This window comes from Punica granatum, chromosome 1 (genome assembly GCF_007655135.1).
Source record: "Punica granatum isolate Tunisia-2019 chromosome 1, ASM765513v2, whole genome shotgun sequence".
NCBI classification, from domain to species: Eukaryota; Viridiplantae; Streptophyta; class Magnoliopsida; order Myrtales; family Lythraceae; genus Punica; species Punica granatum.
Genome location: NC_045127.1, coordinates 11,117,630 through 11,235,430, shown reverse-complemented (window position 1 = coordinate 11,235,430; position 117,801 = coordinate 11,117,630). Strand labels below are relative to the sequence as shown.

Below are 117,801 nucleotides of genomic sequence, written 5' to 3'. Positions count from 1 at the left end.
ATTCTAGAATTGCTTAAGTATTATAACTTAAACGTTATACCTGGGGCTCTGACCGACGAGGATTTGGATAATAATCCAACAATAGCTTGAGTATTAGAATTCAATGGAGTTACATATTACGAGATTTCTTGGAAACTAAAACGAGAGCAGTAGGTGCTGAAAAATTTTCATCGTGCCTAGAAAGAACAAGTCAAATGTAGTGAAGCGGTCGATGAGGAAAGAACATTGTCACAAAGAGAACAGCCCAAAGGAGACTATTAGGTTACCGGCCTTCGAAAAGGGACAGTAAGCACATCAGCTCATACATTCTTTAACGTCGTCTGTTCAGGATCTAACACTGTCATCACAAAAAATAAGGGGAAACGGACGAGGAAAGAGCTGCTACTCTAACACGAAGAAACCACAGAGCACACAGAGAACCTATGTGAACGTGTGCCGATGGACCGCACAAATAGTCACATAGATTGAGAAGCTCAGAAATTGCAATCAGCTACAACTAGACAATTCTCAATGATGCGGAAAACGATTACTAATTCCTTCTGTTCTGTTACTTTAATGGTGCAACATACTATTTACACCAATCATTTATCAAAAAATACTATTTACACCAACTGCAGCGACATCATCATCCTCATAGCAAGTCAGGAGATATCATATGAGGGAGTCTCCCAATTTGCTCTATGCAACAATTCCTTTGGAGCAACCAACTCCTCTCACAAAATTGAAGAAGCTGCTCAACTATTTTTATCATGCAGTTATACATACCCTTCTCGTCTCGGTTTGTTCATTTCCTCTTTATAAATCACCACGATACGAGGAGCTGCCTCTGAGTAACTGACAACCCTTTTCATGAAGGCTTGCTCAGACATCGTTAAAAGGTAGGCCAAGCTAAGAAGTTTCTTGAACAAACCTTTGGATGGAAGGAACTGAAGAACCGAAGCCCCAGGGATGGTTTTCTTCTCCAAGCTCTGCGACAAAAAGGACGGGACGCTCAGCAGCCAGAGAAGGCTTCCATCCCATCCTGTCCATGAAGGAGCCCATAGCTCGATTGATTTTATCCTTGGACAAGCCTATACAGAGCGGGTATTTCCGAAAAGCAGAAAGAAACTCTTCTTCGCTCCAACCCCAATTCCAATAAAGTCTCGAGTTACTTTCCCAGCTGGATTTAGACATCCCGAGCACCACCAGTAAAGCTTGTTGAAAAGTAGACTTTTTGGGATCGAGCCCCATTATTTTTCCATGGAAACGCGCATCACCTCCCTCAACCTAGCACAACTAGAATAGAGCACTCTGGGCAGGTGAGGTAATAGGCCAGCAACATTGGATTCAGACACTCCGTTGCCCAAAAGATCCCTTATATTAGGTGCGATCGTAACGTCATGAGATCCAGCCCAATGGGTGCATCTAATAACTTGCAGGGTCTTCTCGTCGGACTTAAGTATGCTCCTAAAGAAGTTGTAGGTATTATGCTCCTCTTTAAGCTCCTTGACAAGACATGCGGATGTGATGATATGAACTCCGCGAGATCGGGTCCCAGCAACCGAAGGAAGACGACAGGGCATAGTTTACTTAAATTTCACTTAGTTCACTACTCTTTAATTTCCACCATAGTCACTACTTATAAATAAAAAAACATATTAAGTCATTAAAATTTCCTAATTTATATGTTCTCTTGCATTATGAATCTTGATGAGATTTCTCGAAATAGTTTAAAATTAATACAAGCTAGAGATTCTAAATTTACAATACATTGCGTGAATTTGTTAACAATATGGAAAATTCTTCGGATTATCTTTATGTTGGTGTGAGCCAAAAGCTTAATGTGACACCATTTATATTAATAAGTTAATTATGTTTATATTTCATTAACATGTAAGGCAACCAGATACTTGGCATAGAAAGAAGTGAAAAGCACATTGATGGTCCTTTACATTTGGTCGAATATTCAATTTCGTCGTTTTTTTTTTGGTTCAATTTTGTTATTTATTTTTTGGATACATATAGACATCTGATTGCAGTCCAGTTTTGACCCCGCCAAACCGGGGCTACAAAGGGAGCTAGGATGAACAACAGAGTTGTTTAACATTTTTATTCATGGATTTTCTTTCGAAACCTGCATTTATATTTCTATTTGTAAATTCTTTCACAATATTTTTCATTTACTATTTCTTTTGCGGTATGCTTAGTTAAAAAATTTATGAATTGAGTACAGTATATTATTTATTAGAAAATTTTAATTATTTTACTTTTGCAAGTTAGATTTTACATGCAATTTATGACTAGTGAAATATATTTTTATTCACTAAGAATGGATAAAATGTACTTGTAGAATCAAATCCAAAATTAATTAGACTTAACCAAATTGTTACATTTTTTTCAATATGTACCACATGACTAAAAATCTGATAGGCCCAGACTAATCTAGGATCAAACTCACATATTTTTATTTTATTTGTAAAAAAAATTATTTACTTTGTTATGTGATAACTCTTTATATTAGAGTTATTTTCTCCATAAATGAGCAAATATTCATGCTAAGTTTTCGATTGTTGTTAGCGTTCTTGTTAGTTTTTAGGTCAAGTTTAGTGTTGTAGGAAGTGTTTAATCTTTAGCTCGTATTTTGAAGGTTTTGGTTCTTACGCTGATGTGCTTTCGTGTTTGATAGGAGTATCGAAATGATGGATCCCAGCTGCACTTGATGGAGTTGCAACTCAGGACTGGAAAGCATGGGCAGAAGGTTTGGAAGCGCAACTTTCGCGGTCAGCAGTCACGACTCTGATTGATCTGTCACCTTCATTTTAAACCGACCTAACTTTTGGAAGTCAAGAATTGAGGCTATCGTTTTGTTTTCAATTGGCCAACTTGCAAAGTTGATTAGCCCTTCATTAATGAGAGTAAAGACAAGTAAATTGATGGTATGTAGTCTACATAATGAAGTATAAGAGGAATAGAGTGGGAGCTACATATCCTTCTCTCATTTCTCTCTTATTTTTGTGTCCACAAACAAGAAGGAGAGGGAGGGAGCTGCAAAAGCATAGCAAAACAGAGCTGAGCAAAGGAGAAGAAGAAGAAAAAGAAGACCGCAGCTGCACATCAAGCCAAGGAGGAAGAAGACCGGGCAACGAGTCGAGACATCAACTCTTTCGAGTTTCTTCTTTCTTTCCCGCTCTTCTATTCTCTTGTTTAGCACGTTGAACACTATTGCAAGGATGTATTTTATGAGCATGAACTAAGCTCCTCTTCTATGGAATCGGCGGAACTCGATGTTTGTTTAACCTCATGATACTCTCTTGATCATATTATTGAATGAATATATGTACTTATTCCATCCCGTTCTTAATGCTTGCAATTGTTTGGCCATCATTACATTGAAAGAATAATCTTAGCAAAATCGACGGAGGAAGTTGTGGTTTAGATAGGGGATGGAATAGCCTTTGTTCGATCTATGCTAGTTGTTAGTTGGGTTGTTTTGTGGGTATCGATAGATATATACGTGCTTGCCTAAGGTACTCATGGTCGGGATTGGAACTTAATGAGTTTATTGGACTTCAATTCTCATAGACATATAGAGACTTTGTTTTTAAATAGATATATCCCCTAAGCAATTCGAAAGATACCTAGGAGAGAACTTCAAATCTCAGAGTAGTACATCCGGTCATTCAAAAATATGAGAAGGAGAGTGCAAGTGAAGTTAAGACAAAATGGAGAGAAATTGAGACCCTAGGCTTCCTCATCATCAGTTTCCTTTAGTTGAATTAGATGCTATCTTGTTAGTTATTTTGTTGTCTTTAATTTTACATCTCATATAATCGATTGGCTTGACTATTATCGAGGTGTGATAATTTTAGTGATTAGAAAAATTATTAGATCAATTCCCCGTGAGAACGATACTTTACTCGTTATTCTAGTACTTGCACAACCCGTATACTTGCACGAGACAACATTCTGAAATACTTATTTTTAAATTTTTATTGACATTTGTTAGTTTACTCCAAGATTCTAATTAATCCAAAAAATAATGAATCTTATATAGATATTTAAATATACAACTATAAAATTATTTTAAAAATAATTGTTTTTTATTAATCCTCTATCAACCGAAAATTATTTTTAATAACTTCTAAGTTCACTTACTGTTAATATGAAAATTTTTAATTTTCTTAAATTTGCTAAAAAGTTATTAATCTTTAGAGAAAGCAATTCGTTCTAAGACAATTATCTTTAACAACTTACATTTATTACTTCACTCCAAAATAGTTAAATACGATTTGTTTATATATATATATATATTAATTGGTATGACCGTAAAGTATATAAGAAGAAAATTATTTCAAATATCAAGATTCTTTGTTTCAACAGTAGCTTCAGTATTGGAATTAAATGGAGTTACATATCAGGATATTCGTTGGAAACTAAAACGAGAGCAGTAGGTGCTGAAATTTTCATCATGCCTACAAAGAACGAGCGAAATGTAGTCAAGCGGTCGATGAGGAAAGAACAATGTCGCCACGAGAACAGCCCAAAGGGGACTAGTAGGTTACCGGCCTTCGAGAAGGGGATTGTAAGCACATCAGCTCACACATTCATAACGTCATTTGTTCAGGATCTAACACTGTCATCACGAAAGATAAGGGGAAACGAACAAGGAAAGAGCTGCTAGTCTAAAACGAAGAAACCACAGATGACAAAGAGTACCTACGTGAATATGTGACAACGAACCACACGAACAGAAATTCAGAAACTGCAATCAGCTACGACTAGACTGTTCTCAATAATGCATCACCTACCTAGTCAATGCGGAAGAAGATAACTAGTTTCTTCCGTTCAACAACCACGCGTCATTGTCGTCATAGCAAGTCGGGAGATATGAGCGAGGGAGTCCTCCAATTTGTTTCTATGCAACAATTCCTTTGGAGCAACCAACTCCAGTCACAAAATTGAAGAAGCTGGTCTACATACCCTTCTCATCTCGGTTTGTAATTCATTTCCTCTTTATAAATTGCCATGATACGAGGAGCTACCTCTCGGTACCTGGCAATCCTTCTCATGAAGGCCTTGTCAGACATCTTAAAAAAGTTTCCCAAGCTATCATTCTTCTCGAACAAATCTTCAGAGAGCAGGAACCGGAGAACCGAAGCCTTCGGGATGGTTTTCTTCTCCAAGCTTTGCGTCAAAAGGAGGGGATTCTGAGCAATCAATGAAAGTTTCCGTTCCATCCTGTCCACGAAGAAGCTCATTGTCCGGTTGATTTTATCTTCAGATGTTGCCATACAGAGCGCGCCATCTCCGAAAAGCAGAACCAAGCTCTTCCTTACTCCAACCCCAATTGCGATAGTCTCACCTTGCTCTCCCAACTGGACTTAGACGTCCCGAGCACCACCATTAAAGCATGTTGAAAAGTAGACTTTTCGGGATCAATCCCCATTTCCTTGGAAACCCGCATCGCCTCCCTCAACCTAGCGCCGCTAGAATATAGAGCATTGAGCACATAATGTAATAGGGCAGCAACATTCCATCTGGACACTCCGTAATCTAGAAGATTCCTTATGTTAGGAGCGATTGTAGAGTCATGAGGTCCAGCCCTATAGCAGGAGCGTCCAATAGCTTGCAGGGTCTTCTTATCAGACTTAAGAATGCTCCTCAAGAAGTTGAAATTAGCTATTATGCACCTCTCTAAGCTCCTTGATAAGAGATGCGGATGCAAAGGTACAAACTCCGCGAGATTGGGTCCCAGCAAACCTTTCAAGCCAAAGAACTCGAGCTTGCACAGAAGGGTCTTCTCAGGATTCAGCTCTAGTACCCGTGGAATATTTCCTCAGCATGGCGCAGATTTGACCCTTCTTGAATCCGGGTCGTTGAAGAAGCTAATCCCGGGACCAACATTGTTAGAGTCCTTCCTCTGGAGCTTCTGGCAAATTGATAGGGCAGCTTCCGGTGGCAACCCGAGGGAATCCACGAGAAGTGAGAATGCAGCAGGGGAGTCTTCTTCATTTGAGTGGAAAGACAGGAACCTGACGAGGGAAATGGCTCACAGACAATAATGGTGGCTCTACTGAGTCAACCTCGGTGTTCTGTGACGGTTTTTTGTAGTCTGCTAGGGCATACATAACGCCATCTCATGTCGACAGGTGCAATGGTGAGCGACTAAACGTGCCACATAAGCATTTAATGGAGATTTTTTACAGAACTTGGACGGAGATGCTAGAAATGGTATGAAATTCAAACCCGTGTCTGTTCGTGTAATTACCTAAATCACGTGCTAGATGTGGGACATTTGTATAAAGCAGAGAGCAGTGTTGCATTATGCCATAGAGTCTATGGTTTTCAAGTTTAAATTTTTCAAAATTTTAGATTTTTGAGATAGTACAAGCACTCTACCTAATTCAATCCGAAACTAATTTGCAGAATCCAACTTTTGCATTCAGGAAATGTGACTATTATCACCAATATTAAATTCATAGGCAGCATCTGGACCTGACGCGCAAATTGAGATGAAAGCAGAACTTTATGGACCATATCAGCACGGTATGAACTTCAGGGAGGATGGAGATATTTGATTATGCTGAAATCTTCACTTTAGTAATTGATGCAGAAAATTTTTTCGTTCACAATATGCACAGCAAACGACGAGGCAGCAATGGTTAATAAAAATTCAAGATGTCATGAATTTAACACCAGGATCCTTAGTCAATCTGATTTCTCTAGACAAGGGATTCAAGGGCAGAACAGCTTTCCCTCATGACAGTTAACCTCGAGCTTTCTCTCCCAGCTTATTCTGCAGCTCGACCGAGCTATACAAGGCTCTCTGATTGCATCTCCCATTTTCACATATCTCAGTCGGATTATCCAAATGCGTGCCAAGTGCCTGCGGAAAATCTAGCCTTACCACATGAAAGATTACACAAACAGAATACCCTGCAACTGAATAACATGCACAACTAAGTCAATTGTAAACCCAGAATTTGATAATCCATGCCTAAAGATTCACCGGAAACTAAACTGAGAGCAGCACGTCAGTCTATAGGTGCTGACAAATTCATTATGCTAACAAAGAACAAGTCCAATGTCATTGAGCGATCCACATATAGGCAAGAAAGGAAAGCGTCCGGGGGAGAATAGCCCAAAGGGAACCAGTAAGTTACCGCCTTCAAGAAAAAGATACTAAGGACATCACCTCATAGGTTTTCCTAAACGTTGTCTGTTCAATATCTAACACTATCCTCGGCAAAAGATAGGAGAAAATGAACACAGATAGAGCCGCTAATCTAATAGAGAAGGAAGACTAAAAGGGAAAGAGAACCACACAACTGAAAGAGTAACCCGGCAAACCACTGTACAAAAATGAACAAACAAAAGATTGAGAAGCTCAGAAATTGCAATCGACTCCGATGGATGGAGCAACAACTCCTGTCATAAAATTGAACAAGCTTCTCTAATACTATCTTCAGTCGGTCTGTTCATTTGCTCCCTTATAGATCGCCAAGATACGAGGAGCTGCCTCCGGGTACCTAGCAGCGACCCTTTTCATGAAGGCCGTCTCATTCATTGTGAAAAAGCCAGTCAAGCTATAATGTTTCTCAAACAAACCTTCAGATAGCAGGAACTGCAAAACTGAACCCCTTGGGATGGTTTTCTTCTCCAAGCTCTGCGAGAAAAGGATAGGATGCTGAGCAATCAGGGAAGGCTTCCATCCCATCCGGTCCACAAAGAAGCTCATGACCCGATTGATTTTATCCTCAGACACGGCCATACACAGCGGGTATTTCCGAAAAGCAGAAAGTAACTCTTCCTCGCTCCAACCCCAATTCCGATAAACTCTCGCCTTACTCTCCCAACTGGACTTAGACATCCCAAGCACCACCAGTAAAGCATTTTGAAACATCGACTTTCTGGGATCAAGCCCCATTTCCTTCGAGACCTGCATCGCCTCCCTCAACCTAGAATGACTAGAATAGAGCACCGTGGGCACGTAAAGTAATAGGCCAGCAACATTGGATTCGGACACTCCATTATCGAGAAGATACCTTATGTTCGGTGCGACGGTAGATCCAGCCCAAGCGATGCGTCTAACAGCTCGCAAGGTCTTCTCGTTGGACTTAAGTATGCTCCTAAAGAAGTTAAAATGAGGGATTATGAGCCTATCTAAGCTCCTCCACAAGATATATGGACACGAAGATATGAACACCGCGAGATCGGGTCCCAGCAATCCTTTGGAGCCAAAGAACTCGAGCTTGGGCAGAAGGGTCTTCTCAGGATTCAGCCCTAGTGCCTGCGGACATCTATTAACCACTGCGCAGATTTGATCCGCCGAGAAACCGTGGTTCTTTAACATGATAATCACGGGACCCGCATTCTTAGATATCTTGCCCTGGAGCTTGCGGCAAACTGATCGGGCAATTTCCGGCGGAAGCCCGAGGGATTCGACGAGAAGTGAGAATGCAGGGGAGTCTTCATTTGGCTGGACAGACAGGAACCTGAGAAGGGAAATCCGTGGCAGCAATGGCGGAATTGGGAGGGGAGAGTGCTTGAGATTCGTTGTTAATTGAGAGCTCAAGCAAGCTGCTAAGCATTTCCGGACCCGGAGTGAGCTGACGAGCATCGTTCTGTGCTATGACGCGACGCACCGCACCGCGAAACCGCGCGCGAATGAAGAAATTAGGGCCGGCAGTGGCACAGAGCTTCAGCAGAGCAGACGGAGGATGCAAGATGACGTTTGGGAATAGTGGTTTTTTTTTTTTGGGGTGAAAGTTTGGCATAATTTACTTAAATTTCATTTAGGTCACTACTATACTTTAATTTCCACCATGTTAAGTCATTAAAAAATTTCTCTGTATGTAAGGTTTTGATTTCCGTACAATGTAAAATTTTTGAGGGACTTTCGATGGCCTAAAATGAGAACTAGAGGACATCAGTACTCCGTCCCGGAAGGCGTAGACAAAGACAACTAACAATAGCTTTAATACGACTCTAATAAAGCTAGTCGAGTTGCCTGCGCGTCGTGTTGCGCACGGATAGGGTTTTGCATAGACATGATTTTAATAATGCCTTATGGTATGGCGGGAAATGATTATATTATACGATTTGTAAGTTAGTTTCTTGAATTTATTATAATTATTGCTAACTCATCTAAAGGTTAAAACTAAAAGGATACTGAATGAATAACGCTTTAGAATATGGAATTGAATTATAACCGAAAAAACTCCGTTAAAATGTAACATCGAATAAAAAGGAACTTAATCAATACCAGGGTACATGCGAAAAGAAAAGGGAATTGAGTCAAATGTCGAAATTTGATCAAGTGGAGAGAAGAGAGTTCAAACCTGACAATCGAAGTTGAAGAACCGATTCTCAATCGTAGTCGAGCGCTGTAATTTCCGTAGTTTTGAGGGGGAGCGCGCGTAATGCTGCTGTGGCTACATAATCTGCACGACGTAAAGAATACTTAGGACTAGGATATAGCTATGATAGCCCCCGTGAATGAGAACTCCAGCCGCGGAAGATGACTACCTCGCCTTCTTGCGTTTCGAAACTCTTCCACCCATCAAACTATATGGATATACAGTTTTGGGCAGCAGAAGAGATTGTCATGCAGAACCATCCCAAACTTGCGCCTAATCAAACTCTAATTCCATCATTGGCCCGAAATGGGGCCATATCTATCTCATTAATTTTTAATCAACTTGTGTAGTATTGAAGCATTAATATGGTGGCAAGAAATACTGCAATCTAAAGGGAATTTCCCAAGAAAATTTTTCCAGGCAACGTAGGAGAAGATGAAGAGGGAGACACAATTGTGAAAAGAAGTTGGAACGAAGAGGAAGACGAAGACTGATGGGTTGAGTCTTCATTTTAATTGTTTTGGGGTACAACAATTGTTTTAATTGTTTTGAATTTTTTTGAGCACCCAGAATCTATGATTTTTTTTTTGTTTCTTAAATTGTTTTGAGTACCGAAGAATTGATGCATGTGTACGGGAAATACGAAAGGACATTGCATCACGAGATGAGGGGAAAGCCAACGGTAAACTCTCGTCGAACGAACAGAGTAATCTCATTTGCGGGAGTCTACTTTAAATATATATAATAGATTTAACATTTATTTAGGTATTTCACGAATTATTTTTAAAAAGAACAAAATAATTACTCAACCATGTGTACTCATCCAAGAAGAACAATTATTCAATTATGGAAGAGGTAATAAATAATGAATTCTTATAAATTTTCCATAGCTAAGAATCATGAAATAATAAGAAGTAAAAAATAATAATCTATGAAATTGAATAATGGGAGATGCATTCCACATTTGTAAACTGACTTGAAGGAGATGCTTCTCAAATCATAGAATCAAAACATGTTGGACTATGTCTCACTATTTTCACGTTTTGCTGATATTTCGAAATCACTTAGACTCATTAGAACGAGTAAAGATCGAGGAAAAACATGAAGATGTCATTTTTTATGGTTTGGCTACAGAGAAGAAGGGTTCCAACTGTCTGTGCAGAGGGTTGTGGTTGTTGCTGTCTGTTCTGTCCGTACATGTCCGTACAATCAGAGCTTAGACCCATTTTATGAACCAAACTATATTCTTCGGTTTTAGCCACTTTAACCCGACCTAAAACTCGTCTTTTTAACCCTAATTACTCTGTAATCTCATCTAAGACCCATTGGGGAGAGTTTGTGAGATTGAGAGCTCTTGTATTCGAGCTAAGGTTTTGTCTTCTTGTTTCGATTTATCTACCTTTTGTACTTCTTGATCGTTTGCTCATAGTGAAGACCGAGAGGGTTTTACCATGTAATTTTTCTTGTGTTGATCTTCACTTCTCTTCTTTTTTCTCTATTTCGTTGTTCGATCAGGTCGATTTCTCCAACAAATTGGTATCAACGCCATGGCTAGGGTTTCGCGATTGACTCTTTCTGGGATGGCGAAAACGAAATTCGATATCGAGATGTTCAATGGGATCACGAATTTCAGTCTATGGCAGGTTCGGATGATTGCAATCCTGGTTTAGAATGGCTTGAAGAAGGTCGTGACGGTAATAAGCCCGAGAAGATGGAGCAGTCTAAGTGGGATGAGCTTCATGAGAGGGCATTGTCTGCACTTCAATTATGCCTTATGAATAACGCGTTGGAGGAGGTACTCGTGGAGAAAAAGGCGTCAGCTTAGTGGAGGAAACTAGAAGCTCTATACATGACAAAGTCTATGGCTAATCGACTCGTGTTGAAGCAGCGGCAGTACACGTTCCATATGGCCGAAGGTACGTGGATTAGGACTCATATCAGTGAATTTATTACTCTCTTGAATGACCTAAAGAGTGTTGATCAGGCTTTGCTATTATTGTACTTTTTACAGCTTTCATATAAGACTTTCAGGGAGACCCTGATCTATGGTAGAGATAATCTCACGTTTGAAGATGTGAAGGGTAGTCTATTGAGCAAGGATAAACTTGACAATAAATTGGGCTCAAGTAGCAGACCGGATGAGCAAGCCTCGGGTTTGGTTGCTAGAGGAAGGCAACAGTCTACGGGTTTAGGTCAGAACAGGTTGAGATCTAAATTGAGGAATAAGGATAAATTTTGCCGTTATTGCAAGAAGAAGGGTCATTTTGTGGCAGAGTGCTACAAACTGAAGAATAAGTAAGAGGCCAAAGGCGGCGGGAACAAGAAGCAGAAAGTTGATGTAGCCCATGCTAATGTAGCTGAGAACAAGGATGAAGATGTTTCGTTGGTGACTATGACTAAGAAGTATAAGTTTACATCAGAGTGAATTCTAGATTTCGGGTGTTACAAGGACTAGTTCTCCAGTTATAGATCTTTTGAAGGTGGAGTTGTGCTTATGGGAAACAATGCGGCCTGTAAGACAATTGGTATCGGTACGGTTTAGAACAGAATGCACGACGGGGTCATCAAAATTTTATCAGATGTTAGGCATGTGCCTGACCTAAAGAAGAATCTTATCTCCTTGGGCGTTCTAGACTCGAATGGTTGCAAGCTTGTCATCAAGTCCAACGACATGAAAGTATCTCATGGAGCTTTCATGTTGATGAGAGGTCAAAAGACCGGTCGCTTATATGTTCTTCAAGGTTCAACAGTGACTTGAGCAGCGGCGATTTCCTCATCTATTGTAGAGTCAAACTCAACTCGATTGTGGCATATGCATCTTGGTCATATGAGTGAGGCTGGTATTACCGTTTTGAGTAAGAGAGGCCATCTCCTCGATCCAAGAGTCGAGAAGTTAGATTTCTACAAGCAATGTGTTTATGGGAAGCATAAGCGAGTCAGATTTGGTACGACGGTGCATAGAACGAGGGGCACCCTTGACTACATTCATTCTGATTTGTGGGCCCGTCTCAAGTTACCTACAAGGGAGGTCGCAGAAATCTCCTGACTTTTATTGACGACTACTATAGAAAAGTTTGGGTATCCTTTCAAAAGCACAAGGATGAGGTTTTCCAAACCTTTTAAGCAGTAGAAGACCTTACGGGAGAAACAGACAAGGAAGACTGTCAAGAGGTTAAGGATTGATAATGGTCTAGAGTTTAGTGGGGCTAATTTTAATGAATACTGCAAGAAAGAAGGAACTCACCAACACCCTACAGTTGTTGGTACCCCCATAGTAGAACGACGTTGCAAAGAGAATGAACCGAACTCTACTTGGGAGAGTTTAGTGTATGCTTTCCAATGCAGGCTCAGGAAAGGAGTTTGTAGAAGTCGTCAACTCAGCGTGCTATCTGGTGAACCAGTCACTACATTAGTCCTTGGAGCTGAAGACTCAGGAAGAGTTACGGTCAGGTAATCCTCCTAATTACTCTCATCTGAGAGTGTTTGGTTGTCCTGCTTATGCATGTGTTAATGATGGGAAGCTAGAACCTAGGGCTGTTTAATGTATATTTCTTGGTTTTGCATTCAGTGTGAAGGACTATAGATTGTAGTGCCTTGAAACTAAGAAATTTATGTATTTGCAATGCTTCACTCGAGAAAGGAGTTGCATGTTCTTGTTAACACAGGAAAACGGGTGTGTTTCGAGCAAGGTGGAGCTTGAGGGTGGAAGTTCTCCTAAGCAGCAGGAATATCCTAAAAGCGGCAAAAACTCCTCCTCGAGAAACCCTTGCCTTACTCTCCCAACTGGATTTAGACATCCCGAGCACTGCCACTAAAGCATGCATAAAAGTAGATTTTTTGGGATCTACCTCCATATCCTTCAAAACCCACATTGCCTCCGTCAACCTAGCACGACTAGCATAGAGCTTGTCGGGGTCATACAGTGTTATGGAAGCAACATTTGATTCGGACACCCCAATATCTAGAAGATTAGGTACGGCTGTATTCTTATGAGCTCCAGACCAATACAAATGTCTAATAATAACTCGAACTGCCTTCGCATCAGACTTAAGCAGGCTCTTAAAGAATTTAAAATTAGGGATTATGGACCTCTCTAAGCTCCCCGACAGGACATGCGGGCATGAAGATAAGAACTCTGCGAGGTCAGATCCAGATAGCCCTTTGGACTAGTGAGAACTCGAGCTTCGGCAGAAGCTTGCGCTCGGGGTCCAGCCAAAGGAGGGGAGGAGTCTCCAGACCATCTCCAAGATTTGAGCAATGGAGAAATCACGGTTCTTGAAGAAGCTAACTACGGAGTCTGCATTCCTAGGGTTCTCTTTCTGGGGCCTCCCATGAACTGATAGGGCAGTTTCCGGCGAGAGCCCGAGAGATTGGATGAGAAGCAAGACTGTGGGGCAGTCTTCACTTGGGTGGACCAAGTGGAACCTGAGAGGAACTAATGGCAGCAATGGTGGAGCTGGGAGGGGAGAGATGTTGGGGATCGTTGAATTGGAGCTGGAGCTCCGCCAAAAGAAGCCTCTTTCGCAGTGAAGCAACGAACATGGCTCAGTGACATGAAGGAAATCTCTCACAGCGCAGTGACATGAAGGAAATCTCTTTCGTTGGCGCGAGAGACTGGTTCGGTACGGAGCATTACCAAGAGTAGAATTGTAAAGAAATTAGCTTTCAAGAGCGATAAATAAAGATTGTCCATAAAGAACAGCTGGGAATTGCAAGTTCAGATTCGTACACATTCTAGACTAATTACGAACTCAGCTTCGCAATACATAGATGGCTTCGGAAGATGCCAACTCCAACACAAACATGGCAGCCCATCACTTTCAATGAAGCCCCAGCTTGCATCCAAAACAATCTCATTGTTAATCTAATACTTGCAGTCAAAAGAATCTCATAATACTCGCAAACTTTCCTCGAACAACATTCAGCATGCATCCTTGTATAGCAGTTGATAGATGTCTAACCATCAAAGTGCCTCAAGAAGAAAAACACATTATCGGTGTTCATTATGCATCAACCCGCTTAGACAGAGTAGAGTAATGACTTGTTACCGAAGAGAAGATGGAGGGACGAGAGTGTGCCCCTCGATTCTTCACCTCTGGTGGAGCACTGGACATTCAGTAATATCTCCAAAGATTTCTTATTTAGCTTTTCACAATTCAAATTTACGGTGCAACTGCATCATGCCAACCCGAGCACATGGCTCTTATACTCCGGATGGGCCAGCTTGTCTGATCATGAAACAATAACCTGGCCGGTCTGTTAACTGAGCGAACCACAACTAGCAAACGAATCAACCACCGAAACATAATTTTCCTGATAGCAAGTCAGAAGATACACACTGAAATGTTTTGAAATTCTGACTGAGCAAGAACTCCCATAAGATAAATGAACGAGCTGCCGCAATATATTCCCATATTCTGCAGGCAGAGTCCTCTCATTTATCTCAGCCGGTTCAGTTCCTGCTGGTAGAGTGCCAAGATGTGAGGAACTTCCCCTTGGTATCTTAAAATCTTCTTCATGAACTCCTTCTCGGACATCACAATAAACACGGCCAATTTAAGATGCTTCCCAACCAAACCTTTCGAGAGAAGGAAGTCCAACACCGCGGCCCTCGGGATGATTCTCTTCTCTAAGCTATGCGACAGAAGGGCAGGATACTTGGCAATCAGGGAAGGCTTGCATCCCAAACTGTTCACATAGAAGCTCATCGCCCGATTGATTTTATCCTCAGAATTTGCCATACAGAGCGGATATTTTTTGAAGGCGGAGACCAGCTCTTTTTCGCTCCAACCCCAATCCCGGAAAATTGTCGATTTGCTTTCCCAGTTGGATTCCTTCATCGTAAGCATTATTTTCAAAGCGTGGAAGAACACAGTCTTCGTGGGATCGAACCCCATTTCTTCAACAACCTTCACTGCTTTCCTGAACCTAGCAGGACTTGTAAAGAACACGTGAGAATGGTAATGCAATAGGGCAGCAACTTTTGTTCCAGGCAATCCACTTTCTACAAGATACTTCACATTTGGTGCAGCCGTAATCGCGTGAGCTCCGGCCCGACTCGCGCGTAGAATAACTTGCAGAGCCTTCACATCGGAGTTAAGCACGCCCCTAAAGAAGTTAAAATCAGGGATGATGTACTTCTCTAAGCTCCTCCAGAAGATGTACGGATGTAGAGATAAGAACTCCGTCAGTTTGGGCCCCGATAACCCCTTGGACAGGAAGAACTCGAGCTTCGGCAGAAGGATGCGCTCGGGATTCAACCCTAGGATTGAAGGGAATCGCCGGACCATCTCGGAGATTTGAGCAGCCGAGAAATCGCGGCTCTTGAGGAAGCTAATCACGGAGTCTGCATCCCTAGGGTTCTTGTTTGGGAGCTTCGTGTAAACTGACAGGGCGGTTTCTGGCGAGAACCCGAGAGACTTGATGAGGAGCGAGATCGTGGGGGAGTCTTCACTTGGGCGGACCGACAGGAACCGGAGAAGAACTAATGGCGGAATTGGGAGGGGAGAGGGGTTGGGGATCGTTGAATGAGAGCTCAGGCAAAGTAAGCCTCTCCGCAGTGAACGGACGAACATTGCTCTGCTCTGCTTGCGCCACAAATGCAGAAATCATGTAAGTTCACCTGGTGGAATGGAGCAGGCTGAGGAAGAAGACGACCCCGAAGAGTTTACTTGAATCTCACTTAGGTCTCTATACTTATATTTTCTGATTAATTGGTCCCCATACTCCCATTCCTTCTAAATTAAGTCACTAAACTTTCTAAAAGGTTTTGGTTCCCTTTCGATGGAGTTTATTGAGGGCTTTCATTTATTGAATAGTGGGTTAATGACATCCAAAAGTATGAACTTTGTTCGAATTCATAATTCTATTATGACCTTTTGGAAATTGTATAGAAAAATTTGACTTTTTTTAGTTGTTTTTTTTAGCACGACGTCAATGCTTCTGTCTATTTTAACGAAAACGGATGACATGAATTTAACGGGGCACGTGGCATGATCTAATTAAATGGGTGGACTCCACAAGATTTATTTAATAAAAAATAATTAAAAATTTTTTTTAAAAAAAAGAAAATATTCAACTGAATCCAAGGAAAAGGGTGAGGGGCTTGGCGGTTGTGGTCATGTTGGTGGCCACCACAACCTCGATTAGGGGGTGGTGGCCGCCGACGTGGCCACCACTGCCGGCTCCTTCCCCCTTTTCCTCCTATTGAATAATTGCCTTCTTCTCTTTTATTATTTTTTAATTTTAAAGATAATTTTTATTAAATAAAATCCTGTGGAGTCAACTCATCCAATCAAGTAGTGACATGTGGCACCGTTTAGCCCACGTCAACTTTACCATTAAAATAGAAGGAAGAATTGATGTCATGCTAAAAACACAATTAAAACATAAGGTTGTGTTTTTCTATGTAATTTTCAAAATGTCATACTAGAATTAGAAATTTGAGCAAATGTCGTGTGTTTTTATGTCATTAAGAGATCGCCTAATATGAAATACTCAAAATAGCAAAAATGAAAATACTCACAACACCTTCATTGCCTGAATAGTACACTTTTTTTTTTGTTATAGAGGAGGCTCAAAAACCTAATTGCCTAATACGAAAATAATCAAAATAGCAAAAAAGAAAATAGTCTCAACAGGTTCATTGCTAGAAAAGTACATCCTTTTTTTTTGGTTACATGAGAGACTCATTAGTCCAGTATAATAAAATATAGATCTTAATAACTAATAAATTAGCACAAATAATCACATTAAGTATTGATTATGAAATCTCTTGATTATCATATGAGAGCATGCATCACTGCGCAACATTTTTTTTTTTTAATTCAAATCTAAGATATAGTTTATTTTTTTCCTTTTTTCTTTTTCTTTACAAATCTAGCACTTACCACCCCAATCATCAATGTTAAACTAAAAAATAAAACCAAATCCAACGCGACACAATGAATGGCCTACCCACTCTGTTACCGACTCAAAATATCCAACATTGGGGCTCTAGGGTTGGGTGGCATGGCATTGATAGCCCAAAAGATCAGGGTGGCCATCTATAGCTTGGCGCCGCGATATTTGAGCTTGTGGCAATCACAGCACTAGACCTTCGCTTGCCAACTTAGAAGGTCCAGTGCCGCAGCTCTTAAGTTGGGCACCAAAACTCTAGACCTTATGTGGTTCAGCATCGCGTTGCTGAACCTAGAGTTGTAGCGTGGAAGCTTAGAAGGTCCATTGCCACAATTAACGTTACATTACGCAATGTCCACGTCTGCAAGCCATCAATGTGTCACATCGAATTTCTCTATGAAAAAATTAATGTCGATGGACGATTTACTAGATCTAAGAACAAAAACAGTCACATGTTATTATTACATAAAATTATTTACTTTAAGAAATTAGTCAGGAACGTAGTTTTCTTGGCAACTGACACTTATTAATAATCTATAATCTAAAATATTATTCCGAACTTGCAGTATCAATTACAGAATTTGGTTCTCTCTACTCTGCCTCTTTCTACTGCAATCTCGATCTCGATCGCTCTCTGTGAGACGTACACATCATTTAGCTGTGGGAAGCACTGAAAAAATAAATAAAAATGCAGATGATTCTAAACCAATCGAATGTGGTAAAACCATAGAAGGCATGCAATTTCATAGGTCTGAAAACATTTCCAGCAGTGAATAACTCGGTTACAGAAGAGCAATATGCCTTATATGCCCACTCTTTCAATGCCAAAGATATATATAATTAGCTTCAAGCCGGTTGATGCTCCATTTTCTTCAGATCAAACAAGCGCATGATGACTTGAGATTGTCTGCCATACCTTTAGCTGGATTTATAAAACATATTCAGTATCAAATATATGGACGTCCATTGTACATCGCTTCCTACCTATTTCATTTTGTTTCCTTATTATTGTAACGCCACAGATAATTCCACAAGACTGGGACCATATGAACTTTCTAGTGAACTTGGACGAATTTATTAGATGAACTATTACAGAAGGAATTACATCAACAAAACGAACTGCATGAAGGAATTACAAGAAAAACAGTGTATACTTCCTTTTCTACTCAAGACTTCAAAAAGTAAAACGCTCCAGCATGCCCATTGCCCTCGACTACGATTCTCAAGTGCTTGTTCCTGTTTGTGGGAGCTGAATTGCCCACCCGATGACGCTTTGTGCTTGGAGAACTCTCTGTTGAGTAAAGACCCTTGGTCCCGGTGGCGTCTAGCTCAGGGACCTTGTTGACACTCATCGATAGTGACTTGAAGGTTGAGTATAAGGACAGGGACAATCCCTGGAGTGTCAATATCGACCTTTTCTACATCATGCTGTAGATACTACAAGTGTCAATATTCTATCTTCAGATTCGACGTTTTCCTCAGATTGAAGAGAGCAGGCAGAAGTTCAAATATTCTGCATCTGAATCAGACCGGTTTCAGGACAACCTTATACACCCGGAATAGAACCTACCAGCACCATTATAATTTGACTCTATGAGACGCAAATAGTTGTGGCTTTATCAGACATTTCCTAGCATCTCTCTTTTTCTTTGCTCAAATACTGTTTCCGAAATTTCAGTTCGAAATTTTTTGGCTCTAATAGAATTTGCTTCTCTCTGTATCAACGCATGCAGATTGTTTATGTAGAATAATTCGTGCATCGCACGGGATCGAAAACTAGTTTTGATATATAACTCAAACAACAAAAGAATGCATACCATATTATGCACTGGCTCAAAAATATATAAAGGACTCTTTTGCTCTGCTTATCAACAAACAAAGGTAACCATCACGATTTTGCTCGAAGCCCTTGCCCAAACTTTTCTTTCCAATTCTTGTGATAATCAGTTGATCACAGTGGCATCGAGCTGGCTAAATAGATTGCTTTGAAGGCCAAGATAATGGAATCGAAGATTGAGATGATGGACGAGGCAAAAGGTGACCTCTTGTTGAAACTCCTGTCATCCGCCCCAGTGTATACTCAGAAAAAGTCGATACTAACACTTTGGGGGATGGCTCAGTGGTTATACTCAACCTTATGGTCACTGTAGAACCCGAGAAAGCATAGGAAAACAAACCTCATTCAGAAAGAGAATCCACAAGGTCCTAGAGCCAGCACCCCAAGACTGAGGTTCTTTACTTACAAGTACTGCAAGAAACAATTCCCAAAGCACCAAGCATTTGGTGGGCGCCTCAGCTCCCACAAAGGAGAAATTTGTGCATATCCTTTTCCACTCAAGACTTCGAAAGAAAACTACTGATGGCGGTTGTTCCCGTTTGAACAAACTGAGGTGTCCACCCAACAGTTGTGTTGCGTATAGAACTGCTTCTTCTAATAATTGAAAGTAAAGAGCCTCAGTCACAGTGGAGTGTAGCTCTGGGACCTTGTCGATGCTCTCTTTGAACGAGGTTCGATCCTCTGTGCTTTCTTAGATTCTAGTGACTTGAAGGTTGAGTATAACCATGGGGAGATCCCCTGAAGTGTTAATATCGACCCTAGCCACGTATTCGATGGGGTGGTCTGATTGTGTGGACTCCAAGAGTTTCAATAGGAGGTTGCTTTCTACCTATTCCATTATCTCGTCCTTTAGTTTTCCATCATGTCAACTTTGGAACAATGCGTTGAGCCCTACTCAATGAGGTCGCGATAAGCTGATCATAAGATCTATAGAAAAGTTTAGGGAAGGACGTGGAGCAGAATGCTTGATGGTTGATTGTGTCTCTTGAAAGACATTGTGAAAGATCCTTCATATATATTTTTCGGTCGAGTGTATAATGTTACGCCCGAACCCAATCTAATAAAATAGACTGGATCTGATGCATTACCGTACATTCTAATGATCAAGGTGACCAGATATAAATTCACTTGTATAAAATCCTTAATAATCAATATGTCTCTTTAGGAATTAAAAGTCACTCAAATATTCCAATTACGAATTAGTCATCTTATATCGATCGAAGAACAGTTCATTTTACATAGACAAGACACTCATTCAAAAATGGATATATATATATATATATATATATTCTCATTCAGAAATAAATATATAAGTTATATGAAACAACATAGAAACTCCTCTCAGTCGTAAGATCTTCCCATTCTTCTAGGCAAGCCATTTCTAAGCATTTCCCTTAGCTTGGATGCGAGATGGTAACGTTCCCTTGAACTTAAAATAAGTTAGAAAAAAACCATATTCTTATAAGGATCCATACTTAACACCTCGGAGCTAAGCTTCCCGTTAGAAGTTTCTATATGAATTTAGGCCTCTTGCTAAATTAGCCGCTATCCGGTTAACAGAAAATTTGATTTTTTTGTAGATAATGCTATTGACTGGGGATTCTAGGTCTGGAAAGATTTCTCTTCTCTTGAGTTTACTGTGCAACACCATTGAGGAATTGTCCGCAGCCATTGGTCCCCTTCATGTCTCATTATTCATTCAAATGGCCCTCTTTTACTCTCTTTTTTATTGCTTGAAAAAAAAGGAAATTGCATTTGTCTATGTGCCTGATAAATTTGTGCATCTATTGAATTTTCAAACAAGAACTATACTTTTGTGAATGATATTGATGATATAGGCACTATGGAACAACAATTTACAAGGTAACCGCCTATTCAACTGTTGATATTTGTGATCTGATTCGTTGCTGAATTCAAGCATGTGAGAGAGCCGATGACTTCTCTACAGTTTTAATATGCTGACATGAACTCTAAAATTTTCTGTTCATGATCAATGTTAGCTATTCATTGAGCACGTCAAAGTTCGTGACGCCAGTTGAATGAATTTCCACGGCCAATTTCTAATCTCGACATTTATTTGCAGTGCATATGAATCAATGAATGCTTGAGGTGAAGATCATCAGATAGTTATGGTTTCTTATTGTATAAGGGGTCGGTCTTCATCTGCCGGTTGATTCTGGATATTCTACACTAGAGGTCAGGTATAGCTTGTCCTGCATTTGGAATGAAATTCTTAGATAATGTGCAGATTGCTTCGTTTAAATCCTAATCTAACATCAGATTCTAGGGAATTTTGTTTCCGCAGTACAGACTGTGCTGCCGTTTCCATATTGTTATTCTATGACCTTTTACAGAATTAGAAAGATCTGGCTTGATAAAGGCATTCAAGGCTATATTATATATGCTAAACAGGTCCTGACTTGTGTGGAATGGTCAAAGCAAGCAGAGAATACAAGAGCTGGATCTTCAAAACGAGTGCTTTGATCCTCATACTTCAGGGTTGGGCTTGCCTGATAGTAGTGGATGGGTCGTCGTTAATAAGCAGAGGGTCACTATTCTATTGTTTTGGAGCACAGTTAAGCACCGAAGCCACGTCCAAAAGCAAAACTAGAGGGGGCTCCCTTAGGACAATCGTGGGCAAGAAATGCTGACATCCAGACGAAGTGGCACTGGCACCTAAAGGTGGTATTCATTCGGGTGGATTCGTCACGTTTCTAGTGGACTTGCCTGTATCTCAAGAACCATAGTCTCATTTCCCTGACCAACTTGGCTCTGAGAAGTTCCGTGAATTACTGAAAACACTGAAATCTTCAAACGGCATTGAGCATATTTGAAGATTCAGTAGCCCTTGTAGTTTCCTCACTGGGTGCACTCTAATAAAGCAAAGACTCAGAGTGCAAAACCTTGAGAGGAAGCTTGGTACTGCAGGCGGGTTGAGCAACAGATGGTTAGTGTTGCTGGGGCTGGGCCAGTTTGTTCAGATCTTCGAGGGCAGGAGTGTGAACAAGTTTCAGCTCGCATGCCTCGCGATGTATAATCTCAAGGACATGGGGGCAATAGCTGTCGATACTCGGAGGAAACTAATGCATACCATCGACAGTGATGGACGGCCGGAAAATTTGCAAGTTCAGATTGTGCAGAATACAGATACATTCCGGCGCAGTTTCTGAATACATAAGTGGCTACTGAAGGTGCTAACTCGAACATAGAGATGGCAACCGGCTCGCCTCCAAAAGAGTGTCAATGATAATCTAAAACTTGCAAAAAGTTACTAGATGATCCAATGTGCATCCTTATATAGCAATTGATAGACGTCAATCCATCAAAGTGCCTCAAGAAGAAAACAAATCGTGTCCGTGGTGATTTAGACCAAGCACTTGATTTGCATTTGATGGAGTAGAGATACGACTACTTATTAGCAAAGAGTAAACTGAGGGCTGAGACTGTGCCCCTCGACTATCCACCTCCGATGGAGCCACTGTGCATTCAATGATATCATCGAAGATTTTTTATCTTGCTTTCACAATTCAAATTTCACAAAGCAACTGCATCATGTTATCAATTTCAGAGGTGTATCCAGTGATTTAGACCAAGCACCAAGCCGTACACCATCACACCACAATCTTCCTTATATTAAATCGGGGCATACGAAGTAAACCTCCAATTTTCATCATGCAACGACTCCTGTCACAAAACTAAACAAGCTGCTCAGTCATAATGGTCCCTATCATCTCAGTTTTGTTCAGTTCCCTGTTTATAGATTGCCAAGACTCGAGGAGCTACCTCTGGGTACCTAGAAATCCTTTTCATAAAGGCCTTCTCATTCATTGCGAAAAAGCAGACCAAGCTATATCGTTTATCCATCAAACCTTTTAGATAGCAGGAACTGCAAAACCGAAGCCCTCGGGACTATTCGTTTCTCGAAGCTCTTTGTCAGAAGGATAGGATGCTCAGCAATCGGGGAAGGCTTCCATCCCATTCCGTCCACAAAGAACCTCATGGTCCGGTTGATCTTATCCTCGGATGCTGCCATACAGAGCGCGAACTTCCTAAAAGCGGAAAGAAACTCCTCTTCGCTCCAACCCCAGTTCCGATAGACAAACTTTGGCCTTAGTCTCCCAACTGGATTTAGACATCCCGAGAACCGCCGCTAAAGCATGTACGAAAGTAGCTTTTTCCAGGATCGAGCCCCACTTCCTTCAAATCCTGCATTGCCTCCCTCAACTTAGCACGCCTAACATGGAGCTTGGAGGGGTGATGCTGCACCATGGAAGCAGCATTCGATTCGGGCACCCCATTTTCCAGAAGATACTTTAGATTCGGCAAGAGGGCAGTGTTTGGTTTTGGAATTGAATTTTGATTTTAATTAGTTTGTAATGATTGTGTTGTTGAATTATAAGAAAATGTGTGAAAAAGTAATGAATAGTTAGGAAAAAGTAATGATTGGGTTGTTAAATTTTAAAAAAAGTAATTAATAGTTAAGAGAAAGTAATGATTAGTTGAGAGAAAGTAATGATAGTGTTGTTGAATTGAAGATAAGTGGAATAGAGTTAAAATTATAGTTAAAATTTGTTTCACAAACCAAACAAGCCTAAGACGCATTCTCATCGGACATAAGTATGCTCCTGAAGAAGTTAAAATTAGGGATCATGCACCTCTCCAAGCTGCTCGCAGGATATTTGGACGAGAAGACATGAGCTCTGAACTTTTTCAATTAGGTCCATGTACTTTGATTTTCACCAGTTGACGCACTGAACTTCTCGGAGGTAACATTCCTTTTCGGGACCATTGCATGCCAATGCTCGTGCACTCGTCCTAATTGTGAGATAGAGATGAAGCTCAAATTAAGCTCTGAAGCTGACTCAGTCCTCATGAGCTATAACATGGACTCGATGAAGGTTGACCACCGAAAACACCCGGGCAAAGGGCTTCGTCAAGTTGGCTTTAGATATGGAAAATGCAATTTGGAAGTATTTTCATATTTAGACATTCACAGTTTTCGAAAGCGCCATGGCAGCAAAGACATGTAGTATGGACTTCTCACCAACGACCTGATATCTCCCGACAAAAGCTTCAAGAGCTGAACAGCTTCTCTTGTAACGATTCCCATGGAGAACCTCAGCTTCAATTCCACCGAGCTCTACATAGTTTATCGACCAAATCTCACATCTCCGCTTATGCTCCTTCAGTTTCTGATCAATGATGCTTCAAGAAGTGTAAGCTTCAGAGAGACACATCGACCCTGTTCCCATCAAAGGACAGCTAACTATATGCTATCAAAGTGTCGAACTGCTGGAAAGAACAAATTTAGGATCACTTCACAGTGCAGAAAATATAATCGCCTCAAGAATTCCATGTTTCACAGCTATGCAGAAATGCTTCGCTTTAATCAACTATAATGCATTAACGAACTAACCTTGTGACTGAACAAGAAGCAAATTAATGTGCGTTTTATGGAGGGTATGGGTCAGCTTAGTCTCATAAGCTCTTGACACTTGACAGTCCCAGGTTCAATCCCGATTATATCCCTTATCGACCATTCATGAAGGAAAATGTATCCTTTTGCAGCAGAACAGTGAATGCGATGCATTATGTAAAAAGAACTTCATCCAAAAACGTAACTTCACTACCCGACGAGGATTGCTTCTTAGGTTTAACGCACAATTTTCGCACCTACCTATTAGCAGGCACAATGAATGAAGAGATCAGAGCAACATAGCTGTTGACAACAATATTATCCATCAAGAAACTCCGATCAGTAACTTCCTCTCAAGACCTTGGCTTGTTGGATTGGATTACAATATGAAAATATAAATGATAACATGTCTCCTCACAATTTAAAAATCTGATCTGCATTACCTTCTCTTACAGATCATAATGAAACTTTATAGAAGGATCGTAACCGATATGATATCTCTCGGCAAAAAATCAGCTCCCACTCTTGACAGTTAACCCCAAGGAACCTATCTGCAGTGCAGCTCAACCGTGCTATTCAAGGTTCCTCTATAGTTCATACTGCATCATGTAGTCAATGTAAAAAAGAATACGAATTCCTCTGCAACCTCCTTAGTGACATGAGTTTTTTTTTTTCGCCTATGTACTGTTATTCCTCATTGTGCATGAATTGTGGCTAGTTCTTCGACCAATTTCGTGTTTTTGATAGTTTTTATGCCGTGAATGATGTAGTATGGTGTATAAATCTTTTGTTAGTGTTTTTGGTAATTTTAGCTCTCATTTCGTCTCATTTTAGTAGTGGTAGCTGCGGAGAGGAGAAATGGACAGATTGCTCAATGTTGCAGCACCCACTTTCAGAGGTTGCAACGCTAGAGATGAAGAAGAAGTCAGTAGGCTCAATGTCGCAACGCTCATTTCCGGAGTTGCAACACTGGATGTCCGCCCTTTTTGCCCTCAAGAATCGACTTACTTTTTGGGAAGTCTAACAATTGTAAGCCTTTTTGGAGATCAATTGGACAACTTGCACACTTAATAAGCCCTTATTAATGAGGATGAAGACAAGGTGATCAAAGTGTGGTGGCCTATATAAAGAAGGCTTAGAGAAAAGATCAAGGGATATTATCCATCACTCTTATCATTCCACATCTTTCTTTTTTTCTCTTCTTGTTCATGAGAAGCAAAGAAGAGGATGAGGACTGGAAAAACAGAGCTGAACTGGGGAAAAGGGGCAGCAGCGCACCGTGGAGAAGAAAGAGGAATCAAGCAACAAGTCGAGGAATCGATAACAATCGGGGCTCTTTTCTTAACTTCTCTACTTTCTTTGCCTCTTGTTGAACATAATGAATATTTATGAGATGATGTATATTTTGGCTATGAACTAAACTTGTTTCTGAGGTTTTGAGGAACTTAATGTGTAGTTAATCCTGGATACTCTCTTGATCTTTCTGAATCAATGTATTTATTTCATGCTTAATGCTTGTAGTTGCTTGATCACCAACTACATAGATGTTGTAATCTATATACGAACTCGATGGAGTAAGTAGAAATTTGGACAAGGAAAGGAATAGCCTTTGTTCGACCTCGACACTCAAATAAGTCGGGTTGTTTTGTGTGTATAGATAGAAATATACTCGTACGCCTTAGGTACCCTAAGTCGAGATTGTTGCTTAATGACTCTCCATAAATGGCAATATCATGGGGATATAGGAAGTTGGTTTAAGGAGATATCTTGCCTAGGCAAATCTAGTTTAAGGAGATATCTTGCCTAGGCAAATCGAGAGATACTTAGGGAAGAACGTTGAATCTCGGAGTAATATCCTCGACTCGTTTAAAGAAAAGAGAAGGAGAGAGCATAAAAAGTAATTTAACAAACATCAAGGGAATTGAGATCCTAGGACATCTAAACATACATTTTTCACGTAACTCTTTGGTGATGTTGCTAGTTAGTATTACTTTCTTTAGTTACGTCTCTCATTATTACAGACTTGCTCGACTTCTATTGAGCGTATTAATTTTAGTGCTTAACAATAATTTTGGATCAATTCTCCATGGGAACAATACTTTACTGACATCTATAGTGCTTGATACAATCCTTATACTCGCGGGTTTGTGATATCGAGAATTTCCACATCATGTACTGTTAGTTTCAAAGGTGCGACTAAAGACTTATCCCAAGCACCAACACATAGTAGACGCATCAAAATCTTCCTCATAGCAAGTCAGGGTATACGAGGGAATCCTCCAATCTTCTTTGGCAATAACTCTGATCTAAGCATAGCAAAAACCAAGTCCTGTCGCAAAACTGAATAAGCTACTGTAATATCTTCATCAAGCCAGTCATATACCATTCTCATCTCGGTTTGCTTAGTTCCTCTTCGTAGATGGCCAAGATACGAGGAGCTACCTCTGGGAACCTAGCAACCCTCTTCATGAAGCACTTCTCAGTCATTGTGAAAAATTGGACCAAGCTATAACATTTGTCCCCCATCAAACCTTCAGATAGCAGGAATTGCAAAACCGAAGCCCTCGGGACGATCCTCTTCTGAAAGCTACTCGTGAGGAGGACAGGATTCTCAGCAATCAGGGAAGGCTTCCATCCCAACCTGTGGACGTTGGTTGATTTTAACCTCAGATGCCGCCATACAGAGGGGGAATTTCCTGAAAGCGGAAAGAAACTCTTTGTCGCTCCAACCCCACTTCCGATAAACTCTCGCTTTACTCTCCCAACTGGATTTAGACATCCCGAGCACAACCGATAAAGCATGTCCAAAGGTAGCTTTTTCGGGATCGAGCCCCATTTCCTTCAAAACACGCACTGCCTCACTCAACCTAGCACGTTTAGAATAGAGCTTGTCGGTTTGATGCTGTAATATGGAAGCAGCATTCCATTCGGAAACCCCATTATCTAGAAGATGCTTCAGATTAGCAGCCATCATCTCCTGAGCTCCAGACCGATACAAGTGCCTAATAACTAATTGCAGTGCCTTCAAATCGGACTTGAGCCAGCTCCTAAAGAAGTTAAAATTAGGGATTACGGACCTCTCTAAGCTTCTGCACAGGACACGCGGGTGTGATGATAACAACTCCGAGAGTTCGGGCCTCGACAACCCCTTGTACTGGAAGAACTCGAGCTTAGGCAGAAGTGTGCGCTCGGGCTTCAGCCGAAGGAGTCCAGGGTACCTCCGGACCATCTCGGAGATTTGAGCAGCAGAGAAATCGCGGCTCTTGAGGAAGCTAATGACGGAGTCTGCATTCCTAGTGTCCTTGTTCTGGAGCTTCCTGAACACTGATAGGGCGGTTTCCGGCGAGAACCCGAGGGAATCGATGAGGAGCGTGACTGTGGGGGAGTCTCCGGTTGGAGTAACCGACAGGAATCTGAATGGCAGCAATGGCGGAGTTGGGAGGGGAGAGAGGTTGGGGATCGTTGAATTGGACCTCAGACAAAGCAAGCTTCTTCGTCGCAGTGAACCGACGAACATGGCGCGTTTAGGGCAGAGTATCTCTCAGCAGCAGCGAGACGAGACGACACGAGACGAGACAGAGACGAGAGCACAAGCCGAAGAACGAGGAAGGAGGAGGGAGGACGATGACATGACTGCTCAAATATATTGTTTGTCTCACTTAGGTCCCTGTACTTTTATTTTTATCATTTTGCTCACTAAACTTCTCGAAGGTTTACAAGATTGGCAATTCCTCGGTAGGAATATCTGTTGTTGGATGAGGGGACTCCATACTCCAGGTAACATCCTTTTATAGTTGCACAGCCATGGAAATTCAATACCACTTACTCAAGCTCAAAGAAAATTTCCAGTAGAGGAACCACCTCTCCCAGAACCTGACCAACTAACCTATCAGCACGAATCAACGTGGGTCCGTAGTAGTGCCAACCCCAGTGAGCCCTCCAGACACTGCAAATTGAAGTTCATTTTGCTCAGCACATAATGAGACGACCCTTGAATATATGTGTGTACATTTGATATTCCTGTTCTCGTCTTTACAGCTATTCCAGGGCGAGCATCAATCATTTGATTCACCTTCAAAAACACCCTGTACTATATATATCACAAAAAGAGAGCAATGTGGTCAAATGACAGCAAACAGAACAAAACAATAGGCAAACTATGGAAATTAAAATAAAACTTTTCACCAACATACCCTTAGAATACTCCCACCAGCAACACCACCTCTTATCTCATCAACCTAAAATCCTGGCTTGTTCACGTCAAAAGATCGGATCACAATCATATCACAATCATATTTGGTGGTGACACAAAGTTCTGCTCTGGGATAGGAATTAGCCGGAACAAGTCCATCGGAAACATGATTCCACATTATGAATTCAAACTTACTTGTAGCCGGAACAAGTCACTCATCAACAATATGACATCTATATAATACTTCACTATAAGTCAAGATCCACTTCTAGAGTTTCCACACAACTTCCACAAGATCCCATGAGCATGGCAAGAAATGAAGAAAGAGCAACATAGCCTTCGACAGCGACCATTGACCAAAAACAAAGATTACGTAAACACTAGTTATTTGTTATCCCATTGACAAACAACAAATGGGAACATAACTATATCGATTAGATTAGACACACTGGCTGCAGAGGGAATGGAAATCTTCGCCCAGTAACTTCATCACTAACTTTGGTTTGTTGCATTCCAGAACGTTACCGGAGCAATCTGATGAAGAAAAATAGTATCTATGATATGTAAATTAAGTAACGAAATATCTCCTTAAAATTTTAAAAAATTGATCTACATTATCTTCTCTTAAACATCAAAATGAACCTTTACAGAAGGATCGTAATCAACACAATATCCCTCGGTGAAGAAACAGCTTTCATTCTCGACAGTCTACAATTACCCCCAAGTTCACTTCGAGAACATATCTGCAGCTCAACCGTGCTATTCAAGGTTCCTCCATAACGCATCACCAAGTCAATGTTAAAAAGAAAAACGAATTCCTCTGCAACCTCCTTAAATAGAATAAGATTTTTTTCACCTCTATATTGTTAGTTTCAGAGGTGCACCAAGGCATAAACGCATCGGTATCCAACAATCTCTGCAATCCTCTTCGCTCAACGACTCTGATGTAGCATAGCAACAAGTCCTGTAGCAAAACTGAACAAGCTACCGCGGTATTTTATTTATGCAGCCACACCCTTCTCATCTTGGTTTGCTCAGCTCTTCGTTATAGATTGCCAAGATATGCGGGGCAACCTCTGGGTACTTAGCAATCCTCTTCATGAAGAGCTTCTCATTCATCGTCAAAATTTGAACCAAGCTATAACGTCTGTCGATCAGACCTTTAGAGAGCAGGAACTGCAAAACCGCAGCCCTCAGGATGATTCTCTTCTCAAAGCTATACCCCAAAACGGTAGAATGCTCAGCAATCAGGGAAGGCTTCCATCCCAATCTGTCCACAAAGAAGTTCATAACCCGGTTGATCTTATCCTCAGATGCCGTCATACAGTGCGGGCATTTCCTAAAAGCGGAAATAAACTCTTCTTCGCTCCAACCCCAATTCCGGTAAACTCTCAACTTGCTCTCCCAACTGGGTTTAGACAACCCGAGCACCGCTGATAAAGCATGAACAAAAGCGGTTTTTTGGGGATCGAGTCCCATTCCCTTCAAAACCAACATTGCCTCGCTCAACCTAGCGCAACTTGTATAGAGCTTTTGAGGCTGATACCGTAGTATGCAAGCGACATTGGATTCGGACACCCCATTATCTACAAGATACTTCAGATTAGGTAATGCAGTGATCTCATGAGCTCCACCCTGACCCCTATGCCCGCAAATAATAACTTGCAGAGCCTTCACGTCGGACTTAAGCACGCCTCTAAAGAAATTAAAATTAGGATTAGGGTCCTCTCCAAGCTCCTCGACAAGACCAAAGGGTTTTGAGACAACAACTCCGCGAGGTCGGGTCTCGATAGCCCTTTCGACTGAAAGAACTCGAGCTTCGGCAAAAGCGTTCGCTTGGGCTTCAGCCGAAGGAGTCGAGGCCACCTCCGGACCATCCCGGAGATTTGAGCAGCGGAGAAATCGCGGCTCTCGAGGAAGCTAATCACGGAGCCAGCATTCCTGGGGTCCTTGTTCTGGAGCTTCCTGAGAACTGATAGGGCGGTTTCTGGTGGGAACCCGAGAGAATCGACGAGGACCGAGACTGTAGGGGAGTCTTCTTGTTCACTTGCTTGGGCCGACAGGAAACGGAGGGCAATAAATTGCAGCAATGGCGGATTCGGGAAGGGAGAGGGGTTAGGGATCGTCGAATTAGAGCTGCTCAGGCAGAGCAATCCTCTTCGCCGAGAAGCGACGAACATTGGCTCTGTCACACGAAGCACCAGAAGCGAAGTGACAGCAGGAGGGAAACGGAAGGAGGAAGAAGGTGAGCTCTGCATGGCTATAATATATAATTTTTTTTTATTTACTTTATTGTTTGAAATAAGCGTATATTCGATATATAATTCAACTTTGCAAAAAGAAAAAAAAAACACTTTTTATCTCGTACAATATACAGGCTTCAAGACTAGTTTTATATAAATTAGTCTCATAGGCGTTTGTTCTTATCGAATTATTATCAACTTGTTATATATAGTTTTAGCAAGAGTCTATCAATAAACTTCACATTCTACTCAAAGATAAATTGCATTTTTATATTGAAAAAATTATACATTTGGTCGTCTAAATTTGGTTTCCTTTTATGTCTTTAGTCCATTTTCTAATTTGCATGTGGCTTCAAATTAAGGTAAAACCAATTTAGTCATCTGGTGTAATAAAAAGCCCTCAAGGTCTATAATATCTTTTTTTTTCCATAAAATAGTTGCAATTATTGAAACCGTGGAAATAATTTTAATACAATAAAATCATTATTGTATTAAAATCTCTGGCGAAAAAGGAATACAAATCTATAAATACAAACTCTCTTGTTATCTATAAAGGAAACGTGCGTCTGAAGCTTCAAACGACAGTTTTCAAATCCAGGCACATTGCATAAGGGATTGTCCTCCTTTCGACTTCCATAAGCCCAGCAGAACATAGTGGGCATCTTGCAATTATCCGGGACAAGACCATCAGAAGTATGGCTCCACATTATGTATTCAAACTCACTTGTAGCCAGAGGTCACTCGACGACGCAGTACTCGTCGAGATCCGCTTCCACAGTTTCCACACAACTTCCACAACATCCTATTAGCAAGGCAACAAATGAAGAAAGAGAAACATAGCTGTTGACAGCAACCATCGACCAAAAACAAAGATTCTGCAAGCACAAGTTATCCGGTATCCTGTTGACAAACAACAAATGGGAACGTAACCATACCGGTTAAATTAGACACCCAGGTTGCAAAGGGAATGGGACTTGGGTGCAAGTGAAATGAAAATTGAAACTACAAGGGCCATATCACCAACGTGGTATGAACTTCAGGGTACGAAATATCCCAACCATCTTGAAATCTTCACCGAGTATCTTCCAGTATGTTGCCGGAGCAATCTGATGCAGAAAAATAGTCTATACAATATGTAAATTAAATAACGAAATCTCTCCTTAAAATTTAAAAATCCGATCTGCATTATCTTCTCTTAAACTTCAAAATGAACCTTTACAGCAAGATCGTAATCGATCCGATATCTCTCGGTAAGAAATAGCTTTTGCTCTTGACAGTTTACAATTACGATTACCCCGAGTTCTCTTCGAGAACATATGTGCAGCTAAACCGTGCTATTCAAGGTTCCTCCATAGGGCATCACCAAGTCAATGTAAAAAGATAAACGAATTCCTCTGTAACCTCCTTAAATGGCATGAGATTTTCTTCACTTCTATATTGTTAGTTTCAGAGGTGCAGCTGACGACATATACCGAGCACCAAGACATAAATGCATCGGAATCTTCCTCAATGCAAGCCGGAGATATGATGGCATCCTATATTCTTCTTTGCGCAACGACTCCGCTGTAGCATAGCAACAAGTCCCGTCGCAAAACTGAACAAGCTACTATAGTATTTTATTTTATTTTTTATTTATGCAGCCACACCCTTCTCATCTTGGTTTGCTCAGCTCCTCATTATAGATTGCCATGATACGAGGGGCTACCTCTGGGTACTTAGCAATCCTCTTCATGAAGACCTCCTCAGACATCGTTAAAAATGGGACCAAGCTATAACGTTTGCCGATTAGACCTGTAGATAGCAGGAACTGCAAAACCGCAGCCCTCGGGATGATTCTCTTCTCAAAGCTATGTGCCAGAAGGACAGGCCGCTCAGCAATCAGGGAAGGCTTCCATCCCATTCTGTCCACAAAGAAACTCATGACCCAGTTGATTTTATCCTCAGATGCAATCATACACTGCGGGAATTTCCTAAAAGCAGAAAGACACTCCTCCTCGCTCCAACCCCAATTCCGATAAACTCTCACCTTGCTCTCCCAACTGGATTTAGACATCCCGAGCACTGCTGATAAAGCATGTAGAAAAGCAGTTTTTTGTGGATCGACTCCCAGTCCCTTCAAAACCGACATTGCCTCGCTCAACCTAGCAAGACTAGCATAGAGCATGCCGGGGCGATACTGCAATATGAAAGCGACATTGGATTCGGACACGCCATTGTCTAGAAGATACTTCAGATTAGGTACGACAGTAATCTTGTGATCTCCGGGACGGGATGCACGAATAATCGATTGCAGAGCCTTCCTATCAGACTTAAGCAGGTTCCTAAAGAAATTAAAATTAGGAATTATGGACCTCTCTAAGCTCCTACATAAGATATGCGGGTGGGATAAGGACTTCGCAAGGTCGGACTGCGATAAACCTTTGGACTGGAAGAACTCGAGCTTAGGCAGAAGCGTGCGATTCGCATTTAGCCCCAGGATTCCAGGGAATCTCTGCACCATCTCGGAGATTTGACCAGCAGAGAAATCGCGGCTCTTGAGGAACCTAATGACGGAATCTGCGTTCCTAGGGTTCTTGTTCTGGAGCTTCATGAAAACTGATAGGGCGGTTTCCGGCGAGAACCCGAGAGAGTCGACGAGGAGCGAGACCACCGTAGGGGAACCTTCTTCTTCACTGGATCGGGCAGACAGGAACCGGAGGGAAGTTAATGGCAGCAGCAATGGCGGATTGGGGAAGGGAGAGGGGTTAGGAATGGTTGAATTAGAGCTCAGGCAGAGCAAGAAGCCTCTTCGCAGTGAAGCACCAAACATCGCTCTCATCAGTCACATGCGGCACCGGCACCGGCACCGGCAGCGACCTGTGAAAGAAGAGGAGGGAAAACGTTAGAGCTCAAGCATTTTCAGTTTCCATGGTCACTGTACTTTTAATTTACATAGATTGACGAAATTGTCTCCCGCAAAAAATAAAAATAAATAAATAAAAATTGACGACGATAAACTTAATTTACGATTACTATTTTACCCCTTCCACATAAAAATATAGATTCAATAAACTCAAGTAGGAATACGGTTTTATGATCTAAGATCGAGTCCGCTAACACTTCGATCCTCATATTTATAGTCAGGCAACTCGTAGGTCCCCTAAAAGATTTTATCGCCAATTTAGTCTCTGAATTTTCAAAAATTCTAACAAAAATTCCCTTTTATAGGTCTTTTTTTATCATCATTTAGATTCCCGAAATGTCTTTTCTATTATAATTTTTAAAAATTCAAATACTAAATTGGTAGCAAAACTTTTTTGGAGAACTATATATTGGCTCGCTATAAATTTGATAATCCAAGAGTTGAACAATAGATACATGAATCTACCAAATGAGAAATTGAGTTGGTTTATCGCCATTTCATAGTAATAAGCGAATCGTCTGATATGCCTTTTATGTAGTCACGTAGAGCCGTATTTCGAAAAATATTGCGTTTGGTATGGGATGACCTAAATAGATTATCAGTAATGATAGTTTAAATTATCCGTGTTCAAAAGATTATTGTATTTGATTACCCTATATTGCGAACAAAGTGATCGTGCACAATACCCACTTTGATGGGAGAACCTATGTGGATTACCTCCTCGATAGCAAATCTCCATCTTTTTACTAGGTTAACCCTTCCTTCTTCACCACTTCCACCACTGTTCTTTGCATTGTCCCCGAGTTAATTATCAATTTCATCCCTAAGATGGAAGGATTATATTACTTGGGTCCCCAAGACAAAAATGATATCACATTAGTTTCTTGTAACATCGGGTAGATCCATTGTAACATCAATTGAATCTTTTGTAATATCACATGAGTCATATGTCACATCATTTCAGCCCCTCAATTAGATTAACAATCAGTTTAGAAAAAGCTTGTTTGCATCAATTTAGTCCTTTTGGTCTAATTTTAACCTACATTATATTAATTATTATTTTCATTTTTAAAATTAAATCATATAATTTTTTTTTTATTTTCTATCCAATTATATATCTTTCTGTCAGTTTTCTCTCGCTCGTAACTCCCTTTCTCTCCCTTAACTCTCTCCAAACTATCCCGTCAAACTGTTCATCTTCACTACCTGAGGCGGGAAAAGCATATGAGAACGATTGAAGCTTGCTCCGGGATCTCTTCCAGCATCGAACCCCATAGAGGAGCAGAGTCTTTGTGATCATGGCATCGGGTCGCAAAGTGTCCTGCGAGCCGAGGTCTCTCTCTCTCTCTCTCTCTCTCTCTCTCTCTCTCTCTCTCTAACAAGCAAGTGTTTTTACAATTAGAAAGATGAGGTTTCTAGGACAAAATTGACAATGTGCGTTTCCCACATGAACTTTGTATGAGCATCCATCTGTTTTTGTGCTTGGAGATGACTCTGTGACTAGAGTTTATGGTTTTGCTGACATTTAGTTTTGTGTGTTGAATTTGGCAGAATGGATGAGTTTAGGACAGTGGATTTGGTTATCCATCATGGTGGGAGGTTTGTAAGGGACCCTGAGATGAGGTATGAGGGTGGTTTTGTAGATCTGAAAAAGGACATGGACAATGACAAGATCACTGCAGCAGGGATTGAGGAGTTAGCTGGTAAAATATCACAGCACACCTACTGGGGTGTTCTTTAAAAATCCCATTTTTGCTGATTTTGAGGCTGTCCTAGAACCTTATAAAGATGATGACGCAAGAATGTTATTGAATATACTGAGCGGAGTGAATGAGCCTATGAGAGAGGTGCATTTGTACTTTGAATATCTGCAAGTAGATAGGCCGGATGAAGCTAATGCAGAGAAGGTTAGACAACTTATGAGGATGCAAGAGGAAGCAACTCATGAAGAGCATGCTGCTATGGAACAGGAAGAAGCAGTGGGGGTAAATGACAGTAGGAGAAGCACAAGCACTTCAAAGGATGACAGTGCAGAGGACAACACATACAAGTTGGGTCCCGATGCAAGGGCGTGGGATGTAGAGGATGATTATATGGAGTTCTTAGCATCCATTGACCCCGGTCTAGAGCAGTTTGATGATCAAGCTCATGAGGAGTTTCATGAGGGTGAAGGAGGTGAAGAAGGAGAAGGAAATGAAGGAGAACAAGCAGGTGAAGGAGCACAAGCAGCCACACAGACTGGTAAGAAGGGAGTGCAGCTGGTCTTGCCAGAGCTGCTGCTTCTCCTGCTGCAGGAAGTGAAGCAGGACCTTCCACAGATCCTGTTACGGGAAATGCATCCCAAGAAGCCTTTGAAGAGTTTGAAGAGGGCTGTGAAACATAGGAGTTGAAGTCAATCAAAGATGAGGACTCAGATGATGAAGGCATCCACAAAACCACTGTGAATGATTTGCCCGATCTTCCACAGATACGCAGCTGTTGTGACTGTCTTCCACATTGAACCTCCTCTTCAAACGATCTCCCAGAGCATATTGCACCTTCATGCTTGTCGATTACCAAAATAGAAGGAAGAAGGAGGGGATGGAGAGCTTCGATCTTTGATTTGGTACCAGTCAGTGAAGAAGAAGAGCAGAGGAGATGAGAGGGAGTTGGGGGTTGTGATCTTTGGGGTTTAGGGCGGGTAAATGCATTTCAATGCCCAACGGACAAATCTTGGGCTATAAGGACTTCATTGAAGTCAAGAAATAATCTTGACTTTGAGAGACACCGAAAAAGAGACAAAAATTTTAAAAAAAAATTCAGGGACCTTTTTGATATTCAGCTCATCGGGATCCGCAACGGTGTTATGACGATAGGGAGGAATGGACCGAAATGATGTGATAGATGACTCATTTGATATTACAAGGGACCTAATTGATGTTACAAGGGATTAATGTGATGTCATTTTCGTCTGAGGGATCCAAGTGATGTAATTCGTCCATGTCAGGCACAAAATTGATAATTAACTCGCCTCTTCCTTCTTCTCCCACCTCCACCGAGCACTGACCCATCACCGTTATACTATTCTTATTCTCCATGCTTAGTCGAAAAACCCAACCACCACTCTATTTTATTTATTTATCTATCTTTTTGCTAGCTAAGAGAGAGGCTTCAAATCAAAGGGAAGGAGCTCGGATCCAAGCCTCTGCTCTTCATATGGGAGCAGCAAGGGGCTTCAGTCGAAGCTCCCCCGCTTCAATTCGAAGAACAGAGCCTTTTCTAAGCCTCTACTTCAATTCAGAGCACAAGGGGCTTCAAATGAAGCCTAAGCCGAAGGCATTTGGTCTAAATATTGTTAGATTATAGAAAAAAAAAACATTCAAGGAAAAAACTTCACTATATAAGTCAAAATATTTTTGTTGCGTTTGATAAATCAATTGAATTGCTAGAAATATAAATGATAATATAATATCTAATTTATTTTTATAGAGTAAAATATAAATCCCACGACCGTAGCCTAACAATTAGGCTTGTTTCAAGTGCAAAATCTTTACCAACTGCAGTTGTAATATTTTAATTTGAGAAAGTGATTACAATGGTTAGTTTTACATAAACACACCGTTCGTACTTCCCAATGTAAAGTCCTCACTTTAGGACTTTAGATCCGTCAAAACACCCACAATGATGAAGAATTACTGATAATCTAAATGTGAGTAATCTATATCGAAGCAACAGAATATCGGTAATTCAATTCCAGGCAATCCACCAAATGCAACTTCTGATAACAAGTACACATTGACTTCAAATGAAGAATAGCTAGGCAATGAATAACATCTCAATTGGATCGTAATGTTTTATTATGGTCTCATATCCAAAATAGGCCAAACACCAAAAATGACGAAAATTAACCGAAACAAATGTCTTCTTCTCCACCTAACAAAAACTGTTCCCAGCAACTCTCTGCCTTCCCACATTTCCCCAAACTCAATAGGAAAAACTGTTTTAACCCTCCTTTTTTACTTGACTTGTCAATACTTACCACTTACAGATAGATTCACGATCAAAATGGGATCGGTGGAACATCGAGGGTAAGACCTGCCTGGATCTGGCCCCACCCAATAAGCCGCCAGTGCTTCTCAACCCTACGGCTGAGGGCGATCTTCTCCCCCTTGCTGGTGCAGACTGGGGACGTGAGCTGTAACTTAGCCAAATCGTTCCTCACTGCAATTACACGGGCACCAGTGGACATTGACCCTATGTTAAGCATCAGGATCTCTCCCTTGGCCAGCTTCGAGACCTTGCCTTGCCTCTCCGAGCCCTTTGTCCTCACCCCAAGAAGCCGTCGAAGCAGAAAGAAGTTCACCTATTGTAAATCAATACATAAGAGAACAAGGGCAGGTTGGAATCTCTAGAGTGTTACATGGAGACACATCTCAAAAACTATTTCCCATGAGTTGCTTCCAAGACACAGATGATACTTTTCCATTTCAACTAACAGCAAATAAAATTCTGCCATTACAGTCGAATGATTCAAACCGCAAGAACTTCTGATTTTTCCCAATCTTCACAATTGGAAAACTATCTTCGAATAGTGCCCTCCTTAACTGGGTTCTACTTCAGAAACAACATGGAAACAGTTCCTGATACCCATTAAATATTTCAACACTAAAGGCCCTTTAATGTGTTTAATAATATTTTAACAAAAAAGCCCTTTAATGTGCTTTTAAGAAACTCTCCCAAAGTCACCGCAGTTGCAGATCCCAGTAAGCGAACGTATCCGAAGAAACTACCAGGCCATTGCAAAGGCCCAAAAAGCAGATATTGCTAATGATGACAGATTATTAACAAACACATAGAAGTTCAAGAAAAAAATCTCAGCGAACATTTTCAATAATAGAAATTCGGCATCACTTACCTCCAGCTCAATGAAAATCTCAGGTAGAGAACCGACCTCACCCAGAACCTGACCCACTAACCTATCAGCACGAGTCAAGGTGGGGTCCATCGTAGTGCCAACCCCAATGAGACCTCCAGGCACTGCAAATTGAAGTTCATTCTGCTCAGCATACAATGAGACAATCCTTGAATATATGGGTGTACATTTGATATTCCCGCTCTCGTCTTTTACAACTATTCCAGGGCGAACTTCAATCATTTGATTCACCTTCAAAACACCCTGTAATATAATACCACAAAAAGAAAGCAATGCGGTCAATTCACAGCAACAGAAAAATGATAGGCTTACAATGGAAGTTACAATGAGTCTTTTCAACAACATACCCTTAGAATACTCCCACCAGCAACACCACCTCTTATCTCATCAACCTCATATCCGGGCTTGTTCACATCAAAAGATCGGATCACAATCATATTTGGTGGTGACACAAAGTTCCTCTCTGGAATAGGAATCTTCTTCACAATATATTCACATACAACATCTATGTTATATTTAAGCTGTGCAGAAATGGGGACAACAGGTGCAGCATCGGCAACAGTACCCTGGAGGAGGAGGAGATAATTACCAAAAGTGATCCAGAGAGTTGGTCTAAGATTTTCATGCACAGAGACAAAAATCGGATCAATAAAGAACCTGAATAAAGCTTTTAATTGCTTCATGCTGATTGATGGCCACATTTTCCTGAATGAGATCGACTTTATTTTGCAGGATAATGATATGTTGCAGGCGCATAATCTCAACTGCTGCCAAGTGCTCAGAAGTTTGGGGTTGGGGACAACTCTCGTTAGCAGCAATCAGAAGTAATGCTCCGTCCATGATTGCTGCTCCATTAAGCATTGTAGCCATAAGAATATCATGACCCTGCAGAAGAAGGCCAGCAGATTAAAACAAACAAATTGTAGTTTCTAATGAGCAGAGTATGCTTCAAGCAGAAACACCCTTGGCAGATTTTTCAAATAGATCACCCCTCAGTCCTTTCAACTCTCTCACCATTAATCACTATATGAGTTCACAAAAAACCACAACATTCATAAAACTCCAACAAAGTTATTCATCAAAGAAAAATCTACAAGCAATGGGAAAACCCAAAAGACCGATATCTATATGTAGCATGTACTGCAGTTCCAAGAAGCATGCTAACCTAGCTGAAATTATATCTTTTTAACCATAAAAAAGCGAATATTTCCTTCACTCAAAATGACTTCAATCTGGCAACTAGATTACTAATACGCTCTTATAAAATTTCATCATAGATGCTAAAAAACCAGGAAGAAATGTTAGCTATAGCTTATAGAAAGATTACCGGACAATCTACAAAAGAAACATGTCTCAGCAGCTTCATGCGACAGTTTTCAAATCCAGGCACATCACACAAAGGAGTGTCCTCCTTTCCACTTCCATAAGCCCTGCAGAACATAGTGGGCATTGCAATTAGTGGGAACGAGTCTATCAGAAGCATGATTACACATTATTATGTATTCAAACTTACTTGTAGCACATAGGACGTGGGCACCTCTCATCTTCGCACTTATAAATCTTTGCATTTGCATATCCAAGTTTGATCGTAATATTACGCTCGAGCTCATTTTTAAATCGAACAGTCTGTGCAGGAAGAACAGCATGCAAATGAGGATTTTCATAGGCAACAAGGCAAATTGGCAACAGGAAAAGGGAAATTTATGTGCACCAATGTCCTAATGGACGGTACATGAACAGAACAAGAACCCCATTAGAAGCAACAAAATTTCTGAAAGAACAGTGAAATCACAATTCACAAAAGTCCCCAGTATGTATATATATATACATATATATAAGACAAAAGTAATAATCACCTGCACGCCTGATATGGCTTTCACGACCGTTGACTTGCCGTGTGCCACATGACCAATAGTGCCTGACATGTGAGAGCAAACAGATTAACAACTAATCCTGTGAAGCATTCAAAACTCTGCGCACAAATGATAATTCAAGGCAAGAACATACCTATGTTTATGGTGGCTTGGCGTGATATAACTTCAGGAGAAAGTGGATGCAACTTAGTTACATCCAATTTACTCAGGTCCTGCTCCATCAACCCTTTTCTAGACATTTTGAATTGTTCTAAAAGATCCCCTCCTCCACTAAGATGCTGGAAATCAGAATATAACTCTCGCAACGGTTCAGCAACCGCACACTTCAAACTCCGGCCTCTGAGCTACTAAAATCTGCAATAAACGAACTAGATTTAGAAATCAAGCACCCCAACAGTTCTTACTAAAAGTGCATTCTGAGAATCTACAACTTTCTCGAATCTTCTTGAATCGCGGAACTGATGCAGGAATGATATAAACCCCAGCCCAGAAGAACCTCCCATTAACATCAATTACAATGGAATCCTACCAATAGATGCAGGCAAGCATCGGACATCAAATTCATCCGTTCGAGAGTCATAGCGAACGTACTTCAGAAAACCCCAACCTCACCGTCCATTTTCTCATCCATCAAGGTCAAATAAAACCCTACCAAGAGCACTTCCATGAGCAGAATTTCCACCAATCCACTCCCCATATCAGGGCTAGCTAGATTTTTTAGACCAGCCCGAGAGAAAATGCTAAGGTGAATTTTCCATTAAGGGAAAAAAAAAAAAAAGGCAACCGAATCCTCGGAAAACTCTGTAAAACCAAAGAATCGAAAAGGAAATGAACAAGGATGGCAGCTCGGGAGCACTCACCCGAGACTCAAGCTTTGTAGGGTAACGCAGAAGATGAGGGGAGACAGAAAGAGAGAGAGAGAGAGAGAGAGAGAGAGAGAGAGAGATGATGGTTGCGTTAGGGTTCTGGCCGCGTGAAGAAGACGGAGTGCGAGCGGGCAGCCGACAGATTGGATTTGGCGAGTGAGGAAGGAGGTGAGCCGGTGCTTGGGCCTATATTGGGCCAACGCTACTGGGCTTTTACTGGGCCGCAGTCATTGGATCCAGAATGGAAATGGAAACGGAATTTGATCGGAAATGGAAACGGAATGACAAATAATAATCTAATCACTTGGCTGATTGAGCAAAATTCAGTTAGATGATTTATGTAAAATCTCGAGAAATTTATGAAATCATAAGACAGGAAATTGTATTATAAAATTTGATATTCCAATATTATATATTATATATTATTTTTTTAAAAGATATTTTTTAATAAAAAAATCCTGAAAAAATTGAAATATATCGTGATATCACTTCATGGACATCTAAAAATAGTGACGTCCATGGAATCCATCGTCAGGGAAAAAGATATAAAGATTCCCACTGCTCGTATGATTCCCTATAATGGGGTAATCGATTCCCTTCTTTATGGGAACTGGTTTTCGATTCCCCTAACAGATGGAAACAATCGAAATGAAACATTTCAATTTCCATTTCTATTAAGACACCAAAAAGGATTCTAATTTATGCAAGAGGTCAACGATGACAGCACTCAAAATGGTAATCATGTAGTTTGTCGAGTGATTATTTTAATAAGGGATTATTACGCCAGATATCTTATGATATTAAATGTTTCTCAAATCTATCACATAATTTAAAAATTATCTAGAAAGATGTATAGTTTACATCTAATTCCAAATCTATCATGGCGTTCATTTCTCCGTCAACATTTAACGGTGTTGCTGGTATAGAACGTAAATGGGCATATTCTTGCCACTGTGACCCTTTGTCCCGGATAGGTTTGAAAAAAGAAATTAAAACAATGGAATAGATTTGAGAAAAATTAAAATCAAATGATAGGTTTGGAGCTCACTTACGTTTCATCGATGAACAAATTGACGGCATGATAGATTTGGAACAAAATATAAACCATAGGTCTTTTTGAGTAATATTTAAAATATGGAATAGATTTGGAAAAATAGTAAAAGTACGGGATATATGGCGTAAAAATCACTTTAATATCTTATTGACATTTCATTTTATTGTGTACCACGACATATTGAAAAAGGAAAGTAAAGTCATGTCGCATGATATAAGCAACCTATAGGTAGTGTCAATTATGTGAATGCACGTCTTTTGCACTCGATGGATGGCCTTATCGAAAACCAACTTATAAGGCGTTTTTTCTAATTTATCTAATCCACATGTTTCTCAAAAATCAAAAGTTTGCTCAAATATATATATATATATATAAGCTCAGAATTAATCGTTCTTACATCCTGAATTTCAGAGCTTATAATTTCGTAATATAGTTGACTGTCGATCTTAAAAAAAGAAGAAGACAAAATTAGTATTATAAAAAAAAAAGGGAATCTCAAATCAAAGATGAGGAATGCGTATCACTTCATGAAGATGGTAATTGGTAGCAATTAAATTGTTTTTACAATGTACATATCCAAAATGTCACTATACTCTTCCTACTCATTTGGCAGAACAACAGAAACAGGATGCCTGCCAACTTTTATTTCTCTGTGATTCACGTAACGTTGATTAAAAATCTGTAAAACTCAGCTTTCCGATTTGTGCCACCCATTTTTCTCTCCGATAATTAAATATAATCGGTGCGGACGGTGTAGCGGACGGACCTAATCACTGAGAAGTTGCACTGTTGGAGCTGGCATCCTTCTGCTCACCAAAGATCCGCTGCCGGAAATCAGACACCATGAGAGGGAGGCCCTGCCGGAGAGAGATCGTCGGCTCCCACCCGAGAAGCTCCTTAGCCTTCAAGATGTCTGGCTTCCTCTTGTGTGGGTCATCCGCTGTGTTGGGCCTGAACTCTATCTTAGCATTCGGGTCGATCACCTCTTGCACCACCTGCTCCAAATATTCCCTTCCGATCAACTTTTGGCCATATATTCACATTTACAAATTATTTTCAAGGCTACACAATCAAATATTACGCCTCGAGTTCGTACGAGTTAGAAATGGGATAGCATGAAGCAAATCGATGAGAATTTTGAAACTTTGCACCCAATAAAAACTGTCACAAGGAGAACTATTTTTAGCTTTGAAGATCATCGTAGAAATTTATCCTGATAAAATGTTCTGAAAGAATTTCTTTCCCGAAGCTTATGCAGAAACCAGCGGCATGCCGAAACGATGCAGATGTAGGACGGAGAGAATTGATTAGCGTAAAATCTACCTGAGCGAGTTCGAGCATGGTGAATTCGCCAGGGTTCCCGAGATTGAAAGGGCCAACATGTTCTCCCTCCATGAGCCGCATCAGCCCCTCGACCTGGTACATTTCGTGTGCACATGACAACGCAAGCATTTCTTATCAATTTCCAACATTGACAAGTTTGATAATTTATGTACTACATGAGACGTGGGTGGTAATGGAGGACACATATTGAGTATCATATCTGCCTATCAAACCAACAAAACCTATTGCACTTCCGAAACAACTAGTTCTCGTAGAAGAGCACTACATTCGAGTCATTTTCCAAATTTCTTAAGATGCCCGACTAAAATCTTCGCCGTGTAGGTTCCGAGAAATTACTCAAGAATCACAAACATTATTATTGAAAAGTGCGTCGATCCATCTCGATTGATATTCCTATTATGGCTGTCGACTCGTGTCGAATAAGTACTTCTTCACCCCTAATATTTCTAACCTCATATAACAGCCTAAGTATGAAATTTATCTTTGGTCCACACTTGATAATATTATAATCGCACATTGCAAAATAAATTATAACTCAAACATTTTTTAAAAAAAATTAATTAATTGGACATTTGGAGAAAGAAAGAGGGCTTTATACCAAATCAGAAACGTATTGGAAACTCCTCGTTTGCTTTCCGTCCCCGTAGACAGTCAACGGCTCCTTCCTTAAAGCCTACGACAAATATAGATTACGACATAATAATCAGATCAGAAATTCATTAAACATTTTCCACGTAATTGTCCTAATTCTTCTTCTTCGTCTTTTTAAAGGGTTACTGTGGATTTTCACTTTAATTTTTAGATTAACGGAACTTTCGTTGAATTGATTTGGGGGCATGTGTAAATAGAAGTATGGATAAAAGGGAAAGGAGGCGTAACCTGTGCCACAAAATTGCTGACAACACGACCATCGTCGAGGCACATGCGTGGTCCGTAAGTGTTGAAAATTCGGGCAATTCTCACCTAAAAAAATTGAAACCATAAGTATCAGCTTATTTAATAGTAGCTACCATAAGTAAAATGTCATTTTAGTAGAATTTCACAACACTAATGAGGGAAAATAAATAAATCATGGGCGGCAGATAAGATATAAATCTAACCTAAACTACAAATTGTTAAAACAGCAGGGAAAAAAATCTAGCCTAAGCTGCGGAATTTTTTTTTTTTATTCTAGGCATACGCTACTACATTATGCTATCTTTCGATGAAAATAAAGAATTTTTAGAATTTAGAATTATAGACCTCGATGCCAAGTCCACGATGATAGTCCATGGTCAAAGTCTCGGCCGTGCGCTTTCCCTCGTCGTAACAGCTCCTAACGCCTGCCACCCACATATAAACCCGACCCGATATTTAATTTTACCCAATCAAAAATTTTAAATTTTAATTTTTTTTTACCAAAACTCAATCCTTATCTGTGTTAGTCGATAATTATATCAATTTATTGATTGAGCCAGCGGACCCCAAACCTGTTGATCAATTGAACCACAGAGAGATACTCGTGATTTTTGGATATAAATCGTACCGATCGGGTTCACGTTGCCCCAGTAGGTCTCGACCTGAGGGTGCTGAAGGGGGTCGCCGTACACTTCGCTGGTGCTGGTCAGCAGGAACCTCGCCCCTACCCTCTTCGCCAGCCCAAGCATGTTCAGCGTCCCCACCACATTTGTCTTGTAGATCGATCAATTAAGGATCACATGGAAGAAAAACAAGTACACGAAGTAGGAGGTTCGGTTTGCTGATGTAGACTCGTCGAGTTCCTTGTTAGCTCGTAGTGGTCATTAATTGAATTGACTTCCATGTATGCTATCTCTAGCTAGAAAAAGAGGAGAGAATGTACTATTCTATAATAGAACTTCATTATGAGAGTTATATTCTCATTTATTTCGCTTTATTTTTTATCATTATATTTGTACTAGTTCTATGTACTTCCTCGTATAAAAAAAAAAAAAAAGTCTTGATTTATTAGATTTACATACAGAGTGTGGACAGATATACATACCTAACTTATCGTTGATAATTCCCAGTTTAGGTGTTAATATTTCTTCCGAATTAAAACCCCATTTTCCCTACGTTGAAACTAATCATGCCTAAAAAAACTAATAGTCTATAATTTCAATGCAACTCCATTGAAATTTCACGGCTTTTCGTGTCTAGGGTAGGTGGGCATGAATTCGATCTGTTCGGTGTTTTTCGCCAAACCTTGGACTCGGTAGTACAAAATTCAAACTAAACTGAAACTCGAAATAATCGAAATGGAATGAAATCAAAATAACGAGACAATGAAGTGAACCGGCTAAAAGGATATGATGGTCTTGACAGGGTTGAACTTGTAGTGAACCGGGGAGGCAGGGCAGGCGAGGTGGTAGATCTGGTCGACCTCAAGGAGGATGGGCTCAACCACGTCGTGTCGGATTAGCTCAAACCTAGGGTTCCCGAAGTGGTGGACTAGGTTCTCCTTCCGGCCCGTGAAGAAATTGTCCACCACGATCACGCTGTCCCCCCTCGATATCAGACGGTCCACGAGATGGCTCCCGACGAACCCGGCCCCACCTGTGACGACTATCCTCAGTCCCTTCCTCTTGAGCCCCAGAGGTACCTGAAATAATATCAAAGTGGCTTCAGGTGATAAGTAATGTAGTGGACAGTTATAGAGATGCAAAAAGAATACGCGGATCCCATAATTCATCCTATTTTGGGGATTGGGATTGATTTGCTTAGTAATTTCTCGGACTTCTATATGTATGTCATAATACGGCGTATCATGGGATCGTGTTTCGTGATCCCTAGTCTAGTGTATATATGTACAAATAGTGTGATATATATATATATATATATATATATATATATATATCGGACGAGCCAACCATGGCACGTACCTTGCCGCCGAAATTCACACGTTGGTCGGCGCCGAGGATAGCACTCACAGTCCCGGATTCCACCGCCTCGGATGCCACCTCATAGGTGGCCCTCCGGACGGGGCTGGAAAGGTCAGGTTTGGGGGACGAGGCAGGGACGGCATGGAAGAAGAGGGCGGCGATGGCGACCCCGACGAGGAGGAAGAGCGCCCGCTGGAGCAGCATCGAGGCGGCGGGGCCGGAGGTCTTGCTGGGCTGATCAGAGCTGGTGAAGGGGGAGGAGTGAGAAGAGGCTGATGCTGGTGTTTGGGTTATGTGGTGGTTTCTTTGGATCAGCTCAGACGAAGAAGAAGCAGAAGAAGCCATTGATTCTTCTCCTTTTGGGCTTTTGTCTTGTCTCTCTCTGTTCTTTGTCGACCCGATTTGTTCGAGAGATTTGACGGAGGAGAGAGGTTGAGTTTTGAAGTTTGAAGAGTTCTATATGTTCCAATCAACACACGAAAGTGGGCCAAGGGGGAGATGCATGAATTCTCGCAGTGTTACGGGGCATTAGCTCTCGAGGGGCACGTGGAGTGAATGGGAAACAACCGATCCGAACTGCCTCTTATCGCTGACACTCGGTGTGGCTATGGTGTACGAGCAAATGAGAAGTCACGTGAACTTTTGGACAATATGATAAAAAAAAAGTTTATCATTGCACAATATTTTACTTTATCACTCACCAGTCGCGTTAGTTTTCGGGGCACCGTTATTCCATTTTGTCATAAAATATTAATAGTTGGGAAATACATGTGTTGTACGATTACCAAATGAAACTAGGTGTTTACTTTTTAACTCGAGTAATTTACTAAAAAATTCACGTAATTTACGAGATGCGTGGATAAGTCATTTGGTCAAATGTAGGTGATGTACTCAAGACTACTAATTATTAAGATGATTATTCTCAAAGCTTTAGTGTCATTAAGTTATTATATATACCTTTTCTAGTCGTATGTTCGTATACAACGATTATTATTCAAAAAATTAGTTAGTGTATTGTGCTCAAACTTCTAATTCCGGCAACACTTGGACACTTCTTATCATTAATTTGTACACCTTTTTCGATATCATATATATATATATGCACATATAATATCATTTCTAATAAAAATTTTCATTGGATGGTGTTGCTAGTCCTAGAATTACACATATGCCCTCTTTGAAGATCTTCATGCCCCTCAAGGAGTGTCGGCTTAAGTAAGCATAATGAAATCCCTTCTTTCTTTTTTTTCTTACTACAAAAGAGATCAAGATATATTACAAAAAAATATAAATTAAAATTTTAATAAAAGAACACGAGTAATTCTAGAATTAAAACTATATTATCATGTGAGAGCATATTCTACGACACCATACTCGTTTCTTAGCTTAACATAGTTTTTCTCCTAATAATCCGCTCTCATTGGCATTTTATTTTTTCGGTTGTAGTATTTGCTCCATCTCATTGGCATTTTAAGCCAAGGGAAATAGGAATTGGCCACTGGTGTTTGCACTAATTACGGAAATACTACGGAGAACACGTGGAGGGAGCTTACTACGTGTAGTGGGTCCCATAGGCCAATGGCAGGGACTGGGAGAATTTCTTTCTGGACATTCATTGGTCGGACTTGGCTGATGTAGTCACCACTCAATAGTTGACTTGAAAATATTGAATGAGTATTATTTATTTATTGCGTAAGAATTAATCAAAATACTTATAAATAAAAATTTGTGAGTTAATTGTGGGATTAGTTTCTCACTTTTAGGTATTTTTATTGAGTGTTATACATCCAAGTGAATGGGTAATACTTATCCAATATTTACTCATGGATGACAGAACAAATTAAACTCCAACAAGTAATTCAAAAATACGGAAACAAAATAACATTTATTACCCATTGGAAAATGAATAAACTATAGAAGCACGAGATGTGATGTAATTGGAAAATATTAGACAGTAGAAATTCAAAGCTTCATAGTTAGAGCCAATTCGAACATGCATCAGTCTCAGCCAATATGCTAAGGAAAAATACGCAAATGTCATATTATGGATGTTTTGTCTACAATATTTCGGTTTTGCGAACAAAAACCTGTGATAGGACCAATCGAAATTGAAGGGCATGGATGTTTTGTTGAATTAAAACAACAAAACTTGGGCATGACATTGTATTATTGGTCGAAAGTTTTTGTATACGTTAACATGCAGTTTCTTAAATCAACATTCACTGATCTAAAATCCAATTGCAATTACTAACTACACGCGCTATGGTCTTTCTACGACTGCAGAGGGGAGACAAATCTCCGTAACATCAACGGGTTTCATGTGGAGTAGCAAAACAATAGCAAATTCTTTTCTAACATGAAATCATGAATTGCTTGCAAGTAAATGGGGATGTGAATGGACCTTGTCAAAAAATCTGGTAAAACATTCATACTGTCTGGTTCGCCCCCACATGCACCTAACAAGCCCACCAAACTCCCACGTATGAGAAAGTGGGCCCCAATTGGATACTCATGGGCCGCCTTAGACATTTCTACGAAACGACCACGGTCGTGTCACCGTGGAAAAGTCGGCAGTTCGGCACCGTCCTCGTTGCGCAACTGGTACCGGAAACTTAGCAGACACGACTAATTTAATTTGATTTGGGTCGATCTATAAAACCTTTCTAGCGTAAATTTTTTTTCATTCAAAATATTCGAACTCGAAACCGTACTTAATTAAAAGAAATAAACATCAATCCGCTCAAATCAACCCATCTTGATTCGGTCGGGCACCATTTTGAAGTTGGAAGGTTATATTAAGGTCTAGTTTTTGCTTTCTGACAAAGTGCAAACGAAGTTAAAATAGCAATTCCACGTTAATAAACCTCTCAATTTCTCACGGTATGTGTAATTTCGTATCAAGGTAAAAGCAGACAATCAATACCATCGATCGGTTAGGGGTTGTCATGTTGTGATTGAAAGAACATAGAAGGAAAGTAACAATAAAATACGGTCCTATCGTTGTTATTCTTCTTTCGTATTCATCCGTAAGTAAATTATTGAGATATGTTGTTCCACACGAAAAAAATTAAAAAATAAACCACAAGTTTATATGAGACTTGGATCCAGTAACGTATTAGCTTAAATTTTTAAATTACAGATGAGCTCAAGTCCTTGTAGGCCTAAATGAGAATTTTACATGATATCAGAACGGGTTCTGCTTTCACTCGCATGTGTGAGCTCACATCATGCTAAATTCGATTTCAAGGCCAGCCAAGAATACGTCTTATGTTAGTCAGGCTTGAAAGTGGCCCGATCCAATCCCAATGTAACTAAATATGCATCTCTAATTAGACCTGAGTGTGAAGCTCGATGTTAGTTTAGTGTTTGTCTCCCCTTATCCGAGCATAGAAGAAGATGTCCAGCTCGTGATCAGTTGTTGAGGGCAACCGTTGAAGGACACGTGGCACTTGTTGGACCACACATTGTCACGTGCGGACGGATATTGAGATATGTTGTCTCACATAGAAAATTTGAAAAAAAAACCGGATCTAGCAACTTATCAGTTTAAGCTTTTAAATCGCATATGAACATATTCAAGTCCGTGTGGGTCAAGTGGAAATTTTACATAAATGAAGATGATCCCCAAGCATTTCGAGCTGTTTCCAGGGGGATTATTTCGGAATTAACTGAGCCCCCTCAAATTCAATCTGCTGCTGGTTAACTTAAAAACTCAAGATTACAACATAGGCGCATGAGCTGAATGAATATTAATGGATTCTCCAGAAAAGGCCATTCAAAATCGCTGATGCGTGTACCGTGTAGTACACTAATCAGAAAAAGTCAAACCCACTGGATCATTCCAGCTCAATTCAATCTTTGTAGTGCCGATTCTCGTCGATTTCGAGGAACTTTGCAATATGCTCCGCCTTCTTTCCTGTACGGTGATCGTAGTATTCGACCACTGCTGCTCCTGCCAAAGCAGCTAGTGTGAGTGCTTGAGCATGTAACCTGCAGCAAAAACCGAGATATTAAGTGAGAATAGAAGCAATCCGTTATTTACAGCTTTGGTAGTGAATCTTGCATAATGGGAAGCTACAATAACATCAGGTACGTACGAGTATTGCTAGAAAACATATGAAAATTTTGTCTGGAGAAAATTCAAATGCTGTACCCCAATATGAATATGCCATGGAATTTCATGGAAGAGAAAGGAGAGGAAAACAGCGAAACAATCCAGTCAAACAAGCCATCTTTGGTCTGACTAACCGGTTCAGTTTCAAGTCATCGAAATATACTTCAATCAGAAAAGTTCTGGAGCTCTGCTTCTCTTCCATACTTTCTTTAACCACATAAGCGTAAATTGCAAAACGGAAGTTGGAACTCATAGAACTAAGAGAATTTGGAGACTCCAACATAGAAATGACCAGAAAACACATAAAGACTGTCCAAAAAGAAGTGAATTCATTTCTCTCTGTCCAGGTTATGGTACCATCTTGATGTCTCTTAAGTCAGTTTGATTCGAGAAAGAAGAGACAAGGGTTATACTTAGATTAATTGGATATCACAGTTCAAACTGAAATATATATATATATATATATATATATATCAAATTAACCCAAAGAATGTCATTATGCAGCTAACATTTTCCGCCTTTCAAAGATCAGAGATCTTAAACATAAGATCTCAATCCTATATTACAAAAGCAAAGCCACAGCAACTGTTTTCAATACTACAATTCTACTGAAAGAAGGCAAAATCATGCAACCCATCTAACTCGGCTAATTATTTCTTGACCAACCAGAAAATAATGCGAATTCTGATCCTTCTGATCCAAAGCCAGTATCACAGCAGCTATCCAGTATCATAAGAGGCATATTAAATAGGCTGCCATTAGAATCATAATATTCAGAACAATGGCTTCATCAAAACTCGAAAACCTTGAAATTGCAATTAATGCATATCTGAAGAGCTCAGTAGCTCAATTCTAAAACAGGAACTGCCCCAGAAAAAAGACTAACATCGGATCTGACGGAGGACATACGCATAGTCCTTTGACTCATCTAATTCCTCCAATACTTGCAGGAGACACCAAAAATCAACTCCTATTTTATTATCTATAGTTTATATTTTCCATGCTTCCAGAGTGTATTCAATCAAACTGGAAGTCTCAAACCAAGCAGCAAAAAGGGTTCATCCATTTCTCAAACATCATGTTTGACAATGTCCAGGTTTATCAATCATAAACAGGAAATGCATAGAAGGGCATCAGTCATCCTTAGGCCATCAAATCATTAACCTTACCGGCTAATCCGAAGCAGAGGTCAACCAAATGTCATTCATCTGACTGCATTTCCCGAGAGCAGAGGAATTCGGGGGTTACCTCGCATGAATGATCTTAACGCTGGTCTTCATGTTGGGCCGCGACCAGTTGTAGGCGATCGAACCCGCAATCCCGCTCAGCCACAGACAGCCTTGCCCAAAAATTCAAGATTTCCAAAGACAATCAGAGGAACCCCACAACGAAAATCAAGCAAATGGGTCAGAAGTAGAAGAAGAGAAGAATGTGATTACCGACGGTCCGCAGCTTGTGGTCGACGATCCACTCCCTCGCGGAATCAACAGAACTTCTCGCGTCCCCCATTGGCTGCAAACTCTCTTCTTCACGTTTTCTTGTGTGATGCGAAAGAAGACGCAGCAGCCGTTGGTCGGAACTTGGTCGGGGATGGAGTAAAGTGGTGAGCTGTTAAAGGTATTAGCTGAGCTTGCCTTTGCTGCTACCCATACGTGTCCTGGCTTTCGCTAGTTGAGCCACCTTCCTCATGGGCCCATGGCCCGGTGAGCCCGCCCATCTTCAAGGGCAGTCATTCGGCCAACCCATATCAAAGCGATTGTAACGCAACGGCTCACGTTCTCGCCTAATATATACTCATGGTAGAACTACACATTCCCCTTTATTAACTATTAAAATTGTTATTTTTATTATACTATATCTATTGCCGTATCTTGTAATTGAAGAAAAAAAATAAGCATTTGGTGGATTATCGGCAATTAAATTACTAATAATACACATTCCCATCAAGGTGGGAATCCACATTACCCTCCCCGTCAATAGTAATCTACATTACTATATGAGTAGAAAGGTAGATCGTCATGGTCCAATCAAACATAACAATTATGTGGGATCAAACATGGGAATAATATGGGTTTAGAGAATTTAAATTAACTTTCACAGAAATCACACAAATTTCCACATGCCAAACGCCACCAATAGAATCAGAAATGATATTTTTTGGGTCGGATTTGGTTCATTATATTTTTTATGCCCTCATGGATGAAGGATGTTGTCATGTTCGTTTTGAAGTTTAACATGTACAAAGACAGTTTGCCTTATTCCACTTTGATCGTCGTTCCAAAAGACCAACCTCATGAAGTCTTCATACGGTTCTTAGGGATGTCTCGAGAGATCATACAAAGCTGTCTTGCAAATATTTGGCATCTGTAAGACTGTAACAAGTTATACGAGATTCTATTGAGTGGAAAGATCTTATAATGTTATCATGTCCTGAGAGACCATACAAAAGCTACCTTAGAAAGATTGTTGGGTAGGCAAGGCATCACTTCAAATAGCATGTCAGGTCCACTTACCAGGCAAGAGAACTCTCTTTGAGTTGTTGATATTCTTGAACCAAATGGTTCATGGAATCTTGACGGTTTATCTTTCTCTCTCCTTGAGAATGTGCTAGCACCCTTGCGCAACACTCCCAGGAGCTTATTTGGGAGAGGGCAAGAGGATACCTTAGTTTGGAAATATTCTTGTAATGGCAGGTTTTCGACCAAGTCGACTTATTCTTTAGCTTGTACTCGAAATCCCGATCTTGTTAGCAAGGAGTGGCTTTGGATATGGAAAGTTTCAGCCATTCCACGCATCCACAGCTTCCTTTGGCTTGCTTGTCTTAATAGACTGCCCACCGCAAGTCACCTTAACATGAGAGAACTTGCGATTCCACCCCACTGCTCTTTTTGCCAAGACCTTGAAGAGACAATCTCACATGTTCTTAGAGAATGCCCGACAACTTGCACATTTTGGGCTAATCTTGGCATCTCGACTTCTAAGAATGGGACGTTTGGTCTCTCCCTTACTGATTGGCTCAAAATTAATTGTAAGGCTTACGAACCTCACACACTGAATGTCCCTTGGAAGATTGCCTTCCTATGCTTATGGACAATTTGGAAGCAATGAAACAAACTTATCTTTGATGGGGAGCACACACAACCTCATCGGTTTTGCGTAGAGCTAGCAGCTAAATTATTTGCCTCTCTTTACCTGGAAGATCGCAAACACACCACTTCCGTTCATGTCCAGTGGCATCCCCTTCCATAGGGATGGTTAAAGTTGAACACGAGAAGCTCAATTGCGGGCTCTCCAGGTATTGCAGGTGCTGGTGGTGTGTTTAGAAATCATTTTAGTGGTTGGATTAGAGGTTTTGGCCTCTCTCTTGGAGTCACCAATAGCCTTGTCGCGGAGTGTTGGGCCTAGAGAGAAGGACTTTGCATGACTTAGCGATATTGGCATCCAATCTCTTTGTGTTGAGATGGATGCCGAGGTAGTTATAGATCTTTTATTGGGGAATATCGAAGAAAACCTTATGCTAATGCCTTTGTTGTGGATTGCAGGACCTTTGCACAATCCTTCGCCAACTTCAGGATTCAACATAAGTTTCGAGAAGCCAATATTGTTGCAGATCATCTTACTCGCCTAGCTAGGGAAGACATGTACACTTATCAAGATGTTCAGTATTTTGAGACCCCACAAGTTCGGACTTTAGATCTTATTTTGGTTGATTATATGGGGGTGTCTAATACCTGAATTGTGTGTATTGAATGAGCTACTTCGGTGGGTTTTGGCTAACCGTTATTATTATATATTCCTTTTTTCTACCAAAGAAGAAAAGATATCATGTCACCGTTTTTGCATAATTAGCTTGAGTGTTGACCCAATGATTATGTCATACTATGATTTATAGATGGTGTGCGCGACTAAATTTCAAGTCACTGTAAAGGACAAGAAGAAATAATGCGATAAATATTTATGTATTTGATAATACAATCTCTATTTGAAAACTTGCAAATGAAAATGCAAGTAAATAGAAATCCTTTGATTCTTTTTCACTTGAGGGATGTCGAACAAGGCTTTGTAGCTTGTTCTCGTCAAATGATGTTTGTTTGTACCAGTGCCTTTGGGCTTGAATCCGATGCGAGGTTTTGAGCGAGGGCTGCATAGCTTGTTCTCGTCAAGGTTGAACCACCGAGGCCTTTGGACTTGATCCGATGTAAAGACTCGAGCAAGGGTTGATGCAGCTTGTTCTCAATCTCGGAGTGCTTGAGGAATCACGGCAGCCTTCGGTTCTTGAAGTCCTCCAGATTCTTGGTTCGGCAGGGCTTCGAGAGGGTTTTTGGGAGTTGATTTCTAGAGGAGAAGAGAGATACCGGCAATCCACGTGCTTTCACTCGATTTGCCAGTTAAAGATAGTTATTTATATTTTTTAAAATAGATAGTTATCTATCAAAAGATATTTCCAGAGTTTTCTAGAACCTTCTAGAATCTTCTGGATTTTGTAGGTTACGAACTATTTGGATATGATAAATATATATGAAATTAATATATTCATTTCAGATATTATCGATTTAATCGGATAATCCCGATTTTTATGTGGTCGAGTATCGACTTCGCATGTGGATGACACATTTCACGTATTAACAAGTCAAATCATTCGGCCTTGTGGCATTTTATCCCTCTAACCCTCGACTCCGAATATTAATACCTCATTTCATTAGGTACTAAAATAATAAGATGGCAATTTATAGTAGACATAAAATTTTCATGTCCACAGATGGGTAAGTGTCGGCGTTGACCCGAGAACTAACCAGCAAAAAATGCGATATCGGTGTAACTTCGGCTGTTGTGGCCAAGCTGTGGGGCGTTCTCACGGGGTTTGGAGCGGGCTTGGTTATGTGGGTACCGTCAGGTAGCAGAAGTGGATTCACTGATAGTTCGTGGTCTCATTACTTCTGGGGACCCGGGTGCTCATCGGGGCGTGAATGGTCTGTTGAAGTTAGACATGTCCACCGGAAGAAAAATTCTTGTGCAGATTGGTTGGCGAGGACATCTCTTCATCTGTTTCACTCTACCCCGCTTTATTTCTTCTTAGTTTTTTTTTTCTTTATACTAGGCACTTGCCCCCCGTTAGTCCATTAAAAAAAAAAAAAGAAGTAAATGTCACTGTATCATTCATTTTAAAATGGATAGTGTTATTTAATTTTGTGTTATAATGACCTTGAAAAATATATTCAGAAATGTATTGTGTAAACCGTTGCCGATTACAAAATTTCAAATCACTTATATTGCCACGATTATATTTCTACTACCAGTACATGTTGGTATGCGTATTCCCCGTTCCGACTTTTTACACTTCCTTTGTATGCTGTGACACGATATAACACGATATGAACAGTCTAACGTAGTCCCAAAATCCACCACCAAAAAAAAAGCCAATTGCCACACTTGCTGTCATTTCACTTCCATAACGCCTGAAGAAATGGAATGCCCCCCTAGAGTGGAATCCAACCCTGCAATTATGTGATGGCATTTGAGTTAACACTTAGGCGAAACTGTTTATTGATCATTCACTAACGAATCTGTCGATCGATCACTGACCTTTATCAGCCCAGCTTCGGTCCCACAAATGACAACATCGTTCGCTGTTAAGAGACTTGTGATCTTGCTCCCAGCTGATATTCTCCCAACTTTCTGCTGCGTTCCTCTCAGCCATATCTGTAACTCGTCACATGCTAATCCGTTAAAACAGTGCTTGAATATGAAGTAAGGAATTCCTGGTTACGCCATTATGTATCGAGCCCGTGGACTAGGGAATACTAAATTTTTAACGGCAGTCTGTTCGGGTTTCATGTTTTTCTAGCGCAGAAAAGCTCAGTTTGACACTGACATCGTCAAGTGCAGGAAGAACTTGGCAGAGCTTGGAAGTTGGAACAGAAATCGGGAAAACCAAGGTAGGTAGGAGCGCTACTGGGACTTGGAACACAAAATATGTGATCTGATAGTGAGTTAAGTGACCGATTTTCCTGAAAGCATTTAATCACCTGAAGGACACTCGGGCATGAAGTAGAAGACAGGTACACAAAGTCCTCGACCACTCCCATTGCTACAACACTTGCCGCCCTTTCCGCTGGTATTTTCGTCTGGACCTCATAGTTCCTTCTCCATTCCTGTATTATGCTTTTGTTAGTTTTTCGGAGATTTCAGGACACGAGTTATTTATCTTAATAATAACGCTGGTGGCGTTTTGTGTTCCTTACCTTAATGTTCGATCCCTCGACTCCTGAGCCTGCAGTGTAGATCCAGTCTTTGTAGGCGAAAATCGAACTTATCGGCTTTCTCTGCAGCATCCACCTCTTTGATGCCGCCTTGATCTCTCGTTCCCGGTAATTTGCCAAAGCTAGTTCCTGTAAAAGGGTGAAACCATGGTATAACCCGAGCTGTTTCACAAGACTTAATTCATCAAATCGAGTTAAGGATACAAACCTACCTGTATGCTCGAGTCCTTGCAGCCCGCATAAATCTTGCCTTGAATCACACTCACACACTTCACCTTTCTGCTCTTGCATATTTCTTCAATCTTTCTTGACGAATCCAAGGCCTGAAAAATCAGTTTCTCTCAGTAAAGAACGATCATAATCCCAAAATACTTCAATATACTGAAATATTGTCAGAAGAATGACCTTAATCCCATGACCTTGAGGAACAACCAAAATCATTTTCCCATGTGTTTCCAACTGCTTTATCGGTTCATTTATGCTTATCACTTCGATGCATTCCAGTTTCCTTTGGATCATTTTCCAAACCTGCAATAGGTGCAAAATCAATTCTAGGAGAACATTTTTGGTCATCTATAAATGAAAACGGTCTGGTAGTAACTATGCCCAATCCTGGATAGGAGTACGAATGAAACTCTGCTTAAGACAATCGAGCGGGAAAGATTTACGGCCTTCTCCTTACTACCTTAATCGTCCTATCAGAAGATCCGCTTAAGAGGTTTTCTCCGTGCTCAAAGAGTGAGAAGCAGGTTACTGCCTTCTTGTGCTCCTTCCGGTCCCACACTAGTGTTGCCGTTTGCCCTTTGATGTCCCATACCTTGATTGATCCATCGGAGTGCCCACTCCATAGCAGCCCCTTGTAGTAAATGAGGGCATTCACGGGCCCACTGTAACTTTGGCCTGCCTCGAGAACTTGCGTGTGGACGCAGGAAATCCTCTGTTTCCATCAATTTAGTCAATTTTTCATGCTCGAACTCGAAAGCATATGTTGTAAGATTTCGAAGAGCATTAACTAACCGATTTGTTGGGAAGATAATAATCTGCTACTTTATGCAGTTCCTCTGCCATCCATGAGATTCCGGAAAGCCGTCTCAGGGATTCCCGAACACCTTCTGAGAAATGAACTAGCTTCTGCATCCCTGTACGTAGTATACAAAGAAAATATATGCCTTACCTGAAGCATCAAGCCAACTTCATTTTATTCATCCTCGAAATATTATTTACCTTTGCCCGACCCATAGTTATAGATGCACAGCAATGCTAGTACCCGCTCTTCGAGGTCTACACCAGGATGTAAGAACTGCTCGAGCCCACCGATTATTACGTCAAAAGCCGAGTACCTCAGGCCATGTGGGCCCTTGGAGATCTCAAATCCGAGCCAGGCAGTTGCTGTTAAATAGTCTCGGCTGATCTGCTTGCTCTTGCTCTTCAAGCCCTTCCCGAGGGTTTCAAAGACGGGTTTCCCAATCAAGATCACACTCCTCGCGACTTTGCTGCACCATGAGTCCGTCTCTGTATCCTGCATTCAAACAGTTCAATTTTGTTTTTCATCTTTATCGTTGCTAGCTCTCAAGTGAAAAAAACATGATGCATAGTCATCCCGATCTTCCATCTCCTTTTCTTGAACAACAAGATAAGGTAGTCAGTATATTATTGCCCTTCATAATACTTTTTTGGAAACACAAAACACTGTCTTTGTTTTCTAAAAAAAATGAAGACAACAGAACTCTATACACTCAAAAAGCCATAAATCCTTCCCGATTTACCTGTAGGATTTGATCCTCCCAATCGACATCCCTGATCAAGTTCCTGTGGTGACGTGAAGTTAATCCAGCCTTTTTCACAAGCCATGGTATCGTGTATGGTTCCCCTGTCCAAGCGTAAGTTCCCCCGAGATTGGATAGAATAAATGCTGACAGCTGGTCCTCTTCAGTTGACATAGAATCGAGTAAGACCTGCATAGCTGCTTCACTGAACCCGCTCCTGCTTGGCGAGTTATCCTGCAGAAGAACAAAAATTTGTTGAGAAATAACTGTAACTAAAGGGATAAAGGGTCATAGTAAAATTTCTCAATCCAAACTCACGAGCACGTCTAATTGAATCAATAAATTCGCGGCAAACAGTCGGTGATGGGATTCCAAGCTTCTGACATAGAGCAACAAGCTCTGCATAAGGTTCGCCCCTCCTTCTTTCCGTACCCTATGCAATAGGCCTACGGCTGCCGACCTGCCGAAAATGATCAATCCACGTAAATAATTTATTTTCCGGTAGTTGTTCATGAAAATCGAGTTAGTCATATCAAATATGCACTGTGCTCTCATCAAATTTATTAAGCTTTCAGATAAATCAGTTGGCTGGTTGGGCTATTAGAGCATAAGTTTGAATTTATTGCAATACGAGTCCCACCTGGGCATGCAAAGAATTTCATGGAAGAACTCAAGTGCAATCAGCTTTGCTTGCTTCTTCTTGCTCTGCAGAAGACCGAGAAATGGAGCCACGGGAGTAAACTGCGAAATATGGGCTCTGCACTGCCCGTCGAACCGCATACACTTCACAATGATCGTTGCAAGTGCTATTGACTCCTCCCCACCCGAATCCCTTGCGACCTCGATAAGCCCATGGAGAACACGTGGGGAGTTGATCACAGCCAAATGGGTTGTGTTCGTAGAGCAATCGAATGCGGTGACTAGCACCTTAATAATCATCAATGAAGCCACAGGAGGCGTCAGCGGAATTTCTATTGCCAGCTTGTTGAGCTTACTGTAATTGCTCCTGGAGCAGATCACCTCCACTAAAGTTGGGAGGAGCTCCAAGGTCTTAATTTCCGTTGGAGTCGGTTTTATCAAGTATATCAGAGTTGCCGCCTCGTGAACATTTCTCTTTAGCGCGTTCGCAAGGTCACATAACTGAAGACCCTTCCTTTTAATGTCCCGTAAAACCGAGTGGTTTCCTGAGGCAATAGTTGTGAGAATACAAACCGACATTCTAACAAGCCTCTCCTCATTGGAAGTCGATATTGCAGTCAGAAGCTGGTCGAGGATGACCTCCTTCAGCATGGTGTACTTCACTCCTTTCTTGTTGTTCAGCATCTCATAAATTGCTGTGATTTCAAGTACAGACTCTTCTTCATCGAGCTTAGCCAGTCCTTCCGAGAAACAGAGTTTCGAGATCACCTTCTCAAATATTACCAACAGATCGGTTTGTGGGTCCTTTACTGGACATTTTCTGAGGTTGTCTTTATTACTCGATGAACTTTTGTGTCTTTTCCGTGGAGCAGCTCTTCGGGATGTGGCGGCTATCTGATCGAAAAGCTGTAACTCCTGCTTTTGGTCTCTGAGCTTCGAGATGGAAGAACTGAAATCATTAATGGGACTTGGAACTTTATGAGGCACGATATTAGTAATTTTCACTTCCGTGACACCGTAATCTCCATCAAATGGTCGATGATGAAAGGATTGTGATAAATTCGAGGGATAGACTTCTTTGCTCAGCTGCATCCTGGATAAGTCGAGTATACTCAAAAATACAATTTCATCTCAAACCAACAGAACAGAAGTACCGAATTTTTGTTAAACATACCAATCGCTTTTTGCTTGCTGATCTTTCGCTAGAATCAGCGCATATTGTTTTGAGCTTTTAACCTCCTTATCTTCCTGGTTTCAAAATGAGATTTAGTCACAGAAGGTTCAATTTGAATAGAAATGTCGATGATCCCTTACCTCCTCACTTTCTTCAATAGCAGCATCGATAGGTGAATAACTCGAAGACGGCGAATCCAACTCTGAATCCGTCTGCGGTTCCTTCAGCATGTCCTGGAGCCTTTTCTTGGTTTCCGTGCTCGTTTTTTCCTCTTCATCACCATGGGTATGAAAGCCCGATCCTCTATCGAAGTACCCATGATCTTTTGTCCAATCTAACTCATCAGCAGGATCTCCCTTCAGTGATTGCTCCTTCGAGAAATGTATGGCCTTTTCCACAACATGAAGCATGAATGAATAGTTGGAGACTCTTTCCATTAATTTGTTCGAATATCAGCAACAAATTACGGATCAGAACTACTAGAGGGAGTCGGTTCGACCATCTAAACAAGCTTACCTTGGAATCGGTCACCTGGAAATGTCCATTCTCATTCTCATACAAAGAGTCATCGGAACTCTTGGATACTGTATCCCTGCTCAAGAATGCAAATGCTCATCAAGTTAGAATTACTAACTCCGTCAAGCGCAATCGAATATTTTTGGGCTCTCATTCTCTATGATAAACTCAAACTGAAACAATGCCTTCATTTTGACATGTTTATGATGCCTACTTCGCAGAGTTTTCGTTGTGAGAGGCATATCTGTCAAAGCAGAGGTAACCTAACTACAAACACTATCTACTATTCCAAATTCAATGCATTACTTTTGAAATCTTTCGTTTTCCAGAGTTACGACCGAGGACGATATTCAGTAATGCATATGAGGCGGCCTTCATCTAACAGTCTCTTAAAAGCTGTTCGTGATTTCGAGAATTGGAAGCGACTTTTAACCGACTTATATCCGAATTTAATCAGGTGAACGGGGGGGAATGGATTTACCCAGAACATCCTGATTCATTATCCGGCGGATCCCGGCCGCTGCATCCGTTGCCATCCTGCCCCGGGAGCCTCTCATTGTACAGCACGACTCGATAATACATTAGCCGGTCTCTGTACCTCCTAGCGAGCTTCCCAATAGCCCCCTCTTCCATGGCTCGGTCCTCGCCAATTTCCCCGGCCGAAGTCGATTCCCGGGCCCTAGAAGGGAATAAAGACTCACAGAGTTCAGGAGCAAGTACTCCGCCAATGAGCCCTGGGGCGACGAGGAGTGACTGGACGAAGTGCATTGCAACCTGCCAGTCATCCCCCTGCAGCCTCTTAACCACGGCGAGGTAGAAGTACGACAGGCCGACTAAATACCCATTCGGGATTCCGGACGTCGTCCCATGTTCCTCGAGCAATGCCGGGACCTGCAGCATCTGTTCGGAGTCCTTGAGCCGGGTATCACTCTCCTTGGGCCGACCCTTCGCCCTCATCACCGACTCAATCCCCTCAATCCCCCAGTAGAGGTTCGATATCACAGAACTCTCCGAAAACTCGAAGAACTCCATCTCCTTCCGGGTCTCGGCGAGCAGGAAGATGCATTTCGCCTTGAGATCGTTCCACCGGTCAGGATTCCCCAGGAGCCTCCCAATGGACTCATTGATTGCGGCAATCACAGCTCGAATGGAGTCGGGGTCTAACTTATCGGAGTTCGATGCGAGCTGAGGCATCTTCGAGCGGCAGGTTAGTTCATCGGGGGGGTTCGGGTGGGGATAAGAATGTGGAGGAGGGAAGTAGGAGGGAGTGATGTACGAGAGACTGTCAGGGGCAGAGAATGGAACAGTGTTGCTCGTGAATTATCCGAGGAAACGCCCAAAGGAGAGGCGGGTCCCTTCCGTTCCAATCTCATTTTCCCACCGTTTTCTGCTAAAACAGAGAAGACAAAACGATCTACCGTTGCTGGGTTCCTTCTCATGGAGGGAAAGGGAAGGAGACAAACCAACAAGCAAGCAAGACTTTTGCTACGGTCTGATAAGTCTATCCTACTCCTTCCATTGGTTACTTCTCTTCTGGTTACCGTACATGTTGTCTTGTCGTATCAGATTTAATTTAAGTAAGTCCGAATTTTAAAAGCTAATTCCATGACACAGCCTCCCTAAGCTACGGGGTCCAGAGGGTTTCACCCTCCCTATAATCCGATGGACCGAGAAGTAAAAGATTACTTGTATGTTGGTCGATTTCTGGGCATCTCCTCTGCCATGGCCACAAGGAGTAGCCTTGCGGAGGCTCTGGCACTACATGGCCCTGATGAGTGCGCGATGGAGGATGTGGACGGTTGTACGTAACAAGGTTTTGGGTGCTTGATTCCGGATTTTGTTTTTCGGTCTGTTAATTCCGAATCGCGAATAAGACATTGTAGTGACCTCGAGGAATGGCTTAAATGGTAAATTGCAATCCTAGTATCAGGAATTTAGCAATCAATGTCAATATCAATCGATACAAATAATTACAAGCTGAGAAATGCGATGATGAAGGACCATGAATACTCAACTCTTTATTCCTCAATTTTTCAACTGCATAATTATTTAAAACTATTCATTAAACCATAAAAATCATTCAATAAAAGTTATTTTAGTTAGTGAATAAAGGTTTTTTTGTAACTCAAAATGCACATAATTGAGAAGGAAAGTCCGCTTAAGTAAGGTTTCGGGTTCGATTCATTCTGAATGCAGAAAATCCACACTGGGAGAGTTTTACCCCTTAATGAGCCGACTCGATTCGACTGGATTAGTCATGATCCAATTGGGCTTTCGAATATCAGAGTGCAAAAAATATGATCATGGTCAATTTTATAACTCAAAATGCATGTAATTGAGAAGAAAATTAAAAATAAATATAGTCACAGTCAATTAATATTATTAGTTAAATCTACAAAGGCGTACAACGCGCATGCTAATACACATAATTTGTTCTTAAAACGGACAATTTCGTAAGAAATTATGTAATTCCTAATTGCTTCGAGTTCGAGCCATCTTATCGTGGATGTCATAAATCAGTTCCATCTCCCATCTCCTTTTGTAAAAATAATTCTGTCCTTCTTTTCTTTTTGTCAATTATTGCCTATCAAATTTGTCTCACCATCACTTTCAAAAAGCTAAGAGCAAAATTTCCTTTGTGTCATAGCTTTCACAATCAGTAAGTTTAGATGCACTATTTGGGATGCCATGGCAGATCTATTATGTGCTCTAATTTAAGCCGGCTAGGCTAGTAAATACAGACATTTGATCGTGTCGACTATCCATAACAACAACTCATGAAACTAACAATACATACATGTGTCTGTGCGTGGGGTCTTTTTGTTCGCGTATCATGTAATCCCTTTCTTTTATGAATGTAAGGGAAACATACGGTTCATTACATGACCGTCATGAGCCAACTCTGATTCAACCGTATCCAAGTCTAATATACACAAAATATTTAAAAGGTAATTAGAATAGCATATGCTTTCCTCTCTTCCAATCCTAACAAATTTGGCACCATAATAATTAATCACTTTTGAAAAGGTTGATCAATTATTGATTTCAGGACAGTGATTTGATCATAAAGAATTTTCTTTGGGAACTGTAATGGAATTTGTGCATGTGAGATGCGTTTTGTAAGCTTATATCATTAATAAGTGATCATGCCTTTCAATTATGGGACTTCACCAAATTGTATGCATGCATGCGTGGAAATTTAGTCACGGGCTCACAATATCTAGACCAAACTTAATAAGTTCACTCTTCTTTTTCCTTCTTATTTTTATATTTTCGGTTGTCTAACGGGTTGGAGTATCTTAAACTTGCGTATCAAAGTAGTCTCTCCGCAAATCGGTCCAAGTAGGTTACTACGCTGAACGTAACACATGCATAGGGGAAAAAAAACTCGTTACCTTCTAATGTTTTCCACAAGATTCGAAAGTAAGAGATATATTAGCTTTTGGGGCCATTCGGACCAGATCATTCCACCAACCAAAGTGCAAAGTCTACGGCTGGTATGAAGAGGAAAAACGATAAATTAAAATAGACTTAGCCTAGAAAATTGAGTTCGATACCTCTTGATTGTATATAAGAGAACATTTGATGAATGATAGTAAAATAGAGTACATGGGTTCGGAGAAACAAATAAAAAACAAAAAGGTGGAATAATTTATTTTTGTTCTTTTGTACGTGCATATCATGGTATATCTGTTCACAACCACACGTACATCTCCTCAGATTATGTATATTTTTGACTCGTCAGAGACAACACTAGACCACACATGAGCTGGACTACGCGTATAATAACAAAAATAATAATAACAATAATTTTTAATACGAATACAAGTAATAATTATTAATTTATTAATTTATTTATTAATTATGGAAGATCTGTCGAACCTTAGTTTACTCGAAAAGACAATACCTAATGCAGGAATAGGACGAATATATAATTTGTTTAGATTATGATGTAATATATATTATTTGTCCTACGTTTCCTATTATTTGCAATAATTTTCTGACAATATTATTTGCAATAATTGCGATTGACGCATGTTCTTTTTATTACAATGTCGACCGGTTAAATCCTTAGAAGTACGTTTATATCAAAATCTATAGCGAAAATCCAGATACACAGACAAGATCGCAGGGAGCCGGCATATAACCCGAAATGAGCGACTTTAAATATGGGTTCGGGAGGAATCACATTTTTCTGAGCAGTTACATGTTATCAATCGAGAATGGCACCAGCTTACTTAAATATGCCTGTTTAGAAAAGAAATCTCGACAGAATATAGTCGGAAATGTTATAGGGTTTAATTTCAACAAAACTTTTAAGGGCATAATTGCCAAATATTAAATGTTGAGAGGAAAACAGCACCACAACTCAAAATTTAGGGGAGACTTTCGCTATTACTCCAACAATTATGCATATGATTATTAAATAATTTAGTGAAAGAAACTAATCATGCTTAGGCCATTGCAGGGTTGTCAAGAAAGGGACACGACTATGATGAGGCTTTCATGCAGAGCAGAATTATTCATGCATACATACATATATATGTATATATGTTGTCTCCTCTGTTTCTTTTGTCTCCTCCTAAGCCTCAATCAATCTGCAGCCCTTACCATCAGCAACACACAGAAACATCACAATCATGAAAGTAGAAAACCATAATATAACATATACCACAAATATGGGAAACTCTAGTGTTCATGCGATAAACCGTTCACGAGACCTTGATAACCATCGGATCAACAGCCGGTGGTGGGTCCGATGTTGATCCGATCCAATGGTGATCGGGGCCTCATCAGGAGCGGTTTGTGCAGTGAATGGTAATGACTCCAATATACATACACAGATAACTTTCATCTGTTATACATATATAAACAATTCTGCAATATTTATGGATATTATTTACGCATTGAGCAGCTGTGCGATATAACTCATTAAGTGCAGCGGTTTTACGCAAGTTGGAACGTGATAGAACGTTATATTTGTTTATTGAAATGATCATCGTTAAACCCGCTTCTTTTATTCATTATCGATGTTATATGAATAATAATCAATTGATTACATATGTACTTGCAGATCTCAAGGGTCTCGACATTCATCCTATTCCATAGAAGGCTTGACGTGCAGTAAGACAAAATCGCCTTGATGATCAGATTTTCGGGGTATCTTAAATTTACTCCATCACTAACTCCTTGATTCCGTCCTCTTGTTTTATCGGGCCAAAACAGGTTTATGTGCATATTGTATATATGCTCTTTTTATATTCGAACTAGACAATTAACTAATTCTTAATCATACACTAAATCAAATTTAAAGAATGCTCGATGTGAATCTATTGACTAATGTGGTCAAATCTAGGACGTCTTCTCGCATTTATTATATTAACAACATTGAGAATGTTTGTTGTACTAGCTAGAAACGAAAATATGGATCTCGAGAGACATTAGGAAATATTGAGGAACAGGGGGAAGAGATCGACCGGATCGGTCCTATGCGGACCCCCTTCCTTTACTCCTCCCTCATGATCAGACATTGGACCCTTGTCTGTGTCACGGGGCAAAATATCTCCATGCAATAATTCATTCCCAACAATTTAATGCGTGGATTCCTTTTATATATCCGGTCAGCTGGCTATAGAAGGTTTTCGAGTTAGTTCACACGCACCTTGACTAATTTCCTCCTCTCGGGTGAGTATCAAAGGAAGACCATCTGTTGCGGAAAATATACGATAGTAGAAGACAATATGAACGAAAAAACAAAAGGGACATACGGAATTGATTACCCAGTTCGTCAGAAATTCTAACTACGTCTGGGGGCGCTGCCAAGCCAGGTATTCCACTATTTTGAGTTAGGGTTACAAGAGATATGTACTGTTGTTTATAAAGGGAACAAACCCTAATTACATCACTAATGGGCTGAATACAAACCCGATCTCAATCCGGATTCACAGTACTTCAGGCTCCATAACTCAACATCACCCACGCTCGATTTAGTGGCAAAGTTACATGACCTCAAGGGAGTTTGAAGTTTGGTGGAATTAAGCCAAGGGTGGTTTTTCGTCATCATCTTCCTCTTATTTTATCAGTGGACCAATTGAGTCACATGTAACATACTGTTCTTTGCAGACATAATTTCAGCCTAGGGCAAGAAAGGAGGGGAGCAATCAATCCTAACCAATAATGCATGTGCTTTGGAGTTATCTCGACGCGTAATTAAATTAGGTATCCAAAAATAAAAGGGTTTCTTTCGAAATTAAGTCACATCGGAACAATTATAGACAAATCCTTTTGAAAAAATAACGTCATGTATCACAACATTTACATGTTATCTTAGTTTTATCCCAACGTCAATTCTTTTTTTCCTGAAGTATCCTAACGTTAATGGTTTAGTTTCAAATCTATCCGGCCGTAAAATTTCGTCCATTTTTTTTTATGGAAATGCCGACATAGCCCGTTAATTGCTTGACGAAACTAACATGAAGAGTGTGTGAATCCCGATATAAGAAAAAAATTACATCATATATCCCAACCATTTTGTTGTTTCTCAGTTTTATCATAACTTGTTAATGTTTTCTCAATTTTGTCCCAATATTTTGATAGTTATTCAATATTATCCCAATCTTTTACTGTTTTCTCAATATTATCCCAACAAGTTGGGATAAATTTAAGAAATTATGAAAAGATTGGAATAAAATTGAGAAAAAATAAAAAAGTTGGGACAAAAATATTAAAATGTTGGGATACATACTGTTATGTTTCTCTTATATTAGGATCCACACACTCTTTACGTCTGTGCCGTCAAGGAATTAACGCGTCACATTAGCATTTTCGTTAAAAATGGAGATGATGTTTACAGTGGGATAGGTTTGACACCAAACCATTAATGTTAGAATACCTAAAAAAAATCGACGCTGGGATAAAATTAAAATAATATGTAAATGTTGGATATATGATGCAATTTTTTCAATTTTTTTGAGTCTATATACGACTAAGTACAGGACAATCCTATGTTCCGAACTAAAAGTCGGAATATTCGAAACAGATGAAACTCGTTAGCAACAAGATGACATCGAGTATCATCTCAAAGAGACCAAGTGAAAAATATTTTTCTTGTCCAATCATCAAGGAACTTTGAAGAAAGAAATCTTACGTTTACATCTTGGCAGATAATATTTATGTCAAATTATCATGGAATCGTATTACTATATGACTCTATACTATGTTCGTTGTAAATTTATTCGCCCTTTCACGGTCCTACGCGGAGTAAGAACCACGCTCGTGATAGTAACAATAGCTACGACGGAGAAGGAAAGAAAGGAGGGTGGCTTTATATGTGCAATGAGTTTGCAATAGCCAATTTGAGGGGAAGAAAAATCAGAGGCCGTGATCAAGAACATGGTCTTTTGGTACTATAAATATATATATGCTCCTAATATAAACAATATATATAGTCTTACCTAAGAATTATGGGAATTGGGTAGTAGACACTTGCATAATGCATTATCCTAATTGATCCATATTTAATTAATTTAAGATCAGAATCAATTGACTAATCAGCAATTGGCTTCTTTTTTCTTTTTTTTCAATTACGATTTTAATAAAAATATAAATAATCATGGAGAGGCCTGGCTGGCATTGGGCTCCGCAAATTTCCCTTGGACCGTTGAATGGGCTTGATTCTTTCCCAGCCCTAATTAGTTTAGTTAGACTAAGAAGAGAGATTCCCAAATTAGTCCTCAAACTCTCATCCATTTTTAGTTCAGTCCTTAGAAGGGGCAAATTCCGCCTGCCTCGTTCAAACTCATCAAGGCTTCATCTTTCTTTAGGTGTAAGTCCCTTTTTCGAATGCCTTCCGATCGAGTATAACTTTCCATACACATATTGGAATGATAGAATCGTAAAACATTCTCAATTTTCGATGATGCACGTACCGTAACTTTCAAGACTAAATAGATAGCAGATAATGACAAGTGGAAGACGCTTCCCGTTTGGAATTCTAAGATACAAAATTACATATGCTCTGAACTTTAGACGCTGAAGAAGCATATCACAGGAGTTTTATGGATCCCATTTTCTTTCTCTTTTTTTTGTTTTTGCCCCGTTCAAATATATAATTTCGCGTTTGAGCTGTCGCAAGATGTTTCCACGTCGAGCCCTGTCCCAAACCATTGGCGTGTAGCTCACTGGTTAATCGGTCCAGCCGTTCTGTCCTGTAACCACCGTTATCACTGGGGGAAGAACCAGATTTGCTGCAGATTTAAGCACCACGCAGCGATATATAACACGTGCGTATTTCATGGTAACGAATGCACCTCTCTGACCGGATAGAAAGGTCAGGATCACTTCCTAGCTCTCAACCATCACTAGAGCTCGCGAGCTGCGAGGAGATCTGTCAACCAATGTCCAAATCAGGCTGACTTGCAGCCTAGCTCCTTTTTCCATCCTAGATCCAGTTTAAAAACACAAATTGAGATACACGTCTCTCGGATCTTTCACGATATCATCAATCGCTTTGTGATGCCGATCGAGAGTTCAGAGTAATTCGGTTTGATCATATGAGTTGCCCATGGGGAAACTTGGAGGAATGTTGATGACCTCATGATTTCCCGCGTAAACAGACAACTATGCTGGGACCAGTGACTAGTGAGGTTCCAAGAAGCATCGACTGCCTCCATTTCTCCGAAATAGGTCTCTCCCTTCCCATGGCCCACCGATGTTCCCATATCATTCTTCCCTTATGATCGACCCATGAATAGCTACTACGCATCGAAAAACCAGGACAACTTGCAACTCCGTGGTAAGTTAATAGCTCCTATGATCCGCCTGGTAGAACGGAACGGTATTATATTTTACTTGAGAAGAGCCGTGTTAAAATGAAACCGGTGATCGAGACCTGCCGGGTTTGGCATTGCTCGGATTTGATTTCTACGAAAATCAAGCCTGAAGTCACCTTTTCTTTTGGCTAATCAGGGGCGTCCAAGGTTCATCAGACTAATCCTCCAATTTCAGGAATCCCTGCGACATCCAGGACTGATAAACTGAGCCAATTAACCTGACATGTGATCTCGGTTTCTAACTTTGAATGAGGCAATTATTTATGCTACTCCCTTATCACCAAATTACCAAACCCCTTGAGGTTTCCAAAGTCACGTCATTATTTCAACTGCAATTAAGAATGAGGAGGTTTGGAACTTAGGACAGAGTTGTCGAGGAAACCTCGTTCCCCTTGCGACGGCATTAACACGGCGTCGTCAAGTCACCTTTTCTCTTCCCAACAGACAGACGCGGTCGGGGATTCCTTCATATAAATAGAACACCCAGGCAAACCCACCATTCACAGTTTTCCAGCGCCCTCCAGCAACAAGAAACCGAGTAAAACAACTTCGCGACCATAAAGTCTCCCTGCCGATTATCGAATCCCGAGCTTTTGTTCTGCAGGAGAATGATTGAAGAGCGACAGGGCAGCAGCAGGCCGCCGTACGGGGTGCTGCTCGCGGTGGCCATCGGTGCCATTCTTATGGTCCCGGCTGTCATTGGCGATGGAGGAGAAGCTGTGACTGAGGCGATCTCGGAGCTGCTTAGCCCCCTTGGGCTCCTCCTCGCACCCGTGATCTTAGTGTTCACCATTCGGTTTCTCTCTTCTGATCGGGGTTCATACTTGTCCAATGTTTTCTCTGCTGGAGAATGGGACAGCTCTCACATGACTGGTGGGACACCGATTGGCGGAGCGCTGTTTCTCGTTCTTACACTGGTCCTGCTGTACAGCAAGGTCTCGATCTTTGGTGGCGATTCAGGCGAATGAAAAGGTCTACCCGCTTGGTTAAGAGACAACGAATCTTTCTTTCGTACTGATATTTTGCTTTGTACATAAGATAACCCGTTATCTTTCACCAATCGAGGTTCCTGAGCCTCTTGAAAATAAAGGACAGAGAGCCTAGACAGGACATAAGGGGCACTGAAAATGATAGCATAGTTTTGATTGTGGTATTCCAACTCATTATTATATAAAGGATCTATTCTTACCCAACCGACATGTAAATTTGATGACTGACCTTTACATGGATCCATACCAGGCATTATTTGTTCATATCATCAGAGCAAAGAATAATTCGGGTGACACCAGACCCTAGAAAAAACGATTTCTCCGTACTCTATATATAGGCAACACGGACATGCCTGGGATGAACCAATGGAAACAAAATTCTCCAGCAGCGGTGGAGAGCATGCCTTGCCTAGATGAAGTCTGCTGATAGCCCTCCCAGTTTCAGCCATAAAACAGAGTCCCGCGAGAAGAAAGAAGTGCTAGATCCATCTGGACATCGAAATGCCATCAGAATTTCCTAAAGATAAAGTAACAACCGAAACTAAAGCATAACCAAGAAATAAATATATCGTCAACAGCATCATACGCTAAACACTGGAAATCTACCCAAATTTCAGAACATGGAAAACTAATTTTGCCTTGAGTTGGAGTCCTAAGGACAACTCAAATGATTGATATGGAAATCCTCTGTTAGTACCAATAAAGCACTTCATATTACCTTCAGGCGACTCCAAGATTTTGTAGCTTGTTGCAATTAGGAGTAGGCAACCTCTTATTCCATTGGCGCCTCTGCATTTCTACGTGGCAATATCGCCGAAGCATGTTCTTGTAATCCTTAATCACATTATCCTCGAAATTAGCACGTGCAGCACTTCCCGGTGAATAGCGAGCATCGAAAGTTGACGATTTAACGAAGAATTCCACTCCATGTTGTTCAGTCGTCTTAGGGATCTGATAAGAGTAATTCTTGAACAATGAATACTCTGGCTCTGTGAAGGGTAGGTACGCCAGCAAGAAGATGATAAAGAATGGCAATATCTGCAGAACGACCATGAAACTAAACCCAGCTGTATCGGGTTCCTCCCTCCGACAGGGACGGCTGGCTGTTTGTCCTGTTCTATAAGCATGGGATGCCCTAAACAGGTCCCCTTGTCCAAAAAAGGCCCGGAATATCTCATCTGGATCAAAGTCATCCTCAAACAAGTCATGCCCAGTTCTTCTTCTCCTCCTCCTCCTAACATTGTGCCGCACGCTAGGCTCAAATTCCTCAACCAGCCCTGTCTGATCGTACTGCCTCCTCGAATCACTATCGCTCAAGCACTTGAATGCTCTGGATACTTTCTTAAATGCCTCCTCTGAACCCGGAGCCTTATTCTTATCAGGATGGACCTTTAACGACAACTTCCTATATGCCTTCCTAATCTCCTCAACTGAACAAGTCTTCTCAACACCAAGAATCGCATAGTAGTCCTGGTTTCTTCTCACCTGCTTAATCAACTGCACATGTTCTTCAGTGTAATTCCTCTCTCCATTCAAAGACTCCTTACTCCTCGCCGAACCATGCCCGTTCTCAGTCGTGTTAATTGAGCCCTCATCAAAGGAGGACGGGGGAGGAGCAGAACCGAGCTTCTCGCACGCATCCAACAGCCCAGCAACGGGCAAATTCGGGTTCAGCCGGTGCGAGATCCTGATGAATTTTAAAGCGCGCTCTTTGTTGCCCGAGGCAATCGCTTGCTCCGCGATACGCATACACCTCAACGCCTCATCCTTATTACCATCCATCGCCCGAAAAAAAACCCTCAAATCCCACAAATTCCTAAACAAATCCAGCTCAAACCACAACAGGATTCACCCGAAAAACTGAAACAGGTCAATTACGGCGAGCAAGACCACGAGTTAAGCTCTCGGGTGGGTTAACAGGTCCCGATCGTTGCCTGATCCGATGGAAATGCGAAATTAGGGCTTGGTTAAGGCAATAGCTGCATTGTTACCATCAATATCAAATTAAAGAGCGGAATCTAACCATAGCAAGTGGTTGTGAACGACAATCGGGTGCTGAAAAGTTGCAGAAGTCAAGAAATCAAAGCTATCGGATCAGAAGGAAGCCATGGACTCACCTCATCAAAGCAAGGGAAATGGACAAATGGAGAGATCGAGAGAGAGAGAGAGAGAGAGAACAGAGAGAGAGAAGCGAAGCCGAAGAATTGGGAGGGAGAAGGTCTCTCCCGCAAGTTTGTGGTCTGCCGCCGTTCAGAGAAACTAACGAGATCTTTTTCTTTTTATTTTTATTTTTATTTTTTTGAAAATGATATATTTTAGTAATCATCCCACATAATATACATTAATTAATACATGATACTGCTAGCGCCTAATCCAGCCACAACACTGCCAGAGCCTATCTCAGCCATGATACTACCGGTGTTTGTCCCGGCCATAGAACTAATAGGCAACAACATACCCTTTATCATAACGCCAACAATGAAAACTGACAGCACGTCGTACAAAAGGCCATAGAACTACTAGGTAACCACATACCCTTTATCACAACGCCAACACTGAAAACTGACAGCACATCGTACAAAAATTAATCACAACCATATGATACCGAGCAAATCAGACCCGATAGCATATCTTCCAAGACTAACCAAACACATACATAATATGATCAAATCAGAAGCTCCTCTAAACGGACAGCAAGGGGAAAATAGAATCGAACACGACTCCAACATCAAACTATGTCGGTAAATCGTCAACGGTGAACGTCCGAGAGGCTAAAGTTTTTAACTTGGGACAAGGAAGAGAAATCGGTGACCATCAAGGGCTCTAGAAGAGTCTCGCTTGAGTCGGTCCGATACGTTAAGAGGTGGATTGAATCAAGGCTGAGTTTACAGGGGAATCGGATGGCATAAGACCAGGGTGGGCTACACCTCTACGCGGCAATGGATCAACGATGGGTTGGTTAGGTGGAGGACAAAGAAACGGAGCGACAGTGGAGGAGCAGTAGCGGAGATGTTGGTTGACTGTGAAAGAAGAGGGGAAACGATCTTTAAGGGCACATGAGAGATGATAGCCGCTAGACATGCCCAGTCGGAGCTGGACACACCGGCGTTAGCTACGGGATGGGGTGGAGGTTATTGGGTTAGGATTTGGAAAGAGAGAGAGCAAGCATAGGAAAACAAACTTCTAAAATCTTTTTATGTTGAGTAATAGCATAATGCAATTTTCCCTCGATATGCCCTGACCTTTACAAATTTATACGTCGAACCTTCATTAAAAATAAACACTTTGCTCTATGTGATCAATTTTCTGACAAAAATGAGTTCGCTCCATAGAATCTCTTGTACTCCCGATGGTGTTGGCATCGCCTGCAACCACCACATTCGGTATGAGGTCACCGATCACCTGACGAGATGTCGGCGACCTTGTCCTTGCGGTGGTGACTGCTAGCGAGGTCACATCTACCTAAACTGATTGTTCCGGGCAATTGTTCAAAGTTTGGATTTTCTTAATATTTATTATTTTATGACTTTTTAATCATTTCAAATGATCTTTTCACCTTTGAAAATGTCACATATCATGCATGTGATTATTTTTAAACGGAAAATTGATTAGAGCGGTCAAAATGCCTATTTTTTATGTAGGTTGGGGGTAACTTGCAAATTTTTAAAACTTAAGGACACATGTTGTCACTCTGAAAGGTCGAGGCAAACTGTTTTTTATCCTGTTATGTTTAATATGTTGAGATTTTTATTGGTAATATTAATAAATAAAAAGTAATATTAATTAAATAGTTTATCAGTTAAAATTTTGCCTAATCAAATTCTTCTTTAGGAGTGCAGTGGCGACATAAAAGTACATTTTCTTTGTTGATTTTTAAATAGAAGTAGCATTTGGTGAATCATTTTAAAATCATAATTTGGATTATTTTAGCAGTTAAAAATATAATTTTCATCAGCAGGTCAATATATGTTTATAAAAATTATTTTTACTCATTCTCCATTTTAAGTATTAATCTAATTTCAATAGTGTCAAATTATTATCTCCCAAATAAATTTTTTTCTGAAATCATTATTTATTTTTCAACAATCATATTAATGAAATAGTTTATTAGTAAGTTCTATCATTGGCTAAACGTGTTCATGTCATGCCCACACCGAATCCTCTCTAGTGACTTTTAATGTTGTATTTGATTTTAGAGTTGAGTTTTGATTTTAATTGATTTGTAATGATCGTGTTGTAGAAATATGATAAAAAGTGTAAAAATGTAATGAATAATTGAGAGAAAGTGATGATTGTGTTGTTGAATTGTGAAAAAAGTAATGAATAGTTGAAATAATTTAATATTAAAAATATAATTGAATGGTTAAAAAATCGAAGAAAAAGAGTAAAATAATAATTGTGATGTTGAAATAAAAATAAGTGAAATAAAGTTAAAAATTTTTTAAAACCCAAACAGGTGTAATTATCGAAAATTATCCCGTCTCTGGCTTATTTGGAGTCAAAGAGGCAAAGATTTTTCTTTTGATTTTTTATAATGACTTTTAAGTATTTATTTTTGTAATTTTGCCATGCCAATTCTTTTTGTCAAACCACATTTTTAAACGTTATTGTTTGACAAAATTTGAGTTTTTTTATATTAATTAGTATCATTTCATATATTGAAAAGATTATGAATTTTTTTCTCAATCATAATAAAATCAAATCAAATCAAAACAGAATTTTATCCCCTTAATAAATCCAAAATTTTGACTATTTTGCCTTGCTCCAAAATAAAAATTAACGTATTGTTGTAACCTGAAAGAAAAAAATAAAAATAAATAAACGTATTGTGAGAAATTTTGCAAACAATTCCATCTAAATGTAATTTTATTTTATTTTTGATAATCTAATTCCATCAGCATAATTACAATTGTTTTTTCTTTCCTTTTTTTTTCCCCTCTTTTTGCCCAAAAGAAAAGCCCACACATGATAAATCCTAACAGGGCAAGATTTCCTTGCCAATAACGGTTTTACACGTTTAATATTAGTCCTCACCATCAGGAATAAATGGCTGCTTCCTCCTCAACGACTCTAACACCTCCCTCGGCCGGTCGCTCCGGCTGCCGCCGGATGTCGGCCCCATCCCTCCGTTGGGATCCTTGACCTTGGGGACACTGAGAGACTTCAGTGGTGGAGTTGCAATCCCTCTATTCACTTCCCGGAGCACCGAGCGAGCCGTGGCTTCAGCTGCCCGAGTCGAGGCCTCCTCGGGTCGGGCCCTGGCAGCTGCCTCGTGCTTCTGCATATCGTAGACAAGCTCCTTCTGGAGCTGCCTGTCGGCCACCAGCATATCCTCGATCTCATTCCTGCCAATTATTTGATATCAAAGATCAATCAGTTTCACTGTCTGAATTCACTCATATTACAAAGTGCATCTGATTGCATAATCAACCCGGGCCAAAAGTTCGATCTAGCTGAGCTGAGCTAAGTATTCTCCAGCTCAAGCCCGACGAAGCTTGAGAAGGAATCTCTGCTGTTTCATGAGTATTTCTTTTCGGTGCGAAATCAATTTCAAATGATGGAAGCTCAACTTCCTAAAACATATTCTGACCAGGGCTGGACCAAGCCTCAAGTAAAGCTCAAGAACCGGTCCACATCGAATTGAGATACATAATGCCTACAGAAATTCGTACTTTCAGATTTTAACTATCTGAAAACCAGTAAAACATGCTTAGGAGCCTAACGAGCCAAAAAGTGCATCACTTAAGCTCGACCCGAGCTTAAATGGACCAATATAAATTCAAGCAGCCCTCCTAAACTGGAATTGATTTTGATGGGTTTGATTTGATAGCTGTTGACATATACCTGTAGTCCTTGAGGAGGAGACGGAGGCAGTCCATTAGGGAGCCAATAAGGGGACTGTTCTTAGCCTCGAGGAGCCGCTTGAGCTCGATAAATATCGGAATCATGTTCTGAATCAGCCCCTTTCTTACCGCCTGGCTGATGGCCCTTCCTTTAGCAGCAGATGAAGACGACGCCCCTGGGTCTGCCACATCTTCCTCGATTTCCGGGGAATCCGAGGCGGCCCCACGGCTTGTCGGGATTCTGATCTCCTTGCATGCCAAAATTCGAAAAGCATCCTAGTTTCCCGATTCAATATCCGGTAAATCACCCATTGATTTTCAAAAAAGTAAGTGAGTAAACACTCGACAGTGGCATTTTCCATTATTAAGTTAAAGATATGTGGATGACTGCAAACCATTAGTACCTGAAGAACGGACTGTCCGGTTAGATCCTCAATATTGAGCATACCATCAGAAGCAGCAGCAAGTATTTCGGCACATATCTTTGCAAATGTAGCTAATAAGTGCTCCGGAGCCATTTGTTTGAGCAATGAAATATAAATATGCATCCTCTTCGACCTTGAAATCTCGTCGTTGCCCCTATGATGTTCAAATTGGAAGAGTTGATAGATGCTGAAATTTAACTTGTGGCTTGATATTGGAAGTTAAGTACCTTATCGAGAACACTCGATTCTCGGCACGTGGACCCTGTGAGGTGAAATGTCCACTGTGTGCCCGGCAATCATTCAGAACAAAAACAGCTTCCACGAAACTGTTATATGCCAAGAGTGGCGCCTTCACTGAAAAAACCGAATTAACAGAAACTGTTCAAAACTCAAACAAAGAAGATATGGACGCACGATTCTGATGATTGAGAAAAAAAATTACCTTTCAGGATGTTTCCAAAGAGGTAATCAGAGAGCTGTCTTATCTTTTCTGATTCATCGACGAGAGAAAGGAGGAACCGAAGAAACAGCACTCCTCTCCACTTGACATAGTCTCTCTGAAATTAATAAAAAATCAGAAGATGGAACATACTATGCACAAAGACATTAACAAACACCGTGAAAAAGAAAGAATGGAGACATTCGATTTAGATGAACCTGCAGCAATCTCGACATAAGGATAAACGTCTGCCTTCTGACAAGTTCACATGGGTCACAGAGGCACCTAGTGATCTTCGTTATGTAGCTGTTAACTTCAAGACATATGAGTCAGAACCAAAAAGACGCAATTATGAATGAATTATTCCTTATTTGATCATTTGACTAGAGCACTTGGTTTTTATATCTCACCAATCAACCAGGGCAGTGTAACGAACACAGAAATCTGCCATGACCACAACAAGATTATTCCTTAGAGCAGCCAAATCGCTTTTCTCAAGCTCCTGAAATATCAGAACACCATAACAATGAGTAAACTCGACATAATGGTTAAAATAATGGAACTCTTCTATGTTCAAATAAAATTGAAACTTTTCTTCAGTAAAAAGTATGATTGAAATTCAAAATGAAGAAGATACAACATATAAGTGCGTGATCAAACCTGCATGAACAGAGGAATATATCGCTTTGCAAGTTTTCCATCCGCAAGACAAATCTTTCCCATGGTCACCCAAGCCTGAATATACAGAGAAGGAGCTATCTGCTTGAAAGAAACTGAAGAGCTTGTCAACTTCTTCAACTTCGGGTCAGTATTTAAATTTCCTGAAGTAATTATAGTGTGCAGTGTCGGGATAATTGTGCTTGTGTCAGCAGAAGGACAGGCAAGCAGTAAAGACCCAATTGTGTAAACTGCATTGGTTGCTCGAGACAATGACTTGGTTTGTCGCCTGCTGCTTCTGTTCTTACTTCTTGGGGGTGTGAAGAAGTTGGGTTCTTTATTGTTTGTTCGTGAGCCCTCCTCGGAGACGTACTTCTCGAGAATTCCAGAGGCTTCAGAGAGGAGTTGATTAACCCACCTGAGGACCAGTGCCTCAGCTTCCTCCTGAGAAGAAGCCTTCTGCTTACACAGCGTCCTCAGGGCTTTTACATGAGCTTTGACCTGTGATAGGATAAAGCCCTCGTAAATATGTTCACACCCGATCTTTTGGGGAAATAGAAAGCAACAAATGCAGATTCTTAAATGATTGTTTTTCCTAAAAGCTTGACCTGGTAGGAAGGAGTGGATACAATGCATATCAGTATGGGCTTGGCACTCCATACAAGTCTGGTTTGGGATGTGCAAACATAACAAGGAATAACAGGAAACAAATAGGACGAGCAAGCATCAATACAGGGTCATTGGAGCCCAAAATTGTAAACTGTAATCCAATACCATGTTAAGTAAATTTTTATTAGAACTTGACCTGATTAAGGACTTGTAACCTGTACCTGGTACCATGTTCAGTTGTGCGTGTGGAACAATTAAGGAATTGTTCAAATTCAGACTTCTGGCAGATTAAGCAATTTAAGATTATCCGAAAAGACCGAAGTTGCTTCATTTATCACCGTAACAAATCTTTTCTTCTAATGGAAAACATAGAAAGGATAACCAATTGAACAGGAAAACAGAGGAAAAATAGACAGAATACGATAGACTTATCAATGATGTTGAGCCAGATAATACCTCCGTCGGATGCATGTTAAACCCCCCAATTTGTTTGAGCAATTTCTGAGCCAGGTCAGCAGCAGGGCCAGAAGGAAGTTCAAGCGAGACATTAGAGATTGTCTGCAAGAGGAAGACCCGGTCACTGGCCCAAGAAATGGAGTCCGGCTCAGTGGCATTGTACTCACCCAACAAACCTCCATCATCTGGGAAGCTCTGTGTCTCGCCTCTTTCTGCACTTTTGTCGAGGAGTTGCCAGTAATGGTGGAGGAATTCCCACTCAACTGATTTTGGAACATAAGCCGAAACTTCAGAGAGGAGAAACCAAGCACCCTGTGGGGCGGTCCACCTCTCAATCGGCATTGACTGGCTCAACCACAGACTCTCTGATTCCCTGATGATGTTTTGGAGTGTTAAGGCAACTCTGGGCCTGAGCCGATTTTTCTTGCCCAAGTTTGTGCAAACTTTCTTCACCCAAGGTACAACTTCTCCATGGCAAATCTCTTGAAGCAGAGTGAGAACTCGGTCTGCAGAAGATCCCCCAGCTGTTGATACTCGGTCCAGTACAAGTTCAAGAAACAGGTTCTCACTCTCTTCCTGAAGACTGGTTTCATTATCGGATATTAAGCGAGGTACGGAGTGAAGCCACTCTATGGCAACATTTTCATGTGGGAAATTCCTGAAAGCCTACATATAGAAATCATACAGCAATTTTTAGGCAAAACAATGGGGCAAAATTTAAGTCTGGCAAGAAGAGGTTGGAACTTTTGGAAATGGAATCACTGTAGAGAAATGAACTGTTACATTTACTGATCCCAGTATGTTCTTCTATTCCATTTTGTCAGATGCGACCTGCTGCTTTAAGGGAGCCAAAATGGAATAGAATGGAATCACCAAATACTAAGATCGCCCCTATAAGGTGATTCCATTAAGTATTGTTTCCACCTTCCATCCCAAACGCGATCTAAAGTAATTATTGTCCACCCATGAACTTGAAAAGGACTGGGAACTGAATGGAATGGAATCATCATGTAAACTGTCTCAAAGTTAATAGAAAGAAATCTTGATTATGTGACAAAGGTTTGTCATTTCCACAGGACATATTCACAATCACAATGCCACTAAACAATAACTCAAAGAAGTTAATTTAACGGACCTCGGACAAGGCTGAAATCGCCGCTTTCCTTATGCTAACAAGTGGATCTGAACAAGCCATTCCCAGAGTCTTGAGCACATTTATGTCGAACTCACCGCCCATAAGAGCTGTTAACTTCGTGACAAGATTAATGGCAGCTCTTCTCACTGCTGCCTTCTCATCGACACACCTTTTCCTCAAGAGCTCATTGATCCCGCTGCTCTGCCCTTCTCCGAGCCCCAAAACTTCCTTAAACATCGAGATATTCTTCCCATTGCCCAAAAAATGGCCAATCATTTGAGCCAAGTTTGACAAGGCGCGAGCCCGGATCACAGAACTCGAGTCTGAACAACGCTTGAGCAACGCCTGTAGACAGTTCCCTAACCACAAATCTCTCATTTCCATATCCACAGAATCTTCGTTCTCCAGCAAGGTATCTCCCAGCAATATCATCAAAATTACAAGAAGATCAACCCCCAAAAGCCGCAAATTGCTCTTCCCCTCGCTCATCTTTACCACATACTCGACAAATCCAATTTGAGCACTATGCTCCATCAATCGAACTACTTCCATTATCGACTCTACTGCCAAAGCACGGGGCTCAGCCTTCTCTGGGGCCTTGTGTGCCAAGTACTTTGGCAAATTTATGACTGCTTTTTGAACCCCATCAAACTCCTTTGTCAACCCCATCATAGTGTCTTTCACGAAACTAAGAGCGAAGTTCCTGGCCTGTGATTTACCTAGCAAGATCATCGGGCACAAGGACTTCAACACCTCAGCGGCAGACTCTGCTACCTCACCGTGCTCTGGTCGGAGAACTTTGCATAAGACCCGAGAACAGAGCTCAGTTAGTTTACAGTACTGATTCCCCGAACCCGGGAAAGAATCGAGAGACAGAACAGGAATTTCAGCTACGGTTTGTATCAGACACTTGAGGCTCTCGAGGAACCTGTCCAAATGAATCAAATCCATGACAAGTTCCAACATTTTCAACACAGAGACCAGAATCCCGAACTCGCTGCCCTCCCCGTCGCGCACAATGCTGCCTCTTTGTGACTTCCTCACGCGCCCGCCGCCCCGTTTCCTCCCACCACTGGACCCGCTTCCCGGTTCATCAGGCTGGCCCGCTGGTCTGGACTTGAAGAACCGCCGGACAGAGTGGAGCAGAGAGAGAAACGCCACAGGGTTGAACAGCGTGAAAACAGGAGCAGTCGGGGCAAGAATCAGGGACAGGTACACATCAGAGGCTAAGAGTGAGATCCGGGTCGAGCCCGGGCCAGGACCTGCCTCCATGACCGAGGAGATGGACTGGGTCAGGGAGGATACAGCGATGTTCCGGGAAGCTAGGCCTTCATAGAACAGCACCATGGTTTCGGGGTCGTCGCTGGCGCCGTGTAACAGTCTGTGGAGGTCATGGAGGGTTTGTTCGGCTAATGGGGTTGACAGATTTCGGTTTTGAAGACCCTCGAGTTCCGTGAGAATTGAAAGTATGGCATCGTCCGCCATGGCCGTGGAGCTTTTCTTCTGCAAATCTTCTTCTTCTTCTTTCTCAGACGACGAGGGCGAGAAATGGAGAAGATGGTGATTTTTTTAAAAAAAATTTTTAACGTGTTACGAAAATTCTTTCGAAATTTCGCAATTCCCGCCTACCCCAATCGATTTTTTTTTTTTTCGCTTTTCTTAAATAATTGTGTCAGATTTTTTCCCTCTTTTTTTTTTAAAGGTTGACCTTAAGGTCATTCGCAACAATGAGACCCAATTCGGGGGACAATTGCCAATTTGGAGAGCCTCACACTGTGCCATCTCACTGCATTGTCCTCGAGGAAAAATTGTCTCTCTGTCTCACAGTAGGGAGGTCCATTTCGAGACCCATTGTGGCACCACATATTTTTTTAAAAAACTTATTTACATAATTAATAAATATTTTTTAATAATTTATAATTATGAAACTTAATTTCGAATAAAAAATATAAATTTATTTTATTTTTGAAAAATTATAAATTTTAGATTCTTTAAAAAATAAATAATTAAAAATAAAAGGAAATTTTAGATTTTTTTAAATTAACGCCTCTTTACACACACACACATATATATATATATATATATTAAAAGGGAATTAAGAGTGGCAAGCGGGGTGGGCCCAGTGCGCTCCAATGCTCGATATACCGAGCCTGGGGACATGTCCCCACTCTCCCACAATTGGGGGGACAAAAGTGGGCCGATCAATTTACCTAGTTAGTAGCAAATGACTGGATGTCCCCTTGTTGCGAATGCTCTAATGCAACAACAAAAAAATCTTATTCAATCAAAGATGGTGCAGCGCGGTCTCACCTGTTAATTAAGAGATTACATATTTAATATTCAATTGATATATATATATATATATATAATTATAAAGTGAGAAGCAAGACTTCCGTCCGACTTTTACTTTTCGAAAAACTTCTTAGAAATATAAGACTACTTAATAATAGATTAATAGTCACATAAATAAGGACACAATTGTAATAAGGAAAAACTATAGCTTTGATCATATAGGTTTGAGCACTTTTCTATTTTTATCCTTTTTCTTAATTTTTCTCCTGTTTTAATCCTATATGTCCATATGCTTTTTTTGTTTGTGTCTTTCCGTTACTAACACCGTTTATTATCACTGAATTGGAGCCACATGACCGCCACATAGAATACCCATGCCACATCAATATTAGAAAAGGTCAAGTCAATAGGGAAAAATAAAATTAGTGGTTAAAAAAATTGAAGAAATCAAGTGTTCGGGAATTGAAAAAAAGAAAAAAGAAGATGAATATGCAAAATCATCAAGTTAGCACTGAAAATTCTAGAAAATGTAAGACTCGGAACCAAAGCGATGAGCAAGAGCAAAGTTGCAAACATAAGCAAAGTAACCGAACACAAACCAAAATAAAGATGATTCGCCACATACAAAAATTATGAACTAACAGATTGAGCTCCATCATAAGTAAATCAAGCAAAGTGAACGCGACCCATTGCATCCGATGTAGAACTAGGTAAATGAGGATGAGAGAATGAGGATTAGATGCACCAAATCTGACATTTTACTAAGGTCTTCGAGGTGGCAATTGTGCCTCATGTTGAGGCAATGGATGCGATCGGGCCCGAGGAGGGCGTCAGTCTCGAGGATATGCTTGATCTTGTCGTGTAAACATTGAGGGTGAGCACCTTGTCTATCGTCTTGGACATTAGTTTCTCTCATAGGTGGGAACGAATGAAGCCTACAAGCCATGATCATAAAAATCATCATCGACTTGATTAGCCTCGCATCCAAGTCCATTCTCGACACTTCGCTTGTCATTGCCAGAAGAAATCTTCGGTAGCTAATTGATTTTTCTCCAATATTTTAATTTTTCCCTATTGAGTTGTCATACTCTAATATTGATGTGGCATAGGTGTCTTACGCGGGAGCCATGCGGCTTTAATTCAGCAATAGTTAACGGTGTTAGTAACGGAATGACACGTACAAAAAATCATCTAAACGTACAGGACGAAAAAAAAGGAAAATGACGAAAATGGAAAAGTATTTAAATTTACAAAACCAAAATTATAGTTTTCCCTTGTAATAACTACCTATTTTTTTTATATTTTATCTCCCACTCCCTCTTTCAGCCACTTCTCCTTTTCTCTCCTTCTCTCCTCCTTACACATTCATCCCTTAATTTCAACTTTTTGGCTCTTTTTTTATATTGTTATAATTTATTCATAATAAAATTGATATAGTTCGAGACTCATCATATTTGCTAAGTTGATGTTTGAATATTATTTAGAAGTATTTTTTTTACATTGTCTATTTATGTTTTTTGTTCATAGCATGTGTCATCTTCTATTATATATATATATATATGAAAGCACAAATATGGTAGGCCCAGTCATATAGCCTCAAAATATTCCATTGTTGAATGAAATTTTTTCGATTTTTTGAGTTTTCTACTTAAAGAAACAAAAATTTGAATTTTTAGATATATATAAATATAGATTTGTGGGATATTTCATTATTTTTTCGATTTTTGAGCTTGCTTTGAAAAATATTTTTTAAAAATTTTAAATTTTGAGATATATAAATACGTATTTGCAATCATTATTTTTCTCAATTTTTGAACTTTTTTCAGAAAACGAATTTTAGTTTTATTATTTTAATTTTTTAAAACATATAAATATATATTTTCGGGGTTGGTCGTTATCTTTTCAGATTTTGAGCCATTTTTAGAAAACTAAATTTTTATGTTTTAAAATATAGAGATATAGATTTATAGAACCGGTTATTATTTTTCTCATTTTTTAATTTTTTCAAATTATATATATTAGGAAAAAAGGGATGCTTTTCGCTTTTCAAATACATCCTGTAATAGTATAAGCCGGTAGTTACAAAATTGATATTTCACTCAAATAATAGTATAAGATAAGATATATGATTTTATGAAAAGATTCAGATAAAACAAATCATATAAGATCGTATTTGCTTCTCAAGAAAAATAAATTAGATCATATTTTCTTAGATATGATATATGATATATTTGTTTTTCAAAAAGCAAATAAAGTCATTTTTTTAGATAGTGATGATGTACTATCTATATTTTTCTTTTTTATGTAAGATGTTCTATCTATATTATATTATGTATTATACGCTACAAATAGTGGGGGGTACCGTACACAAACCATGACCGATCTAATTCTGAAAAATATTGCTACCACTATAGTTCTTCAATTTTTTGCATACACATGAGTTTTTGTTAATATGCCAACAGTTAGACTTTTGGAGTTGAGTTCTTCAATTTTTTTTACTTTTTCTCACATATAAACCTTTGTAGAATTTTGAGGTTTTCAATTTTGTGTATGTGGTTTTAGTGTCAACATAAGACAGATATAACACTAGATGAATATTGATAATATTGAAGATCGAAATTCATCCTGCCATGGTTGGAATTTTTCTTTTTAATTTTTTAAACATAAATCGAGCGATGTTTGATTGTTCAAGACATGCATTGAGTTCTATTCTTTTATATAATTTCTTACTATCTTATTCATGAAATTAAATTACCATTAGTCTCCCTTACCGAAAAAGAATTCCTTACCGAAAAATTACCATTAGTCTCACATGTCTAATAATATATTATTATTGATTGTAAATTATTATTTTTAACAATTTATAACACGTATTTTATACAATAAAATTAATAAAAAAAGATCACCTTCAATTTTGTGCAACACAAAGGTTCCGCGATTAGTATATATATATATATATATATATCTTATTCATCAACATAGCTATGTATCGGGTTCAAGTCTTATAAATGAAAAAAATCATGCTGAGAGAACTTTACCCCCTTTGTAAGTCGACCCAACTCGAGTTCGATTAATCGGAGCACAGTTGGCTTTCCGAATACTATGTTACAGTCTCAAAAAAAAATCCTTATTCAACTAAAGAGATTAAACAAAGCTCAATCAGAAGTAGGGCCGGCAATATTTAACACGACATGATAATACAACATGGATACGAGACGAAGTTAAGCGAGTTTGGATTAAGGCTAAATGTGTTTTGTGTCTAAACCGGTCAAACCCATTTAGAGACGAAAAATAATCGTGTGTAAATGGGTTCAACTCTTGTAACCCGTTTAGATATGGTTAGACTAGTTTATATCATGTGTTATCACGTTAATAAATTTGTTTTATATATTGTATCAATTTATAGAAGAAATTACACTAAAATCATCTAAATTTATTTATATAAATCACCCATTTATGATATTTTTATCATGTCAATTGTATAGTAATATGTAATTAAAGTTAGTAATGTTATATCATATAGGTATATTATGTACCTAGAGGTAATAGTGTCATATCATGTAGGTAAATATACATACACATTTAGACCCGCTTAGTTAAACATGTCGTGTTCGTGTTTGAAAATCTTGACACGTTTATTAAACGTGTCGTGTTCGGGTTTAGAACTTTCTGATACGAATCCGTTTAGACACGACCTGTTTAAATACGACACGACATATATTGTCACTTTTGCTCGAAAGCCATGTCATCTTTCATCATAATATGAAAGAAAACAGGGCAAGTTCAAGCATATGCTCTCTTGTACCTTCCAGTATTTGTAACATAAAAGCCTTCTTCCAATATTCATTTGACCCTTCTTCCCATATTCTTCACACTCTATCAAGTGAGTAACACAGCATTTACCTTTGTGATGGTACTGCTTAAAAGTATCAAATATATTCGAGGGTAAATTGCACTGGTGGTCCAAAATGTTTTACAAATGTTACATGATGGTCTAAAAAGTTTTTTTCGTTACATGATGGTACAAAATATTTCAAAGTTGTTTCATGATGGTACAAACCGTCAACTCGAGCTTGACGCCGTCAAGTCGATGCTGACGTGGCTACTACGTGTCACCTCCTTACTGACGTGGCCGAAAAATTTTAGAATTTTAAAATTTTAAAAATAATTTTAAATTTTAAAAAATTTTAAAAATAATTTTAAACTTTTAATTTAAAAAAAAGAATTTTAATATTAAATATTAATAAATTTTTTTAAAAAAATTAAAAAAAAAAAAAATTTTTATAAAATTTTAAAAAATTTTAAGAAAATTTTAAATTTTTTTTAAAAAAATTTTAAAAATTTCAAAATTTTTAAATTAATTTTTTTTTATTTTTTTATTCTAAATTTTTACTCTTTTTTGTATTTTTTATTATTTTTATATTTTTTTAAAAAAATTTAAAAATTTTATATTTTAAAAAATAATTTTCAAAATTTTAAAATATATTTTTTATTTTTTTGAAAATTTTTACTCTTTTTTTTGTATTTTTTAATTATTTTTTTTGTATTTTTTTGGACTTTTAAAATTTTTATTTTCTCTTAAATGACGTGGCGTACTATGATTGGTTCCACGTAACAAAAGTGACACATAGGACGCGCCACGTCAGCAAAATGTTAACGGCGTCAGGGCCAATTGACGGTTTGTACCATCATGAAAAAACTTTGAAACATTTTGTACCATCATGCAACGAAAAAAACTTTTTGGACCATCATGTAACATTTGTAAAACATTTTGGACCACCAGTGCAATTTACCCTATATTCGATGTTTCATACCTAATGCTACGTCGTCCTCCATTTCCTTTCAAACTGCAAACAAATTCGGCTCATGAGGATTCATAATCACATCTACAAAGAAATGGCTACATAATTATAAGGATGAAATGATTTGGTTTTGCAATTATGATTTGCTCTTCCCGTCGTTAAATAGAGGAAAAGAGGATGGCAATTTGAAGGGAAATGGATTTTTTGGTGTCTGTTGGGCCCACATAACGTCGATTATCATGATTAAGGCTTGATTTGATATTGCTATTCCTAATGGAGAAGTACTGAAACAAAATTACTGAAAGATAAATGCTTATTTCAGAATAAGTTAAAGTATTTGAAAGAAAATAATTTAAAACTGCAAAAAGTGAGAAAAAGAAATTATTAATACTTGAAATAAAATAAACAGAAACAAATTTCATATGCACCTATTAATCTACTTGAAGAAATTACATTTGCAACCGGAATTTTAACCAAAACTGTAATTTCAAAAACTCTCACCAAACACTAAATCTGCTTAAAATTATAAGGCAAAGTGATTATGAAACCTCTCACCGCATTCCCAAATGAACTCTAAGAGTCCTCCAAGATGAGGACCCATAAATATAGGTTTGACATCAAATAAGGCTTTGTTGCCTGACCTGCGCGATCTTAAATGAAAGTTAGGCTGAATCATCGGGAAGTTGAAGGACTCTGCTTGGCATCAGCTTAGCCCTACCCCGTACAGTGAACAATGAGAAATTGAACACCATTTGCTCAAGAGACAGGCAATTTGTACATTTAATCCAGAACAACAATCCAACATATATTTGCAGGTCTTTAATACACCGCAAAGTAATACGACTATAGTACTTGATTACGGGGTGCTGTTGGGGGGGGGGGGGGGCGGCAAGAAAAAAGAGAAGAAAAATATCAAGGCACCAAAGATCGACACGACTGACGAATATAAAGCTACCAAAATCATCTCTCCTATGATGGAGTCTTGCATCCCCTACACAGAATCTGCACTTTCTTTATGTACACAAACTAAATCCTCTCTAGCATAAACGCCGAGCTTCAGGATTTGCTTCGGCAAATATGGGTAATACTAGAGAAATCAGAGAAAAAAAAATTTAGTAAACCTCAGTCTGGGTTATTACTCCATACTCAAAAGCCGGTGTTCCCGTCTGAAATGTAGCAAACTCGATATCACATTCTTCTATTGCTCTGAGTTCGCTCACCCAAGGTTCAAGACTTTAGTCAGCTCTCAGATTCAAAATCTCCTTGGCTGTTCTTTGCCGGAAATAGGGCATGTGCTCCTACAAGAGAGATGCTTTTTATGCTTACAACACAATGGTTGAGAGAGGGAAAAGATAATTATAAGACATAAAACTAAGATATCTTCATAAGGAGGACCAGTGGTATTAACAAATCTCACCTGACTGAAACAGAGCCTCAGACCTCTGCTGTAAAAGTCGGCATATTTTATCATGAACATACCGCAATCATACCTGTGAAAAGAAACCAAAGAATTTCATTAGAAATACCCAACAAAAGAATGCAGTTCACCGCAAATGAGAATTAGAGGAATAAAATAAACACATTTCTCTAATATTTCCAGAATAACTGCAAGAGCGGAGAATTTAGAATAGAGTACAGACGAATTTTCTTGCTCAGGAAGGTCATCAACATATTCTAGCTTCCATGATTGGACGTCAACGTTTTTGCCATTCTTGTCCTTTACTTCATCCACAATGTATCGAGCCTGAAATGTTGAAAATGACAAGATTTAGGCTAACATTTACAAAAGCAAAGGGGACGAGCTCCACCTCCCCCAAATTTCCCCCCTCTTCTTTCTTGCCCCTCTTTTATTTCACAATTCCTTTTATCTATTGGGCTTTAAAAGGACAACTGTGCAGTTGTTCAGGAAAAAGAACTAATCATCACAAAATATAATAAAAATAAAAGAAACAAGCCAACAAAAGACTCATACAACATCTGCAGAAGGTACAGGACTCTTAAACATTTCATAGTTCTACCGTAACACTAAGGTTACTTAATGATAACTGCTGTCAGCACTACTCTTCTCATTATCTAGCTATGTTGCGACGCATGTTCCTTGTGAACCCAATTAGCATAAACACGCAGGGTAGTGGGATCATGACTGGCACCAAGTGAATATGCAGGTCCATTTCCTAATGGGAGAATTTATGGGCGCACCAGAAATGCAAAGAACTGTTGCAACAACCCAACTTGCTACTGAAAGGGAAGGGAGTAACATCGCATACCAGTACTCCCAGCACTCTGGAATCCCTTCCTCCGAGTGAATCTAGATACTGGAATTTCTGTTCTTTCTTATTTATGATGGCAAGGCACCAATGTACCTCCTGGTGGATCGGCACAAATATCTGACGCCAACAACACGACTCAGATAAATCATCAAGTATTTAAAAATTAATCATTTGAAGCTAGAGTAGAAGTCTACTTTGTCACAGTCGATAAGGCTATATCCCAACTTCCTCTGGGTAGTCCATCTTCTGACAGATTTATAATCGTAGCCATCCTTACCACATGCCAACTGGGAACATTCACATCAAACAAATGAAAAACTGTTTTTCAATTCCATATGACGAAAACGGTATCAACGAAGTCTAAATATATAGAAAGAACACTGAGGCCATGAACAAACCTTTTTGTAGAAAAATGTATTGAAAAAATGACATTTTAGAAACTTCTTTGGCTCTCTCCTCTCCCTTTCCTTCAATAGCTCCAGATACAAATTTATAACCTGCGAAGAGGTTTCAGTTGGCAAGCGTGGTTAAGAGAACTATATATTAGAACTATTTAATGGCAATTCCTCGAGTGTATGAATGATTTAGAAATTACCTCATCATTTAACCAGGCTCTTGGTCTAAGGCACTGAAGAACCTCTCCGGTAATCTCGATACCAGAATTCTGATGTGTTACCAGTACGTTCCTCCTACAGGAACCAAGGCAGATAAGATTACCAACTCCTAATTTGCCTACACAAACCCTAACTAGAGTTGTTGAATAGAACTGTACCGGTTGCACGATAGCGCCTGCCGAACCTTGGCCTCTTCCTCATCTGTCAGAGGAACAAATGGTTCACGAGGCACCTCCTGAGAATCAAAACAAGTATTGTAAGCCAAAAATCACGGAAAGAGAGCAATGGACAACAAAACAACTTTTCCATCCATTTATTGTCACAACGTAAGAGCCAGAATAACCCAACTGTTTAATGTCCAGAAAGCTAATCTACAGACAAGTAAGAAGCTGAGAGAAGAACAGGGTCGTCACCTCCTCTGGTTCTTTGGGAGGCCGCTGCAGCTGAATGAATGACAATCTTTCCGACTGAAACTGAATCTCAAATTCTAAGTCCTTGATTTTTGGATCATGGCGCCTCCGGACCTCTTCAAGCAGCTTCTGGTAGGCAGACTTACTTAACACCTCGAATTCGTTATCATCCCTATCTAATGAGGTTGACACCAACATCTCCTCCGCCTTCTCCACCCCAACCACATTCCCATCACTCAGCTCCGAAATGACAGAATCCTGCAAGTTAGTCGCAACCTTCTTTGTGCCTTTTAACCAATTATCGGCTCCAATCGTCTCCACGCTCGAGTCCTCTGAAACAGCCACCTCCTTCCGCGGTTCCTCATCTGCCAATTCAATCACTTCCGTCCCATTAAAGTACCTCAAACTCTCCAAGGCGCTTTTCTTTACCTTCTCATAATTGTCACTCAATACGTTCCCCATTGTGAAGCCTCTGTACCCTTCTCCAGCAGTACCCCTAGCTGTGCCAGTTGAAGCCCCAAACTGACTCAAAGCAGTGAAAGATCCGAACTTCTGAGGCCTGACGGGAGCGTGAACTTCCCTGCGCAGCCTCGGGGCCGCGTCGGGGTACCGGGAGACCCTGGATACCGTGCTCCTGGAAGAAACGCTCCGGTCCGGCGTACTTAACGAGAGCTTGACCCTCTTGGAAGATTGAAACTCGGGCGTGTTTATGTGCGGCTGCCTGCTGCCCGGGTTCAGAAACTCATCGTTCCGCTTGCGACTGCTAGTGAGAGCACCCATTGAATTGACAACCCCTAGAACTCGCAAGACTGCGGAATCTCAAACCCATCTAGCAACGGTCAGGCCCATCTCCTCCAGCTGGGGTACAATTAGGTTTGTCACGCAATGGAGATGGAGGGTTCCGCTTAAACCCTAGAAGGGGCAATTGGGGATGACCAAGAGGGGTCGATTTTGGGCAGAGCGGGCGATTGGAGAGAGGCGATTTGGGAGAAATTGGCCAATTCGGATTCAGATTGAAGCCAACGGAGACGAAGTGGGAGACGGATGAAAACGGACGAAGCTCAGGTCTGCAGCTTTTACGGCAGAAATGGCAGGTCTCGCCGTCGCCCTCATCCTTGTTTCGGTGGACCGCGCCGCACCGGAAGTTTCCTGGCGGGTCCCAACGATGGGCATTGGGTTAGCTTCAATATCTTATTATGGCGAAGTTTACCGAGCAAACCCGGTGTCATTTGGGAATTTCTTATCCGAGGCTTGATCTCGTGTTGTCGAAAACGATCGTGACGTCGGTACCATAGTATATAAGTCGGGGGATCGATGCGACGGGAGGCATTCCCGACAATGACATGACGGCGAAAAATATGTAATTCTTTGATAGTCGATTGTAAATTACATTTTCTTTTCTCAAACTGATTCAAAAAGTACTAGTCAGCTAAATTTAATGTTATTCCGTGAGTTTTGGTCGGTTTACCTAATAGTGGACACATTGGACCATTTTAGGATTCATTAATCTTGCTCATCTTTCTCTTAATCGACATCTTGACACAATGCTATGACCTCTTTCCAACCTCCATTCCACTAATGCAGGTTGACATATAAATTATATAGTAATAATGATGCCATTAAACTTAATTAATTAAATTCATATAAAATTCGCGTCTCTTTCAAATAGAATAGTGCAGATTTTACACTTTTTTTCTCTATAAAACAACAGCTATAATCCGATGAATTTAGACCATCTTAATGATCTCTCCTTTCTTGATGAGAGCCCTTGATAGAGATCTCAATATATTTTCAAAAAATATAGGCATGTCGGGTTATGGAACACCGGGCGATTTCCCGATTTTCTTATCCTAAAAATTGCAGAACATAAACCCAGCAGTGTTGGAATGCGATCGGTATGTTTTCCGACCGGCAGATGCAACTTCAACACGTTTTTAACTGTAGAAAATAGAAAACCGGAACCGTTCTCACAGCTTTACGCGTCTACGAGAAAACATACATGTACAATTACCATTAAAAGCAGACGCTGGAGACATTTGTGAATAGACATCATTATTATCATCATCCTCACAGAATAAGCAAATTCCTTCTGGAGGAAAGACTATATATATAGGGGCAATACAAAAACCGGCGCTATACATGGAGCGGGAGAGGCACTACCATTTGGCGATCTCAAACGAGCTGCACGACAGCAGCAACTCTCAGGGCTCCATTCTGGAGGAGATCGGGGAGCTCGTCGAATAGGAGTGCGGTCCTCCAGCCCCATCCCTTTGGAGCTTTTGGTAAAAGCGTTCCCCTCTGCTTGAAGCTTCCGAACAGCATGACCTCTCTCTTTGATGGACATATCAACTGATATAAAAGAGAAACGAGACTGATTTCCGTTAGAGGTCTGATGGTGGTAAACTGCCTTGGTTTTCCTTTTCTTAAGACAATAATGAGGCAACAAGAGCCAGGTTGCGCTTTGGGAGACATTTCGTTTTCCGTTACGAAACCATATAATCCACCCTTCAGACGAAATTCCACGTAAGGAATAGAAAACTGGAAGAAGTCTACAAATCTGAACACAGTGTCTGAATCCTGTGATCATAGCCATTTGATGTGGGACAGTTACCTGATATCGGGCGGTGACCTTTTCCCGGGTGTCTACATACATATGAACCTGAAGATGGGGAGGAAAAAACAATGGCACAACTTCATGAGACACTACGCATGGAGTTCAAGAAACATCCAATTGCATACTTGTAGGCAACATGAACAATGACAAACGACGGTATGACGATAACAGGGAGAAAGTGCAGATGCAACAAGATTGAATCATCGTCTTAGTTGTCAAAGAAAGGGAGAAATGCTCAAACAAAACTCACCTTTCTGAGAGAGTCAGTTATTTCTGCTTTCCTCCGGTGAAGAAACAACCCTATCATGATATTCAAATTTCAGTCAGTCAAGGCAAATTTGTCTCCTTAATTGCGTTTACTGTCGGAGAGAAAAAATTTACAACATTACAACAAGAACAACATGAAATACCAAGAGTTCTTCTTCCTTGGGGATCTTCATCATTAAAAGCCTGAACACTGACCTGCACTCATAAGAGTTTGCAAAATGTTGGTTCTCTGGGAGAAAATCAGAAAATAACTAGCTGGAAAAGACTATGCACATACCTTCCACAGAGAACCGGCATAAAATACTTCTGGAGAGTGCTTAACCTGACCATCATGAAGCCTGTGCACATCCTCGAATTCCGCACTGAATGCCCAAATAGTACAAGAAAGAAATTATTAGACTTATATAGAGCTTAGCAATCAGTTTTAAGAGTAACATTAAGATGACTTCCAAGCACAAAGAGAGGATATAAACTGACGACGAGATCCTACAATTTGGAAAGGATTGATAGTCATTTCTCAGGATTAAGAAAATACAAACCACAATGGAAGAGTTCAGCAAGAGTGGCAAGTCTGAGTCGAAAACTAGGTCATGGATAATAAAAAATGGTTGGTGAAAATCAAATTCGAACCTTGGCCAAGTTCTTTTCACCAAGTGAGAGATATGACGAAGGAAAAACTAGGAAAGTGAGCCACTTTAACATAAAGGTTGGGGCAAATAAGCATGGCTCACATGAAGCAAAGGTTTGAATACAAAATACATAAGATCAGTCAAAGTTGCATCATATATGCTATCATTAGATAAAAGTAGATTTGGGTGAAAGATGAGGATTAATTACTCACCCAAAACGGAAAGGAGGAAAATGGCTCAATGGGGTCTTCATATCCAAGGATATAGAAGAACTATTGCCATTTTCCCACTCGATTCCTGCAGCATGATCTGATTGCTCAAGCATCTGCACAGGACCATTACTTGAACTAGTGCCCACTGCAGAAGTCCCAGTCAATCTGCTCTGAAGCTCCATCTCATATTCCCTGATGTTATGATCTCCATGACCATTCGCAATGCTGTTTCCTCCTTGACTGAGCCCAACAAGAGCTGTCAACCCATCTCCTGACAAATCCCCATTCTGCTCAGCTCTTGCCTCTGAGTCATCATTAGCAAGAGATTGCTGGCAATTTCGGTTTCCCACACCGGGAACACGAGAGAAGACAAAACGAGTTGGGGCCCAGGCAGCTGATGGAACAAACGTGGCTCCACGTCCAATACCCGCAAGCCCATCAACATGGCCCCTGACATGAACCCTCACAGGCCTAAATAAGCCAGTGCCCTCACCCTGTTGAGCGGGCCCTGCCACATAAACATTACCAATGTTTCCAGGAGTATTGTTCTGGTCTTGCTCCTGCATGTGGTAACTAGTGGGAGTGGACACGCCATGGACAAACCCAAACGGCTGTCTGCAGGCGCATGCCATGTTAAGGAGGCAGCAATTCTTGCATGTATCTGCACCAATTTCTTGTACCCTCTGGCTTAAAAGCATCTGCAAGCATAATAGTTGTTCCATAAGAAACCAAGCATACTAACTGGTGTAAGTTGGATTTCAAAGAAATGGCCATGGGATTTAAAGAATCACTTAAACACACGTCACATCTACATAGGATTTTTAAAATGACTAAAGCAGAGATTATTAATGGTCTTCGATGGCCTCTTTGCAAAATAACCAGCTCCAGGCGCAAAGTGGGTTTAATTTTAAGTAATTCAGCTAGATCAAGTTTTATATGTACTGATCTGACCAGCTCAGACGATAAAATTTCACATAAATAACAGATGGAATACACTCATCAATGTCCCTAATCTCCATGCTTACAAATAAAAGAAGAAATCTGAAGTCCGAACCTGTAACCAAAGACTATCATTGACAGCTTTGCAAGGAAAACCGAACTCTTCAAGCTGATTCCTCACAGTTATGAGCGCCTCGAAAGACATGTTGCAATATAAAAGAGACCCGCCTTCAAATATATCAACAAATGTATCATATTCCTCCGCACCAATTCCACAGTTCTCAGAAGTGGAATCTTTTACTTGCCGTCTTCCCACCACCCTACCACCCCATGAGAGAGATGGCACGCTGCATCTTCCCCAATCATTTGGCATAAGCCCATAGCAGGAAGAATTCATCATTGAAGAACAATGAATCGATTGCTCTCTGCTAAGCCAGGTATTGTTATCCCATCGATAGAATGAGCTGTCCCCAGATGGTCCCTCCATAGCTGATCCACTTCCATTTTCCACTGCTCCACTTGTTGTTACCCCCATCTGCGTCCCTGTATAAGTAACTGAAGGTCTACTGCCCTCCATTTCGGGGAAGGTCTTAAAAGTTGAAGATCCTTCAGCATTGGTGTATATGGGGTCCGAATTAGGCTGAGCATAAGTAGCTTGTTGTACCTGCTCTCTGTAATAAGAAGCCCCTCTTTGGAAATCAACAACGCCATTTCCTAATTGGACCAGAAGATTATCAGCAGAACTGCAATGAGCTGAGTCATCACTTAAACACAAATTCCCCAAATCGGGTTCCAACTGATTGCTTGAGCAGACACGAATCATCTTTTTCCCTTTTCCTTCAGATGAGCCAGAGCGAGTTGGAGTCTCACCATCTGAACCAGAACTTTCCTGCTCAGAAAGCTCTTGCCCAGACAAGGCACCTTTGGCTACAAGTGTGAACAGAGCCAGTTCGAACCTTTTCAAAAGAAAATACACAAATGCCACCCATGTTTATCAATTCTTTTGTTAAAATTTGAATGCTGACAAATGATCCAAATTAACAGCTAGCGTGCTCTTACCGCTTCTCCTCACTAGGTACCCATAGTTCATCCGACGTCAACAATGCATGTAAAGTTTGAGAGGAAAGCTTTGGAAGCATCTGATGATAAATGAAAAAATACAAGAAACCAGATATTAGAGTGAGGAAGATAGGGCAGATGGACCATTACCAGTATTTACGATTATAAGCCAGCAAAAAAAAGCACTCATTCACAGCTCACTAAACAGGTGAAAATATACAACGAGATGCCTGAAAATTGTGATAATTAAGATAATTCTGAGGTCTTTAAGAACTGGATAGACTTTGCTCAATTATTTATCATAGTTTAACAATGCAGTGGAGGATCTTTTCAGTTAATCAGAAGATAAGTTTTTTTACCAAGGACAAATCAAAAGAATTTTGCTTTTCCAGGCTGCATAATTGAGGTAAAGGAAAATTAAAGACTGGTTTCTTCAAAGTTATCTCACTAGACCAGTTATACCATTTACAGTAATATGGTTATGTGATTACCCGTTACCTCTTTTAACTCCATGGCCCCACTTTGACAAAGGTAACCCCAACAAGCATTTCTTACACGCTCTCCATGGATGCCATAGTCTTGGCTCTCCGCAAACACCTATTTCAGGCAGATGGCGTTTAATGAATAAATAGGAAAATTACGGATTTCTATAGCAGGGAACATGAGCATGCTTACCTGGTATGCCAGGAAGTTTGACGTCCATAGTTCAGATATAATGAAGTCTGTACATATTGCACATAAGTCCTGCACAGCGAAAGGCAAGACATTATACGAGATGCAACACAGAAGAACATGTCAACACATAGAACTCGAAAACAACAATAATATTAAAGAACTCATTTGGAAACTATGCCCTTGTGATCTTTTAAGAAAGTTTATATGCATCTCACAAGAAAATCCAGGAATTCATACCTGAAGATCAAGAAAGGAAGCAGCAGCAAGAACTCGAAAGGCATTGTTATCATTGAGCTTCGGATGATGGCCATACAAGTAGGCTAAAGCTGTTGCAATTGCCTCAGGGTTCACATTTTTATCATCAATGTTCAATGTCAAGACGGGAGCACTAGCTTCTTTCCAAGGACCATGAAGCATGTTCCTGTCATGCAGATAAACCAGAAGCAGGTGAAGTTGCATCCCACGACATCTGTGCATCTAAGCAAACGCTAATGACTATGTGCAATCAAACAACATAAGCAAAAGCACTGTAGCCATTTGAAATTCAAAAAGTTCTTCTACATGACAAATAAACAATCAAATGCTGGATTAAATAATGTATCCTATATTAAAGTTATCAAATTTCGAGTTACATTTGTTTTATGAAATTTAGTGAAAATACATTTTTTCAACTTCCAATTTGGCATAAGAAAACGATTAACATGAAAAAGAGAAGCGCAAAAAGCTTTATTTCCAATAGGAAGAGGGCAAGCTTTCATACCATTTGCACACAAGAGACATAATAACAACAGCTAGTGGAAGAGTTTATGCGCGTAATCAATGTTATTGTTTTCTATGGTCAATGTAACATCTTAAGCTTCCGTTGCTGTTTAGCTGCTACACAAATTATCACACAATGCACGAAAGCACCTCCGAACGAACAAAATGGACACGGATAATGTCGGATTGAGACAATGCATTGGCAGTTGAATGACCTTAACTAGAAATAAAGTTGCAAAATTCCCATGATTGATCAGCTCTCGGCAGTAATATGGACAACCTGCGAACCATGAATTTGAATGCCCACCTCCCTAAGCTAAATTCATGAGTAAGTGGAAGTAATCGAAACAATAACTGTGGCTAATTACACGACGAGCTGCGAAATACATGGAGAGTTCACGTGATTGAAGGATTGGGTGTTGAGAAACAAGATGAGATATAACCTGAAGTACGAGCTGCGGGAGAGAATCAGGCGGTGGAGGTGGTAAGTGGAGCCCATGGCGTGGACGGCGATGTCGGAGAAGGCGCCGGAGTGGAAGCCCTCCATCTGGATGTGGTCACAGAGGGAGGTGAGGTTGCAGTCGAGCGCACGGAGCTCGCCGCTGCTCCGGTCATTGTCGGAGTGCTGAGACGGCGGCGGTGGCGGGGGGATGGCCATCTTCATCGGAGGCCCGTAGAATCGAGGCTTGGGGAAGTGGGGTTCCATTGGTTAGTTACGACGGGAAGGAATCTGAGATCGAAGCGCCATTTTGGCGACAGACAAGGCGAGAGAGAGAGAGAGAGAGAGAGAGAGAGAGAGAGAGGGAGCGGCATCGCGATTCGTGGACGGGCAGGGACAGCGAGAATGTTGCGGGGCTTACCACAGCATGAACCTGGCGCAGTACGCCCATGATCCCCGAAAATGAGATGAGACGATCCGTGAACGGGTCGAGTTTAGCTCGTCGAACTCAAGCCGAGTTAGTCTGTCGAGTGAGCCCAATCGAACTCAACATATCCGGTTCGAGAAGCTCACGAGTCTAACCAAAACTTTTATATTACAATTAAATTAATCCACTTATCCGTGCATTGCATGGCATTTTATATTTTTAAATTTTAATTAATGTTTTATGAAATATAAATTAGGAATATAATAAATTGATAATTTAACAAGTTTATTTCATAGTTCGACCAAACCGTTTGGATCTTTTAAGAAATAAAGACTTTAGAAAATGTAAAATCATTTAGTAAGATATATATATATATATATATATATATATATATATAGAAGGAGTGTGAATCGGAGATCAACTACAAATTGAAAAATTATTTTTGGAAGTTTCTCATCGCTCAAATTAGAGACTTTTGAAAGCTCTTCATCACTCGAGAGGCTCTCGTGAGAGCATTTTAAATTACAATATATATATATATATATATAGATTGTTATAGTTTGTTACGATGGTTTATAATTATAATTTTGTTTCGATTTTAAATCAGCTTGAGATTATATAAACTTATACGAACTTGAGCTCGAGCATTGTTGGGCCAAAACTCTCTTGCTTCAACGGGCCGAACCAAGCCCTAATTCAGGAGGCTCGTGCTCGGCCCGGTCAATTGCTCATCAGCTCGAGCCCGTGCTCGTCTTTAGCTTGGTCAAGCCTTGAGTATTCGAGCTCGGGTCTGCTGGTCTGCACTTTCTTTCCATATTCCATAGGTGTCGGCCCCACGGAATTCTCACTTGTGCTTACATGCACCGGGCCTACAACCGGCACCGACCGAGGCGGTCGCTTTTTAGTCGCCGGCCGGCTCTAGTGATATCGCCCTCCATTTCTCTTGCTTGAGCCACTGATAAGCTCTCCATACGCTCTGTAGTCTGTACTTGCGAGCTCATTCTACCTCTCCTCCACTCCTCTGTCTCTTCACCAGAAAGCTTGGATTTTTTTCTCCTTTTTTCCTAGAGGCAGCGGGAAAATTCTTGACGAGCGATGATGCTTCTGAAGAGCCGAGGTGATGATGCTCGAAATTTCTCTCCTTTCTGAACAAAATATTATTGAATTTCCGACAGAGTTATGCCAAATTCAGTTGGGTGTTTCTCATTTTCTCTTTTCTTTGTTTGAAATCTCGTCTGGTTTGATGTGGGTGGTGACATTATTCAATCACTAGCTTGTGTTTCTTGAAGTTTGATCATGTCTGTAATGGCGTCCCAATGCTGCAGGTAAATGTATCGGCTTTACTTGTCAGTGCTACAAGCTTCAAAGCGTTGTCGCCAACTTCTCCTCCATACCGGGTGAGCCTCCTCCTGGGGTTAATGAAAGCAAAGTCTCCATCCTGAATTTGGCAAACCCTGAGAATTCAAGAAAACTCGACATCACACGGCAGGTAATCGACGACGCTTGCAAAGTCCTGCAGAGTGGTTTGTGGGGGCCTGCGGTGCAAAATGCGCTGAATATGTTCGATGAAATGCCACAAACGGAATTAGTTATTGGGGTCTTGAGGAGAATCAATGATGCGGATCTCGCAGTGAATTTTTTCCATTGGGTCGAGACGAAGGCTGAGCGTGCTCACTGCCCCGAGGCCTACGACGCCCTTCTCATGGTGATGGTTCGGAGCAGAAATTTCGGTCATCTCGAACAAGTCCTTGAAGAGATGAGTCTTGCTGGTTTTGGTCCCTCTAATAACACGTGCATTGAGATAGTCTCCAGCTGCGTGAAGTTGCAGAGACTAAAGGAAGCTTTTGAGCTTATACAGACCTTGAGGAAGTTCAAGTTCCGCCCTGCATATTCTGCCTATACCACTTTGATTGGAGCCCTTTCGGTAATTCCTGAATCCCGTCTCATGTTGACCCTCTTCCACCAAATGCAGGAGCTGGGTTACGAAGTGACTGTCCATTTATTCACGACTCTTATCCGAGCTTTTGCAAGGGAGGGAAGGTTAGATTCAGCCCTTTCTCTGTTGGATGAGATGAAGAGTAACTCTTTAGAAGCTGATATCGTTCTCTACAATGTCTGCATAGATTGCTTTGGGAAGGTCGGGAAGGTGGACATGGTGTGGAAGTTCTTTCATGAGATGAAAGTTCATGGGATAATGCCCGATGATGTTACATACACTAGCATGATTTCGGTTCTCTGTAAAGCCAATAGGTTGAGTGAGGCAGTGGAGTTATTTGAAGAGCTGGATAGAAATAGAGCGGTGCCTTGTGTTTATGCTTACAATACCATGATCATGGGTTATGGTTTAGTAGGAAAGTTCGACGAAGCATATAATTTGCTCGAGAGACAGAAGGAGAAAGGCTGCATCCCAAGCGTAATTGCGTATAATTGCATCCTCACTTGCCTCGGCAAGAAGGGAAAAGTTGAAGAGGCATTAAGGTTATTTGATCTGATGAAGAAAGATGCTGTCCCTAATCTCCCGACACATAACATTCTCATTGACATGCTCTGCAAGGCAAAGAAATTGGAAGCTGCCTATCAAATTAGGGATGCCATGAAAGAAGCTGGTCTGTTCCCAAATGTTATGACCGTAAACATAATGGTCGATCGGCTCTGCAAAGCTCAGAGAGTCGATGAAGCTTATTCTATGTTCGCAGAAATGGACCGCAAAGTCTGCACCCCTGATGCAGTCACATTTTGTTCTCTCATTGATGGGTTGGGAAGAAATGGGAGGGTTGATGAAGCCTACAGGCTTTATGAGGAGATGCTCGACGCTGGTCACACTCCTCATGCTGTTGTTTTCACTTCCCTAATTAGGAATTTCTTTAGGTGCGCCAGAAAGGAGGATGGACACAAAATTTACAAGGAAATGGTTCGAACGGGTTGCTCCCCTGACCTTGTTCTCCTGAATACTTACATGGACTGTGTTTTCAAAGCTGGGGAGACAGCCAAAGGAAGGGCTCTCTTTGAGGAAATAAAGGCTTGGGGTTTCATCCCTGATCTGAGGAGCTATTCAATTCTAATTCATGGACTCGTGAAAGCAGGCTTTCCGAACGAGACCTATCAGTTGTTCTATGTAATGAAGGAACAGGGCTATGAGCTAGACACTCTTGCTTACAACACAGTTATTGATGGATTCTGCAAGTCGGGCAAGGTTGACAAAGCTTATCATCTTCTTGAGGAGATGAAGACTAAAGGGTGCCAACCCACAGTTGTCACATATGGTTCCGTCATTGATGGGCTAGCGAAAATTGACAGGCTCGATGAGGCCTATATGCTCTTTGAAGAAGCTAAATCGATAGGATTAGAGTTGAATGTCGTCATTTACAGTAGCCTTGTTGATGGATTTGGAAAGGTAGGAAGGGTCGATGAAGCGTATTTAATCATGGAAGAATTGATGCAGAGAGGTCTAAACCCAAATGTGTACACATGGAATTGCTTGCTTGATGCACTCGTAAAAGCAGAGGAAATCAACGAAGCCCTTGTCTGTTTTCAGTCCATGAAAGACCTGAAATGCCCTCCTAACCACGTGACTTACACCATCATAATTTGTGGTCTTTGCAAGGTCAGGAAGTTCAACAAGGCCTTTGTGTTTTGGCAAGAGATGCAGAAGCAGGGGTTGAAGCCCAATATGATCACGTACACAGCTATGATCTCGGGACTCTCAAAGGCTGGAAATGTACTGGAGGCTAATCAACTATTCGAGCGATTTAAGGCGAATGGTGGCGTGCCTGATTCTGCATGTTACAATGCGATGATAGAAGGGTTAAGTTGTGCAAGCAGGGCAATGGATGCATTCACCCTTTTTGAGGAAACAAGATTGAAAGGTCGTAGTATACATACTAAAACATGTATCGTTCTTTTAGATGCGTTGCATAAGGCGGAATGTCTCGAACAAGCAGCGATTGTTGGAGCTGTGCTGAGGGAAATGGCACGGTCTCAGCATGCTGCCAAGCACTGGTAATGTAGAGGGAGAAATTATTCTAGTTGAATTGGATATAAATTGCTCCGAGCAATTTATGGAATGGAGTCTGTTTCTGTAGACTCTTCGCACCTCCTGTTCTTTCCAATTATCACTCCAAAAGGTTCGGAGGTATAAGCAAGTTTCAAAAATGGAGTATGAGGAACAGGAAGCATTGAGATTTTGCCAGTCAATTAACCAACAGGAAAACTCGAAGTTCAGGATGCATTTGTTATGTACAAAATTCAAAAAGTTTTGTGCATAAGTCGAGCAATTCGGCACACTCCCTTTAATCGGGAGGGTCATTCTTCCATAGGTTAGAAAGGGTCATTTGGAATAGACATTTTTAAATTTTGCCATGTACCTTTGGTGGAATAAGATCATTTACTTGTTGGAATGACTGGAGCTGAAATATGGAACAACGTTTTTGCTGTTATGCAATACAACTAGCAGATTTTGCCTGTTCAAGCGAAAACCGGAAAATTTATGGATTCATGGCTTCAGCTTCTTGCTTTGATTTTCTTGTATTTTCAGCTTCTTCAGTCGAGTTGATCATTGCCCAATATCAATTTGTTAAGATGGCAGCACTGAAATAGAACAGCTATCATATTAGAAATTTAACGGCAAAATCAATTGATTTCAACACAATTTTACACCCGAGACACCTATGTTCTGATGAAGAACACAAACAGCTCCAGCAACGTAAGTAAACTGAAAAATTCTACACTGTCAGTGCGGCTAAACAGCTGAGGGACCTTTGCTACAAATTAAGCCGAACAAAACTTTTGCTTCTCATCTTATTAATCAAACAAAAACAATGGCCTCTCTGCATGATAGAAACCTCCTCAACTTTCTCTTTTCTCAAACTCAATTACCATAAATTAGGTTTCAACCTGTGGAGATCTCTGTAACTCCCGATAAGTGAGGCTAAGTGTTTGGTTTGATCAAAATTCTCGATCAAATTAGACGATTGATGGAGAAGTTCTTGAGTGTTCTCGGCATTCTCTGACTCATTTCTCCTTGGACAGGCTGTTTGGCATGACCGGATGATAAAAGCTTTGTTCCAGCATACAAAGCTCTACCTGTAAACACTTTGATTTTCCTTAACCAAAGACATCAAGTCTGACTCTACATCCGAAAATGGTTGCCCGGCGTAAAGACGAAGCTGCCCCTTCCTTAGAACAAAGATTTTCATATTTTTCGTTTTCACTGCCTCCTCGAGTTCCTGGAAGAGCATATTAGGTGGTACAGTCAGCTCTTCAAGATAGAAGGAATAGAGCATGCAATTTCGATATAGCGAGTGAGGCAAGCACCAAATCAGCAAAAGAGTTGCAACTAATTCCAAAATCTCTTGTTAATATCCAAATTACTCGTAATGGCTGGTTGAAAAGGGAAATGGAATGCCATTTTCACGACATTATAGATTTATAACTTTGCTATTCTGTCCAGTGCTAAATGAGTCCGGATTTTAATACTATAAGAAGCAATCGAGCTGAAGTCTTCTGAGGACAAGTTAAGATTCTTACTTTCCTCAACAAGGGCACAATGTCAGCGCTGAAGTCACCAAGCTCCTCAAAGAAGGATTCCAAAAGGTAACAGAAGTTATTGGCATCGACACGGTCTTCAAAAGCAACGACATAGGAGGATATGCTCTTGTCATCTTCGTCTGAAGCAATCTTCACGGTGAAAAGTCCCTCTGGTCCTTCAGAATTGGAAGCTCGACGCATTAATATGGCCTGAAATAACATTATTTTGAAGTTACTCGTTGAACTGAGAACATTTGGAGATAAATTAACAAGCGGATACTGAAAGGCAAATTGGTGACGACTGAGTAAAAGGAATTACTTTCTTGCATTTCAAACCACAAATTAGATAGTCAATGCAGCTGTTCCACATTTGTTGTCTAGTTTCAAAGAATTCCAAATTAATGTATCTGACTTTCAGAAATATCTGGTTAGTTCATAAATTTCTCTTTCTCACAGTCGCTACAGACACTTCTGAAATTCATTGAAGGCAATGGTTAATAAAGAAAAAGAACCTGCACTGCTTTGATTCAAGTATCTGTTGAGAATCTAGAACCAGCATGATGTTTAATTAACTACTTGCTTAGTGCCATGTACAGTAAAGAGAATTTCAATACGTACGAAAACGCATGGCAGGTTTAGCCACCAGAAACGAGCAGTGTCATCTTTTTGTCTAGTCATCGAAGGACTAGCTGACTTCTTGGCACTACCCTTATTGCCCCCAATTCGAGAATTTTGCACGATGACCTCTCTCGATGTTCCTGAGTTAACTACTTCAACAGAAGAACGTTCTTGACTACTCTTCTGGAGAGGACCTGCTGATCAAATTCTTGAATAACTCAAATCCATACATAGAATAAAATGAAATGACTACATGCATAAGAACATGGATAACCGCATCGCTTATATGGTACATAGAAACATCACATTACCAGTTTTGCTTTTTGTAAACTCCATTTCCTTTCGGGGAACGGATCCCTTTGCTCCATTCTCGAAGTCAATGCCATCCCTTCGCAACTCCTGAGAATTACTATTTCCTTGAGTTGCTGCCGGGCTATGATTTTCCGAACTAAATCCTTTCGGGCCTTGGCTGTTTTTTCCCGCCAAAGTGCCTCTAAACTTGAGCTTCTTCTTGAACACTAGATCGCTACCAACTTCTTTTGGACCCGAAACACCATTTGACGAAACTGGATATTTCTTAACAGAGTTCAACCCCTTCTGCAACTTGTTCAACCGAGTACCAATCTCTTTTTCAAAAGCAATTCTACTCTTTGATGCCGACTCCTCTTCTTCCGTCTCACCACCCTCAGCCTCACCCTCTAAGTTCTTTCTTTCACTCCTCCGAGCTTCCCTCGCCATTAACCTTATCTCTTCAATCTTCTTTTGCATTTCAGCCTCACCTAAATACAGAGCAGCATCACCCATTTCTGATGAGACCTTCCCCCGAGTAAAACCTCTTCGAACATTGCCATTAATCAAGCTCTGCACTCTGTCTTTCTCATCTACACTGGACTCCGAACCATCCGGCTTTTCAGTACTTGAGCTAGAACTAGCAGAACCCAGGAACCAGACAGCACAGATTGTTTGAAACAAGAAAAGCCCAACAAAATAAGCCCCAAATTTGAGAACTGACTTGGTCGAAAACTTGCCAAGATCCAAGCTTTCTTCTGCAACAGAACTTGCGGTATGAAATTCATCAACCTCATGGGTTTCAGCAGCCGAGGAAAGCTCAGCTGAAGAAGCTTCATCCTCAACATCGTAATGGGTCAGCGTTTCTTGATTTTCATGGATGATGAGAGGGGCTGCTACCGTTACCGGCGACGGGGTTGGGTTAGGCGACAGGGTCTTGAGAATTTTGGGGCGGAGGTGGTTTTTCCTACGGGTGAGTCTTGATGGTTTCTGAACGGCGACAGGAGAGGCCAAAACTGCTCTGGGGTTCGGTAGAGAGGAGATGGAGGTGAGCTCCATTGAAGCTGTGGAGAAGGAGCAGGTAGGGCTGTGAAGACCCGCCATTGTACACGATAGAGTGGAAGGGAGAGAACTGCAGAAGCTCCGTTCTGGCCAACAGAAGAAATGTGAAATTGCAGGAGAGGGAGCTGTTCTTTTTGCCAAAATGCATTAGTGCCCCTTAATCTTCTACATGATTGCAGAAATGGTCCCAAACTTTTATTAAATGCGCGGTTTAAGCCTCGTTATTTTTAAATGTAGGATCATCTAAGAGCAATTAAAGGAAAAAAAAAGTACCATATCAATTTATCTTTTAACTTCATTTCGTGACCTTTTTTATTAGTTGATGGTAGTTTCATAGGAGCTTAATTAGGTTCAATTTTCTACTCAAGACTTGAACTAGAGCCGAAGTTTGCAAAACCCATGTGCCTAAAAGGTCGATTAATCTATTTCGGTTTAAGAATTCTTTTTGTTGCACAAACAATTATGTACTTTCCTCAAGCAAATTTCTATTATTGCTCTTCAAAAATATGAGAATCCCACTATTGTTTCCCAAGATGACTCTTTAATATCTTAACGCTTGTTCAAACTTCATCGGCAATGTACCGGGAATACCTAACAATACAATCTATCTATAGATAAAAGAGAGAGGAAAAAAACATGATATAGACCAATACCTTGACAATGCTTATTGGAGTCTCATCGACCCTATCCGAGTCATACGATCAATTGAGCCAAGACGACTTATTACGGGATCAGAGTGAGAGAGAGATACAAATTCAGGGCTGCATAAGGAGATGATGTAAACCTACGGGGAGCAAAACGAAGCAACTGTAAGACTTCAAGACGCAAATTGATATTCCCCAAATAAATACGGATGGCAGAAATTGTCGTCAGGACGAACCCCTGACCCGGCTTCACATTCTCTGGTTGGTGGCGCAGTAGAAGATCTCTCGCTCACAGCCTTCTCTATCTCTCCATCTTCAACCTTCAAGCTTCCGTCGAGCAGGTGCCCTCTCCCTCTCCCTCTATCTATCATTGATTTGGGCGGTTCTTGATTCTTATGGCGAGCTTCGATTTTGTGGTTTTAGATCAGGTTTGCGCATTAGGGTTTAGTTGTGCCGCTAATGATCTGCAATCCGTTTGTTCAACCCGTTTTTGGTTGTGGACGGGCTCAATGATTTGAGTGCTGTGCTTCTGATTTCTTTGGATTGCTTCGCTGAGGCATTTGATTTTGTCTTTTCTTTGAGCTGATTCTCGTTTATAGCCTGAACAGACGACTTCAGCTTGACTTATTTATTTCTAAGCTATAGTTTTTCTGCTGAAGCAATGAGAAAGTGAGATTATTGCTAGTATGGATAGCTGTTCAAAACGATTCCTGCATGTTATTTCACTTTTGTTGGAATCGATTCCAAGTATGAAGGATTGACGACGCGATGGCGATTCAGTCGTGCTTCTTCTTCAATCAGTTCATGACTGTGACAGGAATTTTAGTGAAAAATGTTTTTGTAATAATTCTTGGAGGAAGAACTTCTCAATGTAAGCAGTAAAAAGTCATGGAGAAATTCTTCAATAGCATCGGTTACATTCTGATTAATTTCCTGCACAATGGTGTACTCTTTAGAGTTCATTCTGAGGTCATGTTGGTGCAAAAATTGAAAATGCAAAGAAAGGCATTCACTTTATAAAACAATCTCATCTTGTTATGGTGATTCTATTTGCTTCTTTTCGTCCCTCGCACCAAACTTTGACTTAATGTTCATTATACCAAACTTTGATTTATAGAGCTGTTTGTGATGATTTTTGAGGCTGTCTTAGATATGAACAGAGCCATGATAATTTGACTGCTCCTGTTTTGGTGAATACTCGAGAGAATTTTCATACTTATTCATTACCGTATCTTTCATCTTAATGATTAGGTAGGCGCTTTTAGGTTCTCACAAGATTAGTGATTATTCCTTTTTTAGCGACTCCTTGGGTAGGTGTAGGGGGAACTTATTTTGACCTTCTCATGTATATAGCATTGTAAGATATTTGCTGATATTTTTGCAGTTCAAGATGGCAGCAGGGAAAATCATTGGCGCAACTGTTGCATCTTTTGCTGTTGCATATGTATGCGACGCTCTCATCGCTGACAAGAAGATATTTGGAGGTAATGTTGTGCCCTTTCTTTCAGAATCCTGCTCTCTGGTTTAGAGAAACTTTGGCAACACCCTGAGTGATTTGAACTTTACTCAGGTACCACCCCTAGCACTGTTTCAAACAAGGGATGGTGGGAAGAAACCGACAAGAAGTTCCAGGCCTGGCCTCGAACTGCAGGTCCTCCTGTCGTGATGAACCCCATCAGTCGCCAAAATTTCATTATCAAGTCATCTGAATCTTAAGGTAGGTAAATCTCTAACCCATTCCTGGTCCTACTTTGGTTCTCTCCTCTTTGTTGCTCAAGCATGTTCACTTGTTGAGCTTACACGGTTATTTCAGTACGTGCAGGAAGGATTGCGTGTCCGGTTGATCTATTTGGATGCCATTTCTTATCTAATAAAAACCTCTGTCGGGACTGATATTTGGAACAAACCTTGAATTTGTTGACATTGTTTGTGAAGCCAATTTGGTTTCATGGATCAGAGTTTTGAGATTCACAGTTGAAAAGAAAATTCTTTGAGTTAAGGCATTTTAGTTTTGCATGAAGCTTCTTGCCGTGTTACTTCTAAAACTGTCAGCTGTGGCTCATTTGATGCAGTAATTATCTAGCTAATAAGTTGATCACAAGTTTGGCACAATGGAATAACGAGGAATGAAGTTTTATATAAGTGGTATTTTTAGGGGAATTTCCGGTCCAGGGTAAGCATCCTTCCACAGACTAAGAAAATGACCTTCAGGAACAAAATGATGCTTTGCAGCCACCCTTCATGTCTCTATCCGTGTACTCGGCCTTCCATAAGCTTCTTGGTCTCAATTGAGGAAGGAACTTGTATGCAGTGGGGGTTCGTGCATTGTGGCCGGAACCCAAATGGCAGAAACCTCCTCTATCCACAGTTCGAATACAGTGTTGCCCCCTTCCGAAAAGAGTAAATGTTTTTTTTTTTTTTCCTGCTGGGGTGAGGTGATTCAAGCCGCCCAGGAATGGCCCATTGTTTCTGCCTTGAGCGTTGGGAGTTTTTAGGGCAGGACAGCTAACCTAATCCTAATAGTATTTTTATTCACGATATAAGGTTGGTACTACCTGGCTGTGGCATATTTAATATCGAACAACACTCCATCGGGGGCCGAATATATTATTTAGTTTAGTTGTAATAGAACCTCGACGAAGGCAGAAAATGTAAAATGAAAGGCTCGAAAGCTTCCTGTTTTGGGGGCATAACCGAGGGGATCTGTGCTTTACCCCTTTTAGAGAAGCCCGTTGTATAAGAGTGACCCATTGGAGAAGCCCGTCATATCCAGTGGAGGGGTTCGGTTCCGTTTCGGTTGTGCCCCATTCACTTTGGGACCGTCCCAGTTATTGGTGCCCCATTGGAGAGAAGGCATAAAATGGGACCGGTCCCAACTTCGAGCGCACCGATCAGGAGCTGCCAGTTGGTGGGGAGGCTGGCCCCTGGCTGAGGTCCACAACACACCCAAGGCTTCAAAAAAAATTTAAAAAAAGTGAAAAAAAGAAAGCAATTTTGGATCTCAACATTTTGAGCTTTTGTCATTTTAGTCGTAAATTTTTATTTTTTGCTTTTCTCTTGTCCTTAACTTTCGCTTTTTTGCAGTGTTAGTCCTGCTGTTCTTTTTTCTTTTAAAAAATACGTTTTCTGTCGGACAATAAATTTTTTAAATACTTCTTTTGAAATATTAAAATATTACAAAAGAAAATCTGAAAATTTTAAAATCTAAAAGCAGAAAAAAGGGGTAGTCCGGGCGGCGGGGTCCCTTGTCAGCAGCTGTATCACTAGGGGAGGTCGCTGGAGGTTTCTAGTGGTGGAGGCTCCCCCTCCGGCCACTGGCCCCTAGGCGAGGTTGTCAGAGGACTCCAACACCTCCAATAGCAGAAAGGGAACAATCCAGGCAGTGGAGGCTTCATCGCCGGCCACTGCCCCTCGAGGGAGATTGCTGGAGGTGTCGGAGTCCTCCAACGACCTCCCATCGAGGGGTAGTTACTGGCAAGGGAGCCTCACTGCTGGGACTTGGCCTCGAGTTTTTCTTTTCTTTTTAATGTCAGATTTTTTTGATATTTCAAAAATTTTAAAAAATTATTTGTAATTAACATGCAAAAAAACAAAAGGTTAAGGACGTGAATAAATGTTTATAACTAAAATGACAAAAAGTCAAAAGTTGAGGATCAAAATTGTTTTTTCCCCTTAAAAAAATAATATGAAGTAGCCGTTGCCACATCCCAATGTCTATCTTTTTTTTTCCCCTAATATATTTGTTCTCCCCATCAAAATTAGCTATTGGTTGTGCCAACGGATATGTCTAGGCCAACGGGCAAGAATTTTATTTATTTATATTTTATATTTTCATCTCTAAATTACCAACTCCTTCTGAATATTTTCCACATAAAATTACCAACTTCCGAAGCAGTTGGTAATTTATTTATTTTTGCTAGATAATGCATATTGTTATTATTAATAAGTAGAAACATTTACATAAGTACTAAGTATCGGATACCCTTCAAAAGTACAAAGTGACTGAAAATTTGATCTCGCTTCAAATTGGCTCAGATAATGTGCAATGGTATTATCCGACCTAGGAATCCAAGAACATAACCATTCAGAGAAAATATTAAAGGTAAATTGACTCAGATCATGTGCAAGAGTGTTATCCGACCTAGGAATCCAAGAACATAGTCATTCGGAGAAAAATATTAAACGTTGAAATAATATATGAAACTATACTCCTAATCTCCCAAGGTGAAGTATGTGGATGCAAAATGGCTTCTACTAGTAGCAAGGCGTTGCAAAGTAGTCAAATCTTCGTAAATCGTCTGTCAGCAGCTATGGTTAGGGCAAGAAGCAGTGCTCGGGCCTATGTCTGGAGTGGCGTGTCTTCGTGTGAGATATGGAACCATGATAATGATGGCGAGCTATTTGGCTGGTGTAGAACTTCAGAGAGGCATGATTTGTTGCTATTCCAAGCTGCATCCGAGCTAATGATGTACCATTATGGTCTTGTAGGTATTTTTGATGCTTCGAGATGCAGGGCCTCTTTGGAAAGGCTTCCTTCTTGCTGTTCCGTGTCTCAACCTCTCTTGCTATGCTCCATGTAACGGTTCTTGGTGTTCTTGATAGTTTCATGGAGATCTGTTTGTTTTCATCTGGCGCCGACGATGATACACTTAAGCCACACTTAAGCATACCCCTCCCTTCTTCCACCAAAATGGATCCAAATCAATTTAAATTCTATTTTTTCTCAATTACTCGCGAAAGCCCAACTTTCCTAGAAATTCAAATTTCCAAAATTCCCAATTTACAAACCCTCAAAATCCAAATTCTAATTTGCAAATTCAGAACCACTTCCGACAAAATAATTTTCCAACACCTCAAAATTTCAATTTTCAAATACCTTATTTGCCACAAAATCAAAATCCACAAACATTTCCATTTCGTTTCCCACTGGTGTGAGCTCCGGAGGGAACAGAAAATGGAAAACTCGTTCAACTCATAGTGAAGGCTCCAAGAGAGCCAAAATAAGTGCTTATGGGGCGTGCTCACCATCGTCAAATCCCAAAATGCCGACCGCCGAGGATGCTGTTGTGGAGTCTTTAGTTCGTCCAAAAGGCACCGAAGCAGCTAAGAGGGAGAGTATGGGAAAATCAAAAGCTGTCTGAGATGGACCCTCGCTCAAAGAAGAGATTGAAGCAATCAAATCCTTTATAGCTAGGGAACTATCTCTCATCGAGGAATTGAAAATTGTCAAGCAAAAAGAGATAGACATCAAGGAAAATCAGTTAGAGATGCAAATCATTACTGCAGACACCTCTACAATGACTGAGATACAATGAGAGGTTCATGCTAAGGTGCTACACAAAATTTGCCGATTTTTATAGTAACGCTTGTTTTATAAATTTAAATTACGTACTGAAATTTCAATTCCGCTAAGTAACGTCGCATTGTAAAGTATTAATCATCAATTGGTACTTTGAAGACCGTAGTTATAAAAAGTAAGTCATTCCAAAAATTAAATGTTTAAAAGGTTAACTCTTGAAAAGTAGTCGTTAAATAATAGAGAAGTTTATCCAAAATAATATCCAATTTCGTGATAGATAAAAACATCGACAACGAGTGGAATCGATTTCCCATGGCTCCTGAGTCAGGCAGCTCCGTGATGTTTAGTAGATGTTCACTTGCTGAGTCAGGCAGCTCCGTGAATCACCTCCTCGTTTCAACCTTATGCCTATGTTTTTTTTTTTTTACTAACCCGCGGTATCCAGGCTTTGCCCGACTAATTCCCGACGACGCACAGAGTGGGTAATCACTCTAATAACGCTCCGGTGACCCTAAGGGGATTCGAACATGAAATCGAGTGCAAATTTAAACGCACCTTAATAATTAGGTCAAATTCCTTGAAATTACCTTATGCCTATGTTATGCCTTTGCATTAGGTAACTATTAGAATGCCATTCGCTTGGGAGGCGGTCGCATTATTCTCGACACAGGGACAAAAAAACACTCTCGTCCCCAGCGGAGTCGCCAAGAACTGCCAATTGTTCGTAAAGACATTGGACGGCAAAATGAAACGCGGGACCCACCGCAAGAACCCTACCGTAGTCTGTACTGATGGATTCTTTCGAGCTCCATTGATGGTTCCCCTCACCGGTGGTGTTGGGTGTTGGAAGAAACACAGACACTCGACAGGGTCACAGAGTTGAGCAAAGCTAAACATCGATGGAGCTCAAGCCTCGCTCTTTCCTCTTCTCCACCACTTCCTCTCCTTCCTCCTCAGGTTCTCTCCCCATCCGAGCCCCTCTTACTGTCGACGATGGAGAAGAGGAAGAAGATTATGACCCTGAACCAAACATTCCAAGGATAAGGCTTTCTTCCATTAATGGAGCTTCGAGCTGCAGTGACATCAGTGATATAGCGTCAGAGAGGAGTTTTGTGGCGGACCCAGCTGAGGAAGCTGAGCAAGTCTATGTTGAGTCCCCTAAAGACTGGATTTTTAGGCCTTTCGTCGCAAGCCCCGGCGGAAGTAGCGACGGCCAAGAAGATGTCCTTTTGGAGCTCGAGGGACTCGGTCGGGTCAGGACCGTACCCATCGCAAGGGAGTCTGCGGAGTTCGATGACGAGGAGGAGGAGCTGAGAGTGGTTGAGGATGAGGAAGATGGGTTTGTTGCAAGGGTCCCAGGTTTTGTCGTAAGAGATGACTACGAAGGCCGTGCAGAACGGAATGCACTGCAGCTGAAGATAATATCTCCTGGTGATGACTGGGTAAGGAATGAGGTGTTGAAAGTGAATGTTGGGGAGGATTTGTCGGCGAAAGATGCAACTGTAAGCTCTGTTGATGATTGTGAAATGAGTGATAGTAGTAATGGAATTACTGATGGAATAAGTGGAGGAGAGAACGGGTCATCGACAGAGATGAAGCCTTGTGATGATGATCAGAAGCGTTCGGAGCTGTTGGAAGTGTGCGTAAGCGAGGATTTGTCGGTGATAGGTACAATGGAAAGTCACGTTTCAGATGATGAAGTTAGTGAAAGTAATGGAGTCTGTTATGGAATTAGTGGAAGAGAGAACATTTTGTCGCTGGAGACGAACTCTCATAGGGAAGATAGATCCGCATTGCTCGGGATGGATGTCGCTGGAAATGCGTCATTGAAAGATGATGCGATAGATACTTGTGCGGAGAAGGGGAATTTCGAGTCTTTGAGGTTTGCCGGAGTAGAAAGTTTGGGGCCAAGGTCGGGACTTGTTTCGATAGGAGTAGTAGTACCACCGGATTCGGATGCAAAGGAGAACCCCTCTATGGAAAACGTGGAACTTAGCAGTATTTCTTCTGACTTCATTGACTGTGTGGTATCAAATGCTCATCCCGAACCGAAGGAAACAACAGAAGATCAACGATGTTCTGTTTCTGATTTAGAGCCTGAAAATCCGATACTTGACAGTGTCAAATTGATCAATATACTCAAAGATGCATCGGTAAGTTGGGGTTCTTCAATAGCAGCTGACATAGAGAAGATTGTGGTTTGTGATAGACATTCCGATGGAGATGAGGATGATGGCAAGGGAAAACAAGCCTTTGGTTGGGAGTCTGAGCGGAATCTCGTCACAGAAGAAAGATGCGATATCGGGAAGATTGAGCTCTTAAGAGAGAAATTCCTGAGACTTCTCAATTTCCTAGGATGCTCTCCTAAGGACTCAATTGCTGCTCATGTTCTTCATCAATTCGCCCTCGTCTTAGAGGATGCTCCGACGCTTGGGTTCACAAAGGAGATGGGTGTGCAATCTGAATCAGGTGGTGGTAACAATCTAGACTCAGATTTCTCTCTGAACATTTTAGTCTTCGGAAAACCTGGAGTAGGAAAGAGCTCGACCATCAATACCTTTCTCGGTGAACAGAGGTCTCCCGTAGATCCTCTCCAGCCTGCTACCACCAGCATGAAGGAAATTCTCGAGACAGTAAATGGAGTTAAAGTTAGAATTCTCGATACACCTGGTCTTAGAGTTTCTGTGACAGAGCAAGCTCTCAATCGGAAAATGTTATCGGCTGTGAAGAAGTACACCAAAAAGTTTCCTCCCAACATTGTTCTTTATGTGGACAGACTGGATAGCTTGGGCCGTGATTTTAATGATCAGCCACTTTTGCAGACCATCACTCGCATGTTTGGTTCATCGATATGGAAAAAGGCACTTGTGACTCTGACTCATGCTGCGTCCTTAACCTCCCCAGATGGGCCGTATAACACGCCCTTAAGCTGTGAAGCCTTTGCCAGGCGGCGATCAGGCAAGATGCTTAGTTGCATCGAAAATAATTGCAGACAAGAGGTTCTACCGAATGGACAGAAATGGAGGAAACAGTTGCTGCTCTTCGGTTGTTCAGTGAAAGTTATGGCTGAAATAAGTTCAAGGTTGAGACCTCGGGATTCATTCCAGCCTTGGGAGCTGTTTGGTGTCCTAGAATATGACTCAGAAAGGAACACAGGAAATTCCGAACATGCATGTGTTCCCGGAAACAACGTAATCCCCGATGTCCTAGTGGATTCATCTGCATATACAAAGCACGGGGAGCATAGGTTGAACTTGTTACAGCTTGAGATCCAGCATCTTGGAAAGATAATATCAAGCAATCTCGAGGGAGAGACCGGGCCATTGAAAAGTCTGAGAATCCCTGCAACTGAAGATCAGAATGTGGATTTGGAGATCAATGACCAAGTTCGGGCTACCCCAAGAAATTGCTTGGTTCCATCTCGAGCCGACCTGAAAGCAAGTATGGATTTCCCTGTAGGTGACAACCGCTGTCCATTGGTGTTCTCTTTAATGGAGATCGGAGGTGATTCCACCCTCAGAGCCAATCTCCAATCCCAGTTCTCCCTCGGTCGGAGGCATCCTACGTTGGAAGTATTCGTCAGGTTGAAGGAGGAACGAAGATGGAAGATCACTCTCCGTGCAGGCAGCTCTGAGAGCCTCCTTGTATCGCTCTTTGGTCTCCTGCCGATTGTCGTGCCCGTCTTCCAGTTTTTCCTCCGCAGACAAGGCTAAATGACTCCATCAACATAGTGTTTTGTTTTCCATAAAAAAAAAAAAAAGAGAAGAAGAAGAGCGTTGTTGATTTCAATGTGCAATCCTGCTGAATACTCGTGTTTCCATTCCATTCCAACATACCAAACAGTCCGTAACAGACAGACAGTCCGTAACAGAAGATTTGTTACGTTGATGCGATTCCTGTGCATTTTAAGCTTTGGCTGAGAAGTGGAAACAAATTCAGGGTAGGAATCGAAACTCTATTAGAAATTAATCCTGATTGGCATCACAAATCCGGAGTAGATGCATTTATCTGTATAACCATATGAATTTCATATCATGAAGAGTCAGCTTTAAAATCGCGGCTCTATATCTCTACAGATGTCCATATCTCGAGAAATTCCCGAACATTTATTTCACATTGAGAGTTTAATATAAAAGATCCCGCCATCTCTGTTACGTGGCAAGCAAGAAGCTGTGAGAAACAACACATTCTACATTCTAGCACCATCACTCGGATGAATTATGGAGACTCAAACAGCCTTACCAAACTGAGTTTTATATTTGGTCGGCTTAAATAAATGGGGATGAACTTCAACGGGTGCCCGGAATTTTGCACAATCATGCATACAAACAAGCTTAATTGCACAAAATTTACATAAGCATCGATTGGCTTAATACAGGGAAGGGGAAAGGTTAGATAAGAGATTCTAGAGCGAGAAAAGTGGGGTGCAGGAGATGCAGGCTCAAAGGATCGGGAAATATCCACGACAATAGAAAGCCCCATCCTAATATGGCTTATAAGCATTCGACCATGTTTGAGATTCGCATGTGCTGTTTGAGACCTAACTGGGGTATCCGAGTTCAACTAAAGTGAGAACCCGAATTTTGCGGCGGTTGCTCCAAGAGCTCACTTTCTTCTATGTCATGTACTGGGATGCTTACACCCTGCATTCGAGCAAAAAACCGACCAAGTTACTCATTTCATTGTCACGTGACATTAACAGCCATGCACTCTCAAAGTATCTACTGTTGCCCACTGCAGATTCTCCAAAGGAACAACTAAGATTCTGAAAGTTAACTATGAGCAAGAAAGGAAGCAATGTTTAGACAAGTCTGTACTCGAGCCCCACAAAAGATGTCGTCTATGGAGCAGATCGGAAACAAGCACACTAGCCTTCCAAGAGTTGGTAAGGTGAAACAACTTAAATTTCTTTTCCAAGGTGTAAGTTATTTAACATGTCAGATAGATTGAGATGCGTGGAGAGGAGAACAAGAACCTGGGGTTGAAGCAGCTGATTTTGTTGTTCTTGGGACACTGTATAAGCCTGTGGCTGAGACATCCTATAATATGGTTCCTTGAGGTCAAGTTTGCCCGACGAAGTTTGAAGAGTTCCGCCTTGTTCAGCACCAGGGCCCCACATTTTAGCTATTGAAGAATATAAATTAAAACTATTACATGGCAGAAATTTAAGCAACAGACACAGAAGGGGCTATTGGGTAGAAGGGAACTGACTTGACAATGTCAAATTTATTGCGTAACTCTGGGCATTGTGGGCGATCATGTGAAGTTGCCCAGTGATCTCTTGACCTGCCATGACATAGAGTGGCTGAGAAAGGACACAGCGGAGTTGATACCAGTGGGTTGTGGG

The 117,801-nt window shown here is 40.7% G+C and overlaps 19 protein-coding genes and 1 pseudogene across 27 annotated transcripts in view; 4 read left to right on the top strand and 16 right to left on the bottom strand.

The window, feature by feature from the left end:
* Positions 1 to 4,570: 4,570 nt before the first annotated feature.
* On the bottom strand, positions 4,571 to 8,755 carry LOC116203235. Its single transcript, XM_031534913.1, has 6 exons — positions 7,588 to 8,755; positions 6,749 to 6,921; positions 6,368 to 6,378; positions 5,878 to 6,011; positions 5,438 to 5,793; positions 4,571 to 5,354 (listed from the first exon to the last, which is right to left on the bottom strand). Exons 1-6 carry the CDS (start codon positions 8,597 to 8,599, stop codon positions 4,965 to 4,967), a joined length of 2,076 nt encoding a protein of 691 aa, XP_031390773.1. The 5' UTR covers positions 8,600 to 8,755; the 3' UTR covers positions 4,571 to 4,964.
* A 4,239-nt stretch (positions 8,756 to 12,994) lies between these two features.
* LOC116203226 lies at positions 12,995 to 13,880 on the bottom strand (annotated as a pseudogene).
* A 116-nt stretch (positions 13,881 to 13,996) lies between these two features.
* LOC116192497 lies at positions 13,997 to 15,989 on the bottom strand. The gene has a single exon (XM_031521053.1). It carries the CDS (start codon positions 15,911 to 15,913, stop codon positions 14,777 to 14,779), a length of 1,137 nt encoding a protein of 378 aa, XP_031376913.1. The 5' UTR covers positions 15,914 to 15,989; the 3' UTR covers positions 13,997 to 14,776.
* A 10,450-nt stretch (positions 15,990 to 26,439) lies between these two features.
* LOC116210586 lies at positions 26,440 to 29,699 on the bottom strand. 2 transcript variants are annotated; one of them, XM_031544507.1, is made up of 2 exons: positions 28,684 to 29,699; positions 26,440 to 28,580 (listed from the first exon to the last, which is right to left on the bottom strand). In XM_031544507.1, exon 2 carries the CDS (start codon positions 28,005 to 28,007, stop codon positions 27,102 to 27,104), a length of 906 nt encoding a protein of 301 aa, XP_031400367.1. In that variant the 5' UTR covers positions 28,008 to 28,580; positions 28,684 to 29,699; the 3' UTR covers positions 26,440 to 27,101. The 2 variants fall into 2 exon arrangements, with proteins under 2 accessions (XP_031400367.1, XP_031400357.1); XM_031544497.1 differs by having other exon boundaries at positions 26,440 to 28,575.
* Positions 29,700 to 29,702: 3 nt separating this feature from the next.
* On the bottom strand, positions 29,703 to 30,940 carry LOC116203218. Its single transcript, XM_031534891.1, has 2 exons — positions 30,495 to 30,940; positions 29,703 to 30,378 (listed from the first exon to the last, which is right to left on the bottom strand). The coding sequence occupies exons 1-2, from the start codon at positions 30,938 to 30,940 to the stop codon at positions 29,703 to 29,705; spliced, it is 1,122 nt and encodes a 373-aa protein (XP_031390751.1).
* Positions 30,941 to 31,662: 722 nt separating this feature from the next.
* LOC116203209 lies at positions 31,663 to 33,734 on the bottom strand. Its single transcript, XM_031534880.1, has 3 exons — positions 32,631 to 33,734; positions 31,946 to 32,031; positions 31,663 to 31,825 (listed from the first exon to the last, which is right to left on the bottom strand). Exons 1-3 carry the CDS (start codon positions 33,732 to 33,734, stop codon positions 31,663 to 31,665), a joined length of 1,353 nt encoding a protein of 450 aa, XP_031390740.1.
* A 1,259-nt stretch (positions 33,735 to 34,993) lies between these two features.
* LOC116192549 lies at positions 34,994 to 36,848 on the top strand. The gene is made up of 2 exons (XM_031521121.1): positions 34,994 to 35,160; positions 35,379 to 36,848. The coding sequence occupies exon 2, from the start codon at positions 35,630 to 35,632 to the stop codon at positions 36,215 to 36,217; it is 588 nt and encodes a 195-aa protein (XP_031376981.1). The 5' UTR covers positions 34,994 to 35,160; positions 35,379 to 35,629; the 3' UTR covers positions 36,218 to 36,848.
* A 728-nt stretch (positions 36,849 to 37,576) lies between these two features.
* LOC116191155 (eukaryotic translation initiation factor 2 subunit 3, X-linked-like) lies at positions 37,577 to 41,630 on the bottom strand. 2 transcript variants are annotated; one of them, XM_031520234.1, is made up of 9 exons: positions 41,474 to 41,630; positions 40,747 to 40,967; positions 40,596 to 40,657; positions 40,253 to 40,365; positions 40,067 to 40,169; positions 39,397 to 39,624; positions 39,087 to 39,305; positions 38,722 to 38,982; positions 37,577 to 38,169 (listed from the first exon to the last, which is right to left on the bottom strand). In XM_031520234.1, the coding sequence occupies exons 2-9, from the start codon at positions 40,850 to 40,852 to the stop codon at positions 37,867 to 37,869; spliced, it is 1,395 nt and encodes a 464-aa protein (XP_031376094.1). In that variant the 5' UTR covers positions 40,853 to 40,967; positions 41,474 to 41,630; the 3' UTR covers positions 37,577 to 37,866. The 2 variants fall into 2 exon arrangements, with proteins under 2 accessions (XP_031376094.1, XP_031376095.1); XM_031520235.1 differs by lacking the exon at positions 41,474 to 41,630 and adding an exon at positions 41,143 to 41,324.
* A 1,403-nt stretch (positions 41,631 to 43,033) lies between these two features.
* On the bottom strand, positions 43,034 to 47,247 carry LOC116192655 (UDP-glucuronic acid decarboxylase 2-like). The gene is made up of 8 exons (XM_031521255.1): positions 46,757 to 47,247; positions 46,186 to 46,476; positions 45,403 to 45,550; positions 45,120 to 45,199; positions 44,757 to 44,840; positions 44,476 to 44,550; positions 43,857 to 43,949; positions 43,034 to 43,528 (listed from the first exon to the last, which is right to left on the bottom strand). Exons 1-8 carry the CDS (start codon positions 47,099 to 47,101, stop codon positions 43,304 to 43,306), a joined length of 1,341 nt encoding a protein of 446 aa, XP_031377115.1. The 5' UTR covers positions 47,102 to 47,247; the 3' UTR covers positions 43,034 to 43,303.
* A 3,038-nt stretch (positions 47,248 to 50,285) lies between these two features.
* Positions 50,286 to 52,551, bottom strand: LOC116204549. Its single transcript, XM_031536725.1, has 3 exons — positions 52,310 to 52,551; positions 52,119 to 52,209; positions 50,286 to 50,746 (listed from the first exon to the last, which is right to left on the bottom strand). Exons 1-3 carry the CDS (start codon positions 52,377 to 52,379, stop codon positions 50,608 to 50,610), a joined length of 300 nt encoding a protein of 99 aa, XP_031392585.1. The 5' UTR covers positions 52,380 to 52,551; the 3' UTR covers positions 50,286 to 50,607.
* Positions 52,552 to 56,068: 3,517 nt separating this feature from the next.
* Positions 56,069 to 62,598, bottom strand: LOC116210387 (putative E3 ubiquitin-protein ligase LIN-1). The gene is made up of 16 exons (XM_031544255.1): positions 61,707 to 62,598; positions 61,226 to 61,301; positions 60,850 to 61,098; positions 60,710 to 60,783; positions 59,537 to 60,628; positions 59,215 to 59,356; positions 58,897 to 59,130; positions 58,355 to 58,649; positions 58,148 to 58,269; positions 57,816 to 58,067; positions 57,536 to 57,658; positions 57,343 to 57,453; positions 57,113 to 57,259; positions 56,897 to 57,022; positions 56,454 to 56,570; positions 56,069 to 56,365 (listed from the first exon to the last, which is right to left on the bottom strand). The coding sequence occupies exons 1-16, from the start codon at positions 62,417 to 62,419 to the stop codon at positions 56,348 to 56,350; spliced, it is 3,891 nt and encodes a 1,296-aa protein (XP_031400115.1). The 5' UTR covers positions 62,420 to 62,598; the 3' UTR covers positions 56,069 to 56,347.
* Positions 62,599 to 70,564: 7,966 nt separating this feature from the next.
* LOC116216015 lies at positions 70,565 to 71,249 on the top strand. Its single transcript, XM_031551926.1, has one exon. It carries the CDS (start codon positions 70,665 to 70,667, stop codon positions 71,022 to 71,024), a length of 360 nt encoding a protein of 119 aa, XP_031407786.1. The 5' UTR covers positions 70,565 to 70,664; the 3' UTR covers positions 71,025 to 71,249.
* LOC116216006 (chaperone protein dnaJ 49) lies at positions 71,185 to 73,315 on the bottom strand. 3 transcript variants are annotated; one of them, XM_031551898.1, is made up of 3 exons: positions 73,163 to 73,315; positions 71,764 to 73,024; positions 71,185 to 71,534 (listed from the first exon to the last, which is right to left on the bottom strand). In XM_031551898.1, the coding sequence occupies exon 2, from the start codon at positions 72,825 to 72,827 to the stop codon at positions 71,766 to 71,768; it is 1,062 nt and encodes a 353-aa protein (XP_031407758.1). In that variant the 5' UTR covers positions 72,828 to 73,024; positions 73,163 to 73,315; the 3' UTR covers positions 71,185 to 71,534; positions 71,764 to 71,765. The 3 variants fall into 3 exon arrangements, with proteins under 3 accessions (XP_031407758.1, XP_031407770.1, XP_031407749.1); XM_031551910.1 differs by having other exon boundaries at positions 71,764 to 72,979; XM_031551889.1 differs by having other exon boundaries at positions 71,764 to 72,979; positions 73,069 to 73,311.
* A 2,578-nt stretch (positions 73,316 to 75,893) lies between these two features.
* LOC116211239 (condensin-2 complex subunit D3) lies at positions 75,894 to 82,216 on the bottom strand. Its single transcript, XM_031545531.1, has 10 exons — positions 80,610 to 82,216; positions 79,475 to 80,140; positions 78,413 to 78,910; positions 78,163 to 78,254; positions 77,971 to 78,058; positions 77,756 to 77,870; positions 77,541 to 77,667; positions 77,293 to 77,467; positions 76,890 to 77,164; positions 75,894 to 76,390 (listed from the first exon to the last, which is right to left on the bottom strand). Exons 1-10 carry the CDS (start codon positions 82,092 to 82,094, stop codon positions 76,069 to 76,071), a joined length of 3,843 nt encoding a protein of 1,280 aa, XP_031401391.1. The 5' UTR covers positions 82,095 to 82,216; the 3' UTR covers positions 75,894 to 76,068.
* Positions 82,217 to 88,454: 6,238 nt separating this feature from the next.
* On the bottom strand, positions 88,455 to 92,241 carry LOC116211250 (ubiquitin-like-specific protease ESD4). The gene is made up of 9 exons (XM_031545541.1): positions 91,001 to 92,241; positions 90,746 to 90,822; positions 90,569 to 90,662; positions 90,372 to 90,470; positions 90,168 to 90,260; positions 89,971 to 90,090; positions 89,344 to 89,447; positions 89,121 to 89,193; positions 88,455 to 89,001 (listed from the first exon to the last, which is right to left on the bottom strand). The coding sequence occupies exons 1-9, from the start codon at positions 91,775 to 91,777 to the stop codon at positions 88,939 to 88,941; spliced, it is 1,500 nt and encodes a 499-aa protein (XP_031401401.1). The 5' UTR covers positions 91,778 to 92,241; the 3' UTR covers positions 88,455 to 88,938.
* A 672-nt stretch (positions 92,242 to 92,913) lies between these two features.
* On the bottom strand, positions 92,914 to 99,009 carry LOC116215514. The gene is made up of 12 exons (XM_031551255.1): positions 98,595 to 99,009; positions 97,630 to 97,813; positions 97,393 to 97,461; positions 97,216 to 97,314; positions 96,718 to 96,797; positions 95,774 to 96,614; positions 94,720 to 95,417; positions 94,156 to 94,240; positions 94,022 to 94,073; positions 93,862 to 93,911; positions 93,609 to 93,656; positions 92,914 to 93,346 (listed from the first exon to the last, which is right to left on the bottom strand). The coding sequence occupies exons 1-12, from the start codon at positions 98,855 to 98,857 to the stop codon at positions 93,170 to 93,172; spliced, it is 2,646 nt and encodes an 881-aa protein (XP_031407115.1). The 5' UTR covers positions 98,858 to 99,009; the 3' UTR covers positions 92,914 to 93,169.
* A 793-nt stretch (positions 99,010 to 99,802) lies between these two features.
* On the top strand, positions 99,803 to 103,510 carry LOC116210363 (pentatricopeptide repeat-containing protein At3g06920). The gene is made up of 2 exons (XM_031544232.1): positions 99,803 to 100,134; positions 100,343 to 103,510. The coding sequence occupies exons 1-2, from the start codon at positions 100,113 to 100,115 to the stop codon at positions 103,018 to 103,020; spliced, it is 2,700 nt and encodes an 899-aa protein (XP_031400092.1). The 5' UTR covers positions 99,803 to 100,112; the 3' UTR covers positions 103,021 to 103,510.
* Positions 103,511 to 103,626: 116 nt separating this feature from the next.
* LOC116210372 lies at positions 103,627 to 106,603 on the bottom strand. Of its 2 annotated transcripts, none has more exons than XM_031544239.1 (4): positions 105,473 to 106,603; positions 105,162 to 105,358; positions 104,544 to 104,753; positions 103,627 to 104,242 (listed from the first exon to the last, which is right to left on the bottom strand). In XM_031544239.1, exons 1-4 carry the CDS (start codon positions 106,551 to 106,553, stop codon positions 104,096 to 104,098), a joined length of 1,635 nt encoding a protein of 544 aa, XP_031400099.1. In that variant the 5' UTR covers positions 106,554 to 106,603; the 3' UTR covers positions 103,627 to 104,095. The 2 variants fall into 2 exon arrangements, with proteins under 2 accessions (XP_031400099.1, XP_031400106.1); XM_031544246.1 differs by having other exon boundaries at positions 105,162 to 105,355; positions 105,473 to 106,599.
* Positions 106,604 to 107,338: 735 nt separating this feature from the next.
* Positions 107,339 to 109,175, top strand: LOC116215239. Of its 4 annotated transcripts, none has more exons than XM_031550991.1 (4): positions 107,339 to 107,496; positions 108,540 to 108,639; positions 108,726 to 108,872; positions 108,978 to 109,175. In XM_031550991.1, the coding sequence occupies exons 2-3, from the start codon at positions 108,546 to 108,548 to the stop codon at positions 108,869 to 108,871; spliced, it is 240 nt and encodes a 79-aa protein (XP_031406851.1). In that variant the 5' UTR covers positions 107,339 to 107,496; positions 108,540 to 108,545; the 3' UTR covers position 108,872; positions 108,978 to 109,175. The 4 variants fall into 4 exon arrangements, with proteins under 4 accessions (XP_031406851.1, XP_031406774.1, XP_031407007.1 ...); XM_031550914.1 differs by having other exon boundaries at positions 108,969 to 109,175; XM_031551147.1 differs by having other exon boundaries at positions 108,726 to 108,876.
* Positions 109,176 to 116,625: 7,450 nt separating this feature from the next.
* Positions 116,626 to 117,801, bottom strand: part of LOC116211292 (probable histone-arginine methyltransferase 1.3) — a 5,923-nt gene continuing 4,747 nt past the window's right edge. The window contains exons 13-15 of the mRNA XM_031545611.1: positions 117,666 to 117,801; positions 117,430 to 117,578; positions 116,626 to 117,097 (exon numbers count right to left, since the gene is read on the bottom strand). The exon at positions 117,666 to 117,801 is cut by the window's right edge and continues 37 nt beyond it. Of these exons, the coding sequence (XP_031401471.1) occupies positions 117,014 to 117,097; positions 117,430 to 117,578; positions 117,666 to 117,801 (369 nt within the window). The 3' untranslated portion in view covers positions 116,626 to 117,013. The remainder of the gene's footprint in view (positions 117,098 to 117,429; positions 117,579 to 117,665) is intronic.

Excerpts from the sequence above, each read along its gene's own strand:
- LOC116203235 (XM_031534913.1), bottom strand. The coding sequence starts at position 8,599 with ATGCTCGTCAGCTCACTCCGGGTCCGGAAATGCTTAGCAGCTTGCTTG. Across the intron at positions 6,922-7,587 it reads GCAGTTCCTGCTATCTGAAG|TTGCAGGGTATTCTGTTTGT; the intron begins GTTTGTTTGAGA and ends CATGTTATTCAG. Across the intron at positions 5,794-5,877 it reads GAAGGACTCTAACAATGTTG|AGCTGAATCCTGAGAAGACC; the intron begins GTCCCGGGATTA and ends CACGGGTACTAG.
- LOC116192497 (XM_031521053.1), bottom strand. The coding sequence starts at position 15,913 with ATGTTCGTCCGTTCACTGCGGAGAGGCTTACTTTGCCTGAGCTCTCAT.
- LOC116210586 (XM_031544507.1), bottom strand. The coding sequence starts at position 28,007 with ATGTTCGTCGGTTCACTGCGACGAAGAAGCTTGCTTTGTCTGAGGTCC.
- LOC116203218 (XM_031534891.1), bottom strand. The coding sequence starts at position 30,940 with ATGCAGAGCTCACCTTCTTCCTCCTTCCGTTTCCCTCCTGCTGTCACT. Across the intron at positions 30,379-30,494 it reads ACGCTTTTGCCGAAGCTCGA|AGGCGTGCTTAAGTCCGACG; the intron begins GTTCTTTCAGTC and ends TAATTTCTTTAG.
- LOC116203209 (XM_031534880.1), bottom strand. The coding sequence starts at position 33,734 with ATGTTTGGTGCTTCACTGCGAAGAGGCTTCTTGCTCTGCCTGAGCTCT. Across the intron at positions 32,032-32,630 it reads GGATTGCTAAGTACCCAGAG|ATTGCTCCGGCAACATACTG; the intron begins GTAGCCCCTCGT and ends TTTCTGCATCAG. Across the intron at positions 31,826-31,945 it reads CTGAAGTTCATACCACGTTG|GATACCGGATAACTTGTGCT; the intron begins GTGATATGGCCC and ends GTTTGTCAACAG.
- LOC116192549 (XM_031521121.1), top strand. The coding sequence starts at position 35,630 with ATGTTATTGAATATACTGAGCGGAGTGAATGAGCCTATGAGAGAGGTG.
- LOC116191155 (XM_031520234.1), bottom strand. The coding sequence starts at position 40,852 with ATGTCTAGAAAAGGGTTGATGGAGCAGGACCTGAGTAAATTGGATGTA. Across the intron at positions 40,366-40,595 it reads AAGCCATATCAGGCGTGCAG|ACTGTTCGATTTAAAAATGA; the intron begins GTGATTATTACT and ends CTTCCTGCACAG. Across the intron at positions 38,983-39,086 it reads CTGGTGGGAGTATTCTAAGG|GGTGTTTTGAAGGTGAATCA; the intron begins GTATGTTGTTGA and ends ATTATATTACAG.
- LOC116192655 (XM_031521255.1), bottom strand. The coding sequence starts at position 47,101 with ATGGCTTCTTCTGCTTCTTCTTCGTCTGAGCTGATCCAAAGAAACCAC. Across the intron at positions 45,551-46,185 it reads TCAACCCTGTCAAGACCATC|AAGACAAATGTGGTGGGGAC; the intron begins ATATCCTTTTAG and ends TGATCGATCTAC. Across the intron at positions 45,200-45,402 it reads GGGCAACGTGAACCCGATCG|GCGTTAGGAGCTGTTACGAC; the intron begins GTACGATTTATA and ends TGTGGGTGGCAG.
- LOC116204549 (XM_031536725.1), bottom strand. The coding sequence starts at position 52,379 with ATGGGGGACGCGAGAAGTTCTGTTGATTCCGCGAGGGAGTGGATCGTC. Across the intron at positions 52,210-52,309 it reads CCACAAGCTGCGGACCGTCG|GCTGTCTGTGGCTGAGCGGG; the intron begins GTAATCACATTC and ends TTTTTGGGCAAG. Across the intron at positions 50,747-52,118 it reads GTTAAGATCATTCATGCGAG|GTTACATGCTCAAGCACTCA; the intron begins GTAACCCCCGAA and ends TTTTTGCTGCAG.
- LOC116210387 (XM_031544255.1), bottom strand. The coding sequence starts at position 62,419 with ATGCCTCAGCTCGCATCGAACTCCGATAAGTTAGACCCCGACTCCATT. Across the intron at positions 61,099-61,225 it reads TCCAGGTGACCGATTCCAAG|GCCATACATTTCTCGAAGGA; the intron begins GTAAGCTTGTTT and ends GTTGTGGAAAAG. Across the intron at positions 57,260-57,342 it reads GCAAGGACTCGAGCATACAG|GAACTAGCTTTGGCAAATTA; the intron begins GTAGGTTTGTAT and ends ACCCTTTTACAG.
- LOC116216015 (XM_031551926.1), top strand. The coding sequence starts at position 70,665 with ATGATTGAAGAGCGACAGGGCAGCAGCAGGCCGCCGTACGGGGTGCTG.
- LOC116216006 (XM_031551898.1), bottom strand. The coding sequence starts at position 72,827 with ATGGATGGTAATAAGGATGAGGCGTTGAGGTGTATGCGTATCGCGGAG.
- LOC116211239 (XM_031545531.1), bottom strand. The coding sequence starts at position 82,094 with ATGGCGGACGATGCCATACTTTCAATTCTCACGGAACTCGAGGGTCTT. Across the intron at positions 80,141-80,609 it reads CGATTTCAGCCTTGTCCGAG|GCTTTCAGGAATTTCCCACA; the intron begins GTCCGTTAAATT and ends TTCTATATGTAG. Across the intron at positions 77,165-77,292 it reads CCGGACAGTCCGTTCTTCAG|GATGCTTTTCGAATTTTGGC; the intron begins GTACTAATGGTT and ends TCGGGAAACTAG.
- LOC116211250 (XM_031545541.1), bottom strand. The coding sequence starts at position 91,777 with ATGGGTGCTCTCACTAGCAGTCGCAAGCGGAACGATGAGTTTCTGAAC. Across the intron at positions 90,823-91,000 it reads CTCCCAAAGAACCAGAGGAG|GAGGTGCCTCGTGAACCATT; the intron begins GTGACGACCCTG and ends TTTGATTCTCAG. Across the intron at positions 89,448-89,970 it reads CCAGAGTGCTGGGAGTACTG|GCTCGATACATTGTGGATGA; the intron begins GTATGCGATGTT and ends TCAACATTTCAG.
- LOC116215514 (XM_031551255.1), bottom strand. The coding sequence starts at position 98,857 with ATGGAACCCCACTTCCCCAAGCCTCGATTCTACGGGCCTCCGATGAAG. Across the intron at positions 95,418-95,773 it reads ATGATAGTCTTTGGTTACAG|ATGCTTTTAAGCCAGAGGGT; the intron begins GTTCGGACTTCA and ends TTATGCTTGCAG. Across the intron at positions 94,074-94,155 it reads ATGCCGGTTCTCTGTGGAAG|GTCAGTGTTCAGGCTTTTAA; the intron begins GTATGTGCATAG and ends TTATGAGTGCAG.
- LOC116210363 (XM_031544232.1), top strand. The coding sequence starts at position 100,113 with ATGATGCTTCTGAAGAGCCGAG. Across the intron at positions 100,135-100,342 it reads GATGCTTCTGAAGAGCCGAG|GTAAATGTATCGGCTTTACT; the intron begins GTGATGATGCTC and ends CCAATGCTGCAG.
- LOC116210372 (XM_031544239.1), bottom strand. The coding sequence starts at position 106,553 with ATGGCGGGTCTTCACAGCCCTACCTGCTCCTTCTCCACAGCTTCAATG. Across the intron at positions 105,359-105,472 it reads GTTTACAAAAAGCAAAACTG|CAGGTCCTCTCCAGAAGAGT; the intron begins GTAATGTGATGT and ends GAATTTGATCAG. Across the intron at positions 104,754-105,161 it reads TAAACCTGCCATGCGTTTTC|GCCATATTAATGCGTCGAGC; the intron begins GTACGTATTGAA and ends ATGTTATTTCAG.
- LOC116215239 (XM_031550991.1), top strand. The coding sequence starts at position 108,546 with ATGGCAGCAGGGAAAATCATTGGCGCAACTGTTGCATCTTTTGCTGTT. Across the intron at positions 108,640-108,725 it reads TGACAAGAAGATATTTGGAG|GTACCACCCCTAGCACTGTT; the intron begins GTAATGTTGTGC and ends AACTTTACTCAG.